Here is a 113,202-nt window from a genome sequence, read left to right on the forward strand (position 1 = left end):
GAATGAAATGAGAATTCAGCTTCAGCTTTGATGTTTAAGTCTATCCTGTTGAGCCTGCTCAACCTGACTGGAATACAGAAAAAAAATGCCTGTTTGATCCCTACTGAAAACTAGTTGAAGAAGGGGAGGAAAAATAAAACAAAACCCCTTGAAGCTGAGTTTGGTTTGTACAAAGCCAAGTTGGGAAAAATGGATCTATTCCATCCTCAGTTAATGAATACCAGCTGCATTAAAACCAAAACAAAATAAAACACAAAAAGACCACCCAAAACCAAACCCAGCTCTGGTAATGATATCTGTGAAGAATACTTTTAAAAAACATAATTAAAAAATCAGAATTCCCCAGTTTTATCTTAGCTTTAGCACTGGCAGTTTTTCATTTCACAATATAGGTTTGACTAGTGCTATATATGTTGGTATCAATAAGAAATGAAAGGGCCTCATCCTGCACCTGTTAGGTGCAAGTGTTTAAGTGATATATGGTTGAGAGAGAATGTAGGGTGAGCCCCAACACCCACTCTTGTGGCATGCATAATTTAAAAGCAAAATTCTAAAAACTTTAACCACAATAGGAGCTTCAATGTGTAAACACACTGAGGCTACAGGTATAAGCAGGGTATGATCAGGCTCTAGTTTCCAAAGTCAGCTAAGTTAATATAAAATCCATCCATGGACATCTTTCCACTGTCTTCAGTAAGCACTGGATAAGTTTTCCTGGCAGTTTAAAAGTTCATGGAGCGGGAGGGCACGGTGGAGAGAATTCACATAGGAGAGCACTCCGTCTCTGGGACGGCATCCTCCAGCATGCTTAAGTGTAATCCAGGATTTAAGAGACAGGAGTTCCAAAGTGCATGTCCTGTAGTTGCAGAGCAAAACATCGGTGATCATAGCTGCAACTGAGAGTGTGGAATTGAGGGACGATTTGAAGCTAAAACCTGAGCTGTGTCTTTCCATTTGCCAAGCAGAAGCTGCAGAGATGAATAACGGAGGAGGTATCTACTTTGGGTTGAGAAACATGGGGTGGAAATAAATGACCCTGGATGCGACCCTGTGCAACGTGCTCTAGGGGAACCTGCTTTCTCAGGGGTTGGACTAGATGATCTCCAGAGATCCCTTCCAACCCCAACCATTCTGTGACCTACCAAAAAAAAAGGGGTGGGGGGTGGGTAATTAAAAGGAAAAAATTTCTCTATTTGAAATATTTAATTCTACCTGAAACAAAACAATTTGTATTATTTTTTCCTAATCTTGCTTCTATTTAACAGTCATTTAGTTGGAATTTTAAGCAAAACCCCGGTTAGAAATGCCCACGTGGGCCGTTTCTGCATTTTCCCAGTGTAACTAGAAAGCGCCCACATTATTTCCACACTTTCCAAATGTTCCCCCCACATTTTTTTATCTTCCCCCCCTTCCAGCTGAAGTTAATGTCATTTGTTGGCGGCGGGTTCCTTTTTTTTTTAACGTGCCAGGCCTGAACTTGAACCACCCCCCCCCCCCCCGGCTGCCCGGTGCGCGGCAGGCGCGGGGGCGCCGGCGGCGGGGGCGGCGGCGGGGCCGGGCTCTGGCCGCCGCGGCGGGCACTGCAGCAAGGCCGGCAGGTGCGCAGCCGGGAGCCGCCGCCGCTCGCTCCGCGGCGGGCCCTCCGCCAGCCGCATGCAGGTCGCCTCCGCCCGGCACAGGGGGAAGCCGAGGGGGTGCGAGGAGCGGGGCTGGGTGCCGCCCGGTGCTCGGCCCTGGTCGCTTTGCGCGGGGCGGGGGATGCCCGGGCGGTGATGCTGGGTGGAGGAGGAGGGGGAGCTGGCGGGACAGGCTGAGGTGGGCGGAGGGGGGAGGCGGGTGTTATACCATCGCTCCGGGGAAGGCTGAGCATTTGCAAATCCCGGCTCCAGAGCGCGGGGAGCATCCTATCCCCGCCGGCCGGCCGGGCAGCAGCCGCGGAGCAGGACGAGGCTTCCCGGCTCCTCGTTACCGTGCCGCTGCCCGCGGTATCCCCGCCTCTGCCGCTGGGCGCCGGCGGCTGCCCTGCCCCGCGCCTCCGGTGCAACAGAGCGAAGAGCGGCAGCCCGCGGAGGACTGCTCGGAGCCGAGCGCTGGGCTAGAGACGCTGTCCCTCCCCGAGCCGTGCAGGCACAGGCAGAGCCCTGGGTGAGTAGTCTGGGAGCTCCCTTACTCCTCCAGGCAGGCCAGAACCGTTCAGGCCCCCTTCTCCACATCCTTTTCTTCCGTTCTCGATTACGTACCTGGAAGGTGCAGGAGATCTCTGTTCTTTGGTAGGTTAGTCAAGCTGGGGTCTTTGCTTGGGGAGGGATTTTTGAAAGGCTTCGCTATTTGTGCTTTAAGACAATGTTGTACTACTAAGTTGTCTGTTTCAACTTGGAAATCTTCTCCTTCCCTTCTACACAAGCTTCTCTCTCTCTTTTTTTCCCCCCTCGTTCCTTTTCCTTTTTCCTTTGCAACTTTTCCAGCCTTATGGAGTTGCCTCCTTCACTTTCACCTGCAAATTTATTTAGGTAATAAGAAGACAATGGTAAACTGAGGGACTTTCTTAGTTGTTGAAGGTCATTACTAACAAGTGACTTAAAACATTTGTATGTTTTCCTTTTGTTCTCCCCTAGGCTGAACAGTCATGACAGCTGAAAAGACTATTCCTATAATTAATGGCAAGCCAGAAGATACTTTGGACCCAGAAGCCTCAAGTACCAACCTTGTCCACAGAAATGATAAGAAAGTTCACGAAAGAGGTCACTGGAACAATAAGGTTGAATTTGTGCTTTCTGTGGCAGGGGAGATTATTGGGTTGGGAAATGTATGGAGATTCCCGTATCTTTGCTACAAGAATGGAGGAGGTAAGATGGCATCATGTGTTGATTTACAGCTCAACATAAACACGTGGGAAATAAACAGTTAAGAATGCTTTACAGTGATTTCTTGCACTAGTTGAGAGAGAGAGATTCAGGATTTCAGTGTACGTGTGGACAGGGAAGCGTTAAGCATCTGACAACTAAGAAAAAATAATCGCGTTTTTCTTTCCTTCTCCTTAAATATTGTGCGGCTTACTTTTATAAGTTTCTTTTGTGTTAGTAAAAATTGACATTTTTTTTTTCCCGCAAGATTTTTACTGCAGAAGAAGCAAGTGTTCTGTTATAGTAGTACACTGTGAGTTTTCTTCTGCATGTGAATACAGACCCAAGCATACTTAAATAAGTTTGTCTGACGTAGAAAAGAATGTAGCAGTTTATTTTTCACAACAGTTTGGAGAGGATGAATATGGTTTTTGATAGTGCTACGAAGATTACTTTTCTTTGTCATATGAAAATTTCTTTAACTCAGACACACTTCTTTTTCTCATTACTTCCCAAATCACTACAGTAGGGTAGGGGAAGATGTAAGAGCTGCTTGTTACTCAAAGAAGAGAGAGCAAACTTTACAAAATTTAGAATGTTATTTGAGAGAGAGAACAGACTTAACTTCTACAAAAGTATAACGTAGCACATATTGGTTATAGTTAAGCATAAACTATGTAAGATATGTGACAGTTAAGAATAAGCACACCAGCTGTGATTTGCAAAGCAATGAGGAAAGAAAAGTAAATTAAAAATTTAGTTTAGAATTCTGTGGACTGGATTCACCATTCTCTCCACTTAAGGCCTGAGTCAGTGTTAGTGGAAGCATATAGGCTTGGAGAAAAATAATATGTTCAGTGGCTGATATGCAAAGGTCTGTTCTTTAATGGGTTGGTTTGCTAACAATGCTGTGCCAAATTTCTTTCCCTTTTCCCTTCCAACCTAGGCATGGTTGTCTGAACTCAGGGATGGTTTTGGCCCATTTTGTCTGCTGTTTCTCTAAGGGTAATACTGGTGTGGAAGATGTTTTTATAGTTTATATAGCTGTACTTTGGCAAAACTAAGATAAGAAGAATTCACCTGTTTTCAGAATGATGCTACCAAGTACTGCTCTTAGTACATAAATATTAATATACTGGATGTGATATGCAGAACAGTTCCTTGTTGATTGTTTTCCCAGAGAACTTTTGGCAGAGAAAAAGACAGAAATACTTTTTAGGTGTATAATGAAGATTTCCTTGTTCATACAGTAACCTTTATATGCTAGCTTGTCAAAATGTGATGCTATCATTTCTTAGGGGGTAACAGAAAAAATTCTAATCATGTTTTTGGGTTATTTGGTGAAAAAGTAGTTACTTAAATATCATACTTAATCACTACTGTATTCTTTAAGAATAGAATTAATGTGTGTAGTTGATTTGGCCGTGTCCTGGCACCATGGGAAATTTGCCATTGACTTCAATTTTATTCAGTGAGGACTTAGAGGTGATAGCCAGAGGTCATAGACTGTTTTTGTAACTCTCTGGAATGCCCTGCTGGAGTTAGACCAGAGTTGGACTTGTTTGACGCATCAGATGTAAATACTGAAAACTACTTAGTGTGTGGTAAGTGAAGACAATGGTAAGATATATGAGCTAGTTACGAAATAACTTGCCAGATACCAAACGAATCCAGAAGCGGTAGTATGGGGCTTCTGAAATCTGGCCTCTCTTTGGTACCTTGAGTAGTAACAGGTAGTGTAGGTATATGCTTCTATACTTTTAATTTATTCTTATGGATATTTAGTGGGGATTTTAGGAAAATTAATTTATTTGCATGTTTAGAATTAGCTGTTTCTTAGAAAATGTTCTGTTTGCAAGCTGGGAAACCTGATGTCCTCTGATTTCATGATGTATATATATGTGTTGTAAAAACAGAGTCAAAGGTAATAGTTTTGATTTCAACAAGCTGCCATGTTAAACTCATTATGATTGTGCATATGGGTGGGCCAAGCTGGATTTGATACTGGCCAGCAGTTTGCCCAGACTGTAAGGATTTTTTTCAAGCCATTTGCACAGTGAATCATACAGGGAAACTGTGTTTTAGATTCAAGGATTCCATTCTTTGTGAGACCCACATGTATTGCTTGACATGCAGCTGAGATTCAACTGTAGGCAAATTGCCTGGTTGAGGGAAGAGACTACTCCTGTAGAGATCTCTCTTGATGTGCTGGGTCTGAAGAAAGAAACTGCAAGTCAAAGCAGCTGTATTTAGTTGTCTCAACTTTCTGATCGAAGTGACTAAAGCATAATAATTGTTGCAGGTTGTGGGTGTGTTGTGTTTGGTTTTTGTGGTTTTTTGGTTTTGTGGTGTTTGGGGTTTTTTTGTAGAGTTTTTTCCTTTTTAAGATCATGAACAGGATACCTGTTCACCTAGCAGTTGTAGAAATTTTCCTGAAGTATATTCAGAAACGTTTTGTTCATAGTTAATATTCTGACAGAGATTTAGTATTAGAGAGTTAGGTATTAAGGTGCATTAATGATCAAATTGATCTTCAGGGCTCCCTTTGAAGGGGAAATGTTGCTATTGCTTTAAAGAAGTGATCAATGTGTACGCAATGATGGACAGCACGGTAAAACACATCTTCCTAGGAAAAACTGCACCTACCAAAACTGTTGTGTGTTTAGTATATCTTGTGTTGATTTGAAATGGAATGAATGGTGGGATGCTTACATCATTTAATGGGAGCTTTAAATGAAGCTAATTAGTGTTGTGGGATTATTTGTTTGGGAGCAAGTAGGCTGAGGCCTGGATACAACACATTGTGTATGTTGTACTAACCTTTATTGTCATAATTAGACAGTTAATGCTTTGTAATTTTCCTACAACTTCAGATAAACTGTTCTGTGCAGTGCTTCACTGCGCTAGTCTACCTGGTTAAACCAGTGAAACTTTCTTGGTGTAAGTAAAAATGGCAGAATCAGTTATTTCATGCTTGCTTCTCAGTATTTATTTCCTTCTTTCCTTGTTTTAGTCTAAACCAATATGGTTGCTTGCTTTCCACCTCATGCATTGACTCATCAGAAAGTTTGAGTACTTGGGGAATGAAGAAAAAAATTCTTTATGCCTTATATGTTAAGGGATTCTCTACATAGTCAAAAGGCTGTATGTTATTCCTTATTATTTAGGTTCAATTCTAAATAGAATGCCTAAAATCTACGTTATTAGCAAGTGACACTATGCCTAACGTATGTACCTTCTCTCATTTCTTTGCTTCTGCATACTTCACAGCCATGTTCTTTAGGTGCCACACCTAATAACAAGATTGATCATTAAATAATACAATACTTCTGCTATGTGTTAATCGATAAAAGAAGAATTTTTTTGTTGTAGGATACAGCGCTTCAGCATTGAATTGTACTATTCATTGTCTATGCTGGAGTTTACTGTCAGCATCTAACAAAAATGTCGATGCTTTGTTATTTTCCTACAATTTCACACTAATATTTCTAGCTGATAAGGCCAAGCCCTACTTTCCTGTTCTTGTAGGTAGTTCTAAAGTTTATTTCATCATTCCCTTTTCATGATCCTTATTATCAGGGTTATCCAAATAACATACAAAGGACTTTGATTTAATTTCCGTAACACTTCTTCATCCCTGCTTTCCTGAGACAAGCAAGGAAGAGTAGATAGTGTAGACTGACTTGGTGATGATCAGAGCAGAACTGTGTGGCTGACCAAGACTGCAGTCATCTCTGTGTTTGAGAGAAACAAGAGCAGAATTTAATCTATACTTGAGGAGCTTTGGTCTTTTGGTCTTTTTTAGTCTGTGACATTGGCCTACAGGTTGACTTTTGATATTTGGGGCCAGGAGTAAATGCTTTCTGTGCTTTCAGCATGATACCTGAGGGGTGGCTAATAGGTGATCCTTCCTTTATTAAGAAAATTAATTTCTCACTAAGCTGTCAAGGAACTGTATTCAATATAACCAGTACTCCCTCAATGTTTGTTTGTAGGTGCTTTCCTCATCCCATACGTGGTTTTTTTTATTTGCTGTGGAATACCAGTATTTTTCTTGGAGACGGCCTTGGGACAGTTTACTAGTGAAGGAGGCATTACATGCTGGAGGAAAATTTGCCCTCTATTTGAAGGTAACAAACAGTTCTGTGTTCTGCAAAAGAATACGTTAAATTTGAAGTAAAATAAAATAAATTGTACCAAAATTGAAGTTAAGGTATACTTAAAGTAGTAAGCATTTGTTTTTAAATTAATTGATAGCTAAGAGTTTTCTATTGTGTCTCGCTTTTTTTTTTTTCTCCAGGCATTGGATATGCTACCCAAGTTATAGAGGCACATCTAAATGTATATTACATCATCATTTTAGCATGGGCTATCTTCTATTTGTTTAACTGCTTTACTACAGAGCTTCCTTGGGCTACCTGTGGGCATGAGTGGAATACAGGTATGACCTCAGAGATTATTGCTATACAAATACTTCCAAATAATTGGTTAATATATTAAAATGTCAGGAACAAAACTATTCTGGTAGAAAGTCTGTGGCAGTGGGCCAATAACATCACACTACACCATGATAAAGGAGTCCTGGACTGAAGACTTATTCATACCTTTTTGGTTTAGGTCATTGTATAAGCATTTGTTCCTGCAGAATATAATGTCAGATAGCAAAAGAAGGCTTTGGATTTTGTTAATTCTGTAAGATATTCTGGCTAAATCCCAAGACACTCATTTGCAATCATATCTATTCTCCCTGAATACAGTAGGTGAATTCTACTGAAGAGCTGATGACCTGATGACAGGTTACAATCTTGCTCTTTCACTCTAATGAAATCGGGAGGTGTTTAAGTGGAGAAGAAAATACTAAATGTGGAACTTTGGATTTGCTCTTTTTAATACCAGATGTTGGGGGATAATGTTCATCAAGCTACTTCTGAAAATTTAGTCACACAAATAATCCTTACTGCATGCAAAGTAGCCTCTTACATGAAAGATGAGGTGTGTATTCATAAGGGTTTGCAGTTTAGGGCTCTGTATCTGTAATGCTCTACTTACTGCATTTGAAATCACAAACATCTAAGGGGAGGAATATGTACCAATGCCCTTTTTTGCATGTTCCTGAAGTTTTTGCAATTATTCCTGACATTACTGTCTGATTTCAAATCATGTACCAATTGTACTGTCTTTCGTGATTTTTATTAATTGATCATTATCGTGTTCTTTAAGCACACCTAAAGCTATCTGAAATCTTGCAGTTCAGGATATGTTAGGGAACCAGTCTTGGGCCCAATGTGGAAGGCTTCAGTATCACTTTTGGCAACCCTGCAAAGGAGCTTAGCCAATGTTGATTGCTGTTCAAATACTGAGTGTCGACTCAACAATGCTGAGCTGCTTTGATCTCCTTTCTCTGTATTAGAGATAATAATAATAAGCCAGAGCGACTTTTCACTTGCAATATAAAGGCAAAGTGGAAACTTGTTGCTGGCAGTGTTCCATGAGCCAGTTGTTACCATTGGCCATTGAAACAGCAACTGGAGTAGGAGTATGTTGTAATTCCCAATCAATTGCCTCAGTTTCTCAAAGCTGCTTTCTTCTGCCTCAGATGTTTTATTGGCTCTTGCCATTGCAACTGTGCCTTTGGAAAGTGTTACAGGAGAATACATGGGTATTTTTCTGGGATAGGCCTGTGATCTGGTGATCGAAATACAGTGTTGCAGAAGTAGCAGCTGTGGCATTTTAGTGTACCTAGAAATCCCTTAACCACATAGAGAAAATTTATTATAGAATGGTGACTTTACAAGATACATAAACTAGAAGATGCACAAGAAGAAATGTACTTACATGTCAATATAGCAAACTCTTTTTTGTTCTTTTATAGAAAACTGTGTGGAATTTCAAAAACTTAATATGAGCAACTGCAGTCAAGTCTCTTTACAAAATGCCACTTCTCCAGTGATGGAATTCTGGGAGTAAGTGCACATAAACTTCGTTTGATCATTATCTTCCAATATTTTGATCATTTACACATGATTGGATACCTTGTAACCCTATAGCACTTAGTGATGTGAGTTCATCTGGAAATTTTCTCATACAGCCAAAGAGTGTCAGGATGAGAGTTTTAACTCTTACTTTAGAGGATACAAGGAGAGGAATTCCATATCCTGAAAGAACATAGAACAAAGTGTGCCACTTGCTTAGGAGCTTGGCTCTTGATGCTGGAGGAAAGAGCCTCAAACCCATACTAATGAGGAGGCAGAGGTGAAAGAAAGAGGGTAATTTAAAATATTTCTTTTTTTTCCCCAGGATTTTTCTTCTCTTTAGAGTTTGAGAGTTGCATCTTCATCCTTGTTAGAGCTAACCTAATACTTTGGCTTCTGTATCTCATTACTTTTTAAAGGACTGTGTAAGTGTTAGTTATTCAGCTATAATGATGGGAGAGTTTAACTCTCTTGTGTCTCCTTGATTCTGATTTCTAGTTAGAGTAATAGAAGAGAATTATTTCTTTACAAAATATGGTCTGGTTTTGTGATGACGTATTTTTTCTTAGTATAAATGTCGCATATTTGTTCCTTGCAGGGCACAGTGTGTGTTAAGACAGTCACGGAAATGGAATGTTACTTTTAATACTAAGTCATCTCACAATTCAAAGTGTGTTCCAAAATTCTGGGTTACTAAAATTTCTTGAGAGCCCATTCTAATCTCGTTAATTTTAGTTTTATTGTTAAGGTAAAGCCTTATTGTGAGGCTGTATGTTCAGAGCTCTGTTTTATGTTCACGACAGCAATAGCTATGCTTTGAGAGGACCATAAATTGAGACTGTTCTTGAAGGGAGAACTCTACATTGACACCATTTTCTTGAATGTTAGCATATGCTATTGTCTTTGCCTCTGAACCTCTTTGTCTTGCTACATCAGTTACCTTAGCCTTCATGGGTGGTAGTTATTGCTTCAGTATATAATACTGTTTTATCTAAAAATAAAAAAAACCCTAAACCAAATTAAATCTGAGCAAGGCATGAAAATGCATACACTATCTGGTTAAAATTGTCATTTTATTCTCTGTTAACATGTTCAATAATCTGAACACCTAACACGTTAAATCAAAATATACTTACTCTTCCCACTTCCCAAATAATGTTTCAGAATAAACAAAAGCTTCTTAGGTGGTGTCTCTTATTGCTCTGACTTCAGCATTTTAACAAAAATATCTTGTGGTTCTTTGGGATAACTAGAACTAAGATTTCATATAGTTAGAGTAAATGAACAAAGTATTTTCTCCAGTACTAGCCTTATTTACCCACTGTGTTTATTTGCTTATTCAACAATATTCAAAAGTCAACAATTGATGGTAACTCCAGTTATCCAGAGAAGCAGGCAACGTTCAGTTGAATTATATGGAGTGCACAGACTAAGTTTTATATCCCCATGCTTCTAAGGTTTTGGGGTTTTTTTGTTAGTGCTCATCTTTGGATTGTCTAAATTCCCGTGTCAGTGTTATTTTGATGCACATACAGATACATTTTAATCATTTCCCCTTCTCAGAATTCTCTAAAAACAAAGCTAAACAAGATTCTATAGCTAAACTTGGTTTCGAGTAACAGTGGATTTTAAATCCTTCAAATTTTGGACATGTTTGCCTACCTGATTTTGGCTGAGTTAGGAATGTATTATGAAACTAGAAGGGATAAACAGATATTTATTCTTTTCTCTAATTTGTTTTACAATTTTGTGTATACAAAGTTGAAAATACACACTCCAAAACTTTTAAAATCATAAAAACAGAAAAGGGAAGGTAAAAGAAATAGTTTGCTATTTATTTGAAACTTCTTTCTTTGTTACGGACAAGCTTTTTGTAATACTGACAGTTTGACCAAAATAGCTTAAGATATTAAACTCATCTACTTTCTCTGTCCATGCAAAAATGAAGTTTCATAGCTTCTCACCTTTGGAAAATGAATGTACTCTCTTCCTGCTGAGGAAGGTATTTGTCTTGTTAAAATTTAGGTAGGTATGATGTTGCATGGCTTCAAAATTTAAAACAGACATGACAAACTAGTTTGAAAGTGGAAGAATGAGCTTTACTAAATATCAGGAGTGGTTTTGCATTAAAATAACTCATTGGAATGAACAGAAGATTATAACTAAGTTATATGTCTTAAATGTATCAGACATAAATGCAGAGTAGAGGTCTTTGTGTATAGATGTGTCATGCAGATCACAGAGTGGTTAATATGTAGTAAATATATTACTAGACTAGTTAATTTGTTCAGCAATCATCTTATAGTCTGTAGATAAGTGTTACCAGAAATGTTATTTCACTTAGCCAGAGGTCTTGTTCACAGGATGTTACTTTTCTCCTTTATAAATTCTGGTGTCAGGAACCATAAATTTTTTGAAAGACTCTTTTTGAAACAAATAGTAAAAGGGAAGTTGATGGGGTAGACTGTACAGAGCAGATGCTCATTGCTATTTTCAGAACTCAGGTGGATAGTGTGTGGGAATCTTCATTGCTGCAATAACCAGTCACAGGACTGAATTCATTTGCATAACGACCAAGTTCCTTACAATTAAGTAAGTTGATGCCTGTGAAGGGAAAGGCCTAGTTTTCTTCTGAACAACCACACCATTCAAAACCTTTACACTTTGCTCTCTCCAATGTCTAGTCTGCAATTGAAACTCCTCTAAGTTGTGGCTGCATAAAGGCAATTTATTGTGTAAAGGGTCAGTGGGGGGAAAGAATGTTTGGGTTTTGTGGGTGTTTTGGGGTTGTGGTGTTTTGTTGTGTGTTGTTTTTTTTTGTTTTGTTTTTGTTTGTCACCATCTATTCTTGAGATGATCTGTGAGTTAAAGTGGTGGTTATTGTGAATAGTGATCCTATTTGCTTACTGTATGTGATCTCATTTCATGTAGAACTGAATACTGCATTTGTAAACTGTCAGGCTGATGTTACATCTTTCCTTTGATAATCATATCACATTACCACAGTCTTCTAGAGTATTTGCAATATCTTTAGACTTTTTTAATTAAAAACCCCACAAACCAACAACAAAAATGCTTGGGGAAGACTCAGTATTTACATAAATGCACGTTTTAGGTGCTATGTGTTTCTTTCAAGCCCAGTGCTCTCAGTCTGTGAGTTAATAATGGTGAGGGATATGCAGGTTGCTATGTATCACACAGCAGTCTAGACTGGCATTATGTAAATGCCAGCAGAGGTTAGTACCAGGGGCACGAGTTGGATTTGGTTTTGTGTGTGTGCACGCACAGAAATGAATACACCAGGCCCGAAAGGATGTCTTTACTTCTGACTTAGAAAGAAAAAGACTCCTTTTCATTCTCTTTTTTTTTTTTTTCCTTCCCCATTTAACTAGTACTACTAGGTCTTTTCCATCATCTAGACTAGAAGGCTCAGCCTTTAGTTATGTGTGACTGGAAGCAAATCCGAATCGTCAGTTGGTTTGAGGATTGCAAATAAAGACTTCAGCCTCTCTGCTGAAATATTTCTAGCTTTTATTGCTCCTGTGGCCTTGGCTACTCCTAAAGCTATTGCTGAAGTCAAACAGCAACTCACCCAAGCAGAGTGATGACTGAGAGGATACTCTGCAGTACTATGAAGCTTTTCTGGCATGCAGACTAGTAGTTACCTTTTCTCAGGTCTGTACAGAGTAGACTGTTGCCTTGCTACCCTAGCAGGTATAGACTCACTTCCTCTGATAATTCAACATGCTCTGCCAGCTTTGATGGCGGGGTCACACAGAGGGTGAAGGCCTATTTATTGTCATGGATGGATTGTTTGCTAAAAAAAAAAAAGTCAAGACTTTAGAGATAAGCACTGCAGCAGGTCCTAATAATTATAATTTGAAGGTAAGGCACATGGAATTTTTAATGTCCAAACTTTAAACAGTTGACAGTGATAGCTGCAGTAATAATAGAGGTGTTGTTCATTTTGTATATGTTAAAGCAGTCCCATGAAAGGGAGCTGTGGCCATGGATGAGGCTATATTTATAGCCTGGGAAACAGAATATAGAGGAGAAGGTACTGGACTCCATTGTTCTATATGCTTTCCTAGGAGAGGAAATTGTCTGGCAGGTATAGGGGGCAGCAGCCATGTCTATGTGCTCTTTTGGCTGCTACTCCAGTCTGTCACCATGGTCAGGAATTTGAGGTTTCTAGTGCATGGGAAGGGAGCTGGACAGACAGAGGACCCATGGTTTTGTGGTTGATTCCACCTCAATAGTTTTTTATTGGCTGTATAACAACAACTTAGTCCTCTGTTAAAGAAGGTCCAGTTGTTGGCCTGTCATTCTGTGGAGGGGGTGACACATCTTTAGCATTTCCAAGTAAAGCCTAGTGAGAAAAAACATTTTTTTTGTCTAGGGAAAATAAAAGGGGCTGTTCTCAGCAAAAAGGAAAAGGCACAAACTCTTTCCTTGCAAAGTCAAAAAGAGTTTTTCCTGTTTCATTCAGGCTGCAAATTGACTGCAGGAGTCACATTGTGGTTAATCCCCCCTACGCTATGAAAAGTCATTAGCAAGTTGGGCCTGATCCTGCAGTGCTCAGTACCCAGAGACCTCCAGCACCTCTCAGAACTAGGCCTTTTGTGCATGTCTTGTAGAACATTGAGTTGTGCCAGACTTGCCCGTTCCTGTTCAGTTCATAAGAGGCCGTGTGAAAATTGCTTTTAGTTTGGAGTTACGTGAGCTCTTCATCTGGTTTTGCCTCAAAACCATTGACTTTGCCTAGTTTCAGTTGAAAGAAGTAAATGGGATAGGTGTCAAAATGCTAAGCCAATTTCTTAATATTGAGGGATAAATGTTACCCTAAACTAGGCAGATGTACTTCCATGTTGTTTTTGTTTTTATCTTGAACAATGTACATAACATTTTTACTGTGGAGAAAAAATGACCTTAAAAGCTGCAAAGTCAAGTATATGGGTATTAGGAAATACTGGAAGTAAGGTTGTGCAGTTGGAAGTTCATTTCTTTTATGAATATGATCATCTTTAGTTGAAAAACTGCCTAATATTTTTTTCAATAAATCTGCTTTGTTCTTGCTGGAGGATGGATAGGGAGCAAACATTGTACAGGTATTCAATATTTTGTTGTTCCCTTTGTTAATTATCTTATGTTTTATATTCTTCTTATTATTATTAGGTTCCTGCTGTGCTGACGAAGTTATTAATTTAATCAAGGCTTCCTAGGGTGCTCATGGTGTTGAGGGCTTTGCAATCATAGTTTTCTTGATTATTTACCTATTCATTTATCTTCACAAAATCTTGATAAGGTCAAATTATTCCCATTTTACAGAAGGGGATCTGAGCTACAGAGAGAGTAAAAGTGCAAAGTACGAGGGGCATAAGACATTTTTTCATACTATTTAGCATTAGGGTAGCACAAATTTTATTTCAATTAAGAAACAAGAAAATGTACACAAGTCAGCTTTATCCAAAGATAAAGATTAAAAAAAAGGTACTTAACTGAAGACACTGTAACATTTGTTTGAAACAAGTAATTGCTATTTCATTCCAAACAAAACTTCATTGTATTTTGCTTGCAAGAAATTTTATACATATGTTCCACTTCCTTGAATGTGTTCTGTATGGGGTGGGAATTTCACCATCTTCTCTTGAACTTGCTCTACTTATTTAGGTGGTTTAGATTGAAGAGAATACTTGAGGACAAGAAGGATGAGAGAGACTATTCTGATACGTCATAGATTGATTGATAGATCATCCAGTTCCAGTCTTTATGCCAATAAATATTTAATTGTTTATACACAGTACTAACAGAAGAGAGTGAAAGCTTTTTCTGAATCCACCTACTGCAGAATAGCAGGAAGCTTGATAGCTGGGGAGTTCTCTTGGTAGAAAACTTTATATGCTTTAGGGTGGAGGAGGGCTATGAATATGGGTTTCCAGCATGATGGGTGAGCTTTTCGATTGTTCATTCCCTGTCCTAACCTCTCTGTTTATGCAAATCAGCTCTTCATTCCCCATGTTTCTAATCTTAGTTCCAGACACTCTGAAAGGTCTGTTCAGAGGGAACCTAAGTGTTAGCATGCTTCTGGGACATTGGTGAGCTATCTCAGTTGTTTTCTTAACTCCTCAGTTGATTTGTTACTCCCTGGTCCATAGCTAGTGCCTGCCTGGCATCCCCACCACAACTATCCAGTTTAGTATCCTTTCCTAGGATTATATCCAATCCTGCCATTCCCACATATGCTTCCCACTGCTGTCTCTTCTTTGTATTGTAATTGATCCTGGTCTCTTTTCTTGGGCGGGTTAGACTGTCCTCTGGCTTGTGTCTAAATCACGTGTATTACTGCTTCCCACCTCCAGCCACCTAATCCCAGTCATTTTATCCAGCCAGTTGTCCGCTCCCCACACTTGCATCTAGTCTCAGGATGGCTGCTCACTGGTCTCCAGTCTTAACTCCCTAAACATTTTTTATCTAATCACTAGATTCATTGGCCAGCTAATCACAGACTGCTCTTTCTGCTGCTCATTCCTTCTCTTCCTCTCCTCATGTCTACCTTCTAGTGTGAGAAAGACTGGCCTCTTTGTTCAGACAGTCTTAGTCCAATTTATCTCCAAGTCTCCCTAAGTACTAGTCCCAGTCTTCCAGATGTTTTTTTCTTCCTGATGTTCTGCAAATTGTGCAAAGTTAGTAAGTATGCAGCGTTACAGCATTATGACGGCGGTCAAATCTAGGAAGATTTGATCTGTATCCCGATGAAGTCTATTGGCAATGTGTGCTTTTCTATTTTTCTTCAATGATAAGGCTGTCAGGTTATTGCAATAGATATTTTCTTCCTATGCCTGGGTTTTGGGTGCAGCCAAAAATTGCCATTAACATTTTTGGAGCTAATTATCGTAAAAAACTTCATTTATACAGTAGGAAATCAAATAAATATATTTGTATCTGAAAACAGGATTTTATAATGGAAAGTTTTAGTCCTCCTAATAAAAATCTGGTGTCAGGAGATGCACCTTTACGTTTTGGAAAGGTAACTTTAAAATGGTACAAACTCCTCTTCAATAGCTGAAGGTACTTACAGTAATAATAAACTTTTCTTTTATTGTGACGGTGCCATGAATGATTTTTATCTTTTATTTTCCTAGTTATTATTTCCTATCTATTATTTCAGATATAGTTCAGATATAGTTCATAAAACATTTACTTCACTATCTACTACTTAGAATGTCTTTTGGGAATTTGTAGCATTCAGTTGGTTCCTACGATAAAATATGGGAAAGCTTTTTGCCTGCAGTGTTGGCAAAAATAGAAATTACATTTTTGTAGCAAAGATCATACATGAGCTATTTAAAAATACCCCTTAGTTACACAATTGTAAAAGTTCTAGCAATAATATTATTATCTACTAATAGCTGGAAAACCTGCACCGGGAGCTGAGTGACGTGCTTAAAAACTATGACTTTTAGAAGCTGCTGGCTCAGCTATCCAGTTTTGCTGAAGAATGCTAAACTGTTTTATTGTTTTTTAAGAAACAGTAACATTAAGGGCACTTTCATTATCATTGTTAATGTAGGTGTGTGTGCATTTTAAAGACATGTATGTCTATATACGCACTTTTTGATATTGTAGGGAAAGAAATATTTGAGAGAAGCGCAGTTTGCTTGCAGGCAAAAAAATATAAAAATGTGAAAGGTCTAAAATAGCAAAACCTTAGTTGTGCCATGACAAGCTTGGCCAAATCAGTCAATTGCAGAACATGCCAAAATAACCAGGCATGTTTCTTTTGGCTTTGCTAGGGTTTTAAGTGCTTTCTCATAGATTATTTTTTTTGTTTGTTTGTTACTTTTACAAAAGACGACCTCTACTGAAAAGCCTCCATTCAGTTATGTCTGGTTTTATGCAAATACCAAAGTGAGATCGTCCCCTTCTTTAAGAGTTATTACGTATAGCCTCCTACACTTGTCATAGAATCATAGAATACCAGGGTGGAAGGGACCTCAAGGATCATCTGGTCCAGCATGGTCTAGACAAGATGGCCCAGCACCCTGTCCAGTTGAATCTTAGAAGTGTCCAATTTTGGGGAATCCACCACTTCTCTGGGGAGATTATTCCAATGGCTGATTGTTCTCATTGTGAAAAATTTTCCTCTTGTGTCCAATCAGAATCTCCCCAGGAGTAACTTGTACCCATTACCCCTTGTGTTTTCCATGTCACTCCTTGTAAAAAGGGAGCCTCCATCTTCTTTGTAGCCACCCTTTAAGTACTGGAACATGGTGATAAGGTCTCCCCTAAGCCTTCTTTTCTCAAGGCTGATCAAACCCAATTCTCTCAGCCTTTCCTCATATGGCAGGCTTCCCAGTCCTTTGATCGTCTTTGTGGACCTTCTCTGGAGCCTCTCCGGCCTGTCTGCATCTTTTTTGTATAATGGGGACCAGAACTGAACACAGTATTCCAGGTGTGGCCTGACAGGTGCTGAGTAGAGTGGGATAATGACCTCTTTATCTCTGCTGGTGTTGCCCTTGTTGATGCAATCCAGCCTCCTGTTGGCTTTCTTTGCTGCTGCAGCACACTGTTCACTCATATTGAGCTGCTTGTCCACCAGGACCCCCAGGTCCCTTTCCACAGAGCTGCTCTCCAGCCAGGTAGATCCCAGTCTGTGCTGCACTCCTGGATTATGTTGTATCTAAGCAAACTTGTAATGCTTCTAGAAAACTAAAAGCAAGATGCGGTTGGTGGTGATCGCTGCCTGAAACAATTAGTCCATTTCAGTAGCTCCCCTAGAGAAGAGGTGTCTTGCACAGGACAAGCTGGAAAGTTACATTCGTGTTTTACAAGGTTGTCCACCCCGGTAAGTATTTTCTCCATCAGTTTACCGTGGGAATTGGATTTGCAAGACTAGATACGCAAACAAATAGCATGTAACTCTTCCAAGGCATATTTTTCAATACCTCTGGAATCCTTTAAATATGCATGTGGCTTGGTAAATAACAGACTGTTATTTTCAACTGTCCAAGAATGTACCCATTGGATTTGCCCACTGTCTTGAAATTGAGAATCTTAAAGACCTTGGTGCAAGGGTTTTTAGAGATGCCCAAGTAACTCTGAAAACAATGTTAAACAGCAGTCGCATTCATCTACTTTTTGGCTATCTCAGTATGCGTACTCCATAAAGCAAATAGTTCTATGCAATTAAGCAAGCCCATATCTATTTTTGGGTCTTGAAAAAATATCATCCAAGAAAGAAAGAAAAAATAATTTAGACACTTTTTAAAAGTATTTCCCAAGTATGGCTTTCTAGATTTAGGGCATTAACAGAAAGGGTGGTTGCTTAGAATTTTTAGTCAAATTAAATGCTCAAAGGAGAAATGTTCTCGCTGTGCAAAAAAATACAGTGAACACAGACTGGGAAAAAAAAAAACCTTTTTTGGTAAATTTTTCACTGTTTTCCACTATATTCTTGTGTAGCAGCAAAGAAATTGATTTGCAGTGTCAGGAGGACTTCCTGAGGAAGTCTCGTTAAATAATGCTATGGAATGTTATATTTCCTATTTTAGAGTTTACATGAAACCTTAAAGAGGTTTGTAGAGTACACAGATTCTGTATCCTTTGTCAGTTCTGGATGTATAACTTTCAGAAAAGTGAAAGTGTCAGCTCATGTTGACCTCCAGTGAGAGTTCGGCACCTGTACTCTCTCTGTTCATTTCAAATAACATATATTTTTAGTGATTAAATCTGCTACAAATTCACTGGAAGGTTACCTTTGTTCAACTTTATGGTTCCTTCTGGAGGTGTTTCAGTGATTACCATGCTGCTGCACTGGGAAAAAGCCTGACAAAACCAGCCCATTTTTAGTTTCCTAAATGCTAGAATCTAGATGGGAAAAAAGACAGTCTGAAAAGAATCCTTTATTTTTAAGGCATTCTCCTTCTCGAATATATATGCACACTGTATGGTATCAACATTATCAATATGTCATTCTTTCCTACGTTGTCATTGTGTAACCAGGGCTCCCCAGGTTAGCAAGCCAAAGGAGGGTTCATGCACTAGCCAGTCATGCAGTGCGTCTTCTGAACGCTTGTCTCCTTTGCTCCTACTAAGGTTCAAGATCGTATAATATGGATGCAAGTAAGATCAGAACCAATTTAATATGCAGAGCGTATTATACGTAGTATAGGAGTAGTATGTAGTATACGTTATACTCTGGGTCTTACAGTTATAGGGGTTATCCCTGTGAAAATATGTGTTCTCTTCCTGTAAAAGGGAAAGGTCTCTCACACATTGTTGTCAAAGTCCTGCATCAGGTAGATTCTCTTCTAACAAGAATTTTTCTTCAGCCTTTGATTGTTTCTAGTTCAGTGAAGCTCAGAAAGTCTCCTTTACTTTATTTGGCAGCTACCTTTTAATATATAGTCCTGTAAAGTATAGAACAGGATGCTTTTGATTTATGTTATAAAATGGAGAAAGGTTTCACAGCTTTCATATCACTAGCACATGCCCTGTCGCTATACTTGTTGCCTAAGACAATATTGTACCATTCTGTAAGTTTTCTTGTGTCAAGAGAGTGAATCACACCAGAGAAGAGAAACCTTGTAAAACAGTGTGAGTAATAAATACAGTAATAAATTACTAGCAAAGTAACAAGAAGACTCTCTTTGGTGTCATTTTATTGAAGGATAATTTGCCTTTTTACCTTGTCCTGCATATGATATATATATATATATATAGAAACAAGTCCTGACAAGTTTACAAAGTAAACTGCTAGCATTTTGGTTTCAGAGATATTTATATACTTCAGCATTCAGCGTAGATTTTGTAAGTTTATTGTGTGAGTGCCATTATCAAAAGTTACCATGCGAGCATGTAAGGCAGTGGAGAACACTCTCTCAAATCTTTAGCATCTTTTATACCCTGTTTAATACTGTTTTGTTGTTTTTTTTTTTTACTCTGAGAGAAAACCACTCTATATTCAAAGAAAGGCGAGAAGCATGTAATTTTGGTGAACTCACCTTCTCTTAGCTGTTATTCCTTACTTTATGAGAGCCTTACTGTGTCTAGTCAGTGAACTGGAAACTACTGACTCAAGCAATAGTCTTCTCTGAAATATCACTGCTTTTATGTTTATGTATTATTATTAAAATAAGCATTCTTTCAAAAGGTTTTGTTCCTCCTAAGCTGTTCCTTTTCCACCTTTGAGTTACGCAGTCCAGATGCCTGGATCAGCCTCTTTTCCAAATTAAACAACAATTAGCACAGATTAGTCAGCCACAGGGAAATGTTGCAACTCCCTGAAAGATCTTTCAGTAGAGGAAAGCTTCAGTGCTGTTCAGCAGAGCTTAGTGTTTTAATAGAACGAAAAGAGCAATTTCACTACCTGAGAGATCCTTTAAAGCTGCTTGCAATCGTAGGAGTTGAAGAAGCCCTGACTTGAGCAAGAACTCTCAGCACTGCTGCCTAGGAAGGGTGTGGGGTCAAGTGAGCCTCAGCATTCAATTCTGAAGATTCTCTATCAGGTAGTGGGAAAGTTGCAGTGATTCAGACAAGAGAGAACAAATGCTGCTGGTGGGGAAACAACTCAAAATAGTTCTTTTTAAGCAATTCCTATAGTTGTGTGTCAATAAATAACATGTCACAAACACATTAGATAAGCAGTTATCTCTGGTCTCTGTGACAAAAGGAATGTAACTTTTTTTTATCTCTCCCTGGCAAACATCTCGGCCTTCCAGTGTGTCTGGAAGTACTGCAATCATTATGGTCTTAAAAAGGAGGCTGATTTTATGACTGCTGACTGGTTGAATAAGCATCTGACAGTGCAACAATCCACAGTGTGTGATTGTCTTCATGCAGATGTTTACCAGAACCTTGGATGCTGGTATTCTAGCCTGGCAGTTCAGGCATCTATGGAGGATTCTAGTACCTGGAATCTGAATCCCACCATTTTCAGAATTCAGTTAATATCTGCTTGAATTTCTGCATGTCAGAAACTGTGTACTTGCACATGATACTTGAATACATTTGGGTATGAAATGCTCAAGCCAATAAACTTTCACAAAAATTAAAGAATGTTAACTGCATGAAGTACAATGAGAGAAAAAGATGAAAGTTTAGAAAACATGTCTTTGGATAGAAACTTAAACTCACTTCAACACAGGAATAGACAGTGACTGAAAGATGTCGATACTTTTCTACTGAACCAACGGGAAATCTGTGCAGCGCTGGTACTCAATGTGTTATGTTTTTCATACAAGCAGCTCAGTAACAAGGTTCACAAGGTAAATATGGACTGGGTCTGAAAAACCTGCGGGGCTGAAAGGAGCATACCAAAGCATATAATAAGAAAGGCCACTGTACAGTATCACTACTGCTGCTTAGTGGTTTCATTTTCTTTTCCTTTTATTCCCCACAGAATGCTCTGAGGACAGAGTCTGGCTGGGAGTAAAAAGGAACATTGCTACCTGTGTTCCTGGCTGAACAGATACAGATGGAGAGGTGACCTCAAGAGGCTCCCTCCTCTGTTTGGGTGCTTTTTGTTGTTGTATTTTTTATTTTTTTAAAGAAAAATGTCTTGGAAACTGCTCCAAATCAGAAAGGGAACGTGAAGGGACCTTCCTCAAATAGATTGGATTGGTTCTTCAGCATTTCAAATCATGAAATAATGCAATAAGTACTCCTGGTACATTCCTTTCAACAATGTGTTGGCAGCACTTAATCCTCTTTCTATTCAAGAGCCTGGTACAGCTCTGCACATTGGAACACTTTAATAAAGACACTCTTTCCCAGGAAAATGTAGTGTTGTAAGCTTTCAAAATGTCAGTTCTCAAATTTGGATGGAAAGGTTACTTTTCAGCTATGAGTAGTCAGAAGTAGCAGTTATCTCATCATAATGCCCCTCTACAGCAATTCCAACAATGGAGGGGCCCTGCTTCCTGTCAGATGTACTGAACTACTAAACTGAAAGGTGTTTTAGTACATTCTAAAACAAATTAAAAGCATTTTCAGTAAGTATATAGTACTTTTCGAAATAATTTCCTCATGAGATTTTATCTTTATAAATTTTGCTAGAGTATACACATGCAATGATGTTAATTGAAAGGACAGAGGTAACCGCTAGCAACAGTATGTTCCTGGAATGTAAGTAGCAAAAAGTCATAGTATGCTGTCTAGTTTCTTGCTAAGGATATTATTTTTTGTGTACTTAGTTTTTCCTATGGCACTGTTATCTCTTCCCCACGTTGCCCATGTTTGTTTTTATCCACGCTTATATTTTGATTCAAGTTAAACTGTAGGCTTACAATAGGCTTACAGTATTTGGTACTATAAGCTGTAACCAGAAAAAATCTGCACTGTAGTAATAAAGTCATGATTTTATTCAGTCTAGCTGTAAATGTGACCAAGTATCAGCATTTCTGACAGCTGACAGGAAACATAAAGCATGCCACCCTTCAGGTATATGTCCTATTATTCCACTTAAATTTATCTTTTATTCATTAGATTCTTGTAACCTCGATCGCTTTTTTTCCTGTGTTATGTATGGGAAGAAAAGTAAAAATCTTCAACAGCATTTAGTCAAGCTATATATGTGTGACTAGAGGTAACGAAACCTTCAAACATAGTGCGTCTTTGGGTGTGAGACATGTTACAAATCCACTCTGGTTTAAATTCAATTTTCTGTTTACAAGCAAAATATTCTGTGCAGAATGAATAGTTTGCTACTACTGAATTAAAAACCTTACTCTGGTTTGAGTTAACCTTTGCAATCCAAATTAACCTAATTCTAATGGAGCTTATTTCCCTCAATATTCTGTTCAAGATGCTCAAATGCCACCAGTCCCCTGGCTTCTTTCCCAGGCTATTGGCTGGTTCAAGAAACTGAACTGCTGCGTATTTTTAAACAACAAAACAAAAAAAGCTCCGAACAACTACAACAACAAAAAAATAAACTCAATACCTACAATAAATCTTTTCAAACTCTCATCAATTTCTGTTTTGAATGAGATCCAAAAATAGTTAATGATTTGTATCTTCAGGTCTCTGTGCAAGACAAATCTTTTTTTGCAGCAAATGTTTCACATAGTCTTATGTTGCGGGCAGCGAACTCTGCACACTCAAAGTTACTCTGCTTAAAACAGCTCATAATAACCAGTGATCTTACATTTTGTGGTAATTCAAATGGTTACCTACAGCTACCTCCAGTTTGTTGTACTGGCAGCTACAGTGGTCCTCTGGGTTCTTGGGCTTTTTTCTATCAGGATTGTAGTTGATTTTTTAAATTTCTTTAAATGTATGATGATTTATGGAAATATTCATTTACTAAGAGATCATGAGAACTTTCCTGAACCCAGTATCTTTTCTCCTAAATGACCTGCAAGGTAAAAGAGTTTGCAATATTTTTTTTGAAGGGAAGTACATTCAGGCCCTAGGCCACTGGCTTTAGTGAATTCTAGTGCTAAAGTTTCAAGACATTCCAATGAAATGCCTGTTAAGATATTTATTCTCATTTAATTTGGGGGGATTTTCCTTAAAGATCCTCAGCTCTAATAAGTCTTGGTACACACATGGAAAAAGATTATCCTACCCCCCACCCCCACATGGAAATATGAACCAAACTGATGAAGTGAAAATGAACTCTCCGGATTCTATTTGTATTTTTTTAGTAGTGCTGTTAAGGACAGATGTGAGTGGTTCCTTTGGGAAAGCATACAGAATTCAAGAAGCAAAATCTAGGAGGCAATTACTAGACATGTCTGCTTTTTTATAGTATGTCTGGTATGTAGTGGCACCTTTGCTAACTCATATGGCCACTGGCATTCTAATCCCTCCTGGGACATTCAGGTTTGACAATTGAAAAGTTTTATCACAACGAAATGTCTTGAACTCATCCCTTAACTTAGGTTTCTGATTCTTGATCATTCAGTTACATGAGTTAGCTTTGTCAGTTATCTCCAGTGGCTTCCCTGAGACTGTCAGGCTTATGTAGTTATCTAACTAGGGTACCTTGTGCTCAGAAAATCACTGTTTTTCATTTTTACTTTTAATATCACCTGACAATTGGAATATAAAACCACTATGGTTTGTAGCTTGGCTTGGGATCCCATTGTCTTATTTTACAAGACCATGTAGTTTATACCAGGGGATGCTTAGGGTGACACCGAGGCCCTCTGTTCAAGAATAATTTCACTTACAATGACCATGAGGTGTTTGCAACCTCTTCCTGTTGCAATCTGCATAAATTATACAATGCGCATAAATTACTCCTTTCTGCTCTGCTTTAATATGTGCAGTCACAAGTGCTGAAACATTGGTGCAAACATCCTGCACAGATTTGGCTCTTCTTGGGCATCTCACTATAGAACTTGTCTTTTTCAAATGCCTGTTGTTTCAAAACAGAGTATCCCTTTCAATGCTGATTTTACTGCTCTTGTTCTTTCTCTATCCTCTCCTGCATTAAGAGATGAGAACAAGGCAGTGTAGGGAACTTGCAGTGGAAGGAGAAGAAGAGGAAGACATAGCGAAAGCTGCACTATCTCTTTTGTTTTTTTTTTTTGTGATTTATGCAAGGTCAGGCAGCTTTTAGATAGAAGTTGAACTACTGAGGAGCAAGAAGCTGTGATCTACTCTGTCATCTTCTGACCCCTGAACACATCAACCTCACTTCTTAGATGCAGGGGAGAATCGTATTTTCAAAATGCCACCCCCTTTTTTTTATGTTGAATAATAAAAGAATAAGAGCAGATATGAGGGTATCTACAGTCAGACTGAACTGAGGCTTTGTGAGAAGAATTTCATGTTCTGAAGCCTCCTCCTTTCAAAACCTGCATCTGTGGCTGCTGTTTCAGGTGGTTTCAGCAGGAGAGCAAAGGCCCTGGTATGAGGGAGAGCTGCATTGGGCCCGTGAGGAAATCACTGCTGGCCTCTGAGCAAGACTTTCTCCTCCTTGGATATATTCTTTGCATACTTTGTATGTTATAGTTTAATTATATGTTCTGGACTTGTTGCTGCTTACTTGCTAAGGGAAACACTAAACCTTTGGTCTGTTTGAACAAAGAAAATACAAAACAATTTACAGCAGCAGGGCTAATTACGTTGAGGCCATTATTTTACCATTTACTTTCTATGATACTCTTTAAAAAAGAATCCGGCCAAGATTTTTGGATGGGTTAGGTAGGTGTCTGCTATTTGAGCCTTCTCACAGAGCATTCAGAAAAGACTGAGCATTGACTTTCGGCAGCCAGCTTCTAGAAACTGGTTGCTTTTAAAAATCCTTATCTCGAGTCTTCGCTGAGAATTGTGTTCTATAAAACAGAGTTGTCTTTTGGTGTGTGAAACATTCTGAAACCATGAGAGAGAGTAATAAAATTTATTTATTAAGAAGTTGTTATGCAGTTAGGGAAGAACAGCAAGGTAATTCAAGTGACTAGCTAGTGGGATGGATTACTTGGACAGTTGGACGTGGATTATATAGTGCGAGTCTAAAGTAATCTTGCAAGCTCTGTTTGAGCCCCGAGTATGTCAATGTATCAGTCATATACTTCCATCACGCTCACTATTTTGCAGTGTGGTGGCAGCACTGGAGAGTTATTGTTGAAAGATTTGCATATATTTTTCCCACAGCACACAGGTCTGCAACCAGGCTACAAGGCAGCTGAATAAAGATTGATATCTCATTTGACACATTCATGGGTCTGGAAGTTGAGGAGTGATTGTAGCCCTATGCATAACTGTTGGCAGGACATGAGTATTGAGAGGTACCATGAGACTGGGCAGGTGGCATTCGTGCGAATTAGTGACTGGTGTGATGCAGTTCATCATCCATATAGATATACACAAATCTTCAACTGAGGAAATTGCCAGCCTCTCTTAAATAAATTTACCAGTCCTCCAGGAGCCATTCCTGTTGCTGGGGTTGTCCTGTAGCAGGTTTTGTCATGAAGTTGCATGATATGACAGGGTCTAGTGCAGAGGTTCCAGGCTCTCTGAACTGTCTAGCTCATGAACCAAAGCAGCACAGCTATATCCATGGCATGTGTTGCAGGCAATCATACTTGTAATTCTTAGCCCAGGCAGGGTGCTGGGTTAGCGTGGCTCTGTGGCATCCAGCAGCTGAATAAGCTTACACGTTTCTCCATAGCATTGATCTCGTTACTGCAGCCATCTTACATGTGTTCACACCCCTCCCCATTTTGGAAAAGAAATGCTACTTATGTTTAGGTGCACGTGTACCTACATATCATCTAAATAGCCAGAAAAAAAAACTGGTTTGATTGAAACATAAGGAAATTTGTTCATTATTATTTTTCAGTGAAAATAAAGCTAAATGAAAAAAGTTTCCATTTCACAATTATTGTGGCCCAAACACAAACATTTCGTTTCCTTTTTTTTTTGATTGTGTGTTCTCTTGGTTTAGTTTTCTTTTTAATCTTAAAAAAAGTACTATTAATTTTAAAATGTAGTGTGCCACTTGAAAATAAAAGTTAGAACCTTTATAAGCAAAATAGCAATTAAAATTCTTTAGGCTGCCCCTGGTTGTCTTATGAGTTTCTCTCAATCTGATTGTGAAGTTCAGACTGAACTTGGACCAATTTCTTTCCAACCTGCATCTTTAAGTCAGTATGCTAATACTTACTTAAAAAACAAAACAAACAAACAAACCCCCCAAAAAACCCCCAAAAAATCAATTGCAGCTATAAAGTGGAAATGTTAGGTAATGTACACTTATGTGTCATTGAAGATAGGTTGGATGTGTATAGTTTCACAACAAAACTGTGCGATTTCCATATTGCTGGTATATACTGTGTAGATATACCTGACATATTGCTGGTATATACTGTGCTGACCGTACATGTGCCAGCAGGCTGATAATATGCTGCTTTCTTTTCATAGGGTTGCAAAAGGTTTACTCTACAATATTTTCTTGATATTAGCAGCTGCAGTTGTCAAAGCTGTGCCTCCTTAATCCTGGGAGAGCAGAAATCTTACTGGTAGGTTAAGATTGTTAGTCTGGTAGGCTCTGCATGGAAACACGGGTGCCCAAATGAGGAACATTAAGGTATTTATTGGCTGGTTCTTTTCCGTGACAGTAATTTATAGTTTGAGGCTTTTTAGTCCATTTATAAAATGTTTTAGTTAAAAAGAAACATTTTAGTACCCGCAATCAAAATAGGTCTCTTTGCAAATACCTGTTCTTTGCTTTGTCATGAGGTTTCTGCGGTGGACTATTCACTCTTAATATCTCTTTCAACATGGTTATCCATAGCCTGTTTTCAGTACACACTCATTGGCCTTTTATTGCCTAGATCATGTTTAATCATATTATACCCCTTTTTGTCTTGGTTCCCTTGCAAGACTTCTCTCACCTGCTATTCAAGGTGAGCTAAGAATGCAAGGATTTCTTTTGCTTTTTGCATGAGAATTTGTAAAGAGGGTGGATGTCATCCCAAGTCAAATTCCACATGATCTCATCTGTCAAATTACTTAGAAGAACTTGAATTTTAAGTATCTATTTCATCAGCCTTTCTGCGTAATTATGGCGCTCTGATGTTATTTTCAGTTCTAGACTGTGGATATAAAATATGTTGTTCCCCTTCTTGATTAAAATATATCCTTCTTTAAAAGCTACCTCTCTTCATTTTTGAATGCATTTTGATCACAGTTCTTTAGGTTCTTTGCAGGTCTTAGCTAGTGGAGGGTGTTCCATGCTAGATCACTTCTCTCCCTAACTAGGTGATGGTAGAAGCTTTGCAGAATAAAGCTAGTTACTGGAAGAGGAGGAAATGTGGATGAGGTGGCAATAATTTTACATTTAAGCATGTAATACTTGCTATTGCAAGAAGTTTATGTAAAGCCTTCTCTCCTTTTGTTTTTTAAAGTGGAAAGATCTTATACATCTATAATAATTGGACAATAAGAAGACAAACCTCAGGCTTTAGGGTTTTGGGGTGTTTTTGTGATTTTTCTTCAAACTGTTAAATTTTGTCGTGCCTTAGCTAAGCAGTAAACTTTCAGCACGTACGTTGTAAATGGCTGCACAAGGAATGGTAGCTGCAGCTCTTGAAATGTATGAAAGACTGAATAGGTTCTGCAGCATCTGTGTGGCCAGCTGAAAGACTTGGTGATAGACCTTTTCATTTTCCCACCATATCACCAGCTGTTGATGTCTCCACCCTCCTACTCCATCATTAGAGGCAGGTGAAGGAACTTCCCTTCATCCTCAACTTACTGCTGGTGAAAGCAGAAAGAACCAGATCAGGTTCCTCTCCAGGTAGCCTCAACATTTGTTTATTTTAGGCATGGCCTTGAATTACATGATCATACTTTATACTTCATGAGTGATCACCTTGGCCAATGACTGAATCAAGTGCAAAAGGAGGAATTATTTCATATGGATAATTGTAGGTTGGACTGTTTTTAACTTAACTCTTCACCTAAATATATTTTATTGTAACTAATTACACTAGCTGTATAACTATCTACAGATCAATTATATATATAATACAGTTATTATTATTATAGGGCTTTTAACTATATCAGAGTACCTGTGAAATTCAGTTAATTTGCTTTTATTCACAGTGTCTCTGGGAGGGAAGGCAGTGTAAGTCTCTGAGGCTGTATAGATAACATGTAGCACAGATTTCAGAGAAAACTTACTTTGCTCAGGATAATTTATGTAAGGTTGAATGTTGGAAATTTTTATGTGAATGTGTATATGTGTGCATACAGGTGTGCAAACATATTTATGGAAACACACATGGAATGTCCCTATAGAAATTTTATTAAACCGATAAAAGGCATGAATGACTGAAATGAATTATTCTGTGTATATAATTAGCAAATGACTAATTGCTTGCTTCAAATTGTTTAAAAATGATGAGGTGTTTCCAAATCTCTGAATGTATGGAATTTAAATCCATATCAAGTTCTGAACTCACATATCCATTAAATAATACTTTTATTGTTCTGGAAAATTGAGATTCCTAAAAAAGGTCTTTTAATTATCTACAGGGTTTCTTTCAGGCTTAAGAGCAATTAAAAAATCTCAAGAGAATTCACGAAATCAATGAACATTATAGGAATAAATTTTTGCTCTTGCTTTTAACCTCTTTATCCATACAATCAGGAGTACCCATGTTTTATTAATTGACTGGTAAATAATTTACATTTTGTTTAATCTGAGTGTTTATTTAAAGTAAATATAAAAGGACATAAAAGGACTGTGCATCTCCCAGATACGAGCATCATTCTTATATAAAAAAATCATTCTCATGAATAAAATGCTAGCCCAGATTTCTGGAAACTAGCATTGAAGCCTGGTTCTGCAGGTTTCCTGTGTGAATACCAGCAATTCACTTGATTTTTCTGTTCCCAAATTCTTGTTTTTTTTTTTTTAAAAAAAGAGAGTGTGAAGAGTTTTGGTTTTTATCTTGTTTACTAAATTAGTAAATACTTTGGCCCTGGGCTCTGAGCTGTGAGGGGTGCTCCTAAAATATATGAGGACTTATGTTTTTAGAACTGAGTGGCTAGTATTTCAAATACATTGCTTCCAAACAGTAAATGCAATACATATTTTTGCTAACCGCTTTTCACAAAAAAAAGTTTGTTTTTAAAATACTTCCACCTGGAAAATGTAGTGATGTTTGACAATTTTGAAAATAAATATTTTGAAATTATAGTTTCAATTACAAAAGGAAATTTATGAAAATAAATGTGACAAGGTAAAAAATAAAGGTTAGAACTTTTTTTCTGAAAAAAAACAGTAAAATTGAAAAAAACCCTTTCATTATTTATATAAGTCAGTTATTAATTCAAGGAAATTTGGGATTTTTTTCTTTGACTTTTACTTTATACAAAAGCTATTTTAAAATCTTTTTTATTTGTCACTGACCTGGAAAAATTCGTTAATTTTTAACCAGATGTAAAATCCACTGAGAATATTCTGATTTTTCCTTCTGTCTCTTCTGTCTTAGCATGGTGCATTTTCAGTAGTCAGTAACTAGGAGTCTCCTTGGTTGAAGCTGATTTGGTTTTAGCCCAGTGTTTTATATGTAGTGCTGTTTTGCTTCAATATTATTATCTTTTTTCTTTTTTTGGAAGACGAAGGGTGCTAGCTATATCTGATGGAATTGAACATATTGGGAATCTTCGCTGGGAACTTGCACTGTGCCTCCTTGCTGCTTGGACTATCTGCTATTTTTGCATTTGGAAAGGAACAAAATCTACTGGAAAGGTGAGGTTAAAATTCTGTGCATCAGCTGTATGATGACTCTCTTGTGCTCCAAACCTGTGTTGTCACTCACATTTATTTAAATCAAAATGGTAGAAATTCACATGTATCTTGCATTGCTGTAAGTAACTATACTTGGGGTATATAAATTGTAATAGTAGGTAATTAAGAATCAGTCATACTTTGCATTGTTTTGTTCCTCTTGGTTTTCATGATTTGCTTTTCCCCTAATTCTGTTAGATAAGGCTGGTTGGATTGGGTTGGGTTTGGTTTTGTTAACTTAGCAGACTACACTACTGGCCGGTCTTTGAACCCTGAAATCGATACTGGGTTGTGTTGACTTCTGTGCATGAGGTATCCAAAATTTGAATTTTGTCCCAAACTGACGGGAGTTGAAACTCTCAGTGACACAAATAAATTACACAAAGAGAATTTAGAAATGTAAGCAACCTGCAACAAATGCAAATGAAACACCAAAAGCAGAAATAGTGAAAAAATGCAAAGAGATAAAGATGGGCCTATTAGGGGAGAAAAAGAAGACTATCTAGTACTCTTGTAACTCTTTGAGTGAATGCCATTCCATGCTGGACACCCAACAGACAGGCACTACTTCACAGCCTAAGCGAGTCATGGGATGATGGAGAGGTTGCCCCTGGAGTAGTAGCAGACGTAGTTCTGAGTAGAATATCTGATTAATCAACTAAACAGAGAGAGTAAAAGAGCCAGTGGGATCTAAAAAAAGCATTAATTTCTCATGTTGGAACCAAAGAATACAAGGAAAAAAATTGGTGGATTGAAACATTTCGTGTATTTAATTTTCAATTGTTTTTTACTTAGTTTGGAATTGTTTTGTTTGTTTCTGGTTTAGTAGCCTACATTTGTAAATGAAATGTTTGAAATTTAGAATTTTTTTTTTAATTTAGAAAATGTCAGGGTGAATTTTTTCAGCTTTCTCAACCACACACATCCTCCTTCCTATCAAATTTTTGGCTGAAACTATTTACTGAATTTTGTCTGTATTTGCCAACTGTGTCAGTCAATCTGGTACTGTATTTTTCATCTAAGTATTTGCACACACAGATTTATGCAGCCCTACTTTTATCAAGTCACTGCAGGAAAAATGCTGAGAAAGACTGTCAAGGGATACCTATAAGCATGAATAGTTTAGAGGAAAGATGGGAAAAAAAAAACTGAAGAGAAAAATATAGAGAAGCAAAGGTGATATAAGGGAATGACAAGATAAGTGTCCATATGTCTTTGAAGCATGCACTCCAGGGAGGTACAGAAGTGGTTTAGAGTTGTCTGAGGAGCTAAGGCTGGCAGTGAAGAAATGAAACTGAGCAAAACTAATTTTCTTTTTTCCATCAAAAAGAATGTCTGAAGATGGAGATCTGTTCTACCGTAGTATAATCTGACCCAAGGGTGAAGCAAAAAACATGCGCAGTGAATGCACATGCATGCAGGCAAAGTTGTGCAAAACTGCACTGTACTTCAGAAACATAGCATTGGTAGGGGTCATTTGCTGATAGGGAGAGGCTAAGTGGTTTAGGAAAGGATGTATTTTGCATTTCTCCATTTCTGTGGTTTACATTCAGATTTTTGTTGTTCTTCATACACATATCATGTGAGATTCTTTCAGCTTATACCATTTCCCCAGAAACAGATCTTGGATTTTGGAAGTAATTAAAGTGAAACTGACCTGTGTGACCTTTTTGGTTGGTTGGTTGGGTTCTGCCCCGCCACCCTCGATAGCTTAGCTAAAACCTCAGCTTGCTGGTAGGTGGAGTAAATTTTATTTGATTTTATTTCATTGTGATTTTGATAACCACCTTTCTGATGAGGTTAGGTGAAACAGCCTGAGAAAGAGACATGTCTTGCCCACTTGACATGGGATGATAAGCTTTTCAACTAAGTAGAAATAACTAGCAGTCTTGCAGAAAAAGTGCAAAGAAAATGGAATTAATACTCAATATTCATCTTTATAGGTCTCAAGCTTAAAAATACTAGGTCAGGGTCCTGTAAGAAGTAGACTCATCATATAGATCAGTTTCCCACAAGCAGCAGTTCTGTTTCCAAAATCATTAGAAAGCAGACTGGTAGATTCCTGTGTTCTGGAGGAGACACTGGTACTCAGCAGTCTGCCTATGCTGAAGATCCATTGCTTCTCAAGAAACATGCAGTGAGGATCTTTCATAGCCAATACTGATCATTTCTTTTCCCAGTTCCATTCACGTAATTAGTAAGGAAAGCTTTTTAATAGATGAATGTGTGACCTTGCAATTGTTTTCCAGTGATACATTTTTTTTTTTTTTTCCCTGGACATAAGTTCACTTTTTAGATCTATTTAAGAATTTTAATATTCTTACACTTGCCACTTATTACAGCCAAAGCCACTGGAAAGCTGTGCCATCTCACTACCTTCCCAGACCAACTAAACACAGACATAGCAGTCAGATGTTGTGGATGCTACAAAGGAATGAAATGCTCTGAAATATACATGACAGAGCAGTCTTCTGGGCTGCAGTTTCCATTTCTGATATATTGGCATTTTTGAAAGTTCATATTTAAGCTCATCCAATCATAGTCCTTCACACTAGATTGAATTTATTATATGCTCATTTCCAGGAAACATTTAAAACCGATTTCTAGATTTTTATCATAATATTAAAAGTGGTTTTAGGCTAGCCTGTTAAATTTGCTATATACTTTAACAGGATTGAATAATTTCAATTAAATAACACATTTATTCAAAGTGGAAAACTTAAAGTTTTGTCACCTTTGGAAACATTTTCAAAGGAAGGTGTCTGAGGGACAGAACAGCTAGCGAGAAAGAGGACAGGGAAATAGAGACAAAATGGAGAAGGGAGGAGAGAGAGATTTACCATCTTCATCCAGCTGTGTTCTGTGAAATATTCAAGAGGTTGGTTTACTCTTTTCCTCTTTTTACTCTGCATGCTAATGCATGGTGAAAAAAAAATGCAAGCCTTAAAAACCATCATCTCCAACTAGCACTGCCACAGAGCTCATCTACTCAGACTGTGAATATTTAATATTTTAAGATATTAAATATATTAAATCTAACGTAAAGTTTAACTCCAAAGGAAGTGCTTCTAGCACTGTTACCAAGATGTTTCAAACTTTTCCATTACTGTTCTTGAAAGTCATCACTTTCTCACCAAACATCTTAGTTTTTAATTCCAACAGATGTGTAATATCAAAATAATTTCAAGTGGTTCTGACTGCTTTTGGGAGAAACATATTTGTGCCTTTTCTGAGGTTCTTGCCATTAATTATTCAGTCTTAGATAAGAAGTTATTTGTATGTTAGTTTTCACATTTAAAATGTTCCATATATACTAAATGCAGGGCCTTTGAATGAGAAACTCAAAATCAAAAGGAGAAAAATATGACAATGTAATGTTGTCATAAAGTTACATGTATATTGCGACTTGCTGAGCTTGATATTACATGATATCCATCTTATGCAGAAATATTTTCAGTAGCTAGCATCAAATGCCTCCCAAGATGAGGTAAGAACTACGTAGAAGGCGGAAGAAAGTTAATTTTCTAAACATTTAAAGTATTATTTGGGCTTGGTTTAGTATTTTATTTTTCCAAAATATTTTTGATTGCTAATTATGACAATTCTGAGTATTTCTATAACGTATATACCTACATAGTTGCTGAGTCTTGCTCATTTTTGATGTTCATATAACATTCATGAAATCTTCAGGTTCCAGGGAACCAGTTCTTTTTTGGATCTTGACTGTCCATTTATTAATTTGACTAAATGTCCTTGTGCTTTAAACTTTGAGAAAGGGACAACAGAAGTTCCTAATCTATTTTTCCTAAATTGCTTGGTGAAGGAAGTAATCCTAATATTTTCTTTTCTTCTTTTTCTTTTTTTTTTTAATGAGACTCTGCAAGTTTTTTCAGATAGTGATGACTCCTTTTAGCTCATAGTGACTCCTCACTTGTAGCAACTTCTGCACAATTCCTTTTGAAGCGAGAAGGCTGGTAGACTTAGGGTTATATAAAGGCATTATGGTAGTCACTGTGTTATTCATCATTCCTTTTCTGTTCAAACATCTTCCTTACTTTTTGAATGCATCAACACATCCCTGTCTGGTGGCGATATTGTTAGTTTGGGACACTGTCAGGTATGTGGATTTATAGAATCACACAATTGTACAGGCTGGAAGGGATCTTGGGAAGTCTCTTGTCCAGCCTCTTGGTCAAAAAAGGATCAACAGTTTTCTTAGTGCTTTGGCTGCATCTTAAAAACCTCCAAGGACAGAGATTTCACATGTCTTGGGGCAACCTATTCCAATGCTTAATTATCCTCATGATATGAGTAATTTATTAATCACTTTTTTCCTAAATGTAGGATCATTCCAATATTTAATTTTGTTACAGAATTATACATTTTTATTTTTTTTTTTTGCTTAGCTTGTTATATTTCTTTTATCCACTCCTGATTAAAACACATTTTTGTATCACCTGTGTTACTATACAGCATGGGTTTGAGTGCCTGCAGTTATTCATGCACACAAAATGACTTGAAAAAACTTCTATATTAACAAGCTAAGTTAATAGCTGGATTTTTTTTTTTCTCTTGAGCCTTTCTTTCCTAGTCAGCACCACTGGTCAATCATGAATGCGAGTGGCAGCTAATCAGCATGCAGTATGTCACGCAGCCATAGGACAACTGATCAAACTTGCTCTGTCTTTATAGCGTCATTGCATGATGTGCTTCTGTTCTCTGTGGTGTATAAAAGAGCCCCACTTCTGCCCACTCTGTGGATGAGGAAGGGCTGAGTCAAAAGTGTTAAAAAGCAGCCCAAAGTCTTGCTATCATTTTCAAGTATGGATATTAGAACATTTTACCACACCCCCAGTTTTGCATTTTTAAGTGTCATATGTTATGTTTGAAAGCAAGCCACAAAGAGAACAGCACAATTCCTTGTAAAAGGGAAACGAATATAATAATGACTAATAGATTTGGATCCAAAGGCTGTAAACCAGCCATGAGTATTTGATGTGTGATAAATGCCATAAACTGCCCTTGCCCATAAGCAATATCTTTTACATTTCTTGGAAAATGAAGCTAAGACCCTTTCAGTCTTATTGCAGAGTTGGACCTAAGGGAAAGTCTGCTGAAGACTTCAACAGGTCTGCCAAAGGTTGTTACAGATAAACATTGCCAAAAAGACAGCTTCCATCTTACTGAATTTTTTTAACATATAATATTGCCATATGAATTTGTACCCTGAACCATTTTCTTTACTTTGCCATGTATTCTATGGCAATAGAATGTATTATTAAATAATGCATTATTACAACAAAGCAGACTACAGAAAAAGCTTGTCTTCCTTACAAAATAGTAAACTCTGTTCAGATTTACAGTGCATTCCAATTTGTTCTCCGAAACCTTTTCATATTGAGTAACACCAATAAGTATAATTATTTCTGATATAATTTGCCTGGGTAACACTAATTTGGAAAAAAAATCTGGGTAGCTGGAGGAAAATTGCTTTTGATCTGGGAAACATTTAGTAAACAACAAAAAAAATAATGTCTGCTGTAAACCTGTAGATCAGGTTTTGTCATTTTATGACTCAACACAAAATCAGCATTTTCTGGATGTTGTATACTTTCAAGATTTTTGTGTTATTTAGTATTAGAATATCACACTGCTTGTAAGACCAGTAAGACCAAGTCTTATATATTTGTTGGGTCTTTTTGAATGAGTTCTCTTTAGTATCATAAAGACTGTACTTCTGTTCTTAACAGTCTGTTCTTCAAATGTTTTTGGAACTAATTTGTGTATCACAGAGATAGACTTCAGTAATCACTGAACATTATTCTATCTGATTCTGACTTTGAATCTTTTGATCCTTTCCTACTCTTTGTGTTGAGTTCCCTGAAGTTCAACATCATCCTGATCTTAGAGTGTGTTAGCTTTATGCTATCTCTCCACTTGATCCACTTTAAAACTACAACAGAAGGAGAGGCTAATAAAAATAGAGGGTGATGATGAAAGGTAAGGTCAGGAGTGTTGTCCTGACAAGACACAAGGACATGCAGAAAGCATCAACTCTTTCACAGGTAGCAAGTGTCTACAAAACAATCTAGAGGAGTAGACCTAGAGCTGAGAGGCCGTCCCCCCTGTAAAAAGCTGTGGATGTTGCTCTGAAACAAATTGGCTTGGTTTTTCAGATCGTAATCAACTTTGAAAACGTCTTGCACAGAGTCTTATCAAGCTTTTACATGAAAACATGCTAGAAAACATTATTATGGTTCTGTTTATCACTTGCTACCCCTTTTCGCTCTGTGAGTACTCTTCACCCTAGCACGGAAAGCATTGCTGAAAGGTATTGCTGTGCTTACATCTGTTTAAGTGCTACATAAGAAAAAACACAGATATAGCTGCTCTCTCTACATAAACATGAGTTGTCTAAGATGGTTGATTAAATAGTCCTGCAAGTGAAAAGCTAAAATAATAGATTAATGATTACACAGTATGTTCTCAAAACATTTATGACTTTTCTTCTAATTTATCATTGGATAGCCTCATGTTATCCATTACATCTCTAAAAAGGACACTGGTTAAGAAAATAATTTGCAGTTAATCATTGTAAACTATTAGAAATGACCTTGCAAGCTTTCTTGGTGATGTAGTTATCGCATATAAACATAAAAGTATGAGGCGCACTGATTTTTTTTTTTTGTCACTTTCATTATTCATTCAAGTATTTCACTTTCTACCATGAAATCATTGGGAAAGTTATAAACACCATAGCAAAGCAGAGAAGAACTTTATTTTCTCAAAGGAGCAGCAGTACTGTTTTACCTACCACGAATAAGCAGGATATTAGGTTGAATACGTGTAAGTGATGGCATAATTTGTTATTTTGCTCTTATACTATTGAATTTTTTTCTCCTGTGTATGTGCATAGTGTCGTAACCTGTAATGTTCTCCATAGTTCTTTTCTGCTTAATGGGTCTGATGAGAGCCTGTCTCATTCTAAATGTTATGTTTGGCAAACTTGGTTAGATTCCGTATGGACTCCCACATTTTTCCTGGTTTTAGCATTTTATTTAAGCTTTACATGTAAAACTTAGACAAGAGTCTTAAAAAGGCTGCTAAGTGCATTTTAGAGCTGTGATCAATACGAGGATCTTAAGCTGGACTTCATGAAATTCATTTTGTAACTGCGTCGTTGTTGTCCTTCCCGGTGCTGCACTATTCCTTACTTCTTAATTAGTTCCACTGATCAGTTTGATTTGCTGAGCTGAATGCAGTGAAGGGCCATTTAAGTGTAAATTGTCAAGAAATTTTATGGAAGTCTATATTAATTGTATGGGTTAAAAGACCAGAGATAAAACAGTAAAGTATAGTCCTTTTGACTGGGGCATCTTGACATAGACCTATTAACAATAACAGAAAAATGGCTTGGTCAGTAGTTTTGCCATTATTGTTAATCTGTGAATGTGATGGGCAGGAAACAACCACTGAAAACTGTAAGACCGTTAATAGTGAATAAATAAGATGGCCAATGAAATGTGCTAAAATATACTTAATTAGCATCCACATTTTAGCAAGGTTTAACTAAAGGTGTAGCGCCCTTTTCACTCTGTGGTACTTCTGAAAACCTTCTGTCCCAGACTGCAATTCTGATAGGCCTGAACAGTTCAATACAAAATAGATATCTGAGCTGTTGAGGGTTTATTCCAACAAACCAAACTCCTCGCTATGCATTACTAGCAAAAAAAAATAAGGCTGCAACTGTTCTTAAATATTGGTTACATTTTATTTTTCATTTTTTTGTTGAGGAAAACCCCAGAATTTGTGTGAACAGCTTAAAATGAAAAATGTCAGCTGTTGGGCTCTGGCTGGCTGAGTGTAGTGTCGTGTCTCGCTATTGAACTCTCCACTTTCCCCCTCACCTCTCTTTTTATAGTCGTGCTCCCTCCTTCACCTGCATTGGCAGTGCTGGGGAGTGTAGGATGATTTATGGATGGTTCACTGTTCATCCCCCACAGATAACTTCATTATCCTGGCTGGAGACAATAGAGGGCACACTAATAGTAAATTATTTTTCACCTTTTTTTTTTTCCTCTCCCCAGCTCATATTTCTTTATATTTTGTGAATGATTTATATGGTTCTCAGATAGTTGAGATGTTTTCAATTTTATGTAGCAGCTACTAAGAACTTCCAGATTTGAAGGCTTTTCCCCTTTTGTCCAAGCCTTAGATTTTGCAAATCATCTGCCAAGGCCGTCACTATTAGAATGTTATCCCCATGGCAAAAGACTGACCCCACAGAGCTTCCCACCCCAGGAAAGGCAGGGAGGGCCAGCAGCTTCTATGCCAGCCTGCGTACACCTGCTTAAGCTGGCCTGTTTGTATGCAGATCTCTTTTCTTATACTAGATAGGGCCATGGGTTGATTTTTCTTTCTCTGTCCTCAGACAGGTCTCTGCTTGGCCCCTCTGTAGCTCCCTTGCTTCTCTTGCATTGTGCACCTGCATAAAACCTAGTTTATCACCCCAGAGTGACAGTTTTTTCAGCTTGCTGTTCTGGTTCTGGGGTAAACTGCTCTGCAATCGCTTTGAATCCAACTTTAGTGTCTTTGAAATAGTTTATCACACTGTTGGCAGACCTGAATAGTGCTTGTATTACTGACTGCGGATAATTTTGTATTAATTGAGAGAGGACCCAATTTTACGTCTCTCTCATAGCAGCACATCTCTGTTGATGTCAGAGTGCCTTCTAATTTACAGTTGTGCAAAAAGGACTGACACATGGACCTAAACCAAGGGAAATAATTGAAAAGAGTGTATTGATCTGGTTGAAAGTACGAGCAGAAAGATAACTCAGTGTATCAAGACTAATGCATGAAAGAGGTGGAAATACTGCTAGGATTAGGACGTTCCTTTTTGTTTGGCTGATTACCAGCAAGACACTGCAAGGTATCCGGTGTGCTCAAAGACCCCAAATTTAGAGATGGACTTTTTGTACCTTTTACCCATCATTTTCTCTGCCCTCCCATCAGGAGTTAAGCCTTGCTTGCCAGCAGTTAAGACTCAGTCACTAGTCCCAAAGAAAATTTATTTCTCAATAGCAGGCTATATAAAGGCTTTAATGGATTCAATGAGGCAGAAAGAAAGTGTAAAAGGACAGAAGAAAAAAATACACGAGAGATGTGTGGAAGAAAAAAAAAAAACTGGAGCCCATTGTAGGAGCCCAGGAAAAGGAACTAGGCAGCAAAGATTGTTTCTCCTGAAGTGTCTTTTGTTTTAGCCTGAAGTAATACCAAAGAATAGCCCTTCATGGAGAGGCTTTAACACTCTGTCCAAGACTGATCTCTGTATTCAAAGGGGGAAAGTAGAACATTCATGAGATGCATGCAGAGTTTCTGCTATCCGCCTCCTCCGTGTGAGGTTTTAAAACAGCTACTGTGATATTTTTTTCAGTCTCCTGTGCACTGAGCATTTAAGGACACCTTGGATTTGTTAAAAAAGGAGATTTTTGTGCCTCTCTGAGTGGTTTTCCCAAACTTCTGTTTGACAGATGGGGAAAGTAAGAAATAATAAACTTAAATTAGAATCGTATCTTCATGATTTCCTACCTTCCCAGCTGCACCTTAACAGCAGAGATCCACTTTTATGTGAATGCCTACTTAGACTGGATCTGAGCCCTGGTCCACAGCCCAAGCAAGTCAAAAGTGTGTTTCAGTGCACTGAAGGACAGCTCAGGGCACATGCAGATGTGAGAGTTTTTGGGCAGAGAAATCACCTGGTCTGTCAACCTAATGTTGACAAAGCAGGGGGGAGGCGGGAGGCAGAGGGCAGAAGGCCAGCTGTGGTATTTGCAGTGGTGATGCAGTGAAATTTGCTGGAAAATTAAAGATGAAGCCAAAAGGCACAGATTAACATTGAGGCATCTCTATAGGAGAATGTATTGATTGGCTAAAGGTAACACATACAGGTTTATTGTTTCCATTGAGGTTACCAGGCACTTTTAGCCCATTGTGAAAAATAAATACACTGACCCAATAAAAAAAGACTGGAAATGCAATAGTTGCAGTCATTTTTTCATATATGACCTTTTCATATTTCATTTCTCCTTTCACAGAACCTGCCCTTCCTTATCAGTTGTCTTATCCCCCACCCAAAAAAATAATCAATGAACAATGCCATACAGATGAACATCAGACAGGAGCCAAAATATAAGTTGTTCTGTTTACTGTGATCATTGTTGATGCATGTGTTAGGGCTAAAACATTAGTCCTTCAGATGCATGACACACTGCTTGTATCTGTGATTTATAACTGTTGAGGTTTTATGAAGCTATGTTGTACAAAAATGTTTGTGTGGTTGTCCATGTCCTAGTCTCCTTAGGTGTGTACAGAAATCCCTACAGATATTGCTTTTGTTGGATCTTGGTTTACATATTTGGAATATTACTTGCACCTTTTCTTCAGCAAGAGCATATAAGGTATCTTCTTGGTCCCTCAGCTTCAATTCAGAACCATGAGAGTTGGTGTCCATGTATAGTGCTGGCTGTCCTAGTGATGCTACAATTTCATATTTCTTCAGTTGAAGTAGAATAATGTAAATCCCCTGTTCTCACACAGGTAGTTTGTCCTCGGCTAGTGCTGATCTATATAGCTTCAAGACTGGCTCATTCTTAGCAACTTACAAAGCAGTTTATAGGTATCCATCCCCATGGCACTGTATGGAAAGGTTAGTATTATATCAAATTCCTGCCAGTGGCAAGGCAGTCTCTTTAGTTTCTGCAGTCAGTATAGGCCAGATTTTTGGCTTTATCTACAATGTAAAGATGTCTTTGTAGTAGAAGTTTTGTTTACAAGGCTGTTTTTGTGAGATTTACAAACTTTAATTCTGTTATACCACCCCGGTGTCAGCTAACATGGATTGAATCCAAACTCAGTCTTAAGAATGGGAAAGCTTAATGAAATAAATTGCTACACGAGCAAAAAAGGCAGCTTCAGGCAGCTGCTGGTGCTATGTTGGTAACTAAAACAGATCCCTGAGAAGTGAGTTGGCTGCCATGTGCCTGCTATTCAGTTCTGCTGCTGGGCAATTGAAAAATTAGTGTGGTTAAAAAAGAAAAAGAAAAAAACTCGAAACATCCTGTATAAGCTTGATTGTGTCGTATGTAGGAGTAAGGCACTGCTGTAAGTCTGACACAAAGAATTGACTGTAATAAAAACTTCTTTGAGTTGTTCCCTGTGGGTATAAAATGTGTTCATTGCTATCTGAGATAACTAACCGTAGTTCAGGTCAGTATTTTTGTGGTTTAGTTTGTATGTCACTTGTTCCTGGTGCTTTACTGAGGTTAGAATCTCAGTGTACCAAGTCTTGGATGAACACAGAGAGATGCCTACTCCCCAGAGAGCTTGTCTTTACATCTGCATAACAGTCAGAGATCTCAGTTGAACTGAAGGGATGAAGGGAGAGCAGAGAGATCAAAGCATTTGCCTAAGAAAAATAAATCTGTGGCAGTAACATACTCCCAAGTCACACGGTCTTCTAGCCCCATCTCTTTATATTGTGATTCCTCTCATTTTTCCTGTCCATCGCATCACCTCTTCTTCTCAGACTGAAACCCAGCTCAAAAACACAATTGCAGCACACTGTCAGATCAGCGTCCTACAAGTCAGCCTGGAGGTGATTTAGGGGCTAGGTTTAGAGGCTGTTTAGTAGGGAAGTTACAGTGCAATAAGCCTTTAAGTAAAATAAAGATGTGACTCACTGCATTATAATAGATACAGTAGCCATAGGGAATGGAAATGTGCAGAATTAAGGTCTGAATGATGAGGATACTTGTTAGTTTAGGTGGTAAGGCTATTTATTATGTCTGTTATAATGATTATACTTAATACGCAAGTCGTATTGCAAATGCTTTATGGTGAATACATCTCTCAGCTGTCACCATGGTGATAAGGGCCTATATTCCTGTGGATGATAGAAATTTGTCTGTCATCCTGTGGGTAGACAAACACACAGTTTTCAATACTAGACAATAAGCTCTTTATTATCCTATAAATGTCCTGAACCTCACAATAGAATCACAGAATGCTTTCGGTCGGAAGGGACTTTTAAAGGTCATCTAGTCCAATACACAAGACAGTTTCATGATTATAAAAATTACCAAAAGAAAGAAGAGGTATGAGTGTGCTATAGGGATGTCTTTTTTTGCCGGTTTGTTTACAAATCATTTTTTTTCCCAGCATTTACCACACAAGATTAAATAATGCTGTGGTACTCTTGGAAAACTGTGCAGAATTGACTGATAAATCATTTAGAGATGGCCACTAACATATCTGCTTGAGTACTTAGAAGACTGATAGACTACATATCAAAAAGAGGCTAATGTGTGACTAGTTTTGGTGCAAAGTTCTAGGGAAATTCCTAATTCCTATTGTATTGATGTTTTATGGTTTTGATATGTGCAATTATTTAAAATTGCTAATGTGGCCATGCATTTATTTGATGACTTCTCATATGCTGGTTACAGTGCCTGATTCTCCTCTTGCCTCCTGCCCAGTTAAGGCCGTTGTGCAGGTGCTATACTCTGATTGCTATATTCATCTTTGCTGACTGGCATCTTTTACCTTTGTGGCTACATGAAGGAGGAGTTCTAGCTAGGAACCTTCATCTACTAATCCTTTTGGTAGATAGCATTGTATCCACTTCCCAGACTGCATGCCGTTGTCTTTTTTTCATTAGTGGTGGTGTTCATTTGGGAGTGGGGGTGTGTGTGTTGTTTTTTTTGTTTGTTTGTTTGAGGTTTTTTTTTAAAGACAAGTGAGGAAAATAAAGCAGTACAAGCAAGCAATCTAAGCTGGAGATGATAAGGAATGTTCTGGTAAAGCTGTGTTTCACTGGAAAGTGTTGATTCACTGAAACTAGTTATTCTTCAGAGCAGCTAGTAATTACATGAGGACAATACTCATCTGGAAAATGGAGTTTCATGTTCTCAGCAAGCAGTCAAAGGGCAAACAAACCTTTACTGTCCTCTGGATTGGAGGAATGAATCGGCCAAAAATTTTGAGTTCATTCCAGTGCAGATTTAAGATCTTAGAAATTTTTGTGTGACAGGAAAATCAGCTCCTGTCCTGTTCTGACCCTTGCATCTTTATCTGCTTTACAGGTTAAACGTTTTAAGAATATGTCAGAACATACTGACTGGTGCCTTCAGTGAGAGCTGGAAGGTGTGTCTAGAGTAGCTCAGGAATCAAATTCGTTTAGTGCCTTATCAGTCCCCCAGTTTTGTCTGTGCAAGCTCAGTAAAAAACCTGGAGATTCAGGTGCTGGTATGGGATAATTCTGATCTGCTGTAAATTATTTTTGTAGAAATGGGATTGTCTTATATCAGGAATATTCATACCACATTAAACTTTTTAAGCAAAATTCAGGTTTCTGTGCATGTATGTAACTAATATCAGTATCTGGCTTGTTGTGTATAAAGGCAAGCTAGACGGCGTTCAGAAGTCTGAAAATCCTGGAAGGTTCTGAAAAAGAACAGCTTTGATTTATAAAAGCATGAACTTTTTAAAGACCTTTCCAAAATTAAAAAATCCCTCAGTTGATTAATTAGTCCTAATTTATATTTTAAATTCTTCCTGATTGATTTTTAAAGTTGACTTTTACTTGATTAAATAGCAGTCTTTGATTTTTGAGATATTTGTGGCTCTGCAAGTTCCCTCCTTGACGGGAGCTCTACATAAACACTTTTGCTTGCAGTAATGAGCAGAAGTTCGCTTCCTGCCTATCAGTACTGGTTTCCCTGCCCACAACCACAGGGCAGGTCTTCCTCTTTCTGCACTTGAGTGTTAACCAAAACAATAAATAAGCGTTATTCTCTTAGATATTCATAGTTATAGGATACCATTATTTCATTCTAGTTCAAAGCTGGCCCATTTATCATGGAGATAAAAGAATGAATTTAAATCAATAGCCTCTGCAGAGTAAAAAAACCCACCCAAAACAAAAGACCTCCCCAAAAACAAAACAAAAAAAACCCCCACCACACCCTATAAGTACTAGGGACAATAATACCCTGATCTTACCTTTTGTATTTCCACTGGTAGAGCTATATCTGCTTGTCAAATTGTAGTGCTCATTTTGCTAAAGGTTTTCTGTGACTTTCTGCATTTGAAAATTACACTACAGACCTCCCCTTGCTTCACAGAAACATTTTGGGCACACTGTTTTTACAACTGTTAGAATTTTTGCATTGGTAGTGTATTAAACATATATTGACAATGTGACAAGCACACTTTCTAACAAATGGATAGCACACCCTTACGCATGTTAGTGTTTAGAATTGTTGCATCCTTTACTTTTTTAATCAACATAACTCCTCTGAAGACACTCAGGCAGTTTATAAGTGTAGGATGAATATTTGGTTTGGAAAATATCATTTTGGAGACTGAGGAAACAGCAGTAGTGGGAGGATGCAAGTCATTGCACTCAGTTCCTGAGATTTCTCTGACTTGTATTTGCTATAGGTATTTAGGAAATAAGTGTTCCTGCTCCTCCTTTGGCACTTAATGACAGCAAAAAATGTGGTAGCATTGATGAAACTGCATAAACTTTGGGCAACCATGCAAACAGTTTCCTATGAGCCTTAATCTAGGCAAGGTGAGTCTCTTCTCTTGATGACCTGAAACAAATTTTACTATGAATTTCACCAAGGCCTATTCAGACTGGAATGGATTCTTGAAATATATGGAACTGTGATTTAAAGACATTCTTTCAGGATGCAGCCCATCCATTATGACCAGTCCTGCTCTTTTAGGAGCTATTGGCACATTTGTGAGTGATTAGGTCGTTATTAAGCTGTGCATGCATAAGGTCAGTTCAAGAAAGAATCTGGTTATCTGCATTTACCATTATTTAGTGCTTAAATGCAGGTGCTCACATAATTGATTTAAGTAATGTACACAATTAACTGCTTCTACGTGTGTTCAGGTCCCCATGATTGGGCTTTACTGATTATGTCTGCATGGAGGGGAAATTCTGTTCCAAGAAGCACTTCGTAGTCTCTGTTTTCTAGTTGTATGGGTTGGGCAGTCTCTGCAGAATCACTGAAAATCCCTTCTATTCACATAGCAAGGTTGCTTTCTGAAGGAGATATGGGGCATTTTGCACTCTCTCATTGCATTCAAACACCGAGCTGAGAAGTAGGGATAACCAAGGAACTGGGGCGTTGCTGGGGGGGTGGTGTGAAGTGCTCCAGTTCTGCCGTGTAGATACAGCTATGTTCCAAGATATTTGTCTTGAAATCTCTCAGGCCGTATTTATGACCATTTCTGTTTGGTTTCCTGTGGTAGTCTAACAAATGAATGTTTTGGGGCAGCAGTATCTGTTAAATTAGGGAATTTTTACGAAATACATGGAAATCTAGCTTTGCATTTGATCTAGGCAGTACGTTGTTTTGATTAAATGAGGCCTCTAGACCCCATCAAATTAACCAACAAGCTTGAAGAGCAATTTTAGCAGAAATAAGACAGATCTTGATTTCAATGGTCCCGGGCAATCTGGAAACAAAACCAGCTGTGGTCATTAGCTGGGAAATAATTTCAAGTAACACATATTTAGAAAACTTGATGCTGCTTAAGGAATATTTATGGGGAGAAATAACTCATTGTCTAAGTGAATTGTTCACTCACTTCAGCCGGGGATGTGAGCTGCTGCAGTGCAGAGATATTGTCTGCCTTTGGTACTTTTTCAGTGCTTTCCAATTTTATCTATATTCCTGGATTGCCCTGGTAGAGGCTATTAGAGCACTAGGGTCCTCAGCACTGAGTCAAAACTTCCACTGTATTTTTCCTCCTCTCCTTTTGGAACTCTTGACTACAGGTAGGCAATTTTTTGAACACAGAACATGTTGTTGAAATGGAATTTGGGAAGTGCTGAGAAGTTCATAAAGTCAGACCCAACGTAAAGAATAATTCTTGCTGGAAAAAAAAGGAAAAAACATTTTTCACTCATTTTTAAATATTGAAATAAACCTAAGAAATAATGACTTTGGCTTCTTAAAGCATTTTTCAGTCAAGAGAGCTTTCACTCCTACTTATTCAGTAAAAAGAATACCAAAACAAAATGGAATATAATGTAATTTTTTTGTATTGACTCAAAATGAATTTTGGAGTTGAGTTTTCATTTCATTGTAAAGGAAACTGTTTCAGCTTGACTCAGACTTTTTACTTATTTATTGCCTTCACCACCACATGGATAAAAATAAGAACTTGCACACCTCTGCTAGATAATTTTCTGTGTCCCAGCCAGTGACCTGAGCGTGATGTGGTATTAGAAGTGTTTACTCCTTTCTGCTGTTATTGTGCCACGTAGTCTGCTGCTTCCTGTGATCACTGTGCGTTTAACAAGGTTCTTGCGTACCTTCGTTAAGTGTCCTCTCCTGGCCCCTATTTTCTAGCTCATCTTGCATTCCCAGTGAATTTTTCCTCTTTGATACTTATTTCTCAGCTCTAAAGTCTCCTTAAATTTTCTTATCTGTTGGTTTTTGAACTTCTTTCTACTCCAAGTGAAACTGTCTGCACTCACACATGATTTGTGAGTAGCTTAGAAGAAATTCTGCACTTTGTAAGCAATCTGGTTAAGGATGGTTCACAAGATTATTCTGGGGCAAATTTCCCTCTGTGGATAAACAAATAAGACAAACAGAAGGTGATGCTGAATATATCTATAAAACACACAGATAAAACAGAAAAATCAGCCATTTTGTTGCTTCTATGCCCCCCCTGCCCCATCCCAATCACTGGTCTTACAAATCCACTCATCTGGTCTTCTGTTGGGGTTTTGTTTAGTTTCTTTTTCTGCATATGAAATTTTAGCTTTAAAATGTGGGCAGATCTAGAATTCCACCCCCCCCTTGACATACTTTTTAAAACCTTGTGAATCAGCTGTCATTCCTTTATACTCTTTTATACCATTTTTCTTGTAAATCCAATTAATGTTGAAAATCTCTTTTCAGTTGTCATTTGTATGCCTGTAGATGCTATAGTGTCATATCAGCAAGAGACGCTTTTTCAGTCAATGCTGCAGGAAAATTTCACAGTACCATGGTGGTTAAAAAAGAAAATCTTTTATAGCGTTATCATCTGCTGTTAAATAGTGTTATCATCTGCTGTTAACATCTAAGAAGTTAGAATTTGTGAAAGTGGAAAAATGTTAGTGGATCCAAGATGCCTGGGTTAACTGTGGCATGTAGAAATCTTTTTTTTAAATTTTGATGGAAATCACGCCCAAATTGGTGATACTTGGGTGTGTCTACAAGGACACCAGAGCTGCCAGACAGTGGTAAGAAAATGATATTTCTGTAGTTCTACTAATATGTCCTTCTGAGTCAACACTGTAAAGCAAGATAAAAATTACTCTTTTCCCTGTCACATCACTCAGGTAGTGAAACTTTGGTTCCCAAGCTGTTTCTCCACACAGGAGTGTACTGCAGTACATACACAGGGCATAATTTTCTTTTATTTGTCCTCTGTAGACAAATCTTGTATGTCACTGATGTCTGAAGACTGCTCAGCAGTCTTCTCTTAACAAAGGAAGTCGGTGATGTCAATCTAGTTCTCTGTGGTCATGGTGTCAACTAAATAAACAGGCTAAATGACTAGCCAATAGCCTGAAAACACTAAGTGAAAGATAAGGATGAACAGGGCATGGGGTCAGGTCTCGTTTTCCATATAACTCTTCTAATACTGAGTTTGAGCAAATTGCTGGCAATTCTTGCATTGATACTGCTTGTGTTTGTAGCCTAATGGAGCAGTAGAGGACTTTAGGGGAAGGGGATTAGCAAGGCAGTAATTTTCTGAAGCATCAAGTGAAATTAAACACTTTTATTCCATTTATAAAATGCAATTGGTTCATTATAGCGCAAACAAGCTCAAACATTGCAACTTGCAGGAAAGAATTCCGTCAACTTTCGAGCCTCAGAAAGTTATATTTTGTTCATTGAATTCTAGTTCAGGTATGCTCTCTGCAAGAGGGAAGCAAAGGATTAAAGTTCACTACTTTGTGTACTGTACTTTGTGACGTACTGTGTGAACATCAGGCCTGTGCTCTGTAGTAGCTGTAGCCAGAGAAATCCGGTTTTAGGCTTTTAGATTTCTGTGGGTGTGTGGCTCAATTCATTGCATACAGGGCTTCTTCCTTGTTGTCCACAGATTTATCATGTATTTCTTCTACATTTTCTCACAAGCCAAGTCACCTCCACGTGAACCTTTGTGGCATGGTCTGGCCAGAACGTTCAGAAAAGCACCTTCTCATTTAGGAGAAGTTCAGCAGTCACAAATGTGAACCTATGCACCATATTTGTGCTTTAAGAGATACTTAGGTATGAGAAGATGCAAACTGGCAGCTAATTCAGTTCTCAAGGTCTTTATGGTGCCTTACTCATGAGATCATTGTATAGATACCTAGATATCTTTATCACTAACCTTGAGTGATATAGATATCTAAGTCTCTTAAGGTTTTGGTATTTAAAGTTCCAGTACTTGGTGCTTAACTTACTTCCAGTACTTTGGTACTTAAAGTTCATGGCAGTCAATGAAGTATCTATTCTCAGGAGCTTTGGTCTTAATGTACTCACAGTTAGGCACCTAAGTATGCCTAAGAACTGATACATGTCCCAGTTGGTGCCTTTCTACATACTTATATGTCCACATATCTTTGCAAATTTGTCTTTCAATTATATTGTAATAGAAGAACTTGGTGCACAAACTAGCATGCCAGAAATTTTTATTTTGTTTCCAATTGCTTAAACACTGGCATTGCTCTGACAAGGGTTTAAAAAAGGCATTTTGAGCATTGGAAGGCAAATTAACATACCGAGCAATTAAAGTCAATTAAAACAGGATGCAGTATAATTAGAAACAGTTGTGTTCACATTTATATTCAGAGAGGTTTGATGTGTTGAAAGAAAAGAAAACAATTCAGGAAACTTTTAATGCCTACAGATGTGATGATGATACTAATAATGGCATTTGATTTCTAAAATGCCCCATTCTCCCTCGCCTCATGAGCTCTTGAGAAGCATGATAAAATGAGCAACTGATGCACTGGGTGGAATGGAATTAGGTGGCTCAACATACTGGGAGACTTGAACACCACCTACAAGTGGTGGCCTTCTCTCCCCTCCCTGCACACAATACACGTCCCTGTTGCAGTACGAAAAGCTTGCAGTTCTAGCAGCCTCATCAGCTGTAGAAGCACTAACACTGAAAAACTGTCAACAATGTCAGCTGGCTCAGGAAGGGTGTCTCTTTCCCACATGTGCTTCCTTGGTATCTCTTTCATTGTTATTCTGGATATGTGTGTTAGTATTTATTGCCAGAAATACGGAGCCAATTGCACTCTATTTATATCCTCTTTCTGCATGGTAACCAGAAAGGATGAAGAGTTCTCGTTCCTCTAAAGCTGAGGGACAGCTACCCTCATGATAAAAAAAATATGCTAGAGGTTGTGGTTCTAGTACTTGCAATAATGTTCATAGGTGTGGAAGGCATTCGGAAAAGCAAATAGAAAACTGTGAAGTGTAACTCTACAAGCCTGGATGGCTGCTGTGGGATTACCGACTGCTGTACAAGGGTACCTTTACCTGACTGCTCTTGGACATAGAGATGAGAGTGGTTTCAGCTTTTCCTTGATGCAGCTGAGTGAGGAAATACACCCAAAGGAACCTGGGAAGAAATCTGGCTCTACAAAATTGCAATCTGTTTCCTGATGTAAAATGTTTCAAGGCAGTGGCAGGATGCGCAAGGTGGCAGGCTGCGAACCAGTATAGTTAATGAAGCATGGTGCAATGACATGTTATTCTTTAATGTTATAACAGATATACAGGTGCAATACCTTCCATGTCATCAAATGTATGTGTGTACTGACTATCCTCTGTTAAAAGCAACTATTGATTTAAAAGAAGTAGAGAAAAATAGCTGGCAAAGAATTAAATACAGAAACATGACAACCAGTTGCTGGCTACTCCATCCTTTCCACCCAATATAAGACTCAGACCAGAAGTATGTCCATTCTGTGTGTTTCTTTTTTACTTCTCATTAGCTGATGATCCATTTTTATTTGAAACCTAAATGTGGAGAGCAGTCTCTTTGAAACAAGGTCTGTTTGAATTCAGCCAGTCATATCAGTTTGCATTTCCACTAATAGCCAATGATAATAAATGTAAGTACTGGCATAAAGCTTTCCATTTTGCATTTTATTGACCCATGAATTCATCAATTGAAGTTCCTGAGACTATGGGAATATAATGGTTGTCTCCATTTCCTGGGAAAATCAGGGTTTGTATTTTCAAAACGGATAAGACACCTGGAAGATAAATAGATGCTTACCTCTGTTAAGGTCAGTGAGAGTGAAGTGTCCAAATATGTCTTGGGCAGATGGACATGTTTGAAGATCTGCCATGTGATATTAAGTTCCTCCATTTCTGAGTGTACCAGCTGAGGAACACGTGGGATGGTTTCATGTTTGGGGTTAACTGCTCAGTGTGGTCTGAAAAACAGATTTCAGTTCATTAGTCATGAAAATATGTTTGAGAATCCTTTCATGGGTGCATTCTGTGATGTATCTCTTTCATTTACATAGGCATGAGAGATAATGAACTATTGAATTTAAAATGTGTGTTTTTCAGGGCTATACAAGTTGTATTTTTCACCAAATGGTTTTCCCCATTCTTGAAGCTTGTTAAGTAATTTTGACTTGTGCAAGGCAGATGTATAAGAGTACATTAGGATATTTTATACCTACTCTGCACAGGCAGAAATGGCTATAGAGAATTATGGGGAGTTAAGTTTGAGGTATGCTGTTATGTAAAGGAAATATTTATAATGAGGTGGAATTTATCATTTAATCCATCTCCAAGTTTGAATAGCTGTACACTGCCCTCAGGTTTGTGATTGTAAAATGGGATGAATTCTGCTCAGTTTTCCTTTAGAAAATGTGACTTCTTAGAATCACAGAATGGTTTGGGTTGGAAAGGACCTTAAAGATCATCTAGTTCCAACTCCCCTGCCACAGGCAGAGACACCTTCCACTAGACCAGGTTGCTCCAAGCCCCATCCAACCTGGCCTTGAACACTGCCAGGGAGGGGGCAGCCACAGCTTCTCTGGGCAACCTGGGCCAGTGTCTCACCACCCTCACAGGAAAGAATTTCTTCCTAATATCTAATCTAAATCTCCCCTCTTTCAGTTTAAAACCATTCCCCCTCATCCTATCACTCCATGCCCTTGTAAAAAGTCCCTCTCCAGCTTTCCTGTAGCCCCTTCAGGTACTGGAAGGTGCTAGAAGGTCTCCCCGGAGCCTTCTCTTCTCCAGGCTGAACAGCCCCAACTCTCTCAGCCTGTCTCCATAGCAGAGGTGCTCCAGCCCTCTGAGCATCTTCATGGCCTCCTCTGGACTCACTCCAACAGCTCCGTGTCCTTCTTGTGTTGGGGGCCCCAGAGCTGGACGCAGCACTGCAGGTGGGGTCTCATGAGGGTGGAGGAGAGGGGCAGAATCCCCTCCCTCAACCTGCTGTCCACGCTGCTGGGGATGCAGGTTTCTTGCAGGTTTCCAGAAAAGCTCAGCTATTCCCCAGCACAGAGCAAACTGAGTTCTGAAAAAAAATGTGGCCATATATGTGAAAACAGAAATTGCTGGGCTTGAGCACTTCAGAAATTTTGCCTGAAGATGCTTTGCATGGTAAGGGTACTATAGCAAAGCACAAGGAGATATACATAACACTTAACCTTTAGGCTTGATGAAGTGTTTATTCCTCAGACACAGACATGCAGGCAAAGCAGTGTTATGAGATGACAGTTTAATAATTACTAGGTGACTGAGAATTCATTGCATATGTTGTTATATAATACATATAATGCAATTAATCACTTGCTATTATGAGTCAATTTCCCCGTATCTGTGTTTGGGATAGTATGTGCTATAGTGTACAGGTACACTATAGTATAGTGGCTGGTTACCCGTCACAAAGGGAGAGTAAATAATATACTTAAAGAGAACTTCCCAGTCTCTCTATAAAAAAGTGTTGACTTTTCCTACGAGTCATAAATAGTTTAGAAGGGAATAGAGGTGGAGGACAAAATTCACCTGTACAAACAAAGGCATCAAAGGCACTTTTCCTCCAAAAAAGGGTTTGTTTTTTATATAATAGCCAAATGGATATGGAAATAAAGTGGTTTGGTTGCAGTTGGAAGGAAATATTTTTCTAATGTTTACTGCTTCTTGCTAGGTTGTATATGTAACAGCCACGTTCCCCTACATCATGTTGATGATTCTTCTGATTCGTGGAGTGACGTTACCAGGCGCTTCCGAAGGGATAAAATTCTACTTGTACCCTGACCTTTCTCGACTGTCTGACCCACAGGTAAGATCATGGTCCATGTATTTATTTTGCTGTCTGACTGGGAAAAACTGCAAGAGTTTCTTGATTTTAAAATTTGAATACAGGTGATTGGTGGATAGTTGTTCATTGTTACAGATTTGGAATTGTGGATAGGGCTTTCAAGCCATCACTGCTTACATGTGTTGGAATATATTATTCTTTTAATAGAAAAGTACCTTGGTTGATAAATCAGAATTCTCAGAAGTGTTCAGGTGCAGTTGCTGCTTCTGCCACTGAGGGGCAAGAGCATTGCCACTAGTTCAATGGGAACAAATTTAACTGAGGCTTATCCATTTTACAGTTCTTTGCTTATTGCAAATCTAAATCTCAGTGAAGATTAGTAGAGAAATTAATCATCGAGATGATTGTTGTCTTTGAAGCAGAAGTGTCTATATGCAAACAAGGAGGAGTGAAGTACTCAAACCAGGAGCCCTGTTTTTTCGTTGTTCCCAGAGTAGATTTGAACGTGGAAATACTGGATTAAGTTGATTTCTTTTTTGGTGACAGATGAGTACAATGAAATAGTTATTATATATAATTTATCTGATATTGAAGACAGAAAATGACAGAAGCTCTACAAAACCTGACATATTGCAGACTGCATTTTACTTACCTGGTTTGGCAATGTAAAGGACATTACACAGTGTTACTCCTAAGGCTGTTACAATATTATATGGATCCTGAGACAGAGATAGAAAGGAAGTTTGGGAATATTTGTCAAAATTAATTTTTTTAATCTGCTTACTGAAAATGTATATTTTGTTGCAACAGACAATAGAGGGGACCCTTCAGGTGACTGCTCATATAAAGTTAACGTTAAACAAGTAATACTTCTACAGAAAAAACAGCTAGAAAGAAAAAGATTCATTTAAAATATTGAAAATTTTAGATGAAAAATTAATCATGTTTCCACTTTTGGACTTTACAATGTTTCCATCATTCTGTGTCAGCGTGGATGGGAAGTGAAAGTGGTGTTAGAATGTCAGTGGTGTGCTGTGGATTTCTAATTTCTTGCTTAGAGGTGGCCTCAGTTCACCTGAGAAATGAGCACAGTAACAGAAAAACAACAGGGCTTCTCTGACACACTCCCAGTTATTTGTTTGCAACATATAATAGACTCAGACTGTAGTAAATATAGCAAGCCAGTCCAATTGCAAGTGAACCCCATGTGTCTTAACTCATTTTAGCAGAGACAAGAAATTTGACTGTCGTATGCTCATCTGAGAGCACGGGTGGCATCTGTTGATTTGTTTCACCCCGCTGTGTGGTTCTGACATCTGAGGTTACCCACTGCCTTAACAAAAAGTGTTCACTGAGTACCCTTTCCTTGTACCACACCATGATGGTTCCTCCACCTGCGAAGCCCATCGATCTAGTATGAACAGGAGATAGTCCTGATGGTCCCTAAATGTTGGTTCCTTCATTGTCCAGCAGTGCGTGAGGCCTGTTAATGGGATTTAGCCCTGCCTGTGGATTTTTCATGTGCCACCGACACCCTTGCTTCTGTTTGTCATTGAGAGAGGGCATGCAAGCTTAAGCAACATTCTTGTCAGGCTACAAGGGGGTTTTATATGCCTATTTACTATACTGTTTCCATTTGTAAAGAAATATGGTGTTGCCATGACAATTTCCAAAGCTCATAGTATTAGCGTAAGCAGTCTGTGAAGTACAACGCACTTAAGACACGTGTGCATGTATCTGCTTGTCCCACACATACAGCTCAGCTGATACTAGAGTGCCTTTCGGGAAGGCTTAATGGATTGCTTTAACAAGCCAACTTTCTTCTCCGTTTCAGTGAGACTTTAACTGACACATTGCCGTATGTCAGCCTTAGTATTTTAAGCACCTTTTTGCAGGAAAGAAGCTGAAGTAGAATGGACCATAATAGAGATTGTGTACACTAATACGGGTAATTTAACTGTAGTATGCATGATGAAATGGGTTTAGAGATTTTTTTTGTGTTGAAAAAAAAGCTATTTCATTGAAATTGAAATATTTTGTTGAGACTAATCAATTTATTTTTGAAGAAATATTTCTGAGTTATGGACAGGATCTCTGGTCATTTTTCAGGAAATAAAGGAAGTTTAGCTTCTCAATCTTAAAAATAGAATTTGGCACAACTCTATTGAAAAAAAAGTAAAATGGAATTGGTTCAGCTTTATTGCAACTTTTAATGGTAACAAGAGAGATATATATATATAGAGAGAGAGAGACATTTTCTATTTTATGGAAATGTAGAATTAATAATGTTCAAACCCACAAATTCTTGCATCAAAGACCCCATTCCGTAAGCCTCTTCTCAGTTTGTTCTAGAGATTTTTGCCAATAAGCAAGTATAGGACAACTGAAGTAACCTTGATATTTGTGCTTCCAGTTTTCATCTTTACTCTTGTTTATTTGCATTTGCTTCACAATATCAAAGCATAATGCATGTGTACTAGCAGAAGTTGTTTTCCTTTGCAGTTGGAGGTCTGTTTAAATAATGTTCCAGGGAGACTACTGTGTCTGCATTAGGAGAGCGGTATTTGAACCGCAGTGCCAACTATGTTTACTGTGGATTAAATAAATTAGGTTTCTCTTCAAGGCTCACTTTAGTTTGAAGTTCTTGAATCTTTTGTCTTTGTGTAATTTGCATTCCATGGTTCGTTATAGCTTTCTAAGCAGCTATTCATCTGTCTTTTCAGTTCCTCTTAGCTTTCAAGTGCTGTGTTCTCTATTTCATTTTTATATTCTATCTTTTCAGCAGACTGAATCCTCTTGGTCTGAAAATGCCATCTTTTGTCCTGTGTATCTGTAAAGCTCATACCAATCACTTTTCATTTTAATACTGGAGTACTATATTTAAGCTTCAGAAATGCTTTGGTTCATCATAAGGTCTCTATAGACTTCATGCTCAAATTGACTTGAAATATGTCCCTCTACACCAGTCTGGAAGATACAGGTGCTGTTTATAGCTTAAATATGGGGTCTTTCCTGAGTCATAACACACAAAAGAAGTATTTTACAAAGTTAATAGGATTGTTATGGCTTTTGTGTGCAAGTCCAACTCAGACTATGGTTCTGGTTGTCCCTCAACAGATTTAAGTCACTTAATATGTAATTGTGCTTGTGTGTGGTACTCACTGCTCCTTTTTGGGGAAAACATTTGGTTCTTTGTAATGGGTTTTTCCAAACGTTTGTGCATGGAAGAGGTTAACTTGGTTAGGGACTAGCAGACATACCAGTCTGATGGATCAAGGAGTCATATTGTGGTCAATGATCTGAAAAACACACGCATGTAAATTTAAACCCTGCTGTAGCAGTGGGTTCTTAAAATGGGGAGGAAAGTAAAAATAAAGCCTTCTTGTTTATTGAGTGCTTGTATGCACAGCAATGAGCATCAGCTTAACCTGAAAAAACCCTTACGCTAGATAAGACACAGTACATAATACAAAGATGACTTTATTACATTGCCCTCTGTCTCAAAAATTTCTTTCTTCCTGCGTTTTCCTGTGTGGCAATTAGGCTAAATTTTCATAGTCTGTGTGTTTATAGAGAAATAGAACATTTTAGAACATTGGATATCTGTTTTAGGGACAACACTTTTTTTTTTTTTTTGGTAGAAAATCACTTAGAATAAATGCACATTAATTTTTTTTTTGCCTGAAAATTGTAGTTTTCATTACGTACTCCTTAATTTTCAGGTTAGCCATGAGTTTATTTTTGCTAGTTATTCACTCCCTCCTTAATATCATCTTAGTATGTTTGAGCATATACATAAAATTATACTTTTAAAAAAATGCTGCTCACCAAAGCTGTAAACAATTGCTATCCAATTAGGCTAATTATAATATACATATATGTGAGAGACATTTGGGAATACTGTATAGGTGTAGAGATAATGTTTTCTTAAATCCTGTTCTGAAAATCCAAACTGGAAAAGTATTGGAGAATTTATCTTCCCTTAACTTTTTATTTCCAACGTTTAATAACGCAGAGATGTTTTAGTGATGAGAGCAGCAGCAGTAATGCCACTCTGATTCTTTGCCAAGAACTCTCCTCTTAGCAGTAGAAGAAATAACCCGGTTTGATTCAATTTTAGCACATGCAGCCTTGGAAGCAAGCAACTATCGCAATGGCATCGCCACCCTGAGGCCAAAGGAAACCTGTGTTTCCAAAGGCAGAGGAAAAGAAAAATTCTCTCCTAGCTTTGAAAGTGGACAAAACTGTTGCGTTTAAACAGACGTGTTAGGGCTCTGTTTTCTTTCAAAAAAAATTGTAGAAGACATTGTGATTTCATTTTTGGGTGGTTTCATGCTCAGAAAATGAAGGGAACTGTATGGATTCCTGAGTAGTGGATTTTAGCCTTGTACTGTATCTATCCAAGCGTACTGATCCTTAAAATTGAAACCTAGGAATTTTCGTACGTTGGCAATGAAATGCTACCTAATTGCTGGTGAATTTTTTGATGATTTCATTTGTTTGGAATGTGACAAGTGAAAAACTTGCAGTCTAATGGGAAACTTACTTCATAGGATACGTTCAGTACTGGATGGGAAGCCTTGTTTTTAAGTATAGTACTTGGAGAAAGGGTTCAGAGGCAGGTCACATGTCCTAAATCTTACCAGCCTTTTAATACCACTAAGTCTAGTAATACCTTCAGCAATTTACTGCATTTTTGACTTTTATAAGAGTTTGTGTGGCCATTTTTAAAAAAAAATTAACTGGAAAAAATAGTAGTAATGAGAGGGGGAAGATGTCCAGTTCCCATCACACTCATGCAGTTCTGTTAACAGCTGTGGAATTTACTCTTCCTTTTCCTACCAATTTCTTCCCATTCTCTGCATTCTTTGCTTCATCAGGTATTCATTTTCTTAACCAGGCAGCTGGGACACACACGCATGTGAGTTGCAGTAAATTTAAAAAAGAGTGAAATGCCAGAAATTTGTACAAGGGTGATAGGTATGAAAATCCTTAGCTGAATTTACTATATATGTACTTTACGCATGTATCTTTGAACAAAGAGTCTTTGCTTATTTGATATGGAAACTAAATTTCAAACCATTCTTTCTATGAAAGAAAAAAGTATTGCTGCTGATTGTGAGGCTGTCGTGTTGCTGTTAAGTAGTAATTCCCCATCCAAACTTTTTAAATTTAAACTTGAAAAAGAACTAATTCTTCTCAAAGTCTGCTGTTTACACCATCATTACAAATTACTGAGATTTTAAATTGTAGGGTAAGCACAGGATATAGACTGGTATGATGTTCAGGAACATTTTGCTGTACAATGCAGTTTATAATCTCCACAGTGAGGAACTATTTCATTTTACTATGTACTATGGCTTTTGCATTACAAATTGTTTATGTGGTTTTAAAGAATAGGAAGACCAACAAATTGCTGTAATGCAGTGTTCTTGCTGAAAGGGCAGTGGTGTTTGACAAAGCCATAAATCACTCCCGGGCTGGAAACTATTCCCATTTTCCCCAAAGAAAGACTGAAGGGGCGAGCCTGGGAGCACGTTTCATTTCCCCTGCTCAAGGGAACACGCATACCGTGCTCTCGCACTGAATCTGCACTACAGTGAGTGGGCACATACATTTCAAAAGGCATGGGCTGAAGACATCCAGGGTCTTCTCCTATGACAAAAAACTGCTCTCTGCGATGCGAGGAACAGCTTAGTGTTTGTTCACCCCACAAACCATTACATTGTGCAAAGATTTTAGGTATATTTAAGTATGCTGTGGGAAAGGCACACTATAAATTTAATACATCATTGCTAAACTGTTAGTGTATGTGAGTGAACATGACATACTTTTTTATGCCTCAACATACAACTCTCTTTTTCAACAGTATAATATTGTGAGTATTAATTTTTATGTAGCAAATATGGTTTCAGAATTCCAGTTACTGCTTTGGAGAGTTATTTCAAGCCCTGAACAAATAGTTTGCCTCCTTCTCACCATGGTTTTATCGTGTGTTTCTTGCTGTTGCTACACAAGCAACAGCAAGCTGAGCAGGCAACAGCAGATTTTGGCAGGTAGAAGAGACTTGTTGAAAGAATGGGGTCATTTTGTAATTTCCCTGAGGCTTTTAGGCCACATGAAATCTCTTCCAGCTATCCCTGCACCCCTTAGCAACGTTGGCAATGGAGAGACATCATCTGGGTTTCAGGGGAACTCTAATTGCACTTTAATATTAGACTTTATGGCTAGTGCGATGTGCCACTGGAGGGAGACAGGATCCACATGTTAGCTCAGTGTGTGAGCGTAACAGGGAGAGGTTTTTCACTTTACAATGATGGCACCTGAAAAGAAGTACTAGATAAACTTGAAGAACCATCTTGTGCATAAATTATTTAACATTCTCGGGAACATTTAAGAATTGCGAATACTGTCATTGACTCCAGCCTGTCAGCTGCTCTAGAAGTCAAGTCTCCTAGCAAGAGAAAAGCTGTTGTTAAAAATTCATTTGTTTCAGATGAAATTAAAAGATGGAACAAAAAATACTAAGTGATATATGGATATTAAGGAGGGAATAATAATAATAAGGGACCTTGTGCACAGTGAGGATAATAAGTGAAGCGAATATTCCACACTGGTTCTGGGACAGTCATAAGTGGGTGTATGATGCCATATAAATAGATACACTGGAAATACATAGTTATTTTAAGAATTGCGAACAGGATTCTTGTTAATCCTGTTATTCCAGAGGAATGAGAGAAAAAAGAAAAAGAGACGGTTACTGCACTAGTGGAATGATGTGCAGCTTGCAGAAAATCTGTTATTTACTGTTCAAAAACTGGAGTCGTCCTAAAGATTATTCTTTGAAGACCTGTACAAAAACCACTTTCTAATCCCCCGGACATTTCTGAGACTCTCTTTATTTCTATCCTAGAACTGGAATAACAGTTGAATTCTCAAAACAATGCAACAAAATGAAGGCTGGGCTAACATCTGCAGCAAAGCAGTAATGGCTAAAGTGTACTGTGTACACCCCCCAAACTACCATTGGAGAGATGCCATGCTGTAGGGGTTGATTGTGAGCCTAGAACGGTCTCTAGCTAAAGTCTTTACAGTAAATAGAGGTGGGTTCACACACGTTTTCCTCAGTAGTCGTCTAGAGGAGCTTAGTACTGAAGTTCTCCCCTGAAGGTATTCTCTAAACTAATGGAAATGCAAAATGAGGAGGAGACAGAAAGAAACAGAGAAGGTGCCTTCCTCCAGGGTGGTATGAGAGAGTTGGGGACTGCATTGAGCTTTGGTCTATATGGACATCTTACAACTAAATGTGCCTTCCTGCTGCTCTTCCCTCTTCCTACCATGTTTTTTATATCTGGTAGCATATAGTTTGTATGACACTTGTGCAGACATATGTGATTTATTTCCAAGGGCAGTATGGGAAAGGGAGAAAAAAGTGATAGAAAGCAAGGAGAGGGAAGCTCGGAGGAGAAGGTGGAGGTGACTGATGATGCTTGCTGGCAAACTGCCCTAATGTATGTGGGAAAACAAGCTGCCTCTCCCATCGTGAACTGTCACCAGCTGCCAGGCAGCTCACAGCAAGGATCCAGATCCAGGAGAGCAAAGTGGAAAGATGAGGACATGGGTGTATTGGCTGCTGTGGCTTTCTGATGCTCTCTACTCTGAATGTCTATGCTAAATTGTGACGGTTCCTTCCTTATAGATAAAGTAACTCCAGAGTATTAGTATAGTTTGTGTTTAGGCCATTGTAACTGGATTGATTGTTGCCTACTTTACCTAGCATTGCATAATTGTTTCTTCCTTATGCTTTATAAATTGTTTATATGTGCACACACACACACACACACACACACACTAAAGTTATATTGTCAAAATTGCCCACGAAGATAAATGGCAGGATGGGATAGTCAACGTATTTTCTTAACTTCAGGTTGTGCTGTGGTGCATTACATGACTTGGGGACACAGTTAATATTATTTTCTCTGAAATAAGAGCCTTTTAAGAAATAAATTTATTCCCGTGTTAATGTTAAATTCCAGAAAATTTTGTAATACTGGAATTCCTGCAAAGGTCATTAATATTTTTAAAGATATCTTCCTTAACTGTGTTCACAGTCTTAGATTTCCATATGGTAACAAATTTCCCCATATGGATGTTTATAAACAGCTACTTTAAACACTGAGGCTCAAATAAACTGAGCATTCTGTGACCATTTGCACCAGAATCCTGGCTGCAAGAATATCTTTCTATGACATGAGAGAACTGAGGCAATAACGTGTTTTGTCACACCAGTGCCAACCAAACACTACTACTTCAATGTAGGACTGTAAATAAGGGTAAGGAGAGAAAGCATCTGACTGTCAGAGAGAGAGGCATTGAGTAAATTTGTTACAAACTTGGCAGGAAATCATCAGATGTTGATGCACTTTGGGACATGGGTTCACTGATCTTTCATTGTTTGTTTGTTGTCAATCCATGTGAGCTTTTCGGAGAACATTTGAATCAAGAAAGCGCTGCTGAATTTGTAAAGAATAGGAGGCAGAATCTGGTTCCTGGTGATTTGCACTTAAGTTCTGTGTTCCCATATTGATATTTTAGCAGAACAAACACAAAGTATTTCACCCAGACCAGAGCTTTAAAAAATGTTCTTATTTTGAAGAGGTGTTTTCCTTTATTTTTTTTTTACTATTATTATTACATTTTGAAACAAAATCTTGTTTAGGAATTAAAAATCAAATGCTTCATTTAAAAATAGAAAAATAACATTTGACCTCAAAATAACCTTTCAGTTCTTGACCAAATGCTTTTACTCTTTGACACAAATCCACAAATATTGTAAATTAAACTGAATCTTCATTCTTCTGTGAAATTAAACCTGCAATCAATGTCAATGCTTTCAGTAGCCCCCTTAGTGTCAAGAAGTGCAGGTCCTGAATGCAATGCCTAAATGGCATTTTTTTTATTCTAACACTTTTTTTATATTGAACTCGGTTCTACTTTAAGTTTCTGCCAGCTCTAGGGCATAAATGAAAGGTTTTTCATTGCCCAGCTCTCTTTAAAAAGGACTAGGCTCACAGCAGAATTTTAGTGAACATTGAGTGGCTTGTTTACTAAAATTTGCCAGTTGGGTATACGGTTCCTGTCACTCTAAAAACAAGTCATGCTTTTAAAATACTCTAAATCCCTCTGTGTAAAATAATAAAACAACATGGTGACTCTGAGGGATGTTCACAAAAAGGTATAGTGAAAGCTGGTACTTTCCCAGCCTGGAGGTCTAAATGAGCTTATTTATCCATCCATGAAGGTGAGCAGAACATAGGTGGGAAATGATTGCAGTGGTTAAAGCACTGAAAAAGGTATAGTTGGGGCATTAGCCTTTAGTGAGTTACTCTCTTACAGAGGAAGGCAGAGAATGTGGCACATAATTAGGGATTACAAACTAAAATGTTCTGTATCTTGATCTTCCCAACAAAGTAGATAAGGTGGTCCAGAGTTGTCATATTTAACATTACAGATATAACTGGCATGTGTAAGCAAGGTTCTGACTTTGTAGATGGCTGCCTCTTCCATCAGTGGAGAGCGAAAGGTGTCTTGGAAGTGTGGTTCAGTCACCCACCACGTGCGTCAGTCTTATAAATTCCTTTTTGCACTAATTCTATAGAGCACTTGGAATGAGGACAGTCTGAGGGCCAGAGCAGGGACAGGTGCCTCAGCTTGAGTGAATGAGGCAGAGGCTAAATAACATCAGGGCTAATTCAGTCCCCTGGATATTTTGAGAATGACCAGGCAATGATTTTCAGTACTGGTCTATCACTGATAACTGTATTTTTATAGTTACATAACTCCACTTACCTGCAGATTTTTAAGTAGTTTAGGTCACAAAAAGGTAATATGTATAGTCACTGAAAAAGTCAGTTGTTAAAGAACCCAGTCTGTCAAACACAGCTCCACATAGTAAAATATTGATATTGCACTCTCTTTAGGTCCAAGAGAGGTGTTTTTTTTGTGGGTTTTTGTTGTTGTTCTTTTTTTAACACTGGCTTAAATTTTTACTTCAGCTGCATAGTCATACAGGTGCAAGTAGAAGTAAGAACTGAGAGCATGTTACCAAAATATAGAGCTGATGAATGCAAGACTAAAGGAGTTGGCAGCAAGTGTGAAAGGGAAAGAAATAAACAAAACCACGGTCTCTTTTTGTGTTCTTTCCATCCTATTGTACTGAGTACTGTAGATTAGAGGTATCAGACAGAAGCACATTGTCCTTCAGATGGAGGGGGATCATGCAAGAAGTGATTCTGAGGGACAGACGCAGCATCAAAGTTGTTTGTGGGTTGGAACGACCTATACATCACTGCATGCTCCTTGCTGGGTGTGAGGAAAAATACCTACCAGCACATCAGCTCTTTGAACATTTCAGATAAACATTTAAAATAAGCCTAGGATATCAACAGTACAATGTTTGTTTCCCAAATTAACTTCTCTAAGACAAATCCGTCACAGGGAAGAGATTACAAGCTTATGCCTGAAGGTCTAAAACAAATTTTCTTTATTACTTTGCCTTCTCCATCCCTCTTTGCATTTATTTATGAAGATTATCTAGGGAATTCATTCTGATTTTTATATCTGTTGAGCTGAATGTTGTTAGTAACTCCTTAGCTAGTGATGTGAGCTTCTTTAAACTGTCAGGTGCAGCCTCAGTGACTTCTAACTGAGAACAACCAGAAAACCCAACATGCCCCTTAAAAAAAAAAATCTTAAGATCTGAGATTGATTGGATAAGTTGTTGCTCTAAGCTTGTTAGAGGAATCTCAGAGATTCTTGGCACATAACCCTGGGTAGGTGCCAGGCTCTTGGTCTGGTTCCAAGCAAATTCCAGCTACTATTCACCAGTAATTAACTCTGAAACACATAGTCAGACGGTACATACCAAGTTATCATCTTTGCATCAATGCAGTGGTGCCCTGCCAGTTGCAGAGCTAGGGCCATGCTCGTTCATCCACAGAATCAGGTTTCCCCGAGAGCTCCTGAGGCAAAGCGATACAGTTTAAAGCCTGTTGGCTACCCGTGACCCACTGCCAGAAGGTACATGGTGGGGTGAGAGAGGTGGTGGGACTCCCAAGCTTCCTGTGCAGACAATGGAAAGAGAAAGCCACCTTTGGAGAGCATTTGCGTTGCATTGTACTCAAGTTATTTGAATGTAGCCATACTTTTGTTATGTATTTATATCCAAATATATATCCTTTGTACATAAGCAGCTAAAGTGAAAAAATGTTTGTGTTTGACTGTCTTGATAGTAATTTGAATCCTTTCCATTCTATTGTCTTAAGTCATATTAAATGGAAAATTACAGTTCTCAAATGAAAAGAGGATTTAAGATGTTTTACTCAAGTGGTTAATGCTCTAGATTAACTATATGGCTTTTCTTAGTTTTCTGGGGCAATTTTTGTTGAGTTAGGATGGGATTTTCCACATCTGTAGCTTTGTTGAAGGCTGAGTGACTAAAATGTGATTAAATTATAACAATTATATACTTTCTTTTCTGTCATTTTGGATTGTTGATATATTTTCAGTACCAACGGTTGAAGGAGTATGTTGCACAAGATTTCAGTTCTCTGTGTTTTGAGATTACTATTTTAAAAAGATCATTAACTTTTAATTGTGTCTTTTATATTTATTCTGCCTAAGCATTCAAGTTTTAATATGCTTGTGAAGGGCAATATTTAGATTATGATGTGGGCAGCGTGAAATCAATGCTGTCTTCAATTAAGCATTTGTGTGACAATGATAGGTAGTAAGTTGTCACTTGGCACCTTTAATTCGTTTATTAAATACTGGTTTTAGTTGGGGGATTTTCAAGAGATATTCCTGTTAAATTTTAAAAACATTTTTCACTTCTCCTTTTGGTCTTCAGGCAATAAATGTTTTTTTAAATTAATAAACTGTAGTAGAGGTACTCAGTGGATATTAGCTGGAAGCTGGGCCACAGTTTTGGTGGTATTGTAGGCAGTTACGTAGTTAGAGTAGCTTTTCAGAGAACCATACTGTATTTGTGATGCTCCTTAGAAGACTGGTGGGCTCGTTAAATAGCAATGGTAGCTCTATAGGGCAGTTTATAGCCAACAGTCACTGGTGGATTTTTTGTGAAAAAGCAAAAAAAAAAAAAAAAAAAAAAAGCTTTTACACACTGTCAGTCCTGAAAATGGAGCACAGCCCTCCTGGTCCTGCAGCCAAGGCACCGTTCCCTGTTTGTGTGGCAGTCAGCCAGTAACTGAGGAGGTCCTACTGGAACCCTGCCTTGGATTTGGCAAAAGTCTATAAAAATGTAGATGTAGTGGCTTTAGAAACACACAAAAGAATGTGCTGTTTCACACAATGAATAACTACATGGTGGAACTCACTGCTAGAGGATGTGGGAGGCTGAAAGTATAAATTCATTCAATTAATTACGAATAGGTCAATTGTGACCTGTTAAACATAAGAGTCCACATATAACCTGTGGTTCCAGCTTGTTTCTGCTGGGGGATTTCTGTCCAGCTTCTACTGGCAAGTTCCCTGTCCTGGAGTGTCCACCCTGCAGGTGCAGTCTCCTGTGTTCCTAGTATAAAATAAGATGAAGTATATGCCAGCTAGTCAGAACATGTTTATTTGAATAGAAAATAATACATTAGTGGCTGACTGCTACCGATTCATAGTTTAACAGATATCTTTAATCCTTTGATAGCAATTTTTCATCATTTTCATTATCCTATGCTTGGATTGGTGGTGGAAGTTGTGCCAGAAGTTGCATAGGCATGGAAACATAATAGTCCTTGTTTGGGTACTGGTATTATCAGGTGAGAGATTAAGAGAATTATAGAAATGAGTGTGAGAAAACAACTAGATAATGTTAGTGGAATCGACAGTCAACACAACATGATAATTTCTTCTGCAGAACAGGGAGCATTAAAGTAAGCATTAAATAATTATTTGCTTGGAAGTATGTAAGATGATCCTTTACATAAAAACTTACCTAGAGCAAAGATCATGTAGCCCAGTATGCTGTCTCCAGCATTGGGCCTAAGAGGATTCCTAGGGGAATATGTGATATTTATCCCTTAAACTCTGTGGATGGCCAGGTATTTTCAGCTCAGGTGATTTCCTGACGTCTGTGTGGCTTTTTGTGTTCAGAAATGCTCAATGGATTTCCCTTCCATGTAGTTTTCTAATCTCCTCTAGTGCCCATGAAGACTTTTAGTATCCCCAACATCTCTTGGCAAAAAGTTCCACAGGTCTGCTAATTGTATCAGGAAGAGCTACCTCCTTTTATTCCTTTTGAACTGGATTCCTAGCAACTTCATCTGATGATTTGAAAGTTCTTGAACTGGAACTAACAGTGAACAAAGTCTCTCTACTGTTTCTTTCCTTCTCCTTCATGACTCATTAAACCACACTGACATCCCACCTCAGTTAAAGAAGTCCTAGCCCACTCAATCTGTTCTCATACAGAATCACAGAATAGTTGTGGCTGGCAGGCACCTTTGGAGGTCTTCTTGTCCAACCTCCATTCCCAAGGCAGGTTTGACTAGAACAGGTTGCTCAGGACCATACAATCACCTAGGTTGGAAAAGACCTTTAAGATCGAGTCCAACCATAAGCCTAACACTGCCAAGTCACCAAAGACCATGTCCACTTGGGTTCTGCATGTCTCCAAGGATGGTAACTCCACAAGCTCTCTCTGGGCAACCTGTTCCAGCATTTGACCACTCCCACAGTAAAAGTTTTTTCTTATGTTTTCTCAAATGCTTTTGAAAATCAAAATAGGCTTATATCACCTTCAACCACATGGTTGCTGACCACTTCAAAAAAATTTAGGAGCAATAATCTCTCTTGGTTGGGATTTATCTTTTCTGCAGTTTCTAAGCTTTACTAGCAGTTTCTGACATGTTTCCAATGCCAAGTATAGAAGGAACAGAAGGAGGAGAGGGAACAGGCTCTGGGAATAGAGAGATGAATTCTGCACTGGTTATGCTATAGAAACTTGATTGGTTTCTTAATTTTTGAAATGCAGCTGCCAGTGGCACAATTCCAGCAGCTGGGCCAGAATCCAATGTTGAGGTGCCCACCCGTGGTGCCATGTCACTATAGTTGAGAAGGGGAAATATGTTCTTCACCTCTGGGCAAGTCAACACTGCAGACTCTTCTTAATTTGTCTTTGGGCTTTTATGCTTTTGGCAGTGGCTGGCGAAAGGCAATGCTTTGGGTTAGGAAGCTATGCTCTTATGACTGCTGCTCTCTGCTTTCCATGGAGAGTCAGTAGAGACAGATCGTTTTTTTACAATCACTTGCTGTCTGCAGTCACTGAAAAAAGAGGTTGTATGAGTAGAAACTACAGCCATAAAACAGATTACTGGGACTCAACGCCATCTTCCCCAACACAGTTGGAGGAAGGCAGTAATGTAATCTGGTCTAATCTGAGAAAGTGTGAATCAAATGTGTAGTGCATCGATTGCCCCAAACAGCCTTTAATGCTAGTGCTGCTACTGTAGAAAATGCAAGAACAAGCAAACAAGAAAAAAAAAAATGTAAAAATGAAGAGCACGTTTTAAGAGAGAGCTGTTCCCACTCTGCTCTTTCCCTGTAGTGACAGTGCCTGTCAATGTCTGCACACCCCACTCTAAGGAAGGGAGTTGTTAGATCTCATTGCAGAATGCAACCTGGGTAAAAAAGTATAGTATTGGTACAGAGCCCCGAATCACTTTCACCTAGCCCTTGACACACACTCTCCAAGGACAGTTTGTTTTATGAGGAGTTAATGAGATCTTTGTGTGCATATGCAAAGACAGAATTAGGACCTTGGGTATGTGTTACATACTAAGTGTTGATCTCTCAGATCTGCGAATCAACAGTATCTTCAGCCTGACTTGACCAGATAGCCCTTTACCGATTAGAAAATTTGAATATGTTCCTGCAGGGATATTTTTTATTTAGATGAGAATTTGTATCATAAATTCTATTATTCCAACCCAGCTCAATTTTTAAAGCCTTTATAATGTAAGGGATGAGTATTTTTTAATTTTACTCTTCATATGGTGTCCTCAAGCTCATAATTTGCCAAATGCTACATTAGAGTAGTAGAATATATATTAACTCTTCACATATTTCAAAATTCAGCTTGATAAATATTTCTGCAAGCAAAAAAAAGCCAATAAGCAAGTGTTTTAGTTGCTTTTCATGTTTTCACAAATTCCAATTCTGTAAAAGCTAGCAAGGTAAAATCTTGGCCCCTGGAAATCACTGGGAAAATTTCTCTTAAATTTTGTGCCCTAACATCGCAGAAGTTTTACCTGTTTAAAATGAACTGTAAAATTAAAGCTTTCAGTAGTGAGGTAGCACATTCTTTTTCTTCTGGTTTGAGTTTCTTTTCATTTTTCTTTTTTTAACACTATATAGTGCTAAATGTAAGTTTTCCTTCAACAGAGAGGTTTTCAAGTTGCGAACTAGGCATTAAAAGATGTTAGAGGTGAAATACGCAACTTGAGTAGAGCGTTCAGGACTGAGTGGTCTGGGATCTTCAGTTCCCACAGGTCCCACTGAAAATCACTGGGGACTCCTGAAGATCAGATCAGAGTTCGTGCCATTTGATGTTAGGTACCCTACTGAAGAACCTTAATGTAGAGCTTTTAATTCCCCATATAGACAACAGACCTCTAGAGGGTAATTTATCCCACTTAATGATTGAGGAGGGGCCCATCTCCCTCCTTTGGCTACAGAAGAACTCAGGAGAGTACATTCTTAATTTAGACACCCTCATTAGACTCTAACCGAGGTGGCAGACAGACTTTGCCATCATAGCTGTATTATAATCACTAGTTGGAAGGAGCAGGACCCTTGACTGACACAAGAATCCTGAAAAAAACCTCCCGATATAGTGATAGCTTTCCTGGGAAAACGGTGCTTTTGATGTGACGCCTTCTTTGATAGTGCAAATGGTTTGTTCTACAGGCAGAAGTTCTGTTTCCCTGACGTAAACTGAATCTACTCTGGGAGTATCTTTCTGGCATTGTATTAGGCACAGATTTAGTCAGTGGGAAGAAGGACTGCAAGCCACCTTTTTACCTGCTCCTGGTAGCAGCGTTTCATTTTTATTCCATGCCTGCACAGCTGGATTCAGCCGTGTAGTACAGCATCCTCCTTGCGTGGACGCAATAGTGGTAGCCTGCATATGGCTATAGTGTTTTTTAAATCTTACTTTGTTGTGAGGCTGCTTAACAACTAGTACAGACTTGACTATATTATGCAGCCATATTGCATGACCTTGCTGTGGAACTGAAAATGGAACAGGTCACAAATATGCAGCTGCCATGTTCTCAGTACCATGAGAGCTCCACTTCTGCCTGAATGAAAAACAGTGTCATTTGAAAATAATCTTCAAGGTGTGATTTTACAGTCTGTCTGGTTTTGAGTTGCACGTTTACACAAACCAAAAGGCTTTTTGTTGGTTAGTATAGTAGTCAAAGACGAGGAAATACTTCTTTCAAGAAATCTAGCCTCTATTTTAAGAATGGTTCATACACAGTTCAATATGATTATGTCAGTTATTTTTAGTAATATTTAGTATGTGTTCTAGTTATTATTGGATATGAATACTACATGGCACTAAGGTACTTCATCAATACATCTGAAACCTTTGGATCAGCATTCTACAGCAATAACTGTTTAAATATCACATATAAAATACACCACATTTTACTTCTCAGTCAAACTTTGCGTCAGTCAGGGTTTACGTATCATTTTAGCATTCATCCCTGGGTACTTGGACAGTGTCTAAAGTGCAGAAATTAATGCATAACCCCTTGGGGAAAAGGGGTCATACTTAATTTAGTATGACATTTAGGTTGTTTTCAATAAAAGGAAGAGTTCAAGATCAAAGAATTCTCATGCTTCCATAATGGTGTTTTCTTCTGTTTCAAACTCTGTTGTTTTTAGATATTTTGTTAGAAGTGCAGTTTCTAAGATAAGTATTCTTAAGAAGATTGCCTAAAAAGAATTCTTGAGAATTATTATTTTTAAAGAAGTTAGATTAAATAACATTTAACCTAATGTTATAGAACCTAAGTATAGTTTCCTCTTAATTTCTGAATGAAGTAAATTCTTTGAATAATGATTCATGATCAAAACATTTACCCTTTTTCAAAAAGTATTTCCAATCAGGGCTGAAAACTCTGTTTAATATCTCCAGTGTCTCTCAGTCTTAATCTTAAATAACAGGAGTAAACAAAAAAGCTATCAGAGAAGGATTTGTTTTGTCGTTGTGATATTGCAGTGAAGCAGCTCTGTAATAGCAGTTAGATGTCTTGAAATGATCGACTTGCTGAGAGGATGTGGAACCCTACTACATTTGCTAAAACTCCTGCCTCCCCCTCGCCCTGAAAACCTACAAACCAAACCAACCCCGGAGCCCTACTTTCTGGTAAATGTTATGCAATGGAATATTTGAAGAAAAAAGACCTTAAAAACATCTCAGTTTGGATTCAGAATACTCCAGGAATTAGTCAGGATGGCCTCTCTCATCAATCCCTCAATGCAATGGATGTAAATATTTTGAAACTCCTCTGACTGTCCGTAGGCATTATAGCGTATGTGGGAGCAGCCGAATACCTCCTTCCGAGAGCATTTGGTGATAGTGTCTTAGTCAGTAAAGAGGAACACTAATCAACACCCTCATTTTAGAAATTAGGTAACTGCACTTCCTGCATTTATTTAAAAGATTGAGCATCTATTTATCGTTTACAGGAAATTACATTAAGCATGCCTCAACCCCCAAACATGCCCCTAAAAAGACCTGGTAAAGTCTGGTGTCTCTAGGACACTGAAGGTATACTGTCTGCTGAAAGAGAACGAAAGACAATGGCTATTTTTTATGCTTTTTCATATCATGCACAGAATTAAAAAAATTTAACTTTTTATTTCTAAATGCCTGAAGCTTTATATAGTGCAAGTGTATGAGAAGGCAAAACTTTTGCTGCTTTTGAGGCATGCTACGAGAGAGCTATACAGCACAACTGGAACACCTGAATGCTCTAGCAGTCGATTTTACCTTCCAGAATGATGGACAATTTTCAGTAACTCAGAACTGTCAATACACCCAGGCTTCATCACAGAGGAACGATGCAAACCATCCTGCTGATCTGAACTCCATGTACCTTTGGTATGCAGTTACGAGAAATGAGTCAGTGAAAAAACAGATGCTGCTCCCAAGAGATATTGGGATTTAATGATATTTTTGCCTCTTATCAAGACCTTTTCAAAAACATTTCCAGCTTGCCAGATTCCCAAATTTAAGCTACCAATCTACTGAAGACAATTTTCATTTCTTATCACTCAGACACAAAAGAACTGTTCCTGTTACTCAGTGACATTTTTTTTCCCAGAAATTGTGTTCATCATAGGGGCAGAAATGTTTTTATATGAGTAATATCTCTTGAATATTTCTGTGTGTCAGAAATTTACTTATTATTTTACTTATTACTTTATTTACTGTCAGCCGTCTCCTTACCTTATGCTCCAGAACCAAAGTAATGGAAAACTGGTATATATTTCAAGGGAAAATTCTGTATTATGAGATAGTTCTCTCCTTATAGGTGTTCCAGGAAACTGTTTTAATTATTGGCTGTAAAAGAAAACGTGCAACTTTTATTATAAAGATAGTTTAGAGACTAAATTCTTGGACTCATAACTACCATTGTAGATGGGAGTTCTTCTTTAGACAAAGCTGGAATGTTAGTATTGACTTTCAGATAAAGATAGGCCTGGCCAAATATTTGTTCTTTTATTAGATTTTTTCTTTCTAAATATGGAAAAAGTTCTATGAAAATTATTCCTGGGATTTTATATATCTACACAGAAGAAATCAAGTATGGCGTAAGGCAGGTTGGTGCTATTAAATCAAAGTAAGTTCTTCAACAAGGAACATCAGATAGCCATCTATTATTTCTTTCACACCTTTAAATTTCCTGGATGGTTGGGACAAGGTAACTAACAGCCATTGAAATATCAGTTGGAGAGAGCAGCTCCAAAGGGTTATGCCTTAACAATGCTATTTTACACACCTCCAGTTGCTCTTTGGGATGTAACTTTGTGACAGACTAAATCTCTGAACATGGTAACCTGAAAGGGTGCTTTCGTGGCCATAATAGGCTCCTTTTACATCCCTTGCAGGCAAAACTGCCCGTAAGCATTGCTGTTTCTGCGTGAAGTTGGGGATGTAAAGACACTGGGACTGCGTTGCCATTCCTGTAGCAGCCCAGGCATCCTTCTGAGCCTTCAGGTCTCCAAGGTGTCATTGTGGTGACACCACCATGCAGAAACAACAGGCTTTCAGGTCTGCCACTGTGGAAAACTGAAGACACCTGAGTATTTCATGTCCTGGAATTCAGAGCCCTCTTGAGGTCTGAGATGCCAATTAGAAAAGGAGATAATACAGAGGTTAGAAATGGAAGTAGACAAACAAACGTCCCAGCATTAAATGCATTTGAGCCTTGTACCTTTCAGGGTGTGGGTGAAGTAGGAGGCAGAGATTGCTCTTTTAATAAATTAGTTCACTGTACTGCAGCTTAATGAAATAACAGATCTACAGCTGGGGGTTGCTACCTTCTGTCGTTACTGTAATGATGTTAAATTTGGAAGCAAAGTTGTGTAGATGTGTGGGGCACATGGGGTGTGCAGCTAGCTCTCCTCAGCGATTGGCCAAACTAAGGAGCCAGTTGGTAAGAAACTAGTAAAATAATGATGCAAAATGCAATATGTTTAGCACCTTAGTTCTTACCAGGTTGGGGTTTCTCTTAATTGGGGTGCTAGTTTGTGTATTTGCATCCTACTGCCAGAACATGCTGACTGGGAAGTGAATCCAAAGCCTTTGGTCCCTTTCCTGTCTCCTGTTGTACCATGCTGAGTGAGGTAACTTTGAGGATGTCAACTGACAAGTCCATAATCAAAGTGAATTGCAGGCTCAGAAAACCGAAATCAGAGTTTGGAAGTCAAAGACATTTTCTAAAAGCCCGCAAAGCCTTGCACTTGGTGTCCTGCCCTTCCCACAACCACACACACACACCTGCTATCTGAAACGAGCATTCAAGCCCCTAGTTATCTCTGCTAGCACTCTGCAGAGTGATTTTTGGATAATATTTATTTCTTTTTTAATGACCATACACCCTAACTTATATGAGTGCACTCATGATTCTACAAACGGGGAGGTACAACTGTACTTTGTGGCTGCTAGTTTTGGAATCATGCCAAGGCAATCAAAGATATCTCCTAAGTTTTGGGTTGAGGAGTTCAGGAAAGTAAATCAGTCTCAGAACAAACATTATTTCAGTCATGAAAAGCAGTCAGAGTGAGTGAAAGTAGTCTTCTAAGTCCCCTCAGTACGCTTTGCTCCAGCACCTGACTTTCAACATTGGCTGGCAACACAGAAACATACTACTAGTGTGGCTCCTGGATTGAGGAAGGTCCTGTTCCATTTTAACGGGGTGGTACTTGGCTAACAATTATGCCTCAGAAAATTAGCATTTAAATATGTGTAAAGTAATCTGAGCTATAGTGTTGGCCTCCAAAGGCAGCAATGAATAAACAAAACTGTGAGTATTTAGGTCCTTCTCCCCCTCAGCTCCCCATTCTCATAATGAATATACTGTATTCATCCGGGCCGTAAGTAACATTAGCAGAAGGTAGGAGAGAGATTGCCTAGCAACCCACAGAAATCCCAAAGAGAGGTGGAAAGGAAGTGATTTTCATGTAATTATTCACTTCTACAAAAGCTGTTGTCAGGTAGACACTAGAAATATAGCTGGTTTATTATTCGCCTAACCTACTTTTAATCTTTTGAGACTCACTACTACTAAAAAGAGGGGAAAAAGAGCTTAATTCGGCCATTTTCTGCCTGGCCGTTTAAGTTGTGTTTTCCTGCTCTAATGAAGGCTCTGCTTTCAGAAGCTGTGTTGTTTAAAAACCCTTGGGTAGTAAACTTCAGAAACAAGCTAAGTCCTGTATCCAAACTCAACATTTTTTTTTGCTGCTTCTCCACAATACACGGTTCATATTTTGCTGTGGTTTAGTTTCCCATTTAATGTCATTTCTCATTGAGTTGAGAGAGTAGCAAGATAATTTTTCTTTTCTTTTTTTTTTTTTTTTTTCTTTTTTTCCCGAAAAGGCATTTGGGGACAGGGGGCAGGGGCTAAAGAGCTTGCTTATTTTAGGTAACACCGTTGGTGCCAGCGTGCTTGGATCCAACAGGTTTTTTTTTCTTTGCTTTTCTGAACACGGGGACCCCAGCTTTGCCCTCAGCCACGATTCCTTGGAGTTGACTGAGGCTGTATAGGGATACCCAAGGGATATTTTAGTACTATTCTTGCCATCTGGATGAGCCTAGAGGAGCTGTGTTTCACTTGTAAAACATCATACTAAACTTTTCTACATCGATGACTGCCTGAACAGTTGCTACTTTCAAGCAGCCTGGGGACAGGGACATTTTCAGTGAATAGTCTTTGATTTAAACCCTTATTTTTCTACAACACAGTTCTACCTTAGGTTCCATAAATGTAGATTTGATAAATTTAGACAATGAATGTTTTCTTTTGAGGGGTATATTTAATCAAATGTAAGTATGTCGAAAGCATGTTGAACTACTGTTGAAAGTATATTTGTTGAGGCAGTGACTTTCAGAATGGTTTATCAGGAAGGTTGTCATGTAAGTTCGCAGAAGCTTTAACCTGGGCCTTTAGTTAGAGCGATATTCTACACAGACAAGTTACTTCAAAATTGCATTGCAACAGTCTGGTTTGCTCCTTGGTTGTTCCAAGAGTTCAGTTTCAAGTGGGAAGATGTATTTTCCTAGTCAGTAAAAAGCTTTTCATTATAACCCCTGGGATTAACTAGTCTAATTTTGTAAAATATCTTTTTGTCTGATTTCTAAATGAATGTGTGTCTTTTTTAATTAACTCTTGAAAATATTTGTAGATTTTTTTTTTTAAATGAAACATATACCAAGATTAGAAAAATCAGTCTTTTTTGCTATTTTATAGTCAAACATGAGAACCTATGCAGTTACAATAACTGTGTTAATTATGTGGGAAAACTAAAATAATAAAGTTCATTCTTCCCTGTTTGATTTTCTTTGCAAGATCCGCAGGAATAAGATACATTATCAGTGTACTGCTAGTCAGGAAAAGAGCAGAATGCATGCAAGGAACGGATTTATTCACTCCAAATGTCTGCATCTTCTAAGTGTTTGGGTTGTTTTTGAGAGTAGACAAGTACTTTGAACTGAAAGATGTATTTTGTGCAGCTGCATAGCACGGACGTTCAGCTGATTTTTGTGTTAGCTGCTGTTGAAGAAAAACATTCAGTAGATTACGAGAGTGACTAAAGAATAAACTGATTCATTTTCTTTTTCATGCCTTTGAACGGAGATTTCAGTTGGTGGCAGTGAATTGTCCAGAGTATAAACCTTTTGCACTTTTTGCAACGGGATTAAAACCACTGCACGTTCCTGCTCAGTGTGGCCTCCGGGGCAGATGTAGGTGCTTCAGCCCCTTCTCCATCCATTTGACAAAGCATTCGGCTTTGAAACTGAAAATATCCAAAATGAATCTCAGTCTGTTTTTTCTGGTGGAGTGTCATGTGAATGTATAACATCCTTCATCTTGGTTAGCATACAAGGGACACACAAAGTGTCAAAAAACCCCACCCAACACCAAACCAAACCCCACACATACACCAGTTGCTTTCCTTCCAGTGTATATGTATCTGGCCTGCATAGGGCCATCTAATTATCACCCTGGTGCTCTCCCCTGCTATTGTCAGCTATGGTACACCATGCCAACCAGAATAGTTTGTGATACAGTTGAATGTTGTTCGTAATGAGAAAGCTGGGAAAAAATTACTTTAATTGGAATAAGATTAGAGGTAAAATGCTCAGTCTTCCTCTACTGCCTATTTTATCATTTTTCTTAGAAGATACATTCATATATACATAAAAATGTAACTTGTAGCAGAGGAATGTAATAAACAGCAATTTAAGAAATATTCTGGGAATGATTTTTATAGTTGCACATTACCCTACACTGTGTCGGCACACTTTAATCAGTAGAATAATTCTTAGTTTCCTAGTGACATCAGAAGTTCATCTTAGTGATAATATTGTCATTTACTTAAGAGGCATGGGATCCAAGTCTGGAAAAAATAGTCTTGTAAATAAAAAATGGTAAAGTTCACTGCTTAGGAAACTTCAGGCTGTGTGGTACTTGCCTGTGGCAGTAGAGAGTATGTGCTCTCTGTTTTCGTAATATCAAAATATTATTTTGAGTATCAGAGCTCAGTGGCCATGGAGTCCTGCTGTTTGCTACACCAGGGCAGTTACAGTCAGGAGCCTCTGCGTGTGCAGGATTTGTGCATCAGCAGGTATGTCTGCAGGAAAAACATACCACTATGTACAAACATGGTTTGTTTAGTTTAACAGAGCTGAGTTATTCGTGTTTGTTTCATATGTACAATCACAGCTCTTTGTGTTGGTGTCAATGTAAAATGAAGGCCTATTAATCACGACAGGAAAGAAAGGTTCCTGTCTGACCTTGAACCAAGGTCAGAACATCCTAGCAGCATCTGTCCATCCACCTGATTGTCCTCTGAACTGTATGTGTAGGCTCACAGCACGAGCACATGCTGTTTTTCTGTGGCGTTAGAGCAGAAAGGTCAGCTTGGTTTTCAGTCTCAGCTCCTATTCAGTCAGATACGTTAGCTGGTAACTGAAAGCAGTCTTTAATGATGAACTGACAGAAAAGAAAGACCCAGACTATCTGAGATGAAAAGACAGGGTGAAATAGGGACTTTGGCTTTTCCCCAAAGTCATTAGAAACTGCATTTTTTCATCATATTTTGCTCAGCATGTATTTTGGGTTTTTCTACAGTTCTGTGTCACAAATCATTAGGCCTGTTCTGACCTGTTGTAGCTGTGCTCGGAGCTGTAGCTGGCATCGCCAACCTTAAACACTCTTTTGTCTAATTCAGGCGGCAGGAGGAGAGGCAGGAAGCCGATGTTAGGGCCATGGCTGGCAGATTCTTTTGAATGGTTTGATTCTCCAAAAGCTTCCATAAGTGCTCATAATTAAACATGTTAATTCCCTTGTGTCTGGCAAGGGTGCTCTTTAAGTGCAGGTGCTACTTAAAGATTCAGACCTAACATTTTTATAGTTTCTTACAGTCCTGTCACGTCTAAACCTCTATGATAATGAAAGAATGTACAGGACTTTTTCCGGAAGGATGAAGCTAAGATCTTTGTCCTGGCCACCCTGTGTGAGTTCCACAACTGGTTTGCAGTCTCTGTTTGCAGTCCATCTTCTCTTCTTTTTTTCTACACTGAATATGGATTTTGTTTTTGTTTTTTTTTTCTGATCTTGGTTTAGTCCTCTCATTGTGGCCTCCTCTATTCATTGAATTTTCCTACCTTTTTGCAGTACCTGAAATACCCAGATGGCTTGACTGGCTCCCAGGTGGCTTGGATGTAAACCCTGCTTTGCGACTGTAGACTCGCAAAGCATGCGCTTTAGAAGCCAACTTGAAAATGCCAAACCTTGCAGTCTAGTACAGGTAGAGAACCTGTCATGATGTGTATGACTTAAACTCTGGTAATGCTCCTATTTAAGTCTATTTGGCAACAGGTTGTTTCATTGAGGCGTTCTTACTGTTAAAGAAATCTGCAACTGTTCTACGCCTTTACCTTGAAATGTCATTTATTATATCCTGACAGCAAAGGCTTTCTTTTTAAAATTCTTATTTGAAGCTAAAGGCAAACTGCTTTTTTTAAAATACAAACGCTGCTGAGATTCATTAAACAGTAATGAATAATTTAAATTAAAAGAAAACTCTAAAGCGATTGCTCATTCTCTAATAACAAAATGGGAAATAAATGGCTGTCAACATTTGGAACATCATGTTCTTAAAGAGTGCAGCATTTAACTGGCCTGTGAGATCTCCCATATTCTCCGAGAGAGTGCTTCATTATGGAATTGTCATTAACCACTCTGTAGTTAAGGATGCTCTGAGCGTTGCAGCTGAAGTGGGTGTTCAATCTCACTGTTAAGAATGAAAAAAAAATGTGTATGTCTCTGAAACTACACCACTGGGATGCATATTTCAGCCAGTACTCAGACACCAATGTGAAATTAATTTTGATTAGAAATACTCAAGGAAGCAAACTGGAGTGTGTGGGTACAAATATTAGCAGCCCTTACACGTTTATCACTTCTAACAGATCTGTTAACTGTAGGCTGTGGGAAAGGTCATGGAAAGACAGATAAACAACATATATGTTTTTTTTAATGGAAGAATTCTTATAGTGCTTGGTTGTTCTTTTAGTCATGTATGGAGAAGCAGGGATGTTGCAGTTCTTTTAGATCAGTCATTCCATTGAAAACTCTCTGTCTCCTGAACTAAAGTGTCAGAATGATTTGGTGCCATTAAGAAATCCGTGAAATATAGTTTAGAGGATTGCAAAGAGAGTGTGACATGTGTGTTTCTTTACATACACAAAGTTCTCTGAAACCATAATACACAGGCATCTAAAGCCTATGTGTAAGTCCAGACTAGTATCAAGAACCCACAGCTGTGACCTCAACATCCTTGCTGATTCTGTGAGTTCAGAGAGCAGCACCATTGGGAGGAAGCCATGACACCTCTCCCGTGACAGGTCACATGCAGCTCTTGGGTCTGAGCCGGTGTAATGACATTGTCGGTGTGGTTTCTTTTTTGGTATAAAGCCAGGAGCCTTACTCTGTAGCAGCTTTATTCATTCCTGCTACTTTGTTTGTAATTAGGCATATACTTCATTGTCTAGACAATGCCTGCTCTTTAGAGCGTCTCTGGTTTTTTTTTTTGGTGTAAATTCCATCGTATCTTTCAGGCCATGTATGGTCTTTCCTACTTAAACCACCGTGACCATAGCACTAGTGTTACACAGTTATTCTCATCTGTTGACTTAAAGTAAAGAGAAGAAATCACCTTGCAATCACAGTGGATTTGCGAATCAGCAGTTCGAAGGCTGCTGTTCCCACGTGCAGGGTGCTTGTGAGGATGTACAGGTACACACACAACTGAGCATAGAGACAGACTTTTGAACAAGGAGTAAGTATAGGAAGTGGCTGAGGTGACTTACTGCTGTGCTGGGCCATTTCTAAAAAAATCATATTCTCTTTTGTTTGCTTCTCCCATTTTTACCATTATTTGAGCAACAGACTGAAAAATTAAACCATAAACCAGTGTTTATCCCAAGAGCTTGTCTACCCAGCCCACAAACTTGATCCTCACAGGCAGAGGCAGTGTAGGCTGACCAGGTCCTGTCTCCCCCAGGGCCCAGGCACTGAGATGTGAGGTGCCTGGCTGTGGATTTGAACAGATAACCTGCCACCAACATGATTTCCAAGTATCACACTTTTAACAAACCCCTCCCACTTCTGCTCAAAATGTCCTCAACGTGCATTTTAGGCATCTTGCATTTTTCCTCTAGACTAATGAGCAGAGACACGCACAATGAGACAGGATAGTGACATTTCATTAATAGCTTCCTAGCTGAGGTGTAAAATTAAGCTTTTCAGGTGACAACATAATACATTTTTTTAAAACTACATATCTTTTAGGAAGATCAGACTGAAAATAACTACTTAATTTTCCCATGTTCCCCAGACATGAAAAAATTTTACACCTTTTGAGTTACATTCAGCTGTTGTAATGACTCTAAAAGCTTGTGGAAGCGCCAGTTAAAGTTTATCCTGGGAGATATTTCCTGCAGTCACGGGAGGATTCCGTAATAGGTGCGTAGTAGTGTTTGCTTTGCTCTAAGAGCAGTAAAAGACTTGTGGAATGAGGTATGGCCTTAAGTGGTGAACAACGTTCTCCCATTTATTTGATACGTGGAAATGATATGGACTAAAGGTGGCACGGGCTCCCTCCTGAGAGAGCCTGCTGCAGGGACCTCCGTAGATCCTCATCTCTGAGGTTTCCCTATCCCAGCACAGGGAATATGTCAGTGTACCTGTGCAGACCTTTTTGGGAAGACACGAGTTCACAGGACTTGTGCTCGGAAGCACTTAGGAGCTTGCCGTGCCTGCACTGTGAGTCTGCTGAATGCAAATCGCATGTAACACGTAACTGTGCGTGTTACACGAGGCTGTTGCTGTATGTGCTGTATGTTTCTTGTAAGGCAGCAGTAAGTACTGAGACGTGGCAGTGCTGAGTCTGTATATGGAGGTATTGCCCGCCCAGCTGTCTAAACTGTGTACCTACATTTTCTGTAGTTCTGTACTGTATCTACACAGAGAGTACAGAAAGTAAAGGGAACGTACAAACTTAGAGAAAACCCTGGAATCTAATGATAGTCCTTCGGGTGAGCAGTGTTCATTTTTATTCCATTTATTATAGAAATAATAAACATCACATAACAGGTTTTCCCCAAGGTCCCTGCTTTATTCAGGTACAGCATCAACTAAGCTTATTTCAGGACAGTTATGCGATATTTTGCTTTATCCTTTATCCTCATTGCTTGGCCCTGTAAATATACTGCACATCGTTCAGACCTCAACCATCACAAAACATGGCTCAGCCTTTCAAAGTGACTTATTTTTGCACTGTCCATGTACTTCGTAAACCTCAGTTATTTTGTTTTCAATGTATGGCATGGCCCCATCTTACTGAAGTAAAGAGATTCATAGTGAGACTAAAATGAGAGGCTGTCAGTCATTTGGGGATTTTCAATGGGAAGCTGGTAGACCTGGCTTTCTATACTGTGGTTTTTCACTTGTTCCATACATGGCTTTCATTCACCTTGGCTGCAACAGTGAATGCTCTGTAATTTTGGACTTCACTTCGGACACCCATTAAATGAGGACTACCCAGTTAATGAACATTTGAGAAAAGGGTTGGTTTAAGTGATTTATGGACGTAACATCACATAGAAACTTTGTAGCAGAGACATGAAAAGAATCTAATTCTCCAGAGCAGTATTCTGTTGTCTTCACTACAGCACATCCCCCTTCTTCCTTCTTTATCCTCCTCCATTCATTACATGTGCTACAATCATGGCAACAAAAGAGGCAAGGGATCCTCCAGACAACAGGATCCTCTGTTTGACTAGCTCAATTCACCTCCCTGGGCAGGAAGATGAATATTCATGTAAATGAAGATTGTGTCTGAGACCTACACACAAGGCGGCCAAATTACGATTACCCAGGCAGACTTAATATCTGGGTAGTGCTAGCTTTTGAGAGCTGGACTTTGCAAAACAGTGCTTTCCATTTTTAGTAAAGAATGTTCTTGTTTATTCTGTTTTGTGGAATTGTGTTTGTACCAACACAAGTTAGCTATCAGCAGGACACAGCAGAGAGCACTGCTTGTAAGCTAACGGTGTGACTCAGGAAAGCTGTAAAGTGAAGTGTGGGAAAGCCTCAACATGGGGATCAGGGCACAGACAGCTCTGCTGTTCCCCTTCCCACTCAGAAAACAGAAAGTGGAGAGACTCAATCTCTCACTGTCATGCCTCATTCCTACTTGGAGAAAGCAGGCAGTGCCACAGAGTTGAGGCTTGTTTACTTTGCCTTCTCCCTTTGGGAACAGCTCTTCATGGCCTGGGCTCATTGACCAGCCCCTTCTTCCCAGCCAGCCAGCGTTATCTCCACGGAGGAGCCAGAGCAATAGCTGTGTTGGTGCACTCCGAGCTGGCGTTTGCGTTGTTCTAGTTGGCCCATGCTGTCGCTAACGTAGCGCTGGGCCTAGCGTGTCTAGAAAATGGCTGTAACGTGGGTGCAAAAATGTAAACACGGTAGATAAAAAGCTTCTGTCCTTCGGCATTGGGATTTTTTTTAAATATTAAGGTATAATAAACAACGGGTTTGTGCTTTAATTCTAATCTTGTTTTGGCATGGAAACATTTTAAACATGAGATGAAAAAAGTATGAAGAAACACTTAGTTCCGTCTTTTAAAGTAGGGGCTAATAGAAGACCATAAAACATTCTCAGTCCCCAAATTTATGAATGTATACTGCTGAATTGACTATTACTAACCCGAGGATTTTCAAGGTACAAAGTTTATAAAGCATGAACAGGATGTTCTCTGGTACAGGTCCTTTCCTCTGGAATTTACTCATGCCAGAAACGCATCAAGCCTAGTCTCGTTTCAGAACAAAGGTACTCCTTTTGTCCCAGCCTTTCACCAGCTGCTGGCTCCAGAACCCTTGCTTTGCAGTTTCCTGGCGGTGTTTTCTTTGTCTCTGTCCTTCAGAATTTCATTGTTCTGTAGAACTGTGCTCCATTCATTCCATGTTCTTGAACAATGCTACAACTCCTAGTCTAAGCCAGATATCGCGAGTTCAGCACTTCAGAAATCATTTATAATGCTTTTGTTGCTGTAAGCCAGAGGGATGACACCTGGATTTGTGAGTGGTATCTGCCAGAGCCCATCTGTACCCACCAGAAGTTTTAATGAGAACATCTTCCCCTGAGGTACAGTTTATGAATGACTAAGATCGGGTGTGACTTAGACTAATAAACAATTTGTGTACCTCAACAAATTCCCCAACCATGAATGAGTACTGCAGTCTGGTGCTAGATGTCAAACGGTCACTGGCTGTTGGGGCAAGAATATGAAGAACTGATCTGTAACATCAACCGCATGGCTTTACAATGTTGACACGTCTGGGCTTGTGACAAAATGCAACAGAGAGAGTCCATCTCATGTTCTTCCAGCTACCAAAAATCTATCTATGATTTCTAAATTTATTTCCCTATTTGCCACTTCCTTGATCAGTTTTAGATGTTTTTGCCATTTCAGAAACCTGAAATTGAAATATTAATCGATATCACAAATTAAACATCACTGCTTCTCTGAGTATATAACTCAAAAGAAGCTACACTGATTCTCTTATTTCATTCAGTAAATAAAATTACTTCCTCCTTCCTGTTTAAACATTGGCCCTAAGTTCTGATGGAATTTCTAGGTTGGTGTCATATAGCTCAACAAAAACAAAGGGCTCTTCAATCTGATTCAACTTTTATAGAATATGTGAATATTTGTTTACAGAGCATGTTGCTCATAAAGTATTTGCCACTTTTTATGTTGAATCACTGTCAGATGTCATGGTCTTTAGAAGAAACTTGTGTTCTTTGAAGGTAATAATATCACTTATGGCCAGAACTTTATCTGTTTTTCTAACGAGGTGCACAGGACCTCCAGAGGGATGTGCTCTCTGCTCCTCTTCTCAAGCAGCTCTGGAGGTTCTCACTTCAGAGTACAACCTTCTTTGCCCCCGTTTCCACTAGGACTTGCTGTCCAAGGAATGATCAGACTTCTGTTGAAGGATGCCAGCAGGAAAGGCTATTGCTCATCTAATACGCTGTGCAAAAGCTGAAACGGGAGGAAACAGCAGATTCTCCATGTGCTGATCCAGTTTCCTAGCTTTTGTTTATGGCTAAGACGACCGTACATTTTCAGTTGACCTATGCTACTTACAGCTTTTGGGGAGCTTCCGATCTTGTTAAAGAGCCTGTCTGTCAAAAGCCTTTCTCTGTGCAGTTTTTTCCTTACCAAGTGGCGAAACTTTGAGATGTAACCAGCTGTATCTTATTCAGTATGACAGCAAAGAAACCTTTTAAGCCACTGATGCAAATCAAATGTGATCTTAATGTTATTCCTAAACAGAAACACCCTCAACAACTCCAGAGATCAAGACCTCACTTGATCACATGTAAAACAAATACACCCCCTTCATATATTTATGAGTATTTGATTACTATTATTAGTATTGCTATTATTAGTCATGAAATCATTACCTGCATTACTGCATTTCCTGTCTCAAACTTAGAGTAGCTAATGGCTCCACAGCTATTGCCTCTGGGTATCAGTCCGTGTTTCGTTACTTCTCTGAAAAGCACTTTGGTTGCTCTGCTTTAAAAAAAACTTCCAGAGCTCATTTATCCCAGGAAACCAGGAGTCAGAATTTATTGGATTGGAAATAATACTGCAGCTGTGTAGATGTGGGTTCTTCACATCACTTTCATAGCAAAATCAGGAGTTAAAAGAGTATCTTCGTCTCCAGTAATAACACACCCAGGCTCTAGTCAAATGAAATGAACTGTTTTGTTGGAGTATTTTTAAAGTAAAAAAAAAATTGCATGTTATAGTAATGTTCTGAGATTGCTGTGGGGAGAAGAATCTCACTGTGTCGGATCATGCTTCCTCTTGTTTTCTTTTCTCTGATTTAGAATTTAGTATTTGCATCACTTTAGGATATAAATGTTACCATAATGATATTATAAAGCCACTTACTTAAGTTAAGCTCTACAGAACTTTTATTCATTAATTGTACAGTGACCAGAACAACTATGTCCTCAAGCCTAATTGGGGCCATTAAGTATTGCTAAAAAAAACCCTTTCTCTGGATAAGTTGTCTCTTCTCTTTCCCCAGCTTAATTTGTTTATCATCAGTGAATGGCATATTTTGTCTTTAGAGGGTTTTTTTCACACTGAATTTTTAAATTTGAATAAATAATTATCAAATGAGAATGAGATAAATGCAGATGATTCTAATTAGGTTGCAATTACTAACACCTTACAGTGTTAATAAAACCATTAAAGGATTTATACTGGGTGAGGTTCTTCTCCAGAAATTTTGTCTCTCTTTCTACTGAGATTAGGTTGAACCTGTAAAGAGCAGCTGAGTTACTCCTTGTTTATAGCACTGGGAAGGAGAGGGGAATTTAACTCACAGTGTATATTTTTTAAGGTTGTGACTTATGAAAGGTTCGCCAGACACTATTACCCCGTACTGTTGCCTCTGCAAGTTTGCAAGTCAATGTATGCATAAAGGTGATTCCTTCCTGATGTTTTTTAACCTCTCCTTTTTTTTTTCTATTCAGGTGTGGGTGGATGCCGGTACACAGATATTTTTCTCTTATGCGATCTGCTTGGGGTGCTTGACAGCCCTGGGAAGTTACAACAACTATAATAACAACTGCTACAGGTAATATCTCCCACACTTTATTTTTACATTTTGTTTCAGTGATGGAAGTGTCCACATCCTTAGCTTCCCTCAGAAGTACTTCCCTTTCCCTTTAGCTATTTGCATGAGTAATCATAAGCGTATGTACATGGTTTTGTAGAACAGACATCTATAATGTTTCTTATAATTGTTTCAGAGGAACTAATTTCCAGAATTTGGTGGTTTCATCCCTTTTGATCATATCTGACCCTTGCACAGCCACAAGCCACTCAGTACACACAGGTGTACACAACTGCATGTATCGTATACAGAATTTCATACATGTTTAATTCCACGTGTGTGCAATATTTGATTGCATAATGTATATCTGGTTTTAAAAAAAATACTCCCCAAAATTGTTATTGAAACTCACCTGAGTTTGGTCTATGCTCTGAATGTCACTTTTTCCCATCGTTTCCTGGCTCCTAGCTAGAGCACAGCAGAAATGGATAGCATTTCATTGCTTATCTTTGTAGAAATCAGTAAGGAAATTGCTGAAGACTTCAGTAGGTTTTAATCTTTCCTGAATCAATGTCAAAAGGATATGACTCACACAAAGTCCTCATTCGATTTTACTGGTATGGGCAGGAATATGAGCTCTACTTTTTTCTTCTGGCATCAGTAGTTATTGAATTAGTTTTCCTACTGTTTGATAGCCTTTAACACAGGATAGTAAAGGACAGTTTGATTGTACTGACTGCATTATGATCTCCAGAGAGAGAATTAAAATTTCATTTTTCTATAAAGGAAAGAATACAGTCCAAAAGCAAAAGAACCCCAAATACCCCACCCCCCAAAACCCCCCATGTGTAAATATTTAAATTCTAAATTACAGTTTTACTTGGAGAGTTCAGGAGAGAGTTTTGGGAAATGCTGCCGCCTTTCAATACCTTAGCACCAATTTGCTGCTCTGCCAGAGAAACACCAAACAGTAGGGCCCTCCAGACAGAGGGAACTGGGATACTGGAAACCACAGAGACTCAGATGTATCCACCAGCTGAACGTCTGCAGAGCTCTCCAGCAGCTCTTAAGGGTACTTTGCCATCTAAACATGCAAAATAACTCAGCAGCAATGTAAGTTACTCTTCGCTTGGCTATGACAGCCAAAATTCCAAATGTTTTGCTGCATATGGTGGTGTAAATCCCCTACAATCTTCAGTGCTGATTGACATTATTTTCAGAGTAACGATAAAGATGCCCTAACAGAGGGTAATGAAAGTTCTCCCTAATTAGCATAAATGATGCTTTAACAAAGGCGCTAATCCTTTTCTCTCTTATTTATTTTTATTTCTTTCCAGTTGCATCCCCTCTAGAAACTATTCTGTCACTGCCTCAAGGACTGCAGTAATCTTTTTATTATGGTTTTATAGCTCATTACAAAAAGCAAGAGTTTTGATGTGTGATCAGAGAGCTATTGTAATTTTCCTTCTTTTCTCTGACCCTAGCAGCATAGCTGGTAAAAAACACCAGCAGCTCTCTTCTAAAGCTCCTGAGCAAGATGCTGCAACAGAATATTTTTTACTGAATCCAAGCTTCACAATTCTGCTAACAAAATGTTTTCACAAATTTCCTGAATTTTATTGTGTCTCAAAGTATGATTCTTAAGACATCTTAGGAAGGGAGTAGGACAGAAGTTAACTGCAGCAAGGGTTAGTTAGTGAGTTAGACAGGGTTGTTACAGAGCAAGACACACAAAGCAGCTATGCAGTAGGAAGCAGAATTAAATTTGTATTCAAACTAGTACTTAATAAAATTAAGATTAGCCATGGATTTGCCTCTTGCAATACCTGCAGTGTATTGTCTGATTGTAACATCTACTTCCACTCTTATTGCACTCTGTTTTACTATTTTTTTTTCCTAAGGGACAGTTGCAGTGGAAAATAATGACATGATGTATTTTAGTGGGAAATGGGAAAATCTAAACTGCGCGTGGGTTTTTCTTATTAGCAACCTGGTCAAATTCATTAACATCATAAATGAATTGCAAACAAGTCATTTCACATCTTTGAATAGGAAATGAATTTCTATTGTCCTTACTTGTCTTTCAATAATACATTCATACAGATCCTCCCTGGATTTACAATAATTTATATCAAAAGTAACTCTTATGAAAAGACGAAAGTAATGGCAGTGCCATCAGCAGGCAGTGTTTTCCCCATGTAAATAAAAGAAAGGTATACTGATGTTTCCTCTAACTTTTAGCAAGCTAAGAATTCCTAATCCATTCAGACCTTCTTAAGGGATGGACTAACTTCAGACAACCCCAGCAGACAGAAGAGGAAAATGTTCTTCTTGTTCCTGCTTCATGTGCTCTGTATCTGCAGAACTGCTCCAGCTCCCTGCTGGTCACTGTGCGGTTCCTCCGCGGGGCAAACGCCATGCGCTGTCACAGCAGCCCTCCTTTGTGCTGCAGGCTGCACCTCAGCAGGACTTTTTATGTATGAGCCCCATGTACAAATCAGGGGCTAGCTGCCATGTTGCCGCTGTGGTGCAGAAGATAAATGAGTGATTTCACACACTGCCAACAAATGGACAAAACTTGTAAGAAATGAAGATGTGTCCTTTATCGAGCTTCTAGTCTAACAGGAAAAGAGGAGTGGGAATTGGTCTTGAGGGGATCCGTAAAGGCAAGGGAGTAACTGGAGGGATGCAAAAGGCTCTGTGGGCTCTTCTCTCTAATCAGAGAAGCTCCTTAAGGAAGGCAGGATCAATTTTCAGCAGTATCCTGCCTGTCAGGCAGGGAGAGTTTAGGGGATGCATGTCTTGAATTATTCAGGTGATTGGCAAGACATTAATTTGGAAGAATGTGAAGTTTTCATAAAAATTTGAAGTTTTCCTTTCATTTGAAATCAGTTTGTGCTTCAGTCAGGCTCTGATGCCTTCTTACCAAGGATGCTTATAAAAAATAGATGGAAAATTAGATAACCTTCATGTTCTCCTTCCAATGATTCTCAGGCATTTGTGTTTTAAAATTCATTGGTTTCACAATCAATGGATCCAGATCCCCCTCCTAGTTTTCCTTCCTGTAGCAGAAAAAAAAGACTGAACTACAGGTTACATACTTCTATCTAAGAGAAAAAAAAAAAAACAAACAGAAGGACTTGAGGGGTTAGTAGAATTCCTGCAAAGATAAAGGAAAGATGGAAATTAAAATTGGAGGTTATATTTTAGGACAGGAAACAGTGATCGGTCCCCAGAGAACCGAGTGTTCAGTCTGTGACTGTCTAACTGGGGAAGAAAATGATGGAGCTGTGGCTGTGGTATGTCAAAAGAACAGGTACCTCACCGACTGGAGATGGTGAAAATCCCCTTAGGTTCTCTTTTGCCCATTTCCTTGGAGAAATGCGTATCTACCCTGCAATTATTTTGTACCATGGCACTGTGGTTTGTGGAGCTTCCCTGGGAATGGAGATGTCTGTGCTCCTCTTGCTCTCTCAGAGATGATCTAGTTATATAGGATTGTCCAGCTTAAACCACTTGGGCCTTGCCCTAGGACCTTCCTTCAAGAGGAACAGCAGAAACTGCCAGGGGCTCTGAAGGTGCACAGGGAGCAATGTGTCTCCTCCTCAAGCCTTTTTCTCATGGTTAGGAACAAGCAGCTCTCAAACGGCCTGTGCCACACCATTCACCAGAAAAAAATATCTTGTTGTTTGGACTGCATTTGAAGCCTGGAAATTATCTAAAATAAATCTTATCTGCAGAAAACAGGCTGTTCCAAGTGGAGGCATCGTATGACTGGTGAGCAGCCAGATCCATCCGACTGAAGTAGTATCTCTTTTTTTTTTTCCCCCAAAGGATTAAAAAATACATCTTTCTGATATCTCTTATCGACAGGGTTTCATCACACTTAGTTTTAATTTCTCAGCATTGAACTCACCGGTTTCTTGGGGGAGATAGGCTGAGGTGAGAATCTCTCCAGAGCTACTTCAGTGCTGAAATACACTGAGAAGCATGGTCAGGAAGATGCTCTTTTTCTTTGTTTTATTTCTCTGCAAAGCACAAAGAACTCTGTGCTCCAGGTTGCTTTCTTGTAGATTACTGTATAGCTAGCCTGGCTGTGCCTAACTACAGGAAGCAATTTCATATGAAAAGCAGATAAATAACAGGTTAGAATTCTGACCATTTTCAGAATTTTCAGAAAGTATTTTCAAGGCCCTATTTACCCCTTGCTAATGAACAGTGTTAGAGCCACGCATGACAGACGTGTGAACATCACTGGGCTTCTCCATGTCTGAGTCTACTACACCTACACGTGGGAGGATTCATTCTTTTTCATTGCTGGACAAATTCTGGCAATTTATAGATGATGTGCCATATAGAAATCTTCTCCTATGAAGTGGTTATGAAAACATAAAAACATTCTCAAAATAATGGTTAAAATGAACTGTAGGTAAGGTGATGAGAGCCAAAGCCTCCCGTGGCCCAACGGCCATAGTTCAGCTGATCACTCACTTGCAGTACTGAAACGTGTGTCTGCTTCCTGCCATTGAGAACGTACACACCTGATGCTGAGGTGAGTCCCAGTCAGGACAGGAGGGGCTTTGAACAGATGTGGGAGGCAGTGCAGGGCTCATCAGTGAAGGAATAAGATGCTGGAACTAGTCATCTCACTTTCAATTTAATAAACTGATGAGATAAAGTTACAGGATAAAAATACAACTGAAACAAGCAACAGGACAGAGATTAACAAAGAAGTTTTGCCACAATATATGCCAGGAGTTCACAAATATGAATTGTCTCCGATTCTCAAAAAGTCACTACAGATCTGTGACAAAGATGGGAATCGTTATTGAAGATGTGGATTCAGAACCTGTTAGATTTTACAAGGTCACTTCTTCTCATAGGTAGCTTGCACAAAAATTTGCTTCAGAGCTGTAGCAGGATGGGCATTAACCAGACTAAGGTACAGGCTTGACAGAGCTACAGGCTTGCCTTGTGTTTCAGTGTCTTAGAAGCCTAATTTACTTTCAGGCATCGAGGTTAGATTACTGCTTTCTCAAGTACACAGCTGTCTCTTGTAGCAACCAGTCTTAAAAGACTGACTGTCGGGATAAATCATTCCTACCTCATCATCTGTCAAGCCTGAAGTGCTGTCTGAGAGCAGGATGAACGACGAGATTTCACCGAGCTCTGGGGAAAGATCACACCTTTCTGAAAGAGTGTTTTCCCTTTTTTTAAAGTGATTTACTATTGTGACATTTCCGATCTGGGAAAAGAAATATTTCTTCACCTTGTAATTGTCATTGTTTGATGTGTAGGATGCATAGGTCTGAGAGATCAGTGCCCCTGCACTGTATTTGCCTACGTGTTAGGCACTTTTTTAGTCACATACACATGCTGCTTAGATTAGGTATGGTGCTTTTCATTACCACAGCTCCTTAAAAAAAAGTTTATAAACCAAACTGGAGTTGTATTTTGTATGGATATATATTGCCAAATATATATATATGCTGTAACTGGAATAGAATTAGCTAAGATCTGACCATAGGATTTTTTTCCAGGAAAAAAATTACTACCATTTTTATATAGTTTATAAATGAGTTCATATCCTCTGGAATACATGATTACAATTACTGGAGAAAAATTGTTTTTAACACCATTTTTAAAGTATTTTTACATGTTTTTTCAAGATTATATCGAAGACAGTAAGTGAGTAGCAAGAGGTTTGCAATTCACCCAGTTAAAACACAAGTAGGGGTATTATGATGGCATCTTACTGCAAATACTTATATCTGACTGATGTATTTCAGGAAAAATGTCAGTTGGGAGTCTACTCTTAACGAGCAACTTAATGTCCATTCCTGCAGCTTGGGGTTCTATTAGTCCTATGGCTCAGTATGTGAAAGAAACCCAGGCTCTGGAGATCAACTGCAGTGTTTTTTATTTATATTTTCAGAGACTGCATCATGCTCTGCTGCTTGAACAGTGGCACAAGCTTTGTTGCTGGTTTTGCTATCTTTTCAGTTCTTGGATTTATGGCTTATGAACAAGGCGTGCCCATCGCAGAAGTTGCAGAATCCGGTAAGTTCCAAAAGCAGTTTTCTGAGTTAACAAAAAATGCCCAGAGGTTGCTGTCAGAATACTTAGTCTGTGCCATGTCTTATGGCTAAGTTGACTGTTTTGCAAATAGTTTTACAAAACTCCTCTTAAAAACCTGTTACCTGACTCATTAGACTAACTGCTATAAGATGAATTCTTAACTATTTTTATGGTCATACATTTATATGTGAAAAATATTAATTATTATTGTTATTGTGCATAGCATCAAATTCATAAAGTCAAGGAGTTATTGTAACACAAACTCCAGCTGAGCATCCAGAAGATTGCTTAGCAGAGATATATTACTCAGTTATGCCTCTTGAGAGTTACATCCTCATGAAATGAGCATTCAGTTTTCTTTAAATGAGACAGACCGAAATCCACACAGTATTTGTTCCTTCTGGAAGAAAAAAGAAAAAGAAAAAAGATATAGCTATTAAATTAATGAGAAACCAGCTGTTGGGGAGAAATCTTCGGAAGTCCTCTGAAGTCTTGCTTAATGTATACTATACAAATACAGATCTGTGACCGTCAGACAGCTAATGCCATCTCCTAACATCTAAGTTTTTCTCCCAGGGACGTACACAGAGACACTCTGGTTGATTAAGTCTAAAAGTTATCGGTTTGAGTCCAGAAAGGCACAAAGGCCCAGCTCTGTGAGAAATTAACCGTCACTTGGAGTTAGGCATCCAATGAAAGTTATTTAACACCTTTGTGGATGTAACATCTTTAAGCATCACTTAAAACTCAGCAGAACAAAAAGAACAGGAGCGCTGCCCAGAAAGAAAAGTAGCATAATGCTGACCTGTTGAGAAGGAGAAATGACTCTCAGGAAGTTAGTCAAGCTTAGCAGGAAAGCTGCAAAGCAAGTAAAGCTTTACTGATACTGTCATGGAAAATAGTTCTCTTTTCCTAAAGCCCCCAAGACAACTGGTTTATACTATTATAGAAACTATATAGAAAAAGGTTAAAAGACTATATCAGCTCTGGAAATTATAGGAGCTTGTAAATACTGTGTTAAATGAAAATTGCAGAGCAGATTTTGAACAAACCAGTAGATGTTTGGCTTGCACCATGTATGGCTTCCAAGATGAAGCTCTTACCATTGACTGCATTCTTGCACAAAATGTCAGATACAGTGCTGTCCTAGGAAAAAAAAGGTTCCAGAATATGTTAATAAGTTATATAAGGCAATCACAGGACCACATGCTATTATTTATTCAGGTATGTGAGTCTTGCTGTAAGTCCACACAAAGGAGAACATAAGGCACAGTGATGTCTTAGCGGAAGTCTTGACCTTCGAACATTTGGACAGGATGTAGGCAGAATTGATGTGCCAAGCAAGCCTTCATTACTGATTAGCCTCATCACCAAATATTTAGACTATTAGAGATGTAGAGTTTGTCAAGGTTTTCAGCCTTGTATTTGGTTCCTCTTGTCTGCCATAAAAGAACAGTCAAGTTGTGGTGGGTTGATCCTCGCCAGCAGCTAAGCATCCACACTGCTGCTCACTCACTCGCCCGCCCCAGTGTGATGGGGAAGAGAACAGGAAGAAAATAAGGGGGAAAACCAGTGGGTCCAGATAGAGACAGTTTAATAAGTGATACTGTGCAAGCACTATTCAGCAAGAGCCACGATGTTGGTGTTAGCAAAGCTGTTCTATCCACAGATCCAAACCACAGCACCGTACAGGCTGTTGTGAAGAGAGTTAACTCCATCTCAGCCAGACCCAGCACACAAGTATAAACTATTTCCTTTCTTTTCTTCCTTTTCAGGACCAGGACTTGCATTCATTGCTTACCCTAAAGCTGTTACCATGATGCCTCTTTCTCCTCTGTGGGCAACTCTGTTCTTCATGATGCTTATATTCCTTGGATTAGATAGTCAGGTATGAAACAAACGCTGCTTAAATATTTTGTCAGATTGCCTAGCGTGTGTATCTTGGCATCCTTGATGCATCTAACCTGATGAAAGAATGAACCCTGACTTAATTCCTTACTAAAAACCACTGATTCAAGTTCCTTATTTTAAATCTAATGTGATAGTGAAAATTCCGTTACGATTTACTGTGAACACTGATTCAGCCTGACTAAAGCTTCCATCATTAACACAGAAATCATTTTGAACTTAAATAGGGGTGATGAAAATTCACGGATCAGTAAAATACCTGTTTTAAAGCACTTTGCAATGAATTATGAAACTGAGTATCAGATAGTGATAACGTAAGTTACTATGGTGTATTTATACTTCAAGTTACCATAGAGAGGAATGTGTAGTCATATTCTGCAGCAAAGTGACAGCATAGAAGTTATCCTTCCTGTGTGACCATAAAAATTGTGAAAGCTGTTTGATGAACAACGTAAAGTAGGTGGCATTTTCAGCATGCGGCTCAGCTCTTGGCATGATTGGGTTCAGAAAGTCTATGATTTTATACCATAGAATAAAGCTCTTCGGTGTTTATTTTGCATGACATTTCCAATCATTACACTTAACATTTTAATAACTGCTCTTTTTCCTGATCTATTTTTTTAAAGTCTTTTTTTAAAATGAGCAATTCCTGAATTCTACTCTTGGCTGTTCCAATGAAGCAGGCTTTATATTGTCTACTTTTGGGTATTAATTTTGGTGCCTATTTTAGAAACCTTGCTCTAGAGCCCTGAGTCAGAAGCTCGAGCCTCTTGCTTTCTGCTGATTTTTAAAGTTAGTAAGAATGTTCCTTCCCTCCTTCATTAGATGTACTGGGCTTGGGCACTTAATAGCTTTGTGGAACTTCTCTCTTTTGTAAAATGGAGAGAACTTCTCCAAAAACCTGCAGTTCATTTAGCAGTGCTGCAGCCCTGTGAACAGTTTGTACATTATTTAAGTCCCATTCAAGCCACATTTGAAAGACTTAATTTTTGTGTAATCCATTTGCTACAGGGCAAATGCATTCTGAGATAATATTAGTGGATTCAACTATTTGAGTTCGGCGGTGGACTGGAAATCCATAGCTTTGGACTTTTTAATTCTAAAATGCCGTTCCTCTCAGTTTGAGCTTCTGCTTATAGAGTATCCTCAGGGATCATTCAGTCCCTCCAAGGAGAACACAGAAGGACATTTGAAGTGTTTTGTAGTAAATCCAAATCCCAACAGCAGACGAGACACGTATTTCATTTGTACTTTCCTATAATTTGTTCTAGTTCGTGTGTGTCGAAAGCCTTGTGACAGCTGTTGTAGATATGTACCCAAAGGTTTTCCGACGGGGCTACAGAAGAGAACTGTTGATTCTCGGCCTTTCCGTTGTGTCATACTTCATCGGCCTAGTGATGTTAACGGAGGTAAGGTGTGCTTTGTTGTACTACTGCAGAAAAAAGGAAACGGGTGTCTGTTTATAATCATAACAGATAAAATGCAAGAACATTTGCCACAGTGAATTTCACTGTCAGGAATATGACTAAAAAAATACTTGAGAGACTGTTCTCAACTACTGTGTAACATTTGAAATGTGAAACGTATCCTCAGTTTTTCAGTTGAGCTTAGGAAATATTTTAATCAAAGTTATATAGCCAAGGAAATTCCATCTGCTTTGCGCCAGCCAACCAGATGTACTGATCGTGGTTTCTGATTAATTACTCTGGGCAGGCTCATCTGAAAACAACTACATTTTGGATTAATAGATCAATAAAGAAGATGAACCGAAGTGAAAAGAGAAAAATAAAACGTCTTTGATTTTTATATTACCAGGCCAGGTCAATCAATACAGCCAACCTCTGAGCAGAAATTGCTTCAGTAAGAGTGAAAACAAACAAAAAAAAAAAAAATTTTTTTTCAAACAAAACAGGTTGTTTGGTTTGGGGTGTTCTAAACCAGAAATTCTGAGGGTGTCAGTGCATCCCATCAGTTCAGGATACACCATGTCTGCCACTACTGTGTTTGATATCCAGGCTGGGGAGGGACTCTGGGATCCTTTGGTGCTTGGCAGGAGTTCAGCCTTGCTGCTCAGCGCTTGCTTTACAGAGTGAGTTCTACCAGCAGTCTTCCTCTCCTTCGCGTTACCCTCTCAAGCCAGGAAGAAGGGGGGCAGAGTCCACACTCTGCCCATATTCTTCTGCTTGCCGGGCCATTAGAGCCTCCCTGTACCAGGGAGCGAGGCAAAGAAAAAGGTTTCTTGAATTAAATGTATAAGGGATGTCTGTCCGAGGAAGCCTGGCTGTGTGAACCGGGAAGGGCCACACTGTGTCCCTGGCGTGCAGCAACCTCAGGCAGGGTTTCCCAGTGAAGCAGCCTCCCAGGGCTTCATGAACTCATCTGGGGTCACTTAAATTTCCCTTACAGAGACCCACAGTCCTTAGACTGTGCTTTTCAAATTGCTTTGTTACTGAAAATGAGCAAATTTCACCCAAAAAAGGCACTAGGCAACTGTAAGCATGTTAGTCTGTTGTCCTCAGTATGCAAGTTTTTACACCGAATAGAATAAATCAACTAATCAGAATATATTAGCTTTAGATACACTTTCAAGGAAAGAATAACTAAAGATGGGGAGGAAAGTGGAGATTAGGACAAAATGAAACTTCTGTTATTTTATTTAGTGACAGTTTGTGCCAGACTAATCAGGTATCTTTCTCTGATAAGAGATAGGACACTCAGTATGAAGCAAATGCAGTTGAGCACAAGTTTTATATACTTCAATGAAGGAATTGAAAAATTATTAATTTTTCACCACATGAAAAACTATTAATTTTATTCAAAAAGAAAAGGAATGGTACAAGTAACTGGACAAAGAGGAGATGATGACTGTTGGTGCTAAAAGAGACTGGCTGAAATGAGATTCTTAGTGAATTTACACAGACAGCTCTTGGTAGCAGTTTTATCTAGTATCTGTAGTTGACTTGCTATGGAAACAAGTCACATATAGTCACTGGCTACAGTGACCAGCCCTCTGGCGACGTATTCCTTCCTCATTTTAAATGTTGAACCTATTGGCAGATTTCAGTCCATTTAACAGAGGTTTCAAAGATACATCCTTTTTCGTGGAAGTTCAACGTTCATGAAAGTTGGCAGCCAGATGGAGAAGTCCTGGACGTGTCCTTATTGTTCAAAAGAACAACGCATGAGTTCAGTCTTTATTAAAAAAACAGAGAATTCACAAAAAACACTGTAGCCTAATGAGTGCCTGAAGGACAAGGGCTCACAGTCATCTATAAGATTTAAGTCCAAATCAGGCTTCATTAACTTTGATGTTCCTGGGTCACAGCAGAAGGCATAGTGATAAGGGAGGACTGGATGACTGGAGCATTAAAGATGGGGTAGACTATAGTAGCACAAGGTATAAAGTCATCCATATAGTAGTAAACATTTCTACTAGGCATTGAAAACAATTAGGAAAGAGAAGTATCTGGATGCAAAACTAAGCACAACAAATATGCTGTAGACATAAAACTATGTTTCTTAGATGTTTTGGGAAGGTATTTCCAACTGGGAGGTGGGAATAGCTCCCGACTGGACGAGGTAATAGTCCCACTGGAATGTCAGTGTCTGACTCTGGATACTTGTATTCAGACTGGAAGAGCATGCAAAGCAAGAGCAGCGAGGATGAGCCTGGGAGTACAGAGCTGATTTACAGAAACTAGCAAAATGATGATAATATTAGCAAGGGTGTATGGTTGCTTTCTGTAAGTCCACCATAGATGTGACAGTGAGTATAAACATGAACTAATTCTGCAAAAAGAATGGCTCCTTTTCCCTCATCCCCAATGATGCCATGAATAATTAGACTGAAAATTAAGAAACATTTCTGTCCATCAGAACAGTGAGGCTCTAGGAGTTTTTCCAAGAACAATAGTTCTGGCTTTAAACTGGAATTCAGATTGTCAGTTAGTTTCTGAAAGGTATTGTATGACACAGTTCCCTGTGAGAACAGAGGAATTGACACTGGTTGGTTAAGAATGCCTTCCAGATGTGTGTCCCTATAAGCTGAGCACTGGAGCAGAGCAACCTTATAGGGACCAATTTGCCTGTAATCATTCTCACCCTCCATGCCATGGTACTTCAGTAAGGCATCAAAGCATTATGCCTGAGTGAGATTTTCAAGGGTAAATATATATCCCAACTCTGTCCCTATCCTCTCTTGCATTTCTAAACACACATTCCTGGATTTTTTTTCAGGCTTTGGATTATTCATAAAAGATATTTTACCTTACAGGAGAGCTTTCTCATTCAGGTAATTTCCTGACTATACAGCACTAGTTTTGCCAAATGCCTGCTTGGACACCGATGCAGTTTTATGTACAATAACTTTAGAACATTCTTATGTTGTGTAAGATTTAGACAGGGTTTCAAGTTTAGAGAGTCCGTCTTAACTTACCTTCCCTCAGTTAATGCTGACAAAAAAAGGGGGAAATCCTAGGTATGGGTTTTGATTTAGTTTTCCTTACGTTATTAGGGTTCTCTTCCATTTGCAGAAAACTGTCTGAGATGTAATGGATCATATGTACCACCCAAATAGCATTGCATTTCAGCTGAAGAGATGATCTCAAGTCCCTATTTCCTTCACATAGCTTTCTGCAAAGAGGGAAGTCTTAGGCTTCCTTTCTTTTGAAATGATCTTTTGTGAATTTCCTCCTCGTTGTTATTTTAATATTGAATGCCTATGCGATAAAAGATTAAGGATCTTGCATAGAAAGTACTGTAATATTATTAATATAATTGTATTAGGTTATCCATACCGTTATTAATTGGACTTCATAGGTTTTCTTCTCATCTTGCCTCGAGGCAAAGGCTCTAGAAAGCCTGCCAGTTCTCTGAACAGTTCTGTTTTAAGCAAGTCAAAAAATACAGGAAAAGAAGAAAATAATCGTGTCTTTGATAGATGTGACAATTGATATAGTTGAGTCATAGTCAAACAGTAAGTGAGGATGTCTTAGTTAAAAGCACATTTACCTTTTCCATACTGGTTGGTACTGTGGCACCACTGAATGCAGAATACAGCTCATTGCTGTGCATTGTGCATGGATGCCCTGCTAGCTCAGGACACCGCGTGGCTTTGGTTGCTCTCCTTTCTGGAGGTGCAGAGGCTGCTATTTTAAAACCATCTGGCAACAATTGTTAACTTGTTAGGAAAACATTTTTAAAAAGCTTGCTGGGAGTCAGGGTGATTCTTCCTTCATTTTTTTGGTCAAGTAATAATGACTCATTTAAGTAATGTGCTTAAAGGCTGTGAGCTACACTCAACTCAGTTTACTCGTTTTACAGTCCCTATGCCATTGGAGAGGGATTCCAGTAGCTACAGATTTTGCCTTCTTTCCCCACATTTTAACTAATTATTTTATATATTACTAGCACAGACACAAAAACAAGACCCTGCATCTTGATGTGCAGTGATCTGGAGATCAAAAGCACCTGTAGTTATCTGCAATTTGATGTGATGACAAATGAAGTTGAAAAAAAGCAGGGAGGTGGGAGAGCATTTTGGAAACAAGTCAGATGTAGTTCTCTCCACTCCAGGATTTACTGCCTTAAAGCAAATGCACAGTATTCAACAGGCACAGAGAATAGTCTGAAGTGCTATGGAAGAAAAAAATGTTTCACGATAACAAACCACTGAGAAATGAATATTCTTTGTTCAAGAAGGAACCAACTTTAGTAGGAAGATTGCCAGGGAACCAGCAGATTGACTGGGTAATTAAAGCTATATTTGCTATGAAATATTCCTGCTGGTGCCAACACATTTTTTTTTTTTCCTTTTCCTGGTTTTGTCTTTCAGGGTGGGATGTATGTCTTTCAGTTGTTTGACTCTTACGCAGCCAGTGGCATGTGCCTTCTTTTTGTCGCCATATTTGAGTGTGTCTGCATAGGCTGGGTTTATGGTGAGTTGCTGAAAATTGCTGCGGTTTTGAGCTTTGATGAAAGTTTTCTATTTGCAGAAAAGCAGTGTGAAAACCTTGTACCCTTATGGAGTGGGGCCCTCCACATTCCCATGCCCTACCAAAAGTCAGGAATGCCTTTTTTTCCACTCTAAATAACAAAGATAGTGGAATTGATTTTTTTTTTCCCTTGGCCCTTGTCAGGACTGACCTCCACCTTCCTTCACCAAGGAAGTCCTTAGCTGCTGTAGCAAGCAGGGATGGCAATAAGTTTTCCTTCTCTCACAAAGCGTCTGTGCAGGGCATGTTCCCTTCCACTTCTGACACTCGCAGATCAGTCCAGGGAAGCTGGAGTTCCTGCCTCAGTAACACAGAAGGGACATCATGGTGCTCCTGGCTCTGCTCTTTCTGTCAGCAAAGTCAAGAGAAAACCACCACAGTGCTGGGTATGTTCATGGTTACCCCCTCAACCATGTTTTGCTCACAAAGGACTGACCATTTTACTTTGCAAGCCAACGTATCAACTTCAGATCACACATGTCCCCAGCTATCTAGGGATTCCCACGTCAGCTTGTAGCATATATATACTCTTTACCTGGGCTTGCTCAGACTGTTCCTGACCTGGAGCCATTTCTGTTTGACAGCTCGCCCACTCCTCCTCTCTTCACATTGGTCAGATACAGATGCAGGCAGCAATCTCTGCCACAAGATGGAGCAGATGACAGAGATGTGTCAGGGAACAAGAGAGCAGCTTCAACCTCTGTAGCTCCATCAGAACCTATGTTTTTCTCTTTACTGTTTTAAATACTGACCTGTACAACCTCTTACACATACATTCTACATCTCCTTTTCATTTGTTTTTTTGGGGCAGGCAGCAATCGCTTTTATGATAACATTGAAGATATGATTGGGTATAAACCACTGTCATTGATTAAATGGTGCTGGATGGTCCTAACTCCAGGTATTTGTGCAGTAAGTACAGAATATCCAAATAACTTGTTTTACACACAAAGAGGGTTTTCTGTGCAAATTTTTAGAATTTTGCTGCTGCTAATAGTTCACAACGGTTGAGAAGAACGCCCATTGATTTCTAGCATAGCTTTTAATTAAAAACCACTCCGTAGGACCTGTAAAAATTGTTAAACAGTCTGTGAATTGTGAGAAATCTTAGTACATACAATAATCGGAAAAAAATAAACTCAGGGCCCTAAATGAACAGTTGCCAATAAAAGGGAGGCTTTTTTTCACTGCATTGCTAGTGTACCTTGTGTCTACCCAGCATCATTCAAGCTCCTCTACACTTGTGCTGGTTTCCTTGCTGCTCCAATCTCCTATTTCATTTCCTCTCTTTGGGTGAGCAGACATTTGTCAAAGAAGACAGGACATTTTTTCTTCTAGTAGAAGTAGCAGAAGAGGCCGAGAGCACATCTCATGTGCATGAAGAAGGGGAAGGAATTTGCCTTACCAGAAGCTAGCAGTACTGGTGCCAACTCTGGCAATCTGCTGGGGGTACGTAACAGGGACAAAATTATGAAAGGAGCATGACCAGATTGCCCATAAATTTGATCCACAAGTGCTTGAGGATTAGATACTAAAATCTTCCAGTTCTCCAAGACGTAAATGATAGCAACTGCAAAAGCACAGATGCTGGGGCACCTGGAGATCCAGGTTCCCTTGAGCTCTGCCAGTTCATTTGCAAATTTGGGAAAATTTCTGACTCATTTTCACCAACTCTGAAATGAACTTAATATCACTTGCTCTTGTACACTCTTTTCACCACTTTGGAGAAAAGTACCTACTAACTTTTCTATATTTCATAAATTTAAATGGTCCAAACTGCTTGATTAGGCACCTGTCGAATTCAGACAAATATATTGGAGCTTTTGTGAGGATGAAAGAGTTGGCCTGCAGAACTGCAGATACCGACAGTGGATTAAGGCAACTTTGAAAATTTTGGCTTTCCTTTTTCATCGTGACAGGTTGGAGAGAACACAGCTTGTGTTACTTAATCACAGCTGGTTCCCGTAGCAAAACTTAATCTTTCCTGCCCAGGTACTGTTTGCCATCAAAGTGCGGGTTTTATTGTCTTAGAGAGGTAAAGAGGATTTAAACTTGAAAGGTTGTGCATTTCTGTGGAAGCTACTGAGACATGTTATTTAGGCTGTAGATAAAAGAAGATATTGCTGTTTTTTTTTTCTCTGACGGAAAAGCTTACCTCTGCTTTCCATCTTTAGGGAGACTGGCCTTGCCTAAACAGTCAGTCATTTTCTCGTTACATAGGCAGTGTTTTTTCAAGCACTGCTAATATGTTTCTCTGCTTATTTCAGGGAATCTTCATCTTTTTCCTGGTGAAATACAAGCCTTTGAAATACAACAATATATATATATACCCTGACTGGGGCTATGGCATAGGGTGGATGATGGCGCTCTCTTCCATGATCTGTATCCCTTTGTGGATCTGCATTAAGCTGTGGAAGACAGAAGGCACTTTCATAGAGGTAAGATACATTTTCAGATTAATGATACTGAAAAAAGACGTGGGAAGGGAGTGTGAATCCTCACCTGCACGAGACTAAGCACAGTTTAATCAAAAAAGCAATGCACAAATCTTAACGTTAGATATTTCCTTAACGCATCAACCTTACCCTGTCTCTGCAAGTAAATAGACTTTGTTTAGAGAACCTTGCTTTGCACTGCCTTGTAGTCTGAAGCACTGCAAACGGGTCACTATCTTTTCCTTACATGAACGACGAGAGAGGTTTTTAATTACAGTTGGGAGCTTCTCAGGAAGCCAACTTCTTGCAACATCTCTGCTCTCCAAGGTGTAAGCAGCAACGTTGCTACTGATGTTATTGCTATAAAAGAGAATGTTCGCAGCTAAACACATACATTTTTCTTTTGTTCTTTATTGTAGCTTAACAAACTTTGGCAGTCTCTTGTTCATTTATTTTTTTCAGTATATATCCTTTGACTATACCATGAGAAACAAAATGAACCCATATAAGAGGCCTTACCCAGAGCATTGTGCTGAATTTCTTCATGAAAAGGAATGTTACTCTAAATCAGCATGAAATTTCACTTTGACTTTGCCTTCGCCTTAATTCTCTAGCCTCTGGTCTGGTGTGATTTGCATGTGGCATGCAGTTTTATGGATGTATCTGTAACAGGGAAATGAGAAGCAGACATGCAAGAGAAGAGGTTTTTATAGTCAGTCTGCTTAGGAAAAGTGTGTCTGTGACCAAGAAAAAGATAACGATTTCAATTTTCTCAAATTTTCTAGAAATTCAGGAAGTTGATTACACCTAGCTCAGATCTGAAAATGAGAGGGAAACTTGGAGGAGGAGCCTACATGGCAGCAATAAATGACTGCGATGCCAAACTGAAAGGAGATGGCACCATTTCAACCATTACAGAAAAGGAGACACATTTCTGAAAGAACTATCTTTTTTGTTTTATTTTTTTTTGTATAAATAAATAAATACATTCACTTAATTATAGAGGCTGGCTTGTTTTGCACAAAATTTTATTAACCAGTTAATTTTAAAGTGAAAATTGTATACTTGTTTAAAAGTGATTTTTTAAATTACTATATAAGTAATGATTATGTAAAAGAAAAAGAAATAGTATTATATGGTATGTTAGTGATGACTTCTTGTAATATGGTGATTTCAGTAAATGTTTTTTTAGAAGTTAGAGAGACCTGTATAATGTGCTGTAAAAGTTTTCTACTTTGATTTCTGGCAGGTGTAATGCTGTGTAGATATATGCATTCTAATCTGTAAGCGTTTCAGACCATTTCAGCTTTTAATGTATGTATATAAAGGGGACCAAAATGTCCTTTTGTTTATCTTGGAAGGAATTGTGAGGGGCTGGGGGGATGACTTGTAACTGCTGTTGTATAATACTCCCGAAATGCGGGCTGTATCCACCGTCCCCTGAAATCAGAGGAGCCTTTCCCGCTGGCGACAGCGGCTTTCGCACCAGGCTCTGGGCGATTCCGCCTTGCCCGAGGCCAGGGCAGCTGCAGGACTGAGTTCTGCACCCAACAAAGCTGCTCTTTCAGGGCAGGTTTTGTGAAGCCAACAGGAAGCACCACCTCAGCTGCTCTTACCGCCTTCCCTCCACCCTCCATTTGCTTCAACAGGGCTAAAAATGTGGTGGAATGGGCCCACTTCTGAGTCACTGTTTTTCTGGAGATTGGATAGAGAATATTTCTTACGAGCTATGAATTTTGCTGCTCTTGAATGTTAATGGTCTCTGAGATGATGTGTACTGCTTCAGGAGACCTCTAAAGCTTTTTCATTTTCTTTAGTGTCTGGGTGGCCAGTACTTCATTTTGGTTGACATTTCCCATCCCTTGAAGTGAAATGTGTTTGTCTGTGCTTGTACAACAGGAGACCAAGGTTACTTTATATCTGCGGAGATGTTCTGAGGAAAAAAAGAGCAGGTTTAGAGCTCTGCATACCTTGGCCTCTCTGGCTGTCTATTTATCTGTTTGCCAGTCTGTCTGTACATCTGTTTGTTCCCCTCAAAAGAAATCAAGGATCCTTAATGACAATGTGTAGCACTGTGTAGCTTTTCTCATCTTCAAGGTACTTTCTAGATACTCTCAGATTAGGCCCTGAATGCTCTACCCTGAATGGTACCGAGGGTTGCACTGAAGTCAGAATAGGAGTTTATTTGGTGGAAGGCTGGAGTAATTGGTCCTTTGTCATAGAATTATAGAATACCAGGGGGGAAGGGACCTCAAGGATCATCTGGTCCAGCCTTTCTTGGCAAAAGCACGGTCTAGAGAAGATGGCCCAGCACCCTGTCTAGTTGAATCCTAGAAGTGTCCAATTTTGGGGAATCCACCACTTCCCTGGGGACATTAATCTCTACAAGAGTTCCAGGAGGTAATTTATATGTGGTGCAGAAGAAGGAATTATGACAGGGATGCTGTGACTTCTCTGCGTCGCAAAAGGAGCAGTATTGGGTTTGTCCTATCAGGCCTTTTTAGTCTATCAGTTGTATGAACTGACTCGCTCTGATTTAAAGCAGATTTTGTATGTGAATCCAACTGATGGATGGTTGTTACCATGAGGTATGCAAATGCTAGTCCCGGTATCAAAATCTCTAGACTATCTCTTGGGTTTTTTTTTCTTCTGCCAGTATTCCAAGCTCTATTATTTATTCTGGACAATTAATTTTTTTCTTGTCCTGGTTTTTCATTTAATGGTTGTATGAGAAACCTGTGGAGGAATACTCTACTACAGTGCACAGTATTTGATGGAGAGAGACAAGCAACAGCCTAAGACAGCTCAGAAGAAATGTCATAAAATCTGCTGCCTTCTCTGCAACTCAAAATCACCAAAGCTCAGACACCAGCATCTGGAGTTATCAGAAACAGAAGTGGCTGCTGGCCTTCTACAGTGGAAAACATGTCACTAGAAGTCACTAAGTATATCTTAATATTACATAGAACTGTACATGTAGTCAGCATTTCTTTGAGATTTTATGGTTACCTCTTCAAAAAGCATTTTCATAGAATCACTTTGTCTCAAGTCTCATCATTAAATCTAATAGGTCTGTTTAATTTTACTTCATCTTATTGGTATTTTTCATGTGGTAAGGTGGAAATCTGAGAGAGAACTTCTCTACCACAATTCTACTGCAAATATTTTAAGTCCTGCTTGCCCTTCGTGTGCCTCCGTCATTAGGTGCTTAGGAAAGGACGTTTTAAAGGAGCCTGCCTTTACGAAGGTACAGAACCATCACCTTGTGAATGCCAGCCTCCCTCAGAGGGAGCCTTCAGCTTGGCAGCCAAAGCTGGAGGTTACCAAGGGAAATCACAGTCCCACTGGAGAGTGATACTTCTGGAAGAGAACTGCTTCCAGAATTGAAACAACAGATTGAGCTACGTAACTACAGAATATACCACGAAGCAACTGAAAGCTGCATATTGTCATTGAAAAAATGCCCACTCCGAAACCTTAACATTTTTGGAAGTTCTAATGAACCATAAATATTTCTAATCCAGTGCCCCTTTCTGGTCTTTTCACCCACCAGAGTTGCAGAACTAAAGTCCTAAAGCTACATATGGGCCTTGGGATGGAATATGTTCCCTCCCAGAGTAAACGTCAACACATTTTTGTATCAGTGAATGATATGCAAATGTAGATGCACTGTTAGGTTACACCTGGCCTTCGTTTCAATGAAGTTATCTTCAGCAATCAGGACTCCTCGTGAATGTTTACAGCAAAGTGTGCCAGGAGGTGGAACCCACACCACTCAACTGGCCATCCATGAGACACAAAATGAAAATCCCAGACAAGTCAAGATTGCCCTTTGAGTCCTAACACACACTGCTGTAACAGAAAAAAAATGACTTCTGCGTTTTAGCTTGTCAGCGTGGTTTGAGCTGTTGTACTCATGCAGGTATCTCCACAGGAACGATGTACTTCGTATGGAACATGCTTCCTATTCTGCTGCTACGAACCATTTCACCCGTAGCTTTATACACATACATGTGGTTTGGCATGGTCTAAAGGATTATCCATTATTACTAACGTGCCGTGCTTGTAAATGTGTATTTAATATCTGACGTGTTTAACACTTTACTGATTTTTAAAAAGATATTTTTCTTTTGTGGGGAGGGGTGTGGGAGGGCAAATTTCCTAATAGTATGTGTTTTGTTTTGGGGTTTTTTTTTGAAACAATACAAAGGGGAAAATGAAAAAAACAACTATATCGTGATGATTTTTTTTATGCAGTAGAAACAATATTGCCCTTTTCTGAAATACCTGCAGCATTATTAAAAATAATACAATAAAAATGAACAACCACTAAGGTTTATGTGACATTTTACATAAAGAAAGATTCTGTTTGGTTTTGAAGGGCACAAGATTTTGTCTGCTTACTTGTTTTCAAAAATTAAAGGAAATGGGCAAAACCCATTCTGTGTATTTTAGTCTATATCAGTGTATTTTATATGACCCTCACCTAACAAATTAAATAACCACAACTACCCTTGATTTTAAATGGGGAACTTAGAAACAAGAGGAGATTTAGTGGGTTCTTTGAGCTCATGCAGTGCATCTGTGGCTGAAACAATCCCAAATTTCCTGATTTCACAACTTAACGTCACTGTTATTTAATATAAATCCACGTTGCCGTGGAAAAGTGCAGACCTGTCGCCACTTCCCCTTCCCTCCCCCCATCTGCCCGGCTCCTGGCTGTGTTTGGCTGTGGCCTCCTTTGTGTCACTGGCAGTGACATGAGCACCATGCAGAGAGCCACCTCGGGAACCCAACGGGCTGAAACGTCACCCAGCAGAAGCACGGGGTTAGTTCTCGGTAACTCCAGCTCATTGCCTGGCCCTGCAAATGCTAGTGCTGAAGGCAGACAGTTCAGCAAGGTGAATTACATCTTCCAGCTGCTATATACATTATGCTGGATTAAAATAACCTCCTAACCGTGGCCTCGGTCCCAGGCTAATGCCGTCCCTTCGATCATCTTTTGTACTATGATTTTATGCTCCTATACTCTCCTTTCTTACGTCACTACAGGGAAAAATGCTTGTCCAAGACACAGTGATGAAAGATTCTGGTATTCTGCCCTGAGGCACCTGTTATATAGTAGCCTGCCCCACAGGAAATGAAGCTCTTTTCTTAAAGGCTGCTTCTCCTCTTGATTAACGAAGCATGGCTATAATAAGGAAAATGTGCTATGGATTTTGACAAAGCCTTTCAATTCCTCTCTCACTGTACCAGCTACTCCACTCAGCAGCAAAGGTATCACAGGAAGGATGTGCACCGTCTTCCCAGGGTTGATGTCCTTGCACCTGGAGCAGCAGCAGCCCGTGGCAGACCTGGGATTCAGCCAGGCAGTGTTACAAGGTTCTTGGCCCCATATTGCAACTAAATATTGAGTAAATCTGACCCTATCAGGGAATTTGGCCTCAGGTGTGACTCCCCATTCAGGGGAATACCTGAACTTAGTCATCCACAGTGCAGCAGCATGTCTAGTGAAGACTTCTAAAAACACCAATTTCTGTCTAGATCAAAAATGTCCCGGTGAGATTATATGCTTGCACATTTGGCTGGAAGAAGATGTGAAAATCTACACAGATAAAGACTAAAAAGGAGAAAATTGGCTGGGATTCTCTTAAAAAAAGGTTTGGAGAAAGCTGAAAAGCTTGAGAAGGCATAGTGCACAACTGCTCAGACTCCCCACGTGGTATGAACCCAAAGGGGTGAGTGCTAACAGTGCAAGACAGTTACCAGCTCTTCTTTCTAAAGTTACTCTTAAAATATAAACTATCTTTTACAATGTGATACAGCAAGAGCACAGACCAAGATTTGGGTGATGATTTGAAGTGAGAATTAGAGGGAAGAGCTGCACACCCCTTTTCTTACGTACTTTAATTTTAAAAGGATCAGCTCCTTCATCTTTTTTAACCTTTGTTCTCTGAGAGCTGCAACCAGCCTCAGCTATGTCCCACGTTCCCCCAAGTCATTCTGAGTTCCAGCCACAGCCACCTCCTTGTTGGCTGGCCATGCTCACACTGATTGCAGGAGGCTGCTCTTGGGCTTTTACGCTGATTTTCTTCATCTGCCCTGCTCAGTTGCCTTGGTCATCAACTCTGCTTGTCCATCCTGCAAACAGAATAGCCTTGAGCTGTATTGCTGGTACTGCCAAATCAGAAGCCCAACTACCACACGTCATAAGTGGAAGGAACAAACACCTTTGCATGTTCCAAGACATGCCTTGCCAGCAATTGTTCCCAGTGCTATTATAACACATGACAGAAGCCACAACCAGGCCCCTGTTTCTCATGAGCTCTTACTGTCAGCTGATGGAGAGGGTCCTTCTACATTGTGATGAGGTCCACAGCTTTTAAAATGAGAGGGTCCTTGCTACTGTGGTATTCCAGTTAAACAAGAAGAGAAGCATAAAGTCAGCCAAGAGTTCCTTGCTATAAACGATTAGTGACAAAATATCAGGGTATGCTTTCTAATTCTATTAGCTTGCTGTTAATGTAGTCAGTCAGCCAACTCCACTATCCACTCCTGGCACTTACTACAGTACTATGTAAGAGGCACAGCAGCTTTTCTTAAGTATTATTGTAAAACATCTTATCAGAAACACAGAGCTCTGGCCGCTCTCTTTTCATTTAAATGAAAACACCCACCTGTTTATCATACTTCACACAGATGAATCAGTCCTCTCCTCATCCCAAAGGGCTAAAAACTGTCTGGAATTAAGGCATGCCATGCTCAAAAGAGCAAACTACAGCTCTTCAGGCAGATGCCTCCAGGGCCAATTCTAAGTTTGGTTGCAGCCAGTGACATGAAATTTAGCCATGCTCTGATCAGTGCTGGCATCAGGAAGCCCCGACATGCACGTGCGCGAGCGAGAGGCAGAACTGATCAAGACACCACAAAGCGTGGTGAAGGGACACAGTCAGGGCATCGTACCACGTGTGCCTTCACGTGCCTTACGCGTTTGGAGAAGGTATTATGCGGTTTATTCGCATGTGCCAGGAGATGTCAGGGTTGGGTTTGTGTTTACACCCCACTGTGAAGCAGCACAGCTGGGCTTGTCAGCAGGAGCGCGCTCAGCTGCGTGAGCAGTGGGTCAGAGGCTGCTGCAGAGCACCGCCTTGCTTTGAGCTCTCTTGAAGGAGTCATGCCAAAACACCGTGGTTTGGAAGGACAAATGTGTAAACTTCAACAGATACATGTCCAGGAATTCTTTTGGGCTTTATCAGGTTGCTTGGTTTTGGTGTGGTTTTTTTCCTTTTCCAGTGAAATTAGTTTTGTTGTCTGTGTTGAAATGCAGGCCACAGTTACAAGCCAAATAATGCAGCACCAGGTCAGTAAGCAGAGATCAAGAGAAGAATGGGCTATTAAGACAAGCAAAGGACAACTAATCTCTTTGTGTTGTCTGCAGGGACGAAAGCATGATACATTACAAGTGACATTTAAATTGGCTTTCAACTTTTACCACTTATTTTTAGAGATTCTTTCCAGAAAACTAGCCCAGGTTATGTTTAAAAGTCCCTGCTTGTTTGCCAAGTTTTTGCCTCAGACTTCACCGAAAACTTGTTGGGTTCTTGCAGTACAGACTTCTCCTCCTCCCCAAGCTTTAGGGCCTCCTGCTTCTGTAGGTACCACTTTTCTCCTTCCCCTTCTATACATCTGTGCCTCCTCTTCACTGCAAGTCAGAACAGAGTCTCTGCTTCTCAGTAGAGGGAGGACAGAGTGGTGGTGGAGGCTATTAGCTGATTGGATTAATTAAAAGTAATTGACAGCACATGGCAACCATGCTTGGGGAGGGAAAGGAAAGGGATATAAGAGAGAGCAGGGAGGAGCTGTTTTTTGGAAGCAGCATTATGGAGGTGCTGCTATGGATGGCTCTGGAGCTGATACTATGAATACAGTGACTGTCATCTCTCTCACCTTCCTCAAGGACACAACAGGTAGGGAGTGTGGGGTGGATGAGAGAGTTTCATCTCAGTTTTCAAGCATTGTGACTTCTGGAATTAGTCTGTAGTTTTTCATGGGTTTCTGGATTGTGTTGGAGGCCTTGGTGTGCCATGACCTGAAGTGGCAGGATTTGGACAAACAGAATGTGCAGGTTGTTTCTCAATTGTTCCCACCCTTGCCAAACAACCTTCATAAGTGCCTGTATTATCTGTCCCACCCATGCACACTTGAAATTGTAAGTCTGCTCCATGTATCATAGTGTTGTTGCTAGCTAAAGAAATCCTAATTATTTAGATCATTCAAGTAAGAAGGTTTAAAATTCTTTGGAGTTAAAGGATTTTTTTCCTCAAGTGTTCTCAAAACCTTGTATGTTCATGTTGGGAAGTGTAACACCCGGTCTGATGTAGTCCTACGGTACATCACTAGCCTGTAGGGGCTTCGTTGTCCTTTGTGTTGGTATGTCAAGGCAGGGTGAACATAAGCTTTTCTTTCTTCAGCTGAAGGAGTTTAACTTACCTGTACTTTTGTAGAGTTTTGGGATTTTGTATGAAAATATCAAATGCCATAATAGACAGTTCTGTATTGGAAACTTAGTTCTGGTTTGGAAAATAATATGCAGGTAGGATGGAGTGAAGATACAGCACTGAGGGCAGTAAAATTGCTACTGCGTCTCTGGATTGTTGCTAAATAAAAGCTGCTGTGGTAAGTTCATGGACTAATAGAAGTGTCTGAGGAATACTGAAACTCGTTGGAGCTAGTGCTTTTTGCACACTGGAATGTTGCTTTCTCGCAGCAGCTACTGCTCATTTACATGCAATTAGCTGAAACACAGAGACTTTCTTCCTGTTAAGATGGAAATAATGAATGAAATCCCTGACTTAAAAATTGGATTTCCCCCAGCTGAAACTTCCACTGCAGAATGGAAATCGGGGAAAACAGCTCCTGCTGCTTGCAGCCCCTCCGGTGCGCTGTGCAGTGATGCAGAGGAGTGCCCTGGGAAAGGTTTCCTTCCTCGGTGGGGTGCAGCGCTGAGGTATCAGCTCACAGCAGCCTCCTGGTTGTGAGCTGCTCCGAAAGCCCCCTTTCAGCAGCGTTGCTGTGGGGCAGCGGGGATGAGTTTTGGTTAGAATGGGTCAAAACCTGATGACCCTGGGGGCTGTATATAAACCCCCCCACACACCCGCTGTTTGCAGCAGGCAAGTAGAGGTCAGCTCTGTCACCAGCTTGTCCTAGTTCTTTACACGTACCTGACATGTGCCATTTCAGGCAGTTAGATTTGCAGGTCCTTTCTGCAGTTGCACCCTTTTTTGATGCAGTTCTGATTCTTTTTGTCAAAAGATTGGTTTCCGTATCGTTAGGTGGCAGCACATGCCAATATAAAATCAGTTTGTCCCCACGGCTCAGCAAATAAAGCAGGGAACAGGGAGCCGAGAGGTTTCCTTAGACCCTAACTGCCACGTGAAGAATGCATTTATAGTCTTTACAGAGGCTCTATAAGGAAATTTCTTTTTTATTAGATATCCCCAAAGGTGCTGTTGTGGTGTTAGAGTCGTCAGTGAGACTGCAATGGTTTAAAATGTTTAAAATAAGGGGAAATAATGTGTGGTATAAGGAAAAATGATAACCCACAACATATTCTGTGGAAAAGAGAAGGTAGATGTGCACAGTAATATTTTTTTTTCTCAGTGATTGAGAGGCATTGCTACCATATCCAAATTATTATCTTAAACATTTGTTGTAGTGTTCTCAAGAATAAAATTCTTTTATGCCAGTTTTTTTTTTTTTTTTGAGCAGAATTAAATTGCAGTTTCCATGTGAAATAGAGGACAAAGAAAATAAGGGTGTCATAGTGTGCATTGAACAGACAAATATCAGCCAAGGAATCAGCTTACCAGAAAATAGGCAGTGATGTGACTTTTTGAAAATATATGAGGAAATATTACCAGTGTGATCACTCTCAAGTGTTTATGCTCTTATCTGTGTCTGCAGGATGGTCTAGATCATAACACAACTAATCCTCACCTGAGTTTGATAAGCAATTCTCATAACTAACTTTATCTTCTCAAGCCACAATAAGGAGGTGGTTGTAAATATTTGTGAGTGACACACACTGCACTAATCTATGGAAGCAGGTTCTGCAGCTACGCTGTGAGAGCGATGAGCTACTCAGAACTGCCTTATTGGCCTCCACTGAAGGCATCTTTCCAAAGAATGCTGCCAGAGATCACTAGCTTGTACGTCTGTGCATACCTGAAATGCAGGTGTCAACTGGAAATGTTAACCTGTATTAGCTGCTGCAGAGAGTTGTTTTTTTATTTCCACCTCTCTAAAACCTTTGTTGTCAAATAGTCAAAAACCACTATGTGTTGTGACAACATAGTTATTTGTAGTCCTCAAATTCTCATATTTGTACTGATTATAAAATAGATGGAACTAATCGCATTCTACATGTAGGCAGTTTTACCCCAAAGCAATTTCTGACCTCAGGATTGCCTGTATCTGTGGTTATTCATGGATGTTGATGTCTACAGCAGTTCACTGACATCGCAGGACCACAGCTTTCTTGTTAGTAGTTGAAACAAGTGAATTTTAGGCTGAATTAACCAAGGTGGAAGGGAACTATCTTCTTGATCTGCATCCAGCACTGTTAAAATGCAGCTAGAAATATTCTTAATGTGGTCACTCATTTAATCTGGATTTGTTTCAAGTTGTTATATTCCTAAATGTAATAAGATATGTTAAAGTTGCTTCAGACCTTTGGAGAGAGTTGTAGAAAACTGCTGTGGATCTGAGATGAACCATGTTTCTTTTAAAAAACAAACCCAACAACAACAAAACCACACACACACACACAAAAAAAAACCCTAAACAGCTAGTTCACCCAGTAAAACCAGTTTCATTCCAAGATCACTCTTTCACATAAAGTAGATGTATGTATCAGTTGCTCAGGTCTAGTTACTTGAACTTTGAAATTGAAATGTGACTTTTTTTTAGTCCTCCCATTATTCTTCCTCTGGCTGAATCCTGTCAAATATTTCCAAAGAACATCTCAGAACATACACTCTTCCATGCACACAACTAAAATGTCCCCACTGTCAGCCAATCCTCAACCATGACTATGGTTCCTAGATGCTTCATTGAGTGTCTGGGAATCAGAGAATTAATAGCTGAAGCAAACCTCCTGCCTCCTATTAAATTAGAAGAGGGTATAATTAGTATGTGTAGACAGAGTTTTGTATACAGGTGTGAGGTGATGAGATGTACTTGATAAGCAGCAGGCAAAGGAAAATGGGAACAAGGCACAAATTTGTATTTAATTTTGTGTGCGTGCGTATGCATATAAAGCAAAGCCTTTGGTATCTCTACGTATTCTTTGTGAACAGACCTGAAAAGTAGCAGTCTGAGAGGAAAAAAGCCACCTGAGATTGGGCTGGGCATTGCTAAAAAAATGTCAAGCAAGGAACAATTCACCTTGAGGCTTCAACTGAGAGGCCACAGCAGTTAGTGGGAGGTTTCTCATTAAAGCAGCTGTGCAATTGGACCTTTGGTGGTCTATCAAGGTCCTTCAGCTCTAATTTACGAGAATTCTTTGAAACAGCTGATTAAAAACTGAGCTTGGACCCTTGGGACTTGTCCTAGGGATACTGTGATTCTTCAGAGTAGCTGCAATGCTAAACTTAAGTTTCTATCAATATCTGTTAAAACTGTTCTGCTTTCTCGATTCCTCTTCCCTCAAACCTTGTTAATGCTTCCGAGTTTAATCTTGTGTTGGAACCCTGAGTATCTTCAAATAATCTGAATTGTTTTGTCACTTCTGACTAGGATTGTTTCTTTTTCAGACACAAGTAAATATGTATGCCTTACAAATTTCACATGAAAAGGTAATTACAGTGCAGATCTGAATAAAGAGCCTGCTTTGCAATCATAAGGAGGCCTTCCTTCCATTGCTGCTGATAAACAACTGTGCAAGATGGCAACTAGTTAAAGCTCCACGTTTACCCTGCCTGTCTCCTGACATGCTTGCACATTGATTCTGGCATGCAGACTGACAGCTTCGTGGCATTTTGGAACGATCCAACTGCACTAAGTATGTGGTACTATTTATTTCAGTACCCTCATTCCCACAGTGGCCACTGACTCACAAGAAAAAGCTAAGAGCAATATTTGGCATTTGTTTCCTGTGCAGTACAATTTGCCTGGTTCATTAACCTTCTTTACGTAGATGTAAATTCTGAGTCTGACGTGGTTATTTTTGGGGCGCATGTCAAAGCTCAATTTGTCTGAGCAACATTTGCTTCTGAAAATGTTTAAAACTGCTTCGGCAGCTTTGTCTCTTAAAGCAAATTTTGTATTGTGT

At 39.0% G+C, this 113,202-nt stretch overlaps 1 protein-coding gene across 1 annotated transcript; it reads left to right on the plus strand.

Moving 5' to 3' along the window:
• Positions 1-2,626: 2,626 nt before the first annotated feature.
• Positions 2,627-101,809, plus strand: SLC6A11 (solute carrier family 6 member 11). Its single transcript, XM_068419861.1, has 14 exons — positions 2,627-2,846; positions 6,839-6,973; positions 7,144-7,284; positions 8,716-8,806; positions 29,897-30,029; positions 52,329-52,463; positions 84,375-84,478; positions 90,393-90,517; positions 92,311-92,423; positions 93,715-93,852; positions 98,277-98,379; positions 99,248-99,348; positions 100,704-100,874; positions 101,657-101,809. The coding sequence occupies exons 1-14, from the start codon at positions 2,627-2,629 to the stop codon at positions 101,807-101,809; spliced, it is 1,863 nt and encodes a 620-aa protein (XP_068275962.1).
• Positions 101,810-113,202: the final 11,393 nt, after the last annotated feature.

Source organism: Nyctibius grandis, chromosome 29 (genome assembly GCF_013368605.1).
Source record: "Nyctibius grandis isolate bNycGra1 chromosome 29, bNycGra1.pri, whole genome shotgun sequence".
Lineage (NCBI taxonomy): Eukaryota > Metazoa > Chordata > Aves > Nyctibiiformes > Nyctibiidae > Nyctibius > Nyctibius grandis.

Coding starts and splice junctions, on each gene's coding strand:
- SLC6A11 (XM_068419861.1), top strand. CDS start 2,627: ATGACAGCTGAAAAGACTATTCCTATAATTAATGGCAAGCCAGAAGAT. Junction 98,380..99,247: donor CTGCATAGGCTGGGTTTATG/GTGAGTTGCTGA, acceptor TTTTTGGGGCAG/GCAGCAATCGCTTTTATGAT. Junction 99,349..100,703: donor TAACTCCAGGTATTTGTGCA/GTAAGTACAGAA, acceptor TGCTTATTTCAG/GGAATCTTCATCTTTTTCCT.